Consider the following 123,433-nt stretch of genomic DNA (forward strand, 5'->3'; position numbering starts at 1 on the left):
AATATTTAGATATTAAACTGAATGTAGCAGTAGGCAGATTGTGTAATAGTCATGTAAACATCTTACTCTGCTTATCTTAAGGTCAAAATCGAAGTAAGCATATGCCAATTAAAACACTTGGTTTTCTGAGCAATATTTCAAATGATTAGGACATGTAAACACTTTAATCTGCGTCTAGGATCTGTGCACCAGCCGAGAGCCTCCCTCTTTAGTGTGAAGTGAGTTCAGAACAACTAAATGTAGCATAGTATAAGTAGTTTCCAAACTTTATATGTCCCAGCTCAGAATCAATATGCTTCCCATGTCACACCTTGGTCTTAGCTGTATCACCGCCTGGTACGGCAACTGGTCCGCCCTCAACCGTAAGGCTCTCCAGAGGGTAGTGAGGTCTGCACAACGCATCACCGGGGGCAAACTACCTGCCCTCCAGGACACCTACACCACCCGATGTTACAGGAAGGCCATAAAGATCATCAAGGACATCAACCACCCGAGCCACTGCCTGTTCACCCCGCTATCATCCAGAAGGCGAGGTCAGTACAGGTGCATCACAGCTGGGACCGAGAGACTGAAAAACAGCTTCTATCTCAAGGCCATCAGACTGATAAACAGCCACCACTAACATTGAGTGGCTGCTGCCAACACACTGTCAATGACACTGACTCTACTCCAGCCACTCTAATAATGGGAATTGATGGGAAATGATGTAAATATATCACTAGCCACTTTAAACAATGCTACCTTATATAATGTTACTTACCCTACATTATTCATCTCATATGCATACGTATATACTGTACTCTATATCATCGACTGCATCCTTATGTAATACACGTATCACTAGCCACTTAAACTATGCCACTTTGTTTACATACTCATCTCATATGTATATACTGTACTCGATATCAGCTACTGTATCTTGCCTATGCTGCTCTGTACCATCACTCATTCATATATCCTTATGTACATATTCTTTATCCCCTTACACTGTGTATAAGACAGTAGTTTTGGAATTGTTAGTTAGATTACTTGTTGGTTATTACTGCATTGTCGGAACTAGAAGCACAAGCATTTCGCTACACTCGCATTAACATCTGCTAACCATGTGTATGTGACAAAGAACATTTGATTTGATTTGATTTTTAGTATTTTGTGTTTTCTTTAATTATTTGTTCAGGCCAGGGTGTGACATGGGTTTATTGTGTTGTCGTATTGGGGTTTGTGTAGGCATTGGGATTGTGGCTGATTAGGGGTGTGTCTAGCATAGGCTTGGCTGCCTGAGGCGGTTCTCAATCAGAGTCAGGTGATTCTCGTTGTCTCTGATTGGGAACCATATTTAGGTAGCCTGGGTTTTATTGTGTATTTTGTGGGTGATTGTTCCTGTCTCTGTGTAGTGCTCACCAGATAGGCTGTAATTAGGTTTTCATGTTTTGTTTGTTGTTTTTGTATTTATTTAGTTATTTCATGTATCGCTATTTTTTCATTAAAGAACATGAGTAACCACCACGCTGCATTTTGGTCCGACTCTCCTTCAACAGACGAACGCCGTTACATCCCAAAAATAACATTGTCACTGTGGTAGAATGTTTATTTTCATTGATGATTTTCTGCATTTGTCAAAAGTCCCATCATCACCACCTTATTTCAGATGTGTCATGTAAACTTCATTATTAACAAAATTATTCTTCCTGCAAAACCTGTAAAAAATATTTTAAAACAAACTATTATATTAATCTGACTATCCACAATAATCACATTATTGTGTGCATGTAACCGTATCAGAAGGCTGATACTGCACAATCCATTGGTAAGGCTGTACATACACGGAGTATATCAAACATTAGGAACACCTTCCTAATATTGAGTTGTACTCGCGTTTAGCCTCAAAACAGCCTCAATTCGTCAGGGCATGGACTCTACAATGTGTCAAAAGCGTTCCACAGGGATGCTGGCCCATGTTGACTCCAATGCTTCCCACAGTTCCCACAAGGCTTTCAACACTGTCCATCACCACATTCTTATCGGCAGACTCATTAGCCTTGGATTCTCAAATGACTGCCTCGCCTGGTTCACCAATTACTTCTCAGATAGAGTTCAGTGTGTCAAATAGGAGAGCCTGTTGTCCGGACCTCTGGCAGTCTCTATGGGGGTGCCACAGGGTTCAATTCTCGGGCCGACTCTCTTCTCTGTATATATCAATGATGTCGCTCTTGCTGCTGGTGATTCTCTGATCCACCTCTATGCAGATGACACCATTCTGTATACATCTGGCCCCTCTTTGGACACTATGTTAACAAACCTCCAAACGAGCTTCAACTCCATACAACACTCCTTCCGTAGCCTCCAACTGCTTTTAAATACTACTTAAACTAAGTGCATGCTCTTCAACCGATCACTGCCCGCACCCGCCCGCCAGACTAGCATCACTACTCTGGACGGTTCTGACCTAGAATATGTGGACAACTACAAATACCTAGGTGTCTGGTTAGACTGTAAACTCTCCTTCCAGACTCACATTAAGCATTTCCAATCCAAAATGAAATCTAGAATCGGCTTCCTATTTCGCAACAAAGCCCCCTTCACTCATGCTGCCAAACATACCCTCGTAAAACTGACCATCCTACCAATCCTCGACTTCGGCAATGTCATTTACAAAATAGCCTCCAACACTCTACTCAACAAACTGGATGCAGTCTATCACAGTGCCATCCGTTTTATCACCAAAGCACCATATAATACCCACCACTGCGACCTGTACGATATCATTGGCTGACCCTCACTACATATCTGTCACCAGACCCACTGGCTCCAGGTCATTAACACCTGCATTGCTTGCTGTTTGGGGTTTTAGGCTAGGTTTCTGTACAGCACTTTGAGATATCAGCTGATGTACGAAGGGCTATATAAATACATTTGATTTTTGATTTGATCTATAAATCTTTGCGAGGTAAAGCCCCACCTTATCTCAGCTCACTGGTCACCAGAGCAACACCCACCCATAGCACGCGCTCCAGCAGGTATATTTCACTGGTCATCCTCAAAGCCAACACTTCCTTTGGCCGCCTTTCCTTCCAGTTCTCTGCTACCAATGACTGGAACAAATTGCAAAAATCACTGAAGCTCGAGACTTATATCTCCCTCACTTACTTTAAGCATCAGCTGTATGAGCATCTTTCCGATCACTGCACCTGTACACAGCCCATTTGTAAATAGCACACCCAACTACCTCATCCCCATATTATTACTTACCCTCTTGCTATTTTGCACCCCAGTATCTCTACTTGCACATCATCATCTGCACATCAATCACTCCAGTATTAATGCTAAATTGTAATTATTTTCACCTCTGGGGCCTATTTATTGCCTACCTCCCTACTCTACTACATTTGCACACACTGTACATAGATTTTAATATTTTTATTTTATTTTGTGTTATTGACTGTACGCTTGTTTATTCCATGTGTAACTCTGTGTTGTATGTGTCACACTGCTTTGCTTTATCTTGGCCAGGTTGCAGTTGTTAATGAGAACGTGTTCTCAACTGGCCACCTGGTTAAATAAAGGAGAAAAAATTATAATAATACCAAAAAAAGCAGTTGTGTAAAGTTGGCTGGACGTCCTTTGGGTGGTGGACCATTCTTGATACACAGGGGAAACTGTTGAGTGTGAAAACCCCAGCAGTGTTGCAGTTCTTTGTCCAAACCGGTGCACTTGGCACCTACTGCCATACCTCGTTCAAAGGCACTAAAATATTTTGTCTTGCACATTCACCCTCTGAATGGCACACATACCCAATCCATGTCTCATTTGTCTCAAGTCTTACAAATCCTTCTTTAACCTTTTTCCTCCCCTTCGTCGACACTGATTGAAGTGGATTGAACAAGTGACATCAATAAGGGATCATAGCTTTCAACTGGATTCACCTACAGTGGGATTTAACTGTTGTAAAATGTATTAATTATTGTATTATATAACATATAGCAGTTTTATAACATTCCAACTTTGTTTGTCATTATCTAGTCCAAATATGGCACATTTCCACTTGTTGTATCCGTTTGGATCAGTTTCAATGTGCGACCTTTATTTTGAAGGTGAACCGCAAAGTCTACTATTGTTGCTAGCTCCACACATCTCTGGGCTGACGCTGGCTGCTTCAGGTTTTATAACACACAGGCTGAAGTTAAGCTGTTACAAAACTGTTGCTTTTGTAACACTGTAATTAACTAACATGCTTTTAGGTAATTGTTTGCTAATAATGTAGGTCTAGTAGATTTTAATTAGATGTTTAAATGTATTTTCAAATTATAAAAAATAATGAGTTTTGAAAAAGTTAGATTTCTGTAGGAGCCAAAAAGAAAATAGAAAAGGGCTTATTGTTAATACTAACAAACAACATGTAAGAAAGATAGACACATCATGGTCTTAGACATTTGATTTATTAGGCCTAACTACATGATACATGTACAAAAGATCAACAGGAGGCTTTGTTTTGAGGCTTTGTCATCCTATACGAATAAGCTCCAATCAAACGCCCAGTCAGTCATTACATACATACATACTGCTCCTTGTCTGGATCAGTACAATCTCTATAGCATGGGAATCTAACAGGTATCATTTTAATGTCATTTCATATAAAAGTGCAATACGATATGTACTGTATATTGGGTAGTTGACCTGACTTTTCGTGTCCATGATGGCAAACACAAATATTATTTAATTTAAATTGCCTAAAATTGTGATATAATACTAAAAGATTTGTTTTTAACTTGGATAATGAGTAGATTCATGCAGTGTATCATTTTGGATTCGTGCAATTTTGAACCAAACGTGACAATTGTTCAATGGTGTGACTGTCCCAGGTTAAGGTTGAGGAACTTTGACCTTTGAAATTAATGAAAAATTTCATTTAATTCCCTTCACCTACTTCATAGTAATTACACAGAAATGTATTTCAATAAATAATAGTCCCGAGTCTATTCATGATATTACCAAATAGTTATGATTAATGACATTTTGTCCCTAAAAGCACAGTTCTGTTATTAATCATTGATCCAGTATTTGGGCACCATTGCGCTGGGGAGGGATCTCCTGGAATGAGGAAGTACAGAAGACATGGCTGGATCACATGACCTGAATACACTGGAATCTTTATAGAAATATTTATCAAAATATTGCACTTCATTGCCATAAGAGGTCAGTATCTTAGTCCTTTGGTGTGATGCCTTTTGAATGTTTATACTGAGTGTAAAAAACATTAAGAACACCCACTCTTTTCATGACAGACTGACCAGGTGAATGCAGGTGAAAGCTATGATTGCTTATTGATGTCACTTCTTAAACCCACTTCTATCAGTGTAGATGATGGGGGGAGACAGGTTATGGAATCATTTGTAAGCTTTGAGACAATTGAGACATGGATTGGGTATTTGAGCCATTCAGAGGGTGAATGGGCAAGACAAAATAGTTAAGTGCCTTTGAACTGGGTATAGTAGTAGGTGCCAGGTGCACAGGTTTGTGTCAAGAACTGCAACCCTGCTGGGTTTTTCCACACTCAACAGTTTCCCCTGTGTATCAAGAATGGTCCACCACCCAAAGGACATCCAGCCAACTTGACACAACTGTAGGAAGCGTTGGAGTCAACATGGACCAGCATCCCTGTTGTATGAAAGACTATTGAGAGTAAATATTAGTTAATCATAGGGGACTGTAGCTCCACCCACCGTAGCTCCACCCACCGGTGATGTCGAGCAGAGCAGGCCAGGCCAGGCGATCTCTAACTGAGGAAATGGAAGTAACTGGAGAAAGTACACAAGCAAAGTAATAAGTTCCAGCCATCTCCTGTGATGACCTTTCTTAGTTAGCATTCTTTGTTTTAGCCAAGGTCAGTGTGCGTCCGTCAGAAATGTGAGTTCATATTTCTTACTCTTCATGTGTTGTGGACACACTTGTCTTTGTTATGCTACATAGTGTTTTTACAGCAAGCTAGCATCTGTAAGCTTGCTAACCCTGTTGTCATATCATCTCATTTCAGACATTTAGCATTTCAGTGTATTGTATAATGTCCACCAGTGTCTAGTCTTATATGAGCTGTGGTTGTATGGATGTTTACTGTATAGATTATGTGGGTTTTGTGTTAGCAATGAGCCTTGTGGATGTAGCTATATACATTCAAGTTCATGCAGTTGTGTGAGGATGATGGTGCTGCTGGATAGTCCTGTGTAGTTGCACTCCTCTGATCATTCATTAGTGAAGTCACAGCCATGTTGTTAGGTTGTATTGCCCTGTGCAGCATTAAACTACCTCAACTGGAATCCCAACAGTCTGTCATCTGTCACCTTCCTGAAGACAAACAATGTATACGAAATGCTTCAGTCTGGTTTTAGACCCCATCATAGCACTGAGACGGCACTTGTGAAGGTGGTAAATGACATTTTAATGGCATCGGACCGAGGCTCTGCATCTGTCCTCGTGCTCCTAGACCTTAGTGCTGCTTTTGATACCATCGATCACCACATTCTTTTGGAGAGATTGGAAACCCAAATTGGTCTACACGGACATGTTCTGGCCTGGTTTAGATCTTATCTGTCGGAAAGATATCAGTTTGTCTCTGTGAATGGTTTGTCCTCTGACAAATCAACTGTAAGTTTCGGTGTTCCTCAAGGTTCCGTTTTAGGACCACTATTGTTTTCACTATATATTTTACCTCTTGGGGATGTTATTCGAAAACATAATGTAAACTTTCACTGCTATGCGGATGACACACAGCTGTACATTTCAATGAAACATGGTGAAGCCCCAAAATTGCCCTCGCTAGAAGCATGTGTTTCAGACATAAGGAAGTGGATGGCTGCAAACTTTCTACTATTAAACTCGGACAAAACAGAGATGCTTGTTCTAGGTCCCAAGAAACAAAGAGATCTTCTGTTGAATCTGACAATTAATCTTAATGGTTGTACAGTCGTCTCAAATAAAACTGTGAAGGACCTCGGCGTTACTCTGGACCCTGATCTCTTTTTGAAGAACATATCAAGACCATTTCGAGGACAGCTTTTTTCCATCTACGTAACATTGCAAAAATCAGAAACGTTCTGTCCAAAAATGATGCAGAAAAATTAATCCATGCTTTTGTCACTTCTAGGTTAGACTACTGCAATGCTCTATTTTCCGGCTACCCGGATAAAGCACTAAATAAACTTCAGTTAGTGCTAAATACGGCTGCTAGAATCCTGACTAGAACCAAAAAATTTGATCATATTACTCCAGTGCTAGCCTCTCTACACTGGCTTCCTGTCAAAGCAAGGGCTGATTTCAAGGTTTTACTGCTAACCTACAAAGCATTACATGGGCTTGCTCCTACCTATCTCTCTGATTTGGTCCTGCCGTACATACCTACACGTACGCTACGGTCACAAGACGCAGGCCTCCTAATTGTCCCTAGAATTTCTAAGCAAACAGCTGGAGGCAGGGCTTTCTCCTATAGAGCTCCATTTTTATGGAACGGTCTGCCTACCCATGTCAGAGACGCAAACTCGGTCTCAACCTTTAAGTCTTTACTGAAGACTCATCTCTTCAGTGGGTCATATGATTGAGTGTAGTCTGGCCCAGGAGTGGGAAGGTGAACGGAAAGGCTCTGGAGCAACGAACCGCCCTTGCTGTCTCTGCCTGGCCGGTTCCCCTCTTTCCACTGGGATTCTCTGCCTCTAACCCTATTACAGGGGCTAAGTCACTGGCTTACTGGGGTTCTCTCATGCCGTCCCTGGAGGGGGTGCGTCACCTGAGTGGGTTGATTCACTGTTGTGGTCATCCTGTCTGGGTTGGCGCCCCCCCCCTTGGGTTGTGCCGTGGCGGAGATCTTTGTGGGCTATACTCAGCCTTGTCTCAGGATGGTAAGTTGGTGGTTGAAGATATCCCTCTAGTGGTGTGGGGGCTGTGCTTTGGCAAAGTGGGTGGGGTTATATCCTTCCTGTTTGGCCCTGTCCGGGGGTGTCCTCGGATGGGGCCACAGTGTCTCCTGACCCCTCCTGTCTCAGCCTCCAGTATTTATGCTGCAGTAGTTTATGTGTTGGGGGGCTGGGGTCAGTTTGTTATATCTGGAGTACTTCTCCTGTCCTATTCGGTGTCCTGTGTGAATCTAAGTGTGCGTTCTCTAATTCTCTCCTTCTCTCTTTCTTTCTCTCTCTCTGAGGACCTGAGCCCTAGGACCATGCCCCAGGACTACCTGACATGATGACTCCTTGCTGTCCCCAGTCCACCTGGCCATGCTGCTGTTCCAGTTTCAACTGACCTGAGCCCTAGGACCATGCCCCAGGACTACCTGACATGATGACTCCTTGCTGTCCCCAGTCCACCTGGCCATGCTGCTGCTCCAGTTTCAACTTCCACCTGACTGTGCTGCTGCTCCAGTTTCAACTGTTCTGCCTTATTATTATTCGACCATGCTGGTCATTTATGAACATTTGAACATCTTGGCCATGTTCTGTTATAATCTCCACCCGGCACAGCCAGAAGAGGACTGGCCACCCCACATAGCCTGGTTCCTCTCTAGGTTTCTTCCTAGGTTTTGGCCTTTCTAGGGAGTTTTTCCTAGCCACCGTGCTTCTACACCTGCATTGCTTGCTGTTTGGGGTTTTAGGCTGGGTTTCTGTACAGCACTTTGAGATATCAGCTGATGTACGAAGGGCTATATAAATACATTTGATTTGATTTGATCTGTGCTCTTACAAGCACCTGGGAGAGAACACATAGTGCTAAGAATAAACAGCCCAACAGGTCCTCCACTACAGAAACTGAGAAGCATTGTAGTCAACATGGGCCTGAGAGAAGCATTGTAGTCAACATGGGCCTGTGGGAAGCATTGTAGTCAACATGGGCCTGTGGGAAGCATTGTAGTCAACATGGGCCTGAGAGAAGCATTGTAGTCAACATGGGCCTGTGAGAAGCATTGTAGTCAACATGGGCCTGTGGGAAGCATTGTAGTCAACATGGGCCTGTGGGAAGCATTGTAGTCAACATGGGCCTGAGAGAAGCATTGTAGTCAACATGGGCCTGTGGGAAGCATTGTAGTCAACATGGGCCTGAGAGAAGCATTGTAGTCAACATGGGCCTGTGGGAAGCATTGTAGTCAACATGGGCCTGTGAGAAGCATTGTAGTCAACATGGGCCTGACGAATTGAGGCTGAGGGCAAAAGGGGGCGGGTGCAACTCAATATTAAGAAGGTGTCCTTAATAATACTACATTGACCATTTAAGTATAAAAAACAATGAAAACATGTTGTGGTGGAATCATATGAAAGCCTTACTGTTAACAAAAAGACTGTGGTAAAATCCTTTTTTTATTTGACCTTTATTTAACAAGGTAGGCCAGATCACCTATATTTAACCAGGTAGGCCAAATCACCTTTATTTAACCAGGTAGGCCAGATCACCTTTATTTAACCAGGTAGGCCAGATCACCTATATTTAACCAGGTAGGCCAGATCACCTTTATTTAACCAGGTGGCCAGCACAGAACAAGTTCTCATTTACAACTGCGACCTGGCCAAGATAAAGCAAAGCAGCGCGACAAAAAACAACAGTTACACATGGAATAAACAAACATACAGTCAATAACACAGTAGAAACATCTATATACAGTGTGTGCAAATGGAGTAAGGAGGCAATAAATAGGACATAGTTGAACGAATTGCAAAAATCACTGAAGTTGGAGATTTATATCTTCCTCACTAACTTTAAACATCAGCTATCTGAGGAGCCCGCCGATCGCTGCAGCTGTACATAGTCCATCTTTAAATAGCCCATCCAATCTACCTACCTCATCCTCATATGGTTTTTATTGACTTTTTTTGCTCTTTTGCACACCAGACCCATAGCGGGGCGATTTCGATGGAATACGTTGTCTTGCTTAAATGGTCCTCTGGAATAACGTATTGGTTTCTCAGTAAGTACCTTTTTTAACAATGTACAGGGGTACTGGAGTGAAGGAGGTAGATATGTATAGGGCTAAGGTGACTATATACAGGGCCAGTACCTTATTAACAATGTACAGGGATACTGGAGTGATGGAGGTAGATATGTATAGGGCTAAGGTGACTATATACAGGGTCAGTACCATATTAACAATGTACAGGGATACTGGAGTGATGGAGGTAGATATGTATAGTGGTAAGGTGACTAGGCATCAGGATATATGATAAACAGAGTAGCAGCAGTGTATATGATGATTATATATGAATGTATGTAGAGTCAGTATAAATGTGTGGCAGGTAGCCTAGTGGTTAGAGCTTTGGGCCAGTAACCTAAAGGTTGCTGGATCGAATCCCCATGGTGAAAATCTCTCTTTCTGAACAAGGCAGTTAACCCACTGTTCTGTAGGCCATCAATGTAAATGAGAATTTGTTCTTAACTGACTTGCCTAGTTTGATAAAGGTTAAATTAAAACATTCAGAGTCCTGTGGGTGTGCATAGAGACAGTGTAAGTAAAACAAGGATCAACTCAGTCTGTGTTGCCATTATGTTAGCTTAGACTGCTTCTCCCGAGTGGTCTAAGCCACTGCATCTCAGTGCTAAAGGTGTCACTACAGACCCTGGTTTGATTCCAGGCTGTATCACAACTGGCCGTGATTGAGAGTCCCGTAGGGCGGCGCACAATTGGACGGGGTAGATTGTCATTCTAAATAAGAACTGGTTGACTTTCCTAGTTAGGATAAGCTATTTAGCAGTCTTATGTCTTGGGGACAGAAGCAGTTCAGGAGCCTGTTTTTGTCAGACTTGATGCTGTGGCTTGAGTCTAACAATTTTCTGGGCATTCACAACGTGAAAAACAGTTGTACTGCACTAGTGCTAAAACATCGATATTCCCCAAGTTTAGCATGCATGTCTTTGCAGGGGGGACTCTTATTTTGAGAAGAAAAAATTAACCAATCATGCTGACAGCATAATATCCTGCTGCTAGCAGAACGGTAAGAGTCCCCTCAGAGCACTGCTTCTGATGTCTGCAAGAACGTGAGCATCAAAAAATGATGACACTTTGAGGACTGGCTCCACGAACTGCCCCCCGGTGGATACATGTCAGAGTAGAGACACGAGACAAACGTTTGAATTAAAGTTGAGATGTTTTTGTTTTGACCTTTATTTAACTAGGCAAGTCAGTTAAGAACAAATTCTTATTTACAATTACGGCCTACCGGGGCAGAACGGCAGTTCGGGGTTTCGATCCGGCAACTTTTCTGTTACTGGTCCAACGCTCTAACCACCTGCCGCCACTTATTTATTTGATATGCTAGAAATGATTGGACATACGCATTTACATTTGGGACTGACGCTGTTTATTACGTTTACTGAGCACTCCAGTCCTTCCCAAAAGTATAATGCAAACGGTACCAGACCCATCTATTTCGTCCCTCCATATTTTCCGTAGCTTATCGTAAACAAGGAAATATGCCAAAGTTCAGGGTCGTCACTAGTTACCACAACCACAAAGTCCTAAACCCCCCCTATTTTTAAAATGAATTTTAACTTCATACCTAAATTTAACCACACTGCTAACCTTATGCCTAATCATAACATCAAATTAAGACCAAAAAGCACGTTTTTATTTTCATAAAGTTTTACGTTATAGCCCATTTTTACTTTGTGGCTGTAATAACTAGTGGAAACCAAAGTTCAATGGCTGGAGACATTGGCCGTGTTCGAGAGCATCAACACCGTGATGTATCATAGGACAATTGTAAATGACTGACTGATCTACAACTAACATTGACAAGTTATTTACGATGCGAGGTGACTTGTAGATCACTCAGCCTCGACTTGCCTTTAAAGTCGGCTGAAATGTCGAACGCTCCCATTGTTGCAAGAGGCGAACTCTGGCCGCACAATACACTAACACTTTCACCATTCCTGCGTAGACGTTTGCGAATAGACAGTGTTTGTGCATTGCACGGGCTTGATTGTGGTTACAGTTTAGCTTCAAGTATCAGTTTACTTACTTATTTTACCACCGCAATGAACAGAGTAAAGATAGTTTTTGGTCATTTATCGCCACCGAACACGTTCAAAACCCACAGCGATCCTATTGTCTCCAGGGCAAAATGTAGTGCTTTATCCGCCAGTCCAGATGATATAGTGGTGGTCCACGGGCTGAGGACTGCTATCGGCAAGGCTAAAAAAGGATCTTTCAAGGTAAGGAGGACTAACGTCGCGTTCAAAACAACTGGGAAAAAGCTCAGACTGGGAAAATCGATTTGAATGGTGCTTCTACTCCTGCATTGCTTGACTACTTGCTTTGATATACCAGCTGATGTAAGAAGGGCTATATAAATACATTTGATTTGATCCAACTCGAATTCCAACTCCGGAACGCGTTTCTCTTTCTAGAGCTCCGACTTTCCGAGTTGAAGATCACTGACGTCATGATTTGACCTCGTATTTTCCCGAGTTCCCAGTTGTTATGAACGCGGCATTAGCCCTTGATCATGACTCAATTCCATTACATTACACATACAGTACCTTCAGAAATTATTCATACTCCTGACTTATTTCACATTTTGTTGTGTTAAAGCCTGAATTCAAAATGGATGAAAAAAATAAAGAAATCTCATCCACCTACACACAATACCCTATAACAGCGGTACCAAAACCTGGGGAGGGGTCGCCAGATATGAAAATGTGGTCAAAGGAGTATTTCCAAAACCCTTTAAAAAAAAAAACATTAATATATATATATTAATCTCAATCATTGTAATGTGGTTAACCTTAAAAATGTCAATTACAATTATTCTAATCTAAAAGATCAAATTCAATGAGAGAGTGCCCTTAGATCATGGGAAAAGACTGCACTTGACCGTTGCACATAAATCATGGTGAACGGCTAGGCCTGCTACGCTATGAAACTAAAAAACTACTGCAGAGATATTGATATTACCAGCTGTAATTGATATAGTGAAACCAATGTGTGGGGAGGCAGAGGCAAAGAGAACTCACATCAATAAATGTGTCAGGTAAAACTGTTAAACAAATCATTTATGCTCTGACTGAACGACTCAAACTGCCCAGCTGATGCTCTCCAAATGGACTTTAGCTGTGAGGGTCGATGCCCATGCATTGATTTTTGTTTGCTGTACATGTCGGGGATGCTATTCACAAGGACATATTGTTCTGTCTCACGATTCCCAAGCATGAAACGGCACAGGGGATGTTCAGTGTGACTATATTGATGAAAAACAGATTCCATATGGGATCAAATGGTGGGCTTTTGCACAGAAGGGGCTCCATCTATGGCGGGACGGCGGGCAGACCTCTGCACTCTAGTTATGAATGAGTCTCCCTCTGCCATATGGACTCATTGTATGATACACAGAGAGCAACTGGCGGAAAAAGAGCTGAGCACAGAGCTCTGATATACTGCCGTAAGTAAGTTTGATTGTAAACTACATCATACCACATCCACTACGCACACACCTCTTCACAAAACTGTGGAGCTATGGGATCATAGTATGATGATCTATTTCACACCGAGGCTTGGTGGTTATCGAGGGGGAGTGTTCTATTTCACACCGAGGCTTGGTGGTTATCGAGGGGGAGTGTTCTATTTCACACCGAGGCTTGGTGGTTATCGAGGGGGAGTGTTCTATTTCACACCGAGGCTTGGTGGTTATCGAGGGGGAGTGTTCTATTTCACACCGAGGCTTGGTGGTTATCGAGGGGAGTGTTCTATTTCACACCGAGGCTTGGTGGTTATCGAGGGGGAGTGTTCTATTTCACACCGAGGCTTGGTGGTTATCGGGGGGGAGTGTTGGAAAGATGTTTCACATTGAGAGAGGAACTGTTGTTATTCACAATGGATGTAAAAAGAACAGACTTGGTTGATTTTCTGTGTAATGAAAAGAAAATAACAGGACACAGCATCAGCAATTGTCCCACACTAGTGGTGATTGCTCATCTCCAATGCTTGGAAGAGCATTTTGGGACCTTCTTCCCAATCTGTTTGACTGTGATCCTGGCTCAGTTGACATAAGTGAAATTGTAAGTGAAATTGAACAGCTGACTGAGCTGTCATGTGACCGAATGCTTCAGACAACTCATTCACGGGTCACTACGAAGGAGTTTTGGTTCCTGACTCAAAGGGAATAAATACCTTGCCGTCACCTCTGAGCATTAATGCTGAGTTCAAAACAACTGGGAACTCGGAAAGAAACGAGCTCCGACTGGGAAAAATCTTTTGAACAGTCATCCAACTCGGAATTCCAACTCGGGAACTTGGGCCTTTTTCTAGAGCCCCGACTTTCCGACCTGAAGATCACTGACGTCATGATTTTACCCTTTTCAGAGTTTCCAGTTGTCTTAAAAGCACCATAAAACGAATGGTAGGCTACACTTCGCCAGCTCATGTCTGTGTGAAGCTGGATTCAGTGCTCTCGTCTGCATTAAAACCAAAACCAGGTTGGATGTCAGCAGAGCTGCAGTGCACACTGTCGACCACGCCCCCTGACTTTGAGAAGCTCTGACAATCTGCATCAAGCACACCCATCTCATTAGTAAGATACATTATGTTTGCAATTGACAAGGTAAAAATCGGTCATTCTGCCCCTGAGCAAGGCAGTTAACCCACTGTTCCCCTGGCGCCGAAGACGTGCCGAATCGGCATCCCCCTGGGTTAAATGCGGAAGACTCATTCAGTTGTACAACTGACTGGGTTATCCCCCTTTCCCTTTCCAAATTGGCTGTCATAGCCCCATTTTAAAAGTATGTGATGGTGAGTTGAGAAGACAATCAGAAATACTGTTAGAATGTTTTTTAATTGACTGCCATAGCCCCAAATAAAAAACGAAACATTAGCTGTTACTTACGTAATTTTTTTCACATGATTGGGTTCGTGAGCATTTTCAGACATCAAAATAGGTTTGCGGGCCAAAAATGTTTGGGAACCCCTGCCCTATAATGAGTGATAACATGTTTTTAAAAAACATTTTGTGATCTGTATTGAAAATGAAATACAGAAATATTACATTTACATAAGTTTTCAAACCCCTAAATCAGTACATGTTAGAATCAGATTGAAGCAACTCCAGTGTGGATTTGGCCTTTGTTTAAGGTTATTATCCTGCTGAAAGATGAATTAATCTCCCAGTGTCTGGTGGAAAGCAGACTGAACCAGGTTTTATTCTAGGATTTTGCCTGTGCTTAGCTCCATTCTGTTTTTCCCTAGTCCTTGCCAATGACAAGCATACCCATAACATGATGCAGTCACCACCATGCTTGAAAATATGAAGAGGGGTACAAAGTGATGTTGTGTGGGATTTGATCCAAAAAATGGGGCAAAGAAATGAACTTTATGTCCTGAATACAGTATTACTTTAGTGCCTTGTTGCAAACAGGATGCATGTTTTGGAATATTGTTATTCTATCTTTTCACTCTGTCAATTAGGTTAGTATTGTGGAGTAACTGCAATGTTGTTGATCCATCCTCAGTTTTCTTTGGCAATTTTTCATGGCCTTCCTCTGACACCGCCTGATAGCGATCTTGGATGGCATGGAACTCGGCCCCAGTGATGTACTGGGCTGTCCACACCACCCTCTGTAGCGCTTTGCCATACCAAACGGTGAATCAGCCAGTCAAGATGATCTCTGGTGCAGCTGTAAAACTTTGAGGGTCCGAGGGCCAAATCTCTTCAGCCTTCTGAGGGGGAAGAGGCACTGTCATGCCCTCTTAACATGGTCCGCACAGTCGTTAAGTCCTTAGTGTTGTGGATGCTAAGGAACTTGAAGCTCTCGACCCGCTCCACTCCCTGTCGATGTGAATTGGGGCGTGTTCGGCCCTCCTTTTCCTGTAGTCCATGATCAGCTCCTTGGGCTTACTGCTAAGTCTCTGACTCATCAGCATTGTTGATCAGGCCTACAACTGCTGTGTCATCAGCAAACTTGATGAAGGTATTGGTCATGCGTGGCCACGCAGTTGTAGATGAACAGGGAGTACAGGAGGGGACTAAGCACACACCCCCGAGAGGTCCCTGTGTTGGTGTTGAGGGTCAGCGTGGCATAGGTGTTTTTGGCTACCCTCACCACCTGGGGTCAGCCCATTAGGAAGTCCAGGATTCAGTTGTGGAGGGTGGTGTACAGACCCAATGTCCTAAGCTTGGTGATGAGATTGGAGGGGACTATGTCGTTGAACGCTGAGCTGTAGAACATCATTCTCACATAGTTACTTCCCCTTTTGTCCAGGTGGGAGATGTCAGTGTGGAGTGCGATTGAGATTGCGTCATCTGTAGATCTGTTGGGGCGGTATTTGAATTGGAGTGTGTCTGGGATGATGGTGTCATGACCTGCGTTTCAAAGCACTTCATAATTACAGATGATGAAAACATTGACAAAGTTGAAATTCATGCATAGCTAAACAGTGCATGGCTAAACAGAAAAGACACATGTTATGTACAACAAGCTGCACCATTAAGGCACCAACCACTGCAACTAGTCTCCAACCACTGCAACTAGTCTCCAACCACTGCAACTAGTCTCCAACCACTGCAACTAGTCTCCAACCACTGCAACTAGTCTCCAACCACTGCAACTAGTCTCCAACCACTGCAACTAGTCTCCAACCACTGCAACTAGTCACCAATATAATTTGGAATGTAGCAACTAGTGATGTGCGGGTCAGCTGTTTGTTCACCCGCCTGCAATTTCTAATAACTCATCTGCAACCGCTGACTATATGTGATAAAGTGAAAATCAGAGGTCCAGACCCGACCATAACCCGCTAATATAGAAAATGTGCTGTACAGTCAGAGACGGTGGAACAATTTTTTTGACAGGCCTATGTTTCTGCTTATAATTTCTGACATTTTGGCAGACTATTTGTTAGTCAACTTGTCTATAATTAGATGCATGCAGCTTTTCTTCGGTCACTTGTTGCCCTAGAAGACTAAATAAACACAAATGTCATGAATCAATAGAATGAATGCTTCAATCTAGTTGACATCTGTAAAAAATGTCCCTCATCTCTGCTTCTCTTGCACACCAAATATGTTTAGAGCCGCTACAAACTTCACATGCGTAGATCTATGGGCGTGCGCTAGGTGGAGTCAGATTAGATTTTTTAGAAATACACCTTTTGGTAACGCGATACCTTGCTGGTCCAGACTCCCATATAGCAACATTCACAAGGGGGTGACAGAGGTTTTCTTATTGTCTTCTCATTTGTGGTGTAAGCAAAAGAGGAGTTTCTCTTTTTGCCTCGTCTTCCCTTGCTAGCTATTTGTATTAACACTGCAAACTAGCTAGCCTTTTAGCTTCACACATCTCCATGTGAAATAATCTGATTTATAATGAAATAATATGCCCTGGTAAATGTTCTTCTACTTGCCCTGGCATATTCTGATTTGATATGCTGATTCAATGCATTCGCTCCGATATCAGCAAAAAAAAACATATTTTTGTCACAGAATAAGAAACACATCTATCTATTTTCACGTTTCAAAATAGACTTATCACTTCTAAACCACCTGTTTTTGGATTCTAATAAGGCTACATAATTGTTTTAACAGACGCTGAGATTATATTTGGTTATCGACGCAAAATAGGCTGCTTATTTAACGCCAAGCTAAACCAAGATGGTGATCTTGAAGTTGAAGAGACTTTAAAGTTAGCTTCCCATATCTGCATGTGAAATAATCTGATTTATAATGAAATAATATGCCCTGGTAAATGTTCTTCTACTTGCCAGTGTAATTTACAACGTTGTCCCAGTTTGATATGCCGCTTCAATGTTTTCACTCCCATATCAGCTTAAAAATGTTTTGGTCACAGAGAAAAAGCACAATTCGTCAACTGTTTTTACCAGCAATCTGGAATCACTAGTTATTACTTATAAAGAAAAATACAAAATATAACATGTAAAGTGTTGGTCCCATGTTTCATGAGATGAAAGATCCCAGAAATGTTATATACACACACAAGAAGCTTATTTCCCTCAAATGTTGTGCACAAATTTGTTTACATCCCTGTTAGTGAGCATGTGTCCTTTGCCAAGATAACATATCCACTTGGCAGGTGTGACATATGAAGAAGGCACTGAATAATCTCAGCGATTGTTCAACTAATAAACCAAACAACATTGTAGCCATATTATACTGAACACAAATATAAACGCAACATGTAACAATTTCAACCATTTTACTAAGGTACAGTTCATATAAGGAAAAGTAAATTGAAGTACATTTATTAGGCACTAATTGTGGATTTCACATGACTGGGAATACAAAAAAAAGTAGAGGCTTTGATCAGAAAACCAGTCAGTATCTGGTGTAACCACCATTTGCCTCATGCAACGTGTGACATCTCCTTTTCATGATCAGGCTGATGATTGTGGCCTGTGGAATGTTGTCCCCCTCTTCAATGGCTGTGCGAAGTTGCAGGAACTGGAACACGCTGTCATACACGTCGATCCAGAGCATCCCAAACATGCTCAGAGTGGTTAGAGCGTTGGACTAGTAACCGGAAGGTTGAAAGTTCAAACCCCCGAGCTGACAAGGTACAAATCTGTTGATCTGCCCCTGAACAACCCACTGTTCCTAGGCCGTCATTGAAAATAAGAATTTGTCTCGACTTGCCTAAAGGTTAAAAAATAAATAAATGGGTGGCAGGCCATGGGAGAACTGGGACATTTTCAGCTTCCAGATATTGTATACAGATCCTTGTGACATGGGGCTGTGCATTATCATGCTGAAACATGAGGTGATGGCGGCGGATGAATGTAACGGCAATGGGCCTCAGGATCTCGTCACTGTATCTCTGTGCATTCAAATTGCCATTGTTAAAATGCAATTGTGTTTGTTTATACCTACCCATACCATAACGCCGTCGCCACCATGAGGCACTCTGTTGACATCCGTAAACCGCTCGCCCACACAACGCCATACACGTGGACTGTGGTTGTGAGGCCGGTTGGGCGTACTGCCAAATTCTACGTTGGATGCGGCTCATGCTAGAGAAATGAACATTACAATTCTCTGGCAACAGATCTGGTCAGCATGCCAATTTCCCATTCCCTATAAACTTGACATCTGTGGCATTGTGTTGTGTCAAAACGGCACATTTTAGTGTGACCTTTTATTGTCCCCAGCACAAGGTGATGGGACATAAATTAGGCATTGAAGTGGTTAGGTTTATCTGAACAGGGGGGGAAAACACCACCAAATTCACTGAGAATACAAACAGTATGTTGAACAAACAATGCTCCACGTCCCAGCTTTATAGTACTGGTCAAACATGGAGAACTGACACTGTGTACTGGCTGTTGGGGTTAATGTGGGGTTTGGAGGGTCCATTGGTTGCTTGTGGCCATGTTTTAATCATTGTTATGGAATTTAGTCCAAATCAGACTTTAGCTACTATAGTTATTGAATATTATATGAATCCTATAAACAATTTGGGTACAATCAATTAGCTTAATTTCTCAAAGTGTAATCTTTCAACAAAATAATGTTTCAGAAATGCTAATCGTATCTGTTTCTAACTACCGAAACTATTTCAGAACAATCTGAGATGGTGGGTGTCAAATCCTCTTCTCCTTTGTGAGGTGGAATGACCAATGTGTAACTCAATGTTCTGTCTGTCTGTCTGTCTGTCTGTCAGGACACCACTCCAGACGAGCTGTTGAGTTGTGTGATGACATCGGTCCTGGTAGATGTGGGACTGTCACCTGAGAGACTAGGGGACATCTGTGTGGGTGAGTTATCAATGGCTTACCTACCTCATAGAAGACCTATGATAAGGGTTTGTAAGTCATGTTTAATGTATACTTTAGCAGTAATATTTTTCTGACCTCTAGGTAATGTTCTACAGCCTGGGGCAGGTGCTCTCATGGCCAGAGTGGCTCACTTCCTCAGGTGAGTCTGCCTTACTGTTAGATATGACTCACAGGTAAATAGAATGGCACTGAATGGTTTTAACCAGGAATGTATGTCTTTCCAAGTGAGTTCCCAGAGACTGTTCCTGTCTACACCGTCAACAGGATGTGTTCCTCTGGACTACAGGCTCTGTTCAACGTCGCAGGTAATAATCCCACATATTACAGTGTTAGTGTGTAGGCATATGTAACTAGATGAACTCTTTAGCCCTCATTTGTGGCTACAAACTCCATCTTTAGGAACTATCACACAACCATGATAGAGTTGATTTAGTTAACATGTGTTCTCTCTATGTTCCAGGAGCCATCAGGAGTGGGTCATATGATATGGGTCTGGCCTGTGGGTTAGTATAGTCTCCTGTTTTAACCGTGTATGCCTTAATAAGAATGGATCCTATTTCACTCTTAATATAGAGTACAGGTTCCTAAACAGTATAGAAGTTGAACCTTTAACCTGCCAAAACAGTCCAGGTTCCTGAGCAGTATAGAAGTTGAACCTACAGTGGGGAGAACAAGTATTTGATACACTGCAAATTTAGCAGGTTTTCCTACTTATAAGCAATTACTTAAAAATCATACAATGGGATTTTCTGGATTTTTGTTTTAGATTCCGCCTCTCACAGTTGAAGTGTACCTATGATAAAAATGACAGACCTCTACATGCTTTGTAAGTAGGAAAACCTGCAAAATCGGCAGTGTATCAAATACTTGTTCTCCCCACTGTATAACCTGCCGACACAGTCCAGGTTCCTGAACAGTATAGAAGTTGAACCTATAACCTGCCGAAACAGTCCAGGTTCCTAAATGGCTACAGTTATTTTGTCTTGTCTCCAGAGTGGAGAGCATGTCTCTGCGTGACGCTGGGGAACCAGGCGATGTGAGCTCCAGACTTATGGACTACGAGAAGGCTAGAGACTGTGTCATACCTATGGGGTAAGGTTGTGCATAACCATTTATATGAATTATGGCAAGGCTATATGAATTATGGCTAGGCAATATGATGCTATGTGAATAATGGGGCAGCAGGGTAGCCTAGTGGTTAGAGCGTTGGACTAGTATATGGAAGGTTGCAAGTTCAAACCCCGAGCTGACAAGGTACAAATCTGTCGTTCTGCTCCTGAACAGGCAGTTAACCCACTGTTCCTAGGCCGTCATTGAAAATAAGAATTATGTGAATAATGGCTAGGCTATATGATGCTATGTGAATAATGGCTAGGCTATATGATGCTATGTGAATAATGGCTAGGCTATATGATGCTATGTGAATAATGGCTAGGCTATATGATGCTATGTGAATAATGGCTAGGCTATATGATGCTATGTGAATAATGGCTAGGCTATATGATGCTATGTGAATAATGGCTAGGCTATATGATGCTGTGTGAATAATGGCTAGGCTATATGATGCTATGTGAATAATGGCTAGGCTATATGATGCTATGTGAATAATGGCTAGGCTATATCATTTGCATCTACAAATCTAGCGGCAATGTCGTTGACAAAGGCTGATTAGAAAGTTTCACAGAGAATTGGAAATGTATGTTGGGTATTGCAAGTTTGCAACAACGTATCCAGTTAATGCTAGCTCAGTGTGTTATTCCCCTGTTCCTCTGAACACAGTACAGTAGCAGCAGTTAGAATATAGAATGTGTTCCTGTTCCTCTGAACACAGTACAGTAGCAGCAGTTAGAATACAGGTTTCTGACTTTAGCCCCATGCAGCATTTATTCTGACTCAGGTTAGTCTCACAGTGGAACACAGTGGTAACCATAGTAACAGGGGTCAGTCACTGCTCTCTGTACCACATTGTACTACTACTGTGAATATCAATTGAGCATCTCTCCGGGGGACTGACTGCAGTGGTGTCATGTAGTCTGTGTTGATAATGTGCCCGGGCTGTGGTGTGTGTCACCATATAATAATCTGTGTGTTTCGGCGGCAGCATCACCTCAGAGAATGTGGCAGAGCGGTTCGGTGTCTCCAGAGAGAAGCAGGATGCGTTCGCCTTCAGCTCTCAGCAGAAGTAAGAGAATTCTGTCATAATATTACCATGGAGCTGTCATCCACTGATATAATATTACCATGGAGCTATTATCCACTGATATAATATTACCATGGAGCTGTTATCCACTGATATAATATTACCATGGAGCTGTCATCCACTGATATAATATTACCATGGAGCTGTCATCCACTGATATAATATTACCATGGAGCTGTCATCCACTGATATAATATTACCATGGAGCTGTTATCCACTGATATAATATTACCATGGAGCTGTTATGATATAATATTACCATGGAGCTGTTATGATATAATATTACCATGGAGCTGTTATCCACTGATATAATATTACCATGGAGCTGTAATCCACTGATATAATATTACCATGGAGCTGTTATCCACTGATATAATATTACCATGGAGCTGTTATCCACTGATATAATATTACCATGGAGCTGTTATGATATAATATTACCATGGAGCTGTTATCCACTGATATAATATTACCATGGAGCTGTTATCCACTGATATAATATTACCATGGAGCTGTTATGATATAATATTACCATGGAGCTGTTATCCACTGATATAATATTACCATGGAGCTGTTATCCACTGATATAATATTACCATGGAGCTGTTATCCACTGATATAATATGACCATGGAGCTGTTATCCACTGATATAATATTACCATGGAGCTGTTATCCATGATATAATATTACCATGGAGCTGTTATCCACTGATATAATATTACCATGGAGCTGTTATGATATAATATTACCATGGAGCTGTTATCCACTGATATAATATTACCATGGAGCTGTTATCCACTGATATAATATTACCATGGAGCTGTTATCTTCTGATATAATATTACCATGGAGCTGTTATGATATAATATTACCATGGAGCTGTTATCCACTGATATAATATTACCATGGAGCTGTTATCCACTGATATAATATTACCATGGAGCTGTTATCCACTGATATACTATTACCATGGAGCTGTTATGATATAATATTACCATGGAGCTGTTATCCACTGATATAATATTACCATGGAGCTGTTATCCACTGATATAATATTACCATGGAGCTGTTATCCACTGATATAATATTACCATGGAGCTGTTATCCACTGATATAATATGACCATGGAGCTGTTATCCACTGATATAATATTACCATGGAGCTGTTATCCACTGATATAATATTACCATGGAGCTGTTATGATATAATATTACCATGGAGCTGTTATCCACTGATATAATATTACCATGGAGCTGTTATGATATAATATTACCATGGAGCTGTTATCCACTGATATAATATTACCATGGAGCTGTTATCTTCTGATATAATATTACCATGGAGCTGTTATGATATAATATTACCATGGAGCTGGAGCTGTTATCCACTGATATAATATGACCATGGAGCTGTTATCCACTGATATAATATTACCATGGAGCTGTTATCCACTGATATAATATGACCATGGAGCTGTTATCCACTGATATAATATTACCATGGAGCTGTTATGATATAATATTACCATGGAGCTGTTATGATATAATATTACCATGGAGCTGTTATCCACTGATATAATATTACCATGGAGCTGTTATCCACTGATATAATATTACCATGGAGCTGTTATCTTCTGATATAATATTACCATGGAGCTGTTATGATCTAATATTACCATGGAGCTGTTATCCACTGATAAAATATTACCATGGAGCTGTTATGATATAATATTACCATGGAGCTGTTATCCACTGATATAATATTACCATGGAGCTGTTATCCACTGATATAATATTACCATGGAGCTGTTATCTTCTGATATAATATTACCATGGAGCTGTTATGATATAATATTACCATGGAGCTGTTATGATAAAATATTACCATGGAGCTGTTATGATATAATATTACCATGGAGCTGTTATCCACTGATATAATATTACCATGGAGCTGTTATCCACTGATATAATATTACCATGGAGCTGTTATCTTCTGATATAATATTACCATGGAGCTGTTATGATATAATATTACCATGGAGCTGTTATGATATAATTATTCTCCTGCAGTAGTTAAAGTTTGCGTCCCAAATGACCAGAGCCCTGTAGTGCACTACTTTGACCAGAGCCCTGTAGTGTACTACTTTTGATCAGAGTCCTGTAGTGCACTACTTTTGATCAGAGCCCTGTAGTGTACTACTTTGATCAGAGCCCTGTAGTGTACTACTTTTGATCAGAGCCCTGTAGTGTACTACTTTGATCAGAGCCCTGTAGTGTACTACTTTGATCAGAGCCCTGTAGTGTACTACTTTGATCAGAGCCCTGTAGTGTAATACTTTGATCAGAGCCCTGTAGTGCACTACTTTTGACCAGAGCCCTGTAGTGCACTACTTTTGACCAGAGCCCTGTAGTGTACTACTTTTGACCAGAGCCCTGTAGTGTACTACTTTTGACCAGAGCCCTGTCGTGCACTACTTTTGACCAGAGCCCTGTCGTGCACTACTTTTGACCAGAGCCCTGTCGTGCACTACTTTTGACCAGAGCCCTGTCGTGCACTACTTTTGACCAGAGCCCTGTCGTGCACTACTTTTGACCAGAGCCCTGTAGTGCACTACTTTTGACCAGAGCCCTGTAGTGCACTACTTTTGACCAGAGCCCTGTAGTGTACTACTTTGACCAGAGCCCTGTAGTGTACTACTTTTGACCAGAGCCCTGTAGTACACTACTTTTGACCAGAGCCCTGTAGTACACTACTTTTGACCAGAGCCCTGTAGTGCACTACTTTTGACCAGAGCCCTATAGTGCACTAGAGATGTATTCAGTGCCCTGTTCATCCAGACAGCCTCTAACTCTCAGCCTCCTCCTAGGGCCAGCCAGGCTCAGAAGCAGGGGATATTTGACCAGGAGATCTGCCCAGTAACCACAAAGTTTGTTGACGAAGACGGCTCTGAACGTACGGTTACCGTAACCAAGGACGATGGGATCCGGCCCGGTACCACGCTGGCAGGGCTGACCAAACTCAGAGGGGCTTTCAAACCTGACGGCAGCACCACCGCAGGTGGGGAGATCACACACACACACCCACCATCTCTCTGCCCCAGCTGATGAGGTCTTCTCCCCTGGTCCAGGTAACTCCAGCCAGGTGAGTGACGGTGCAGCAGCGCTGCTGGTGGGCAGGAGGTCCGTGGTGGAGTCCCTGTCTCTGCCAGTCCTGGGGGTGCTGAAGGCCAGTGCTGTGGTGGGGGTACCCCCTGATGTCATGGGTATCGGACCAGCCTATGCCATCCCTGCTGCTCTGGGGCAGGCCGGTGAGTACAGACCACTACAGATCTTTTAGAGCTTGGATTATGTCCACATGGACGTGTTCTGTATGTGACATTTGGTTCTGGGTGGTAGCGGCTCTGGGTGGTAGCGGCTCTGGGTGGTAGCGGGTCTGGGATGCCGGACACCTTTTGATTTATCTGTTCCGCTAAAAGGGTCTTTAACGAACTCCGTCATCTCCTCAGGTCTGACTGTAGCTGATATTGACGTGTTTGAGATCAACGAGGCGTTCGCCAGCCAGGTGAGTCTCTGTATAGAGTTGTAGTACTTTGGACACAGGCTGACAGACACAGGCTGACAGACCACAGGCCGACAGCCACAGGCCGACAGCCACAGACCGACAGCCACAGACGGACAGCCACAGGCCGACAGCCACAGACCGACACACAGGCTGACTGACACACAGGCTGACAGACAGCCACAGACCGACAGCCACAGACTGACAGCCTGGTTCCAAAGTTTCAAGGGCCTTATTGCTTTTATAATAACAGGTTTCAACCTATTTAAAAGAAGACAAAAAAAATCATGTGTTTTCTTTGCATTTAAAACAAGTTTCAACTGTAAAAACGACCTTGTAAAGGTTCAATAGATCAATACCTAGTCAGTTGTCCAACTGTGAATGCATTCAACTGAAATGTGTCTTCCGCATTTAACCCAACCTATGAATCAGAGTGGTGTGGGGGGCTGCCTTAATCGACATCCACGTCGTCGTCGCCTGGGGAACAGTGGGTTAACTGCCTTGCTCAGGCAGAACGACAGACTTTTACCTTGTCAGCTCAGGGATTTGATCCAGTAACCTTCCGGTTACTGGCCCAACGCTCTACCTGGCTACCTGCCACCCCGAGACAAGAACTTCAACAATAAATGGCTTAAGCTGGATGCCACTGTAGAGGTGAAAGGAAGACAACACACTTTCCCTCTTTCTCACTTCTTTGATACCCCTTTTTATCCACTGTATGCCAGGTGTACTCTCTGCCTGAAAGAGATCAATTATGGCACAAAGGTTTATTTTTTATTTATTTTATTCACCTTTATTTAACCAGGTAGGCCAGTTGAGAACAAATTCTCATTTACAACTGCTACCTGGCCAAGATAAAGCAAAGCAGTGCAACAAAAAACAACAACACAGAGTTACACATGGAATAAATAAGCGTACAGTCAATAACACAATAGAGAAATCTATACACAGTGTGTTCAAATGGAGTAAGGAGGTAAGGCAATAAATAGGCCAATAGTAACGAAGTAATTACAATTTAGCAAATTAACACTGGAGTGATAGATGTGCAGATGATGATGTGCAAGTAGAAATACTGGTGTGCAAAAGAGTTTAAAAAAAAGAAGTAAATAAAAACAATATGGGGATGAGGTAGGCAGTTGGATGGGCTATTTACAGATTGGCTGTGTACAGGTGCAGCGATCAGTAAGCTGCTCTGACAGCTGATGCTTAAAGTTAGCGAGGGAGATATGAGTCTCCAGCTTCAGGGATTTTTGCAATTCGTTCCAGTCATTGGCAGCAGAGAACTGGAAGAAAAGGCGGCCAAAGGAGGTGTTGGCTTTGGGGATGACCAGTGAAATATACCTGCTGGTGTGTGTGTTGCGTGTGTGTTGCTAAGGCGGAGCTTTACCTAGCAAAGACTTATAGATGACTTGGAGCCAGTGGGTCTGGAGATGAATATGTATCGAGGGCCAGCCAACGAGAGCATACAGGTCACAGTGGTAGGTAGTATATGGGGCTTTGGTGACAAAACGGATGGCACTGTGATAGACTGCATCCAGTTTACAGAGTAGAGTGTTGGAGGCTATTTTGTAAATGACATCGCCGAAGTTGAGGATCGGTGGGATAGTCAGTTTTACCAGGGTATTTTTGGCAGCGTGAATAAAGGAGGCTTTGTTGCGAAATAGGAAGCCGATTCTAGATTTACTTTTGGATTGGAGATGCTTAATATGAGTCTGGAAGGAGAGTTTACTCAAGATGTCAACAGTCTTTAGAATCTTGTTTGATGCTTCTACTGTGAAAGTGGGGGCGAATAGGGGCTGTTTGAGCCAGGTGTCTGGCAGAGTGCCATGAGCTCGTGACACGCGTTCACGTGAGAGTTAGCTCGAGTTCCATTGCTTTTCTACCGACAAAGAAATTCTCCGGTTGGAACATTATTGAAGATTTCTGATAAAAACATCCTAAAGATTGATTCTATACTTCGTTTGACATGTTTCTATGAACTGTAAAATAACTTTTTGTCTGAACTTTCGCATGGACTTTCCTGCGCATCGTGATTTTGGATTGTGTACTAAACACGCAAACAACAAGGAGGTATTTGGACATAAATGAGGGATTTTATCAAACAAGACAAACATTTTTTGTGGAACTGGGATTCCTGGGAGAGCATTCTGATGAAGATCATCAAAGGTAAGTGAATATTTATAATGCTATTTCTGACTTCTGTTGACTCCACGACATGGTGGATATCTGTTTGGCTGTTTTGTTCTCTGAGCGTTGTACTCAGATTATAGCATGGTGTGCTTTTCCCGTAAAGCTTTTTTGAAATCTGACACAGTGATTGCATTAAGGAGAAGTGTATCTAAAGTTCCATGTATAACACTTGTATTTTCATCATTTATGATGAGTATTTCTGTAAATTGATGTGGCTCTCTGCAAAATCACCGGATGTTTTTCGAACTACTGAACGTAACGCGCCAATGTAAACTCAGATTTTTAAAATATAAATATGAACTTTATCAAACAAAACATACATGTATTGTGTAACATGAAGTCCTATGAGTGTCATCTGATGAAGATCATAAAAGGTTAGTGATTAATTTTATCTCTTTGTGCTTTTTGTGACTCCTCTCTTTGGCTGGAAAAATGGCAGTGTTTTTCTGTGACTTGGCTCTGACCTAACATAATCGTTTGGTGTGCTTTCGTCGTAAAGCCTTTTTGAAATCGGACACTGTGGCTGGATTAACGAGAAGTTTATCTTTAAAATGGTGTAAAATAGTTGTATACTTGGGGAATTTTTATTATGAGATTTTTGTTGTTTTGAATTTGGCGCCCTGCACTTTCACTGGCTGTCACTGGCTATCCCAGAGAGGTTAACACAGTGTCCAAAGAAGTATAAAAGACAGTATAAAAGACACCTGTCCACAACCTCAAACAGTCACACTCCAAACTCCACTATGGCCAAGACCAAAGAGCTGTCAAAGGACACCAGAAACAAAATTGTAGACCTGCACCAGGCTGGGAAGACTGAACCTGCAATAGGTAAGCAGCTTGGTTTGAAGAAATCAATAGACCTGGAATGTATGACAGAACTTTGCAGGTAATCTCTGCAGTAGATTGCAACTCCTCCCCCTTTGGCAGTTCTATCTTGATGGAAAATGTTGTAGTTGGGGATGGAAACCTCTGAATTTTTGGTGGCCTTTCTAAGCCAGGATTCAGACACGGCAAGGACATCAGGGTTGGCGGAGTGTGCTAAAGCAGTGAATAAAACAAACTTAGGGAGGAGGTAAAGTTAAATTGAATGAGTAGGTCTGTCCAAACTTTTGACTGTTTTGACTATGTGTGTCCCAGGCTGTGTATTGCGTGGAGAAGCTGGGGATCCCCCTGGAGAAGGTGAACCCTAACGGAGGAGCCATCGCCTTGGGTCACCCTCTGGGCTGCACCGGGGCCCGCCAGGTTGTCACCCTGCTCAACGAACTCAAACGCAGGGGCAGGAGGTAAGGATATGTCTAGTCCCATCGAATCCTCAATCGTATTACCTCTTGTGCTATATCTACTATGTAGTCTCATCGCCACCCCCTAGCCTTGCTCACCATAACCCATGTTGTGTTCCCCAGGGCCTATGGCGTGGTGTCCATGTGTATCGGAACAGGGATGGGAGCTGCAGCAGTGTTTGAGTACCCTGGACCTTAGAGGGAGCTGATCAATAATAATATTGATGAAGGGTTTACACTGTGATGCTTCTTACACCTTTGACAGAATCAGCCGTTGATTAACCGTTGAGGTGTTCCTGCCCTGACTATTGAGTACTAACAGTTTGTCAGTTGTGTAATTCATCAGAGTGCATGTTTTTGGATTCCATATAAATGACGGCACGAGAACTGACTGGTTAATCATTCCGTAGATTACTGTATGTTAATGCCTTGCCAAAGTCTGATAAATCTAAGTGCCTTGCATTTCAGGAAAGCAATGCATCATTGTGCTTTGATATACCGCTGTACAAATCAATCAGTAAATATGTGATTTTGTTTGAAATGTTCAATGTTAGGGGCTGAAAGAGTGATATGGAATAACATGGGGTAGATTAGTTAGATGGTGATATGGAATAACATGGGGTAGATTAGTTAGGAGATGGTGATATGGAATAACATGGGGTAGATTAGTTAGGAGATGGTGATATGGAATAACATGGGGTAGATTAGTTAGGAGATGGTGATATGGAATAACATGGGGTAGATTAGTTAGGAGATGGTGATATGGAATAACATGGGGTAGATTAGTTAGGAGATGGTGATATGGAATAACATGGGGTAGATTAGTTAGGAGATGATGATATGGAATAACATGGGGTAGATTAGTTAGGAGATGGTGATATGGAATAACATGGGGTAGATTAGTTAGGAGATGGTGATATGGAATAACATGGGGTAGATTAGTTAGGAGATGGTGATATGGAATAACATGGGGTAGATTAGTTAAGCACTATTTGCACGGGACCTGTATTACTAGAGAACGTTGGTTATGTAATTATTACTCTAGAATGTCCGTTATCCCTGAGGATGACTGGGATGGGATTCATTTTTCCAAATTGACCCCTGTAATTATTACTTTTTTCAATAAATTCACAGTTATGACAGAAGTCTGGAGTTTTTTTTCTAGGCTTGAAGATATTTCAACATGTCCAGGCGATAACACTGAGAACTCCAGCTTGGTTCTAAAGTTTCTAAACCATACCAAACCATCTTTGGTATAATGTCGCCATAATATTTGAATTGAGGAAGTGTGATCATAATCATTCAGATATTTTAGCGATGCGTAGTATATCCTAAATGCCCCCCAGTCTTCAGATGGGAGTAAACAGTACATCCTAAATGCCCCCCAGTCTTCAGATGGGAGTAAACAGTACATCCTAAATGCCCCCAGTCTTCAGATGGGAGTAAACAGTACATCCTAAATGCCCCCAGTCTTCAGATGGGAGTAAACAGTACATCCTAAATGCCCCCAGTCTTCAGATGGGAGTAAACAGTACATCCTAAATGCCCCCAGCCTTCAGATGGGAGTAAACAGTATATCCTAAATGCCCCCAGCCTTCAGATGGGAGTAAACAATACATCCTAAATGCCCCCAGTCTTCAGATGGGAGTAAACAGTACTTCCTAAATGCCCCCAGTCTTCAGATGGGAGTAAACAGTACATCCTAAATGCCCCCAGTCTTCAGATGGGAGTAAACAGTACATCCTAAATGCCCCCAGTCTTCAGATGAGAGTAAACAGTACATCCTAAATGCCCCCAGTCTTCAGATGGGAGTAAACAGTACTTCCTAAATGCCCCCCAGTCTTCAGATGGGAGTAAACAGTACATCCTAAATGCCCCCCAGTCTTCAGATGGGAGTAAACAGTACATCCTAAGGGAACCTGTTCCAAACGGTTAGGTCAGTTGTATGATGCTTTCCCATCTATTAACAGAGTTGCATTAAATAGGCACAATATTCTTTAGTGATGCATTTGACGATGTTCAATTCATTCACACACAATGTATAAATAAAGGCTTTCACTGTGAAAGTTGATACATGTAGTCCCTTCATATGGGGTTAGACTGTAAACTCTCCTTCCAGACCCATATCAAACATCTCCAATCCAAAGTTAAATCTAGAATTGGCTTCCTATTTCGCAACAAAGCATCCTTCACTCATGCTGACAAACATACCCTTGTAAAACTGACCATCCTACCAATCCTCGACTTTGGCGATGTCATTTACAAAATAGCCTCCAATACCCTACTCAACAAATTGGATGGAGTCTATCACAGTGCAATCCGTTTTGTCACCAAAGCCCCATATACTACCCACCATTGCGACCTGTACGCTCTCGTTGGCTGGCCCTCGCTTCATACTCGTCGCCAAACCCACTGGCTCCATGTCATCTACAAGACCCTGCTAGGTAAAGTCCCCCTTATCTCAGCTCGCTGGTCACCATAGCATCTCCCACCTGTAGCACACGCTCCAGCAGGTATATATCTCTAGTCACCCCCAAAACCAATTCTTTCTTTGGCCGCCTCTCCTTCCAGTTCTCTGCTGCCAATGACTGGAACGAACTACAAAAATCTCTGAAACTGGAAACACTTATCTCTCTCACTAGCTTTAAGCACCAACTGTCAGAGCAGCTCACAGATTACTGCACCTGTACATAGCCCACCTATAATTTAGCCCAAACAACTACCTCTTTCCCAACTGTATTTCATTTTAATTTATTTATTTATTTTGCTCCTTTGCACTCCATTATTTTTATTTCTACTTTGCACATTCTTCCATTGCAAAACTACCATTCCAGTGTTTTACTTGCTATATTGTATTTACTTTGCCACCATGGCCTTTTTTGCCTTTACCTCCCTTATCTCACCTCATTTGCTCACATTGTATATAGACTTGTTTATACTGTATTATTGACTGTATGTTTGTTTTACTCCATGTGTAACTCTGTGTCGTTGTATCTGTCGAACTGCTTTGCTTTATCTTGGCCAGGTCGCAATTGTAAATGAGAACTTGTTCTCAACTTGCCTACCTGGTTAAATAAAGGTAAAATAAAAAAAATAAAATAAAAATATATAGGCTATATTTCCAAACATTACTTTTCTGTCCCTCCCCTTCTCTTTATATTCAACTCTCTTTTCACAGCTTTTGTCTTACTAAATTAAACTTCGACAATGTCCTTTTTGCCTCCCTGGATTGACTTCCAACCTTTATTCCTTTTTCCAAAGTGTATTTAAATGTGTTGATGAATGTGACAGAATGTGGTATCAGATGCAGGTCTTTCTGTTCAGAATACCAGTATTATACAACAATAAATCATCTTGGACCTCTGGACAGAACAGTTGATAGTGAGTCATGAGTTGGGTTCTAACAGTCCATTGAAAGCTCAGCGTCATGCTCAATAAAAACACAGAAACACTTATGAATAGTTGAATTGTTCATTTCCATAAACCAACAACGTACACAGTAACATCATACACACCAGTGGAGGCTGCTGAGGGGAGGACAGCTCCAAGTAATGGCTGGAACGGAGCAAATGGAATGGCATCAAACCATGTAAACCATGTGTTCCATTTATTTAATGCCATTCCACCTATTAATTACGCTCCAGTCATTACCACAAGCCTGTTCTCCCCAATTAAGATGCCACCAACCTCCTGTGCTATTCACTAAGTACAAGGCGTGATAAATACATGCAAAGAGTGCACACAACTGTGGCCAGTGTTCTCAGGTTAAGGTCATGTCCCCTGAGACTCCTGCTAAATATCGGTAAGTAGAGACACAAATCTCTGGTCGAAGGAGCCGCGTCCCTGGACGTGTAGCGATAAGGGGGGCTCCCCCAGGAACCCCTTTACTACGGCTGTGGCTTGGAACTCCCTCTCCTTGCTACAGGAGACAAATTAGACTTGTAGAGAACCAGTAATGATATGGAAGTGAACCATATAGAGACCTATGGACAGTAACCAAACCATATAGAGACCTATGGACAGTAACCAAACCATATAGAGACCTATGGACAGTAACCAAACCATATAGAGACCTATATAACTAGACCATACGGAGAAATATGTAACTAAACCACATCAAGATATATTTGTAGGAATACAGTAGTAGATGTGGTTATTGTGGTATTACCTGTAGGGGCTGTGTGTTAGTTAGGGGGTAGTTACCTGGCTGTGTGTTAGTTAGGAGTAGTTACCTGGCTGTGTGTTAGTTAGGGGGTAGTTACCTGGCTGTGTGTTAGTTAGGAGTAGTTACCTGGCTGTGTGTTAGTTAGGGGTAGTTACCTGGCTATGTGTTAGTTAGGAGTAGTTACCTGGCTATGTGTTAGTTAGGAGTAGTTACCTGGCTATGTGTTAGTTAGGAGTAGTTACCTGGCTGTGTGTTAGTTAGGGGTAGTTACCTGGCTGTGTGTTAGTTAGGGGTAGTTACCTGGCTGTGTGTTAGTTAGGGGTAGTTACCTGGCTGTGTGTTAGTTAGGGGTAGTTACCTGGCTGTGTGTTAGTTAGGGGTAGTTACCTGGCTATGTGTTAGTTAGGGGTAGTTACCTGGCTATGTGTTAGTTAGGAGTAGTTACCTGGCTGTGTGTTAGTTAGGGGTAGTTACCTGGCTATGTGTTAGTTAGGAGTAGTTACCTGGCTATGTGTTAGTTAGGAGTAGTTACCTGGCTATGTGTTAGTTAGGAGTAGTTACCTGGCTATGTGTTAGTTAGGAGTAGTTACCTGGCTGTGTGTTAGTTAGGGGTAGTTACCTGGCTGTGTGTTAGTTAGGGGGTAGTTACCTGGCTGTGTGTTAGTTAGGAGTAGTTACCTGGCTGTGTGTTAGTTAGGGGTAGTTACCTGGCTGTGTGTTAGTTAGGGGTAGTTACCTGGCTGTGTGTTAGTTAGGGGTAGTTACCTGGCTGTGTGTTAGTTAGGAGTAGTTACCTGGCTGTGTGTTAGTTAGGGGTAGTTACCTGGCTGTGTGTTAGTTAGGGGTAGTTACCTGGCTGTGTGTTAGTTAGGGGGTAGTTACCTGGCTATGTGTTAGTTAGGAGTAGTTACCTGGCTGTGTGTTAGTTAGGGGTAGTTACCTGGCTGTGTGTTAGTTAGGAGTAGTTACCTGGCTGTGTGTTAGTTAGGGGGTAGTTACCTGGCTGTGTGTTAGTTAGGGGTAGTTACCTGGCTGTGTGTTAGTTAGGGGGTAGTTACCTGGCTATGTGTTAGTTAGGAGTAGTTACCTGGCTGTGTGTTAGTTAGGGGTAGTTACCTGGCTATGTGTTAGTTAGGGGTAGTTACCTGGCTGTGTGTTAGTTAGGGGTAATTACCTGGCTGTGTGTTAGTTAGGAGTAGTTACCTGGCTGTGTGTTAGTTAGGGGTAGTTAACTGGCTGTGTGTTAGTTAGGGGTAGTTACCTGGCTGTGTGTTAGTTAGGGGTAGTTACCTGGCTGTGTGTTAGTTAGGAGTAGTTACCTGGCTGTGTGTTAGTTAGGAGTAGTTACCTGGCTGTGTGTTAGTTAGGGGTAGTTACCTGGCTGTGTGTTAGTTAGGAGTAGTTACCTGGCTGTGTGTTAGTTAGGGTAGTTACCTGGCTATGTGTTAGTTAGGGGTAGTTACCTGGCTGTGTGTTAGTTAGGGGTAGTTACCTGGCTGTGTGTTAGTTAGGAGTAGTTACCTGGCTGTGTGTTAGTTAGGGGTAGTTAACTGGCTGTGTGTTAGTTAGGGGTAGTTACCTGGCTGTGTGTTAGTTAGGGGTAGTTACCTGGCTGTGTTAGTTAGGAGTAGTTACCTGGCTGTGTGTTAGTTAGGAGTAGTTACCTGGCTGTGTGTTAGTTAGGGGTAGTTACCTGGCTGTGTGTTAGTTAGGAGTAGTTACCTGGCTGTGTGTTAGTTAGGAGTAGTTACCTGGCTGTGTGTTAGTTAGGAGTAGTTACCTGGCTATGTGTTAGTTAGGAGTAGTTACCTGGCTGTGTGTTAGTTAGGAGTAGTTACCTGGCTGTGAAGCTGATCTGTAGGGGCTGTGTGCAAGAGGAGACAGGATACTCCAACGGCTTCAGGACCCCACAGTCAGGAGTCACTCTGAACTCTGACCTTTCCTCCTCCTCACCAGAGTCTGCAGACAGAGAGTTAACATACCATCACCAATCACGGGCGCATTTTACACCCCTTCTGGTTTGTTTGAAATCAAAAGGTTTCGAAATTGCTTTTGCACCAGGAATAGTTACATTTCTTACCACGGAGCTGCCCAAAATCACAGCTGGTGAGAAGGAACGATGCTTCACAGGTTTCAGAAATGCATAAATACATTGTGGGTTGGCCTATCCTTTCTGCAGATATCAGTATTGAAATCCCCTAACAAAATGATTTCCTTGGTATATATCCAGCAAACAATCGCCAGATCATTGCTTAAATCCTATCTGATGTTATAAGCAATATCCAATCTTACAAAGGCACATACCCCCCCACGGTTCCGATTCCGATCCTTCCTGAGAACAGAGTAATTGCCTCAATTATTCAATTATCTCAATTTCTGAGTCACAAACAGATAATCCAACCATGTCTCTATAAAACATAGGGCAAAACTGATTTGAACCAACAGGCGTATCTCATCAATCTTCGGTAGTAGGCTTTGGACGTTTAAGTGCAAAAAATGTCAACCTTTCTTCCCAAAGACAATGCGGAATACGCAATCCACCTGCAACTCGCCTCACGCTGCACTACCATCCTCCCTCTGCACTGCCATCCTCCCTCTGCACTGCCATCCTCCCTCTGCACTACCATCCTCCCTCTGCACTGCCATCCTCCCTCTGCACTGCCATCCTCCCTCTGCACTACCATCCTCCCTCTGCACTGCCATCCTCCTCTGCACTACCATCCTCCCTCTGCACTGCCATCCTCCCTCTGCACTGCCATCCTCCCTCTGCACTGCCATCCTCCCTCTGCACTGCCATCCTCCCTCTGCACTGCCATCCTCCCTCTGCACTGCCATTCTCCCTCTGCACTGCCATCCTCCCTCTGCACTACCATCCTCCCTCTGCACTACCATCCTCCCTCTGCACTACCATCCTCCCTCTGCACTGCCATCCTCCCTCTGCACTGCCATCCTCCCTCTGCACTGCCATCCTCCCTCTGCACTGCCATCCTCCCTCTGCACTGCCATCCTCCCACTGCACTGCCATCCTCCCTCTGCACTGCCATCCTCCCTCTGCACTGCCATCCTCCTCTGCACTTCCATCCTCCCACTGCACTACCATCCTCCCACTGCACTACCATCCTCCTCTGCACTACCATCCTCCCTCTGCACTTCCCACCTCACTCTGCACTACCATCCTCCCACTGCACTACCATCCTCCTCTGCACTACCATCCTCCCTCTGCACTACAATCCTCACTCTGCACTACCATCCTCCCACTGCACTACCATGCTGCACTACCATCCTCCATCTGCGCTACCATCCTCCATCTGCACATCCATTCTCCCTCTGCACTGCCATCCTCCCTCTGCACTGCCATCCTCCCTCTGCACTACCATCCTCCATCTGCGCTACCATCCTCCATCTGCACATCCATTCTCCCTCTGCACTACCATCCTCCATCTGCGCTACCATCCTCCATCTGCGCTACCATCCTCCATCTGCGCTACCATCCTCCATCTGCACATCCATTCTCCTACTGCACTGCCATCCTCCCAATGCACTACCATCCTCCCTCTGCACTACCATCCTCCCTCTGCACTACTATCCTCACTCTGCACTACAATCCTCACTCTGCACTACAATCCTCACTCTGCACTACCATCCTCCCTCTGCACTACCATCCTCCCACTGCACTACCATCCTCACTCTGCACTACCATCCTCCCACTGCACTACCATCCTCCCACTGCACCACCATCCTCCCACTGCACTACCATCCTCCCTCTGCACTACCATCCTCCCACTGCACTACTATCCTCCTCTGCACCACCATCCTCCTCTGCACTACCATCCTCCCACTGCACTGCAATCCTCCCACTGCACTACCATCCTCCTCTGCACTACCATCCTCCCACTGCACTACAATCCTCCCACTGCACTACATCCTCCCACTGCACTGCCATCCTCCCACTGCACCACCATCCTCCCTCTGCACTACCATCCTCCCACTGCACTACCATCCTCCCTCCGCACTGCCATCCTCCCACTGCACTACCATCCTCCCTCTGCACTACCATCCTCCCTCTGCACTACCATTCCCCTCCCACTGCCATCCTCCCTCTGCACTCCATCCTCCTCTGCACTGCCATCCTCCCACTACCATGCTGCACTACCATCCTCCTCTGCACTACCCCTCCCACTGCACTACCATCCTCCCTCTGCACTACAATCCTCCCACTGCACTACCATCCTCACTCTGCACTACCATCCTCCCACTGCACTACCATCCTCCCACTGCACCACCATCCTCCCTCTGCACTACAATCCTCCCACTGCACTACTATCCTCCCTCTGCACCACCATCCTCCCTCTGCGCTACCATCCTCCCACTGCACTACAATCCTCCCACTGCACTACCATCCTCCCTCTGCTACAATCCTCCCACTGCACTACAATCCTCCCACTGCACTACCATCCTCCCACTGCACTGCCATCCTCCCACTGCACCACCATCCTCCCTCTGCGCTACCATCCTCCCTCTGCACTACCATTCTCCCTCCGCACTGCCATCCTCCCACTGCACCACCATCCTCCCTCTGCGCTACCATACTCCCTCTGCACTACCATTCTCCCTCCGCACTGCCATCCTCCCTCTGCACTTGCCATCCTCCCTCTGCACTGCCATCCTCCTCTGCACTACCATGCTGCACTACCATCCTCCCTCTGCACTACCATCCTCCCTCTGCACTACCATCCTCCCACTGCACTACCATCCTCCCTCTGCACTACCATCCTCCCTCTGCACTACCATCCTACCTCTGCACTACCATCCTCCCACTGCACTACCATCCTACCTCTGCACTACCATCCTCCCACTGCACTACCATCCTACCTCTGCACTACCATCCTCCCACTGCACTACCATCCTCCTCTGCACTACCATCCTCCTCTGCACTACCATCCTCCCTCTGCACTACCATCCTCCCTCTGCACTACCATCCTACCTCTGCACTACCATCCTCCCTCTGCACTACCATCCTCCCTCTGCACTACCATCCTCCCACTGCACTACCATCCTCCCACTGCACTACCATCCTCCCTCTGCACTACCATCCATCCTCCCACTGCACTACCATCCTCCCTCTGCACTACCATCCTACCTCTGCACTACCATCCTCCCACTGCACTACCATCCTCCCTCTGCACTACCATCCTCCTCTGCACTACCATCCTCCCACTGCACTACCATCCTCCCACTGCACTACCATCCTCCCTCTGCTACCATGCTGCACTACCATCCTCCCTCTGCACTACCATCCTCCCTCTGCACTACCATCCTCCCTCTGCACTACCATCCTCCCTCTGCACTACCATCCTCCCTCTGCACTACCATCCTCCCTCTGCACTGCTGCACTACCATCCTCCCTCTGCACTACCATCCTCCCTCTGCACTACCATCCTCCCTCTGCACTACCATCCTCCCTCTGCACTACCATCCTCCTCTGCACTACCATCCTCCCACTGCACTACCATCCTCCCCACTGCACTACCATCCTCCTCTGCACTACCATCCTCCCTCTGCACTACCATCCTACCTCTGCACTACCATCCTCCTCTGCACTACCATCCTCCCTCTGCACTACCATCCTCCTCTGCACTACCATCCTCCCTCTGCACTACCATCCTCCCTCTGCACTACCATCCTCCCTCTGCACTACCATCCTCCCTCTGCACTACCATCCTCCCTCTGCACTACCATCCTCCCTCTGCACTACCATCCTCCCACTGCACTACCATCCTCCCTCTGCACTACCATCCTCACTCTGCACTACCATCCTCACTCTGCACTACCATCCTCACTCTGCACTACCATCCTACCTCTGCACAACCATCCTCCCTCTGCACTACCATCCTCCCTCTGCACTACCATCCTCCCTCTGCACTACCATGCTGTACTACCATCCTCCCACTGCACTGCCATACTCCCTCTGCACTTCCCAACGTCACTCTGCACTACCAGCCTCCCACTGCACTACCATCCTCCCATTGCACTACAATCCTCACTCTGCACTACCATCCTCCAACTGCACTACCATTCTCCCACTGCACTACCATGCTGCACTACCATCCTCCATCTGCACATCCATTCTCCCTCTGCACTGCCATCCTCCCTCTGCACTACCATCCTCCCTCTGCACTACTATCCTCACTCTGCACTACCATCCTCCCTCTGCACTGCCATCCTCCCTCTGCACTACCATCCTCCCTCTGCACTACCATCCTCTCACTGCACTACCATCCTCCCTCTGCACTACCATCCTCCCTCTGCACTACCATCCTCCCTCTGCACTACCATCCTCCCTGCTGCACTACCATGCTGCCTCCCTCCCACTGCACTACCATCCTCCCTCTGCACCACCATCCTCCCTCTGCACTACCATCCTCACTCTGCACTACCATCCTCCTGCTGCACTGCACTACCATCCTCCCACTGCACTACCATCCTCCCTCTGCACTACCATCCTCCCTCTGCACTACCATCCTCCCTCTGCACTACCATCCTCCCTCTGCACTGCCATCCTCCGTCTGCACTGCCATCCTCCCTCTGCACTACCATCCTCCCTCTGCACTACCATCCTCCATCTGCACTACCATCCTCCCTCTGCACTACCATCCTCCCTCTGCACTGCCATCCTCCCTCTGCACTACCATCCTCCCTCTGCACTACCATCCTCCATCTGCACAACCATCCTCCATCTGCACTATCCTCCTCTGCACTGCCATCCTCCCTCTGCACTGCCATCCTCCCTCTGCACTACCATGCTGCACTACCATCCTCCATCTGCACTACCATCCTCCCTCTGCACAACCATTCTCCCTCTGCACTGCCATCCTCCCTCTGCACTGCCATCCTCCCTCTGCACTGCCATCCTCCCTCTGCCATCCTCCCTCTGCACTACCATCCTCTCACTGCACTACCATCCTCTCACTGCACTACCATGCTGCACTACCATCCTCCCTCTGCACTACCATCCTCTCTCTGCACTACCATGCTGCACTACCATCCTCCCTCTGCACCACCATCCTCCCTCTGCACTACCATCCTCCCACTGCACTACCATCCTCTGCACTACCATCCTCCTCTGCACTACCATCCTCCACTGCACTACCATCCTCCCTCTGCACTACCATCACTGCACTACCATGCTGCACTACCATCCTCCCTCTGCACTACCATCCATCCTCCATGCTGCACTGCCATCCTCCCTCTGCACTACCATCCTCCCACTGCACTACCATCCTCCCCCTCTGCACTACCATCCTCCTCTGCACTACCATCCTCTCACTGCACTACTCTGCACTACCATCCTCCCACTGCACTACCATCCTCCCATTGCACTACCATCCTCCCCTCTGCACTGCCATCCTCCCACTGCACTACCATCCTCCCTCTGCACTGCCATCCTCCCTCTGCACTGCCATCCTCCCTCTGCACTGCCATCCTCCCTCTGCACTACCATCCTCCTCTGCACTTCCATCCTCCTCTGCACTACCAGCCTCCCACTGCACTACCATCCTCCCATTGCACTACCATCCTCCCACTGCACTGCCATCCTCCCACTGCACTACCATCCTCCCTCTGCACTACCATCCTCCCTCTGCACTACCATCCTCCCTCTGCACTACCATCCTCACTCTGCACTACCATCCTCACTCTGCACTACCATCCTCACTCTGCACTACCATCCTCCCTCTGCACTACCATCCTCACTCTGCACTACCATCCTCCCTCTGCACTACCATCCTCCCTCTGCACTACCATCCTCCCTCTGCACTACCATCCTCACTCTGCACTACCATCCTCCCACTGCACTACCATCCTCCCTCTGCACTACCATCCTCCCACTGCACTACCATGCTGCACCACCATCCTCCCTCTGCACTACCATCCTCTCACTGCACTACCATGCTGCACTACCATCCTCCCTCTGCACTACCATCCTCCCTCTGCACTACCATCCTCCCTCTGCACTACCATCCTCCCTCTGCACTACCATCCTCCCTCTGCACTACCATCCTCCCTCTGCACTACCATCCTCACTCTGCACTACCATGCTGCACTACCATCCTCCCACTGCACTACCATCCTCCCTCTGCACTACCATCCTCCCACTGCACTACCATCCTCAAGACCATCCTCACTCTGGTCTACCATCCTGCTCTAGTACCATCCTCCCATGGACTACCATCCTCCCTCTACTACCATCCTCCAGGACCATCCTCCCTCTGCACTACCATCCTCCCTCTGCACTACCATCCTCCCTCTGCACTACCATCCTCCCACTGCACTACTAACTACAAGACCATGGTCACCTATGAGTGCTCTAGTAACTACAGGACCATGGATAGCTATGAGAGCTCTAGTAACTACAGGACCATGGTTAACTATGAGAGCTCTAGTAACTACATGGCCATGGATAGCTATGAGAGCTCTAGTAACTACAGGACCATGGTTACCTATGAGAGCTCTAGTAACTACAGAACCATGGTTACCTATGAGAGCTCTCCAGCAGTTAGAGGACCATGGTTACCTATGAGTGCTCTAGTATCTACAGTACCATGGTTACCTATGAGAGCTCTAGTAACTACAGTACCATGGTTACCTATGAGAGCGCTCCAGTAGCTAGAGGACAATGGTTACCTATGAGAGTTCTAGTAACTACAGGACCATGGTTACCTATGAGTACTCTCCAGTAGCTACAGTACCATGGTTACCTATGAGAGCTCTAGTAACAGCAGGACCATGGTTACCTATAAAAGCTCTAGTAACTACAGGACCATGGTTACCTATGATTACTCTCCAGTAGCTAGAGGACAATGGTTACCTATGAGAGTTCTACTAACTACAGGACCATGGTTACCTATGAGTGCTCTCCAGTAGCTAGAAGACCATGGTTACCTATGAGTGCTCTAGTAACTACAGGACCATGGTTACCTATGATTACTCTCCAGTAGCTAGAGGAGCCTCCTCGGTTGGAAAGATGGACCTCCTTGACCAGGGTTTGACCCACGTAGCAGGTACCAAAGTCCAGACTGTCACAGGACAGACTTACAGTGGGCAGGGACAGGTGGGCACAGAGTGGCACGGTCTGCGGATAGGATAGGTTTAAAGACAGGACAGAACAGGGCAGGAGTACAGACAGTTAGCACACCATGTACTCTGAACCAAAGCATGTATGGATGACCACTGTAAATATCCCTTACTATCACTATGAATGAATGTTACCTGCAGACTGTTGTTGTTGTAATGCACTGACAGGGTCTGCCGGAACCTCAGCTTCCTCTCTCCACTCTCATTGGTAACCAGAGACACGTTGGGCGGGACTTCCTCTGCAGACTGCCTCAGATAGGCCAGCATGGATAGAGAGCTGTGGAACGCCACCTTCACCTGCCAACCACAGGAGGAAAGGATATTGGAAGTCCCATTGTAGAATCCCTATATGTACATGCAATATGTCCACTGAGTTTATGATGATACAGTTTACACTGATATAGTTTACACTGATATAGTTTACACTGATACAGTTTACACTGATATAGTTTACACTGATATAGTTTACACTGATACAGTTTACAATGATATAGTTTATACTAATATAGTTTACACTGATATAGTCTACAATGATACAGTTTACAATGATATAGTTTATACTAATATAGTTTACACTGATATAGTCTACAATGATACAGTTTACAATGATATAGTTTATACTAATATAGTTTACACTGATATAGTCTACAATGATACAGTTTACAATGATATAGTTTATACTAATATAGTTTACACTGATATAGTCTACAATGATACAGTTTACAATGATATAGTTTATACTAATATAGTTTACACTGATATAGTCTACAATGATATAGTTTACACTGATATAGTCTACAATATACAGTTTACACTGATATAGTTTATAATGATACAGTTTACAATGATATAGTTTATACTAATATAGTTTATATTGATATAGTTTACACTGATATAGTTTACACTGATATAGTCTACAATGATACAGTTTACAATGATATAGTTTATACTAATATAGTTTATATTGATATAGTTTACACTGATATAGTTTATACTAATATAGTTTACACTGATATAGTTTACACTGATATAGTTTATACTAATGATGTAGTTTACAATGATATAGTTTATACTAATATAGTTTATATTGATATAGTTTACACTGATATAGTTTATACTAATATAGTTTATATAGTTTACTGATATAGTTTACACTGATGTAGTTTACAATGATATAGTTTATACTAATATAGTTTATATTGATATAGTTTACACTGATATAGTTTATACTAATATAGTTTACACTGATATAGTTTATACTAATATAGTTTACACTGATATAGTTTATACTGATGTAGTTTACACTGATATAGTTTACACTGATATAGTTTACACTGATATAGTTTACACTGATATAGTTTACGCTGATACAGTTTACACTGATGTAGTTTACACTGATATAGTTTACACTGATATAGTTTACACTGATATAGTTTATACTAATATAGTTTATATTGATATAGTTTACACTGATATAGTTTATACTAATATAGTTTACACTGATATAGTTTATACTGATGTAGTTTACACTGATATAGTTTACACTGATATAGTTTACACTGATACAGTTTACACTGATATAGTTTACACTGATATAGTTTACACTGATACAGTTTACACTGATATAGTTTACACTGATATAGTTTACACTGATATAGTTTACACTGATATAGTTTATACTGATCCAGTTTATACTGCACAGCACCTTGATATGTCAGAAATGGAACTGTTATTCTGCACAACATCTATTGTTAGGTATCTACTACTGATGTGTTCTGGTGTATTGTTAGGTATCTACTACTGATGTGTTCTGGTGTATTGTTAGGTATCTATCTACTGATGTGTTCTGGTGTATTGTTAGGTATCTACTGATGTGTTCTGGTGTATTGTTAGGTATCTACTGATGTGTTCTGGTTTATTGTTAGGTATCTATCTACTGATGTGTTCTGGTGTATTGTTAGGTATCTATCTACTGATGTGTTCTGGTGTATTGTTAGGTATCTATCTACTGATGTGTTCTGGTGTATTGTTAGGTACCTATGTACTAACCTACCTGCTTGTTGTGTCGTGGCTGCAGCAGCAGTAGCTGGTTCTCCCCAGGTGGGAGGCTGTGGCTGGGGGAGGAGCAGCCGCCTGTCCCGGCACACCCTCTAGGCTGCAGTACAGAAAAGGGAGGCTGGGTGCTCAGCCTGAAACTCAGAGGCATCTCTGTACTGTTCTTCAACTGGAACGTCCGTGTGATGGAACACTTCCTCTGGACCATCTGAGAAAACACAACATGGCAGAGAAGTTACCCAATGACAAAATATGTGCCTGTAAATGGAAGAAATGCAACATGGCAGACAGAAAAATGTCCAGTGGTTAAATAATATATATTTTACTGTTGAAAAGCAACGTCAAGTATAAACACAGTAAAGTACAAAAAACACTATTTTACTCAAAACCTTTTTCGTGCCCTTTAGTGTGTGTCCTTTACTGTATTTTATACTTGGGATATCACTTTCCAACAGGAAAAGTTCAAAAACCCCTGGAGGACATATTTAAATATGTAGGTGGTTTGGCAGGTGTCTCAGACCCACCTCATTGTGTGGCTCGACCTGTATTAAATCACTAGCCACAGCACAGAACTCCAGACACTCCTCTTCCTCCTCCATCTGCACTGACAGGCTAAAGAGGAACACAGCAAGTCACTGACAGGCTATGAGGGAGTCAGAGGGGAACACACAGCAAGTCACTGACAGGCTAAAGAGGAACACAACAAGTCACTGACAGGCTATGAGGGAGTCAGGAGAGGAACACACAGCAAGTCACTGACAGGCTATGAGGGAGTCAGAGGAACACACAACAAGTCACTGACAGGCTATGAGGGAGTCAGAGGAACACACAACAAGTCACTGACAGGCTATGAGGGAGTCAGAGGAACACACAGCAAGTCACTGACAGGCTATGAGGGAGTCAGAGGAACACACAGCAAGTCACTGACAGGCTATGAGGAGGTCAGAGGAACACACAGCAAGTCACCGACAGGCTATGAGGAGGTCAGAGGAACACACAGCAAGTCACCGACAGGCTATGAGGAGGTCAGAGGAACACACAGCAAGTCAAAGACAGGCTATGAGGGAGTCAGAGGAACACACAGCAAGTCACTGACAGGCTATGAGGGAGTCAGAGAAACACACAGCAAGTCACTGACAGGCTATGAGGGAGTCAGAGGAACACACAGCAAGTTACTGACAGGCTATGAGGAGGTCAGAGGAACACACAGCAAGTTACTGACAGGCTATGAGGAGGTCAGAGGAACACACAGCAAGTCACTGACAGGCTATGAGGGAGTCAGGAGAGGAACACACAGCAAGTCACTGACAGGCTATGAGGGAGTCAGGAGAGGAACACACAGCAAGTCACTGACAGGCTATGAGGGAGTCAGGAGAGGAACACACAGCAAGTCACTGACAGGCTAAAGAGGAACACAGCAAGTCACTGACAGGCTATGAGGGAGTCAGAGGAACACACAGCAAGTCACTGACAGGCTATGAGGGAGTCAGAGGAACACACAGCAAGTCACTGACAGGCTATGAGGGAGTCAGGAGAGGAACACACAGCAAGTCACTGACAGGCTATGAGGGAGTCAGAGGAACACACAGCAAGTCACTGACAGGCTATGAGGAGGTCAGAGGAACACACAGCAAGTCACCGACAGGCTATGAGGAGGTCAGAGGAACACACAGCAAGTCACTGACAGGCTATGAGGAGGTCAGAGGAACACACAGCAAGTCACTGACAGGCTATGAGGGAGTCAGAGGAACACACAGCAAGTCACTGACAGGCTATGAGGAGGTCAGAGGAACACACAGCAAGTCACCGACAGGCTATGAGGAGGTCAGAGGAACACACAGCAAGTCACTGACAGGCTATGAGGGAGTCAGAGGAACAAATCAAATCAAATTTTATTTGTCACATACACATGGTTAGTAGATGTTAATGCGAGTGTAGCGAAATGCTTGTGCTTCTAGTTCCGACAATGCAGTAATAACCAACAAGTAATCTAACTAACAATTCCAAAACTACTGTCTTATACACAGTGTAAGGGGATAAAGAATATGTACATAAAGATATATGAATGAGTGATGGTACAGAGCAGCATAGGCAAGATACAGTAGATGGTATCGAGTACAGTTTATACATATGAGATGAGTATGTAAACAAAGTGGCATAGTTAAAGTGGCTAGTGATACATGTATTACATGAGGATAAAGAGGCTCTGACTCCTATGAGGGAGTCAGAGGAACACACAGCAAGTCACTGACAGGTTATGAGGGAGTCAGAGAGGAACACACAGCAAGTCACTGACAGGTTATGAGGGAGTCAGAGGAACACACAGCAAGTCACTGACAGGCTATGAGGGAGTCAGGAGAGGAACACAGCAAGTCACTGACAGGCTATGAGGGAGTCAGAGGAACACAAAGCAAGTTGCTGACAGGCTAAAGAGATGAACACAGACAGTAAGTCACTGACAGACTAAAGAGATGAACACAGACAGTTTGTCCCTGACAGTGTCTTCACTGACATTTTCAACCTCTCCCTGTCCGAGTCTATAATACCAACCCGCAGCACTCACGTCTGTAGCCATGAAGTGCTTTGAAAGGCTGGTCATGGCTCACATCAACAGCATCATCCCAGAAACTCTAGACCCACTCCAATTTGCATACTGCCCAAACTGATCCACAGATGATGCAATCTCAATCGCACTCAAAACTGCCCTTTCCCACCTGGACAAAAGGAACACCTAAGTGAGAATGCTGTTCATTGACTACAGCTTGGCATTCAAATCAAATCAAATCAAAATGTATTTGTCACCTACACATGGTTAGCAGATGTTAATGTGAGTGTAGTGAAATGCTTGTGCTTCTAGTTCCGACCGTGCAGTAATATCTAACAAGTAATCTGACAATTTCACAACTACCTTATACACACAAGTGTAAAGGAATGAATACGAATATGTACATAAAATATATGGATGAGCGATGGCCGAACGTCATAGGCAAGATGGTATAGATGGTATAGAGTACAGTATATACATATGAGATGAGTGATGTAGGGTATGTAAACATTATATAAAGTGGCATTGTTTAAAGTGGCTGGTGATACATTTATTACGTAAATTTTTTCATTATTAAAGTGGCTGGAGATGAGTCAGTATGTTGGCAGCAGCCACTCAATGTTAGTGGTGGCTGTTGAACAGTCTGATGGCCTTGAGATAGAAGCTGTTTTTCAGTCTCTTGGTCCCAGCTTTGATGCACCTGTACTGACCTCGCCTTCTGGATGATAGCGGGGTGAACAGGCAGTGGCTCGGGTGGTTGTTGTCCTTGATGATCTTTATGGCCTTCCTGTGACATCGGGTGGTGTAGGTGTCCTGGAGGGCAGGTAGTTTGCCTCCGGTGATGCGTTGTGCAGACCTCACTACCCTCTGGAGAGCCTTATGGTTGTGGGCGGAGCAGTTGCTGTACCAGGCGGTGATACAGCCCGACAGGATGCTCTCGATTGTGCATCTGTAAAAGTTTGTGAGTGTTTTTGGTGACAAGCCAAATTTCTTCAGCCTCCTGAGGTTGAAGAGGCGCTGCTGCGCCTTCTTCAACACGCTGTCTGTGTGGGTGGACCATTTCAGTTTGTCCGTGATGTGTACGCCGAGGAACTTTACACCTTCTCCACTACTGTCCCGTCGATGTGGACAGGGGGCTGCTCCCTCTGCTGTTTCCTGAAGTCCACAATCATCTCCTTTGTTTTGTTGATGTTGAGTGTGAGGTTATTTCCCTGACACCACACTCCGAGGGCCCTCACCTTCTCCCTGTAGGCCGTCTCATCGTTGTTGGTAATTAAACCTACCACTGTAGTGTTGTCTGCAAACTTGATGATTGAGTTGGAGGCGTGCGTGGCCACGCAGTCATGGGGGAACAGGGAGTACAGGAGAGGGCTGAGAACACACCCTTGTGGAGCCCCAGTGTTGAGGATCAGCGGGGTGAAGACTTTGTTACCTACACTCACCACCTGGGGGTGGCCCGTCAGGAAGTCCAGGACCCAGTTGCACATGGCGTGGTCGAGACCCATGGTCTCAAGCTTAATGACGAGTTTGGAGGGTACTATGGTGTTAAATGCTGAGCTGTAGTCGATGAACAGCATTCTCACGTAGGTATTCCTAGGGTGTCAGGTAGAGTGGAGGTGATATGGTCCTTGACTCGTCTCTCAAAGCACTTCATGATGACGGAAGTGAGTGCAACGGGCCGATAGTCATTTAGGTCAGTTACCTTCGCTATCTTGGGAACAAGAACAATGGTGGCCCTCTTGAAGCATGTGGGAACAGCAGACTTGGATAAGGATTGATTGAATATGTCCATAAACACACCAGCCAGCTGGTCTGCGCATGCTCTGAGGGCGTGGCTGGGGATGCTGTCTGGGCCGGCTGCCATCAATCCACGGTTTCTGGTTGGGGAATGTTTTAATAGACACCGATGCACTTGCTTAATACACTCGGTCACCGAATCAGCGAAGTCATCTATGTTATTGTCCAACGCTATGCGTAACATATCCCAGTCCACGTGATTGAAGCAATCTTGAAGCGTGGAATCCGATTGGTCGGAATAGCGTTGAACAGACCTGAGCACGGGCGCTTCCTGTTTTAGTTTCTGTCTATAGGCTGGGAGCATCAAAATGGAGTCGTGGTCAGATTTTCCGAAAGGAGGGTGGGGGAGGGCTTTATATGCATCGCGGAAGTTAGAATAACAATGATCCAAGGTTTTGCCAGCCCGGGTCGCGCATTCGTATGCTGATAAAATTTAGGGAGCCTTGTTTTCAGATTAGCCTTGTTAAAATCCCCAGCTATAATAAATGCAGCCTCAGGATATGTGGTTTCCAGTTTACATAGAGTCAAATGAAGTTATTTCAGGGCCATTGATGTGTCTGCTTGGGGGGGATATTCACGACTGTGATTATGATCGAAGAGAATTCTCTTGGTAGATAATGCGGTTGGCATTTGATTGTAAGGAATTCTATGTCAGGTGAACAAAAGGACTTCTGTATGTTGTTATGATCACACTACGTCTCGTTAATCATAAGGCATACCCACCCACCCTTCTTCTTACCAGAGAGATGTTTGTTTCTGTCGGCGCGATGCGTGAAGAAGCCAGGTGGCTGTACTGACTCTGATGACGTATCCAGAGTGAGCCATGTTTCTGTGAAACAAAGAACGTTACAGTCTCTGATGTCTCTCTGGAAGGCAACCCTTGCTCGGATTTCATCAACCTTGTTGTCAAGAGACTGGACATTGGTGAGTAGTAAACTCGGGAGCGGTGCGCGATGTGTCCGTCTACGGAGCCTGACCAGAAGACCGCTCCGTCTGCCCCTTCTGCGGCGCCGTTGTTTTGGGTCGCCGGCTGGGGTCCGATCAATTGTCCTGGGTGGTGGACCAAACAGGGGATCCGCTTCGGGAAAGTCGTATATGTAATAAATACATTGTATGTTATAAAACCTAATATTGCCTGGGGTAACAATGTAAGAAATAACACATAAAAAAACTAAATACGGCATAGTTTCCTAGGAAAGCGAAGCGAGGCGGCCATCTCTGTCGGCGCCGGAAGTGCCCTCAAAGCTCATCAATAAGCTAAGGACCCTGGGACTAAACACCTCGCTCTGCAACTGGATCCTGGACTTCCTGACGGGCCGCCCCCAGGTGGTAAGGATAGGTAGCAACACATTCGCCACGCTGATCCTTAACATGGGGGCCCTTCAGGGGTGCGTGCTCAGTCCCCTCCTGTACTCCCTGTTCACACATGACTGCACGGCCAGGCACGACTCCAACACCATCAATAAGTTTGCAGATGACACAACAGTGGTAGGCCTGATCACCGACAATGATGAGACAGCCTATAGGGAGGTGGTCAGAGACCTGGCCGTGTGGTGCCAGGACATCAACCTCTCCCTCAACGTGATCAAAACTAAGGAGATGATTGTGGACCACAGGAAAAAGAAGACCGAGCATGCCCCCATTCTCATCAACGGGGCTGCAGTGGAGCAGGTTGAAAGCTTCAAGTTCCTTAGAGTCCACATCACCAACAAACTAACATGGTCCAAGCACACCAAGAAAGTCATAAAGAAGACACGACAAAACCTATTCCCCCTCAGGAGACTGAAATGATTTGGCATGGGTCCTCAGATCCTCAAAAGGTTCTGCAGCTGCACCATCGAGACCATCCTGACTGGTTGCATCACTGCCTGGTATGGCAACTGCTCGGCCCCCGACCGCAAGGCACTACAGAGGGTAGTGTGAATGGCCCAGTACATCACTGGGGCCAAGCTTCCTGCCATCCAGGACCTCTATACCAGGCAGTGTCAGAGGAAGGCCCTAAAAATGGTCAAGGACTCCAGCCACCCTAGTCATAGACTGTTCTCTCTGCTAGTGCATGGCAAGCGGTACCGGAGCGCCAAGTCTAGGTCCAAGAGGCTTCTAAACAGCTTCTACCCCCAAGCCATGAGACTCCTGTACACCTAATCAAATGGCTACTCAGACAATCTTTTACACAGCTGATACTCTCTGTTGTCATCTATGCATAGTCGCTTTAATAACTCTACCTTCATGTACATATTACCTCAACTAACCAGTGCCCCCACATATTGACTCTTTACCGGTACCCCCCTGTATATGGTCTCGCTACTGTTATTTTACTGCTGCTCTTTAATGACTGGTTATTTTTTATTCTTATCCATATTTCTTTTAAACTGCATTGTTGGTTAGGGGTTCGTAAGTAAGCATTTCACTCTGAGGTCTACTCCTGTTGTAGTCGGCGCATGTGACTAACAAAATGTGATTTGATTTGACCGGCTAAAGAGATGAACACAGACAGTAAGTCACTGACAGGCTGAAGAGATGAACACAGACAGGAAGTCACTGACAGGCTGAAGAGATGAACACAGACAGGAAGTCACTGACAGGCTGAAGAGATGAACACAGACAGGAAGTCACTGACAGGCTGAAGAGATGAACACAGACAGGAAGTCACTGACAGGCTGAAGAGATGAACACAGACAGGAAGTCACTGACAGGCTGAAGAGATGAACACAGACAGGAAGTCACTGACAGGCTGAATAGATGAACACAGACAGGAAGTCACTGACAGGCTGAAGAGATGAACACAGACAGTAAGTCACTGACAGGCTGAAGAGATGAACACAGACAGGAAGTCACTGACAGGCTGAAGAGATGAACACAGACAGGAAGTCACTGACAGGTCTGACAGGCTGAATAGATGAACACAGACAGGAAGTCACTGACAGGCTGAAGAGATGAACACAGACAGGAAGTCACTGACAGGCTGAAGAGATGAACACAAACAAGAAGTCACTGACAGGCTGAAGAGATGAACACAGACAGGAAGTCACTGACAGGCTGAAGAGATGAACACAAACAAGAAGTCACTGACAGGCTGAAGAGATGAACACAGACAGGAAGTCACTGACAGGCTGAAGAGATGAACACAGACAGTAAGTCACTGACAGGCTGAAGAGATGAACACAGACTGGAAGTCACTGACAGGCTGAAGAGATGAACACAGACAGTAAGTCACTGACAGGCTGAAGAGATGAACACAGACAGTAAGTCACTGACAGGCTGAAGAGATGAACACAGACAGTAAGTCACTGACAGGCTGAATAGATGAACACAGACAGGAAGTCACTGACAGGCTGAAGAGATGAACACAGACAGTAAGTCACTGACAGGCTGAAGAGATGAACACAGACTGGAAGTCACTGAAGTCACTGACAGGCTGAAGAGATGAACACAGACAGTAAGTCACTGACAGGCTGAAGAGATGAACACAGACAGTAAGTCACTGACAGGCTGAAGAGATGAACACAGACAGTAAGTCACTGACAGGCTGAAGAGATGAACACAGACAGGAAGTCACTGACAGGCTGAAGAGATGAACACAGACAGGAAGTCACTGACAGGCTGAAGAGATGAACACAGACAGGAAGTCACTGACAGGCTGAAGAGATGAACACAGACAGGAAGTCACTGACAGGCTGAAGAGATGAACACAGACAGACCACCTGCTCTACAATTTCATACATTCAGTTGGTTTACAGAACAGCTGGTTTACAGAACAGCAAGGTTTACATAACAGCAAGGTTTACAGAACAGCTAGGTTTACAGAACAGCTGGTTTACAGAACAGTTGGTTTACAGAACAGCTAGGTTTACAGAGCAGCTAGGTTTACAGAACAGCTAGGTTTACAGAACAGTTGGTTTACAGACCCTATCTGTTCTGCTACACATTGGGATAGTTTTCGCGGATGCTGATTAAGCCAAGTCCTAGACTAAAAGGAGGCTCAATGGAGAATCTCCATTGAAAGAACAGTGGCTTGCAAAAGTATTCACCCCCCTTGGCATTTTACCTATTTTGTTGCCTTACAATCTGGAATTAAAATTGATTTTTGAGGGGTTTGTATCATTTGATTTACACAACACTTTGAAGATGCAAAATCTTTTTTTATTGTGAAACAAACAAAAAATAAGACAAAAAAAACATAACTATTCACCCCCCAAAGTCAATACTTTGTAGAGCCACCATTTGAAGCATTTACAGCTGCAAGTCTTTTGGGGTATGTCTCTATAAGCTTGGCACATTTAATGGCAAAACTGCTCCAGCTCCTTCAAGTTGGATGGGCTCTGCTGGTGTACAGCAATATTTAAGCCATACCACAGATTCTCAATTGGATTGAGGTCTGGGCTTTGACTAGGCCATTCCAAGACATGTAAATGTTTCCCCTTAAACCACTTGAGTGTTACTTTAGCAGTATGCTTAGGGCCATTGTCCTGCTGGAAGGTGAACCTCCGTCCCAGTCTCAAAGACTGAAACAGGTTTCCTCAAGAATTTCCCTGTATTTAGATCCATCCATCATTCCTTCAATTCCAACCAGTTTCTCAGTCCCTGCCGATAAAAAACATCCCAACAGCATGATACTGCCACCACCATGCTTCACTGTGGGGATGGGGTTCTCGGCAGGATGAGAGGTGTTGGGTTTGCTCCAGACATAGCGTTTTCCTTGATGGCCAAAAACCTCAATTTTAGTCTCATCTGACCAGAGTACCTTCTTTTATGTGTATGGGGAGTCTCCCACATGCCTTTGGGTGAACAACAAACATGTTCTTATTTTTTCTTAAAGCATTGGCTTTTTCTGGCCTCTCTTCCATAAAGCCCAGCTCTGTGGAGTGTACGGCTTAAAGTGGTCCTATGGACAGATACTCCAATCTCTGCCGTGGAGCTTTGCAGCTCCTTCAGGGTTATATTTGGGGGTTATATTTGGTCTCTTTGTTGCCTCTCTGATTGATGCCCTCCTTGCCTGGTCCATGAGTTTGGCTCTCTCTTGGCAGGTTTGTTGTGGTGGCATATTCTTTCCATTTTGTATTAATGGATTTAATGGTGCTCCGTAGGATTTTCTAAGTTTAGGGTATTTATTTATGACCCAACACTGGTCTGTACTTCTCCACAACTTTGTCCCTGACCTGTTTGGAGAGAGTGATCTTCATGGTGGTCTTCATGGTGCCGCTTGCTTGGTGGTGCCCTTTGCTTAGTGGTGTTGCAGACTCTGGGGCCTTTCAGAACAGGTGTATATATACTGAGATTATGTGACACTTAGATTGCACACAGGTGGACTTTATTTAACAAATTATGAAAAGAGGGTGAATACATATGCACCAACCAATTTTCCATTTATAATGAATTTTGAATTTTTTGGAACAAGTAATTTTTTTCATTTCACTTCACCAATTTCACCAATGTCCATTATATGAAATCCCCCCAAAATCCATGTAAATTACAGGTTGTAATGCAACAAAATAGTAAAAACGCCAAGGGGGATGAATACTTTTGCAAGGCACTGTACGTTTTAGTCTTGGAAACCACCCAATTAAGCATAATGGTCAATAGTGGTTTCTTACACGGCAGGTCTGACGGAGGCCTGGAGGTCCAATCTGAGAGGTTCCAGATCCTGACCATGAGCCCTTTGAACCTTACCTGGGATACAGGACGACACCTGGAAAGACACACATGTGAGTACCAAACATAACATGGTGACAGAATCATGGCACATCAAATTTGGAAGGAACCATATTACCTTGGAATCAAGGCTCATGAAGCCCAAAGCGAAGGATACACAGGCAGCATTAGAGGTCAGTTCTGACAGGGTCAGGGGAGTGAAGGAGACGTGGATGGTGCTGCTGCCCCCTGCTGGGACATTCTGGAATAACAACAAGGTTATAAGACTGGTCAACATACCTGCTTTCCCGTCTACTGTATACAGCACAGTTAACGTGATGGTCTCTTAAAGATGGACATACTATCTGTTGTGGGGTGATGCAGTATGGGTAGTCTGCTGTAGAGTGATGCAGTATGGGTAGTCTGTTGTGTGTACTATCTGTTGTAGAGTGATGCTGTATGGGTAGTCTGCTGTATGTACTATCCAGAGATGGAAGAGGAAGAGAGACATATAGAGTCAATGAACTAAGCAGACCAGACCCAGCTGCTATCAAATTGGTGTCTAAGCAGACCAGACTAAGCTGCTCTCACATTGGTGTCTAAACAGACCAGAACCAGCTGCTACCTATTTGGTGCTTATGGGAGAGCCACTTCTTAACCCTTTACACTATGGCTAGGGCAACATTATAATGTTTGTTTCAGAAGAAAAATGAAATGCATATGCATACGCATGGTAGTAATTAAAAGGGAACAGTTTGGAGTTCATGAGAAAATTATTATACCAAATATGAGGACACAACAGTTCACCTGACACAAGACTGAAACCAAACATTACACAGTTGATTTTATGTACATTTTGATTACAAAATGTGAAAATATTCTGGATACATTCAGTAAAAGGGTAAGAATATTCCTGGAAGATGTGGGTTTGGTGCAGAGTGAGAGGAACAACTGGTGTCTCCAAGTGGCCACACCTCTCCAAACTGTGGGTTTCAATGCGAGGACTAACTGGTGTCTCCAAGTGGCCATACTTCTACAAAGTGTGCAGTTCCTAAGTAATTTCAATGCTATTTTCTGACTCAAAGAAGACACAAGAAGGCTCTTTTTAGAGCTCTCCAAGCTGTGCCGGTGAGGAAATAAATCAAGCACACTTGTAGTGGTTTTGAACACAGCCCCGCATCCCCGCAATCAGACGATTACTGTTGTTGTTTACGCAATGCAAAAACTGTCCATTCTTTCCCCACTGATTCCGCCAAGCCCGTTCCCTTGGCTGTGGTTTCACTAGATAGTAATTAGGGACAGTGTGAATCTCGTTCGTCCATTCATGCGCATCACTAATTAGATGACGAGGCACTTGGCTACCTTAATCGAGTCATACTCACTCCCGCCCTTTACTAGCGGTTCATTGAATTATTGAATTTCTTCACTTTGACTTGAAGAGCACTGGGCAGAAATCACTTCGCGTCATCACCCACCTTTGGCCTTTGCGATGCTTTGTTTTAATTAAACAGTCAGAATCCCCTGGTCCGCACCAGTTCTAAGTCAGCTACTAGGCGCGAACGGGGCCAGCGAACGGGGAAGCCGTAGCTGAAGAGTTCCGCGAGAAGGGCCCGACACGCGTCCAGAGTTGCCGCCGCCAACCGTCGGATCCAACCCCCCAATGGTTCGCTTTCGGCCCACCGGCAGACACCACCTCGATGAACCCCCTTGCGAGACCACGCACGAGAGACCACAAGATGGGCCGCTAAAATGGGTCACTAAAAACAATTCCACTTTATATAATGTTTACATACCCTACATTACTAATCTCATATGTATATACAGTATATGTATATACTGTACTCTATACCATCTACATCTATTGCCTATGCCCTTCGGCCATCCCTCATCCATATATTTATATGTACAAATTCTTATTCATCCCTTTACACTTGTGTGTATAAGGTAGTTGTTGTGAAATTGATAGATTACTTGTTAAGATATTACTGCACGGTCAGAACTAGAAGCACAAGCATTTCGCTACACTCACATTAACATCTGCTAACCATGTGTAGGTGACAAATAACATTTGATTTGATTTGATTTCTCAGATCGAGTTTAGTATGTGAAATCGGAGGGCCTGTTGTTCAGACCTTTGGCAGTCTCTATTTCAATTCTCGGGCCGACACTTTTCTCTGTATATATCAATGATGTCGCTCCTGCTGCTGGTGATTCTCTGATCCACCTCTACGCAGAAGACACCATTCTGTAAACTTCTGGCCCTTCTTTGGACACTGTTAACTAACCCCCAGACGAGCTTCAATGCCATACAACACTCTTTCCGTGACCTCCAACTGCTCTTAAATGCTAGTAAAACTAAGTGCATGCTTTTCAACCGTTTGCTGCCTGCACCCGCCGGCCCGACAAGCATCACTACCTTGGACGGTTCTGACCTAGAATATGTGGACAACTATAAATACCTAGGTGTCTGGTTAGACTGTAAACTCTCCTTCCAGACTCACAATAAGCATCTCCAATTCAAAATTAAATCTAGAATCGGCTTCCTATTTCGCAACAAAGCCTCCTTCACTCATGCTGCTAAATATTCCCTCGTAAAACGGACTATCCTACCGATCCTTGACTTCGGCGATGTCATTTACAAAATAGCCTCCAACACTCTACTCAGCAAATTGGATGCAGTCTATCACAGTGCCATCCATTTTGTCACCAAAGCCTCATATACTACCCACCACTGTGACCTGTATGCTCTCGTTGGCTGGCCCTCGCTTCATATTCGTTGCCAGACACACTGGCTCCAGGTTATCTATAAGTCTTTGCTAGGTAAAGCCCCGCCTTATCTCAGCTCACTGGTCACCAGAGCAACACCCACCCATAGCACGCGCTCCAGCAGGTATATTTCACTGGTCATCCCCAAAGCCAACTCCTCCTTTTGGCCGCCGTTCCTTTCAGTTCTCTGCTGCCAATGACTGGAACAAATTGCAAAAATCTCTGAAGCTGGAGACTTATATCTCCCTCACTAACTTTAAGCATCAGCTGTCAGAGCAGCTTACCGATCATTGCACCTGTACACAGCCCATCTGTAAATAGCACACCCAACTACCTCATCCCCATATTGTTATTTATTTTGCTCTTTTTCACCCCAGTATCTCTACTTGCACATCATCATCTGCAAATCTATCACTGCAGTGTTAATGCTAAATTATAATTATTTCATCTCTATGGCCTATTTATTGCCTTACCTCCCTAGTCTTATACATTTGCACACACTGTATATCAATTGTGTTATTGACTGTATGTTTGTTTTACTCCATGTGTAACTCTGTGTTGTTTGTGTCGCACTGCTTTGCTTTATCTTGGCCAGATCGCAGTTGTAAATGAGAACTTGTTCTCAACTGGCCACCTGGTTAAATAAAGGTGAAATAAAAAATTTAAAAAATAAAATAAAAATCACATCGATGGGACTCACTCATGACTGCACAGCCAGGCACGACTCTAACACCATCATTAAGTTTGCCGATGACACAACAGTCAACAACGACGAGACAGCCTATAGGGAGGAGGTCAGAGACCTGGCCGTGTGGTGCCAGGACAACAATCTCTCTCTCAACGTGATCAAGACAAAGGAGATGATTGTGGACTACAGGAAAAGGCAGGCCGAACAGGCCCCCAATCTCATTGACGGGCTGTAGTGGAGTGGGTCCAGAGTTTCACATTCCTTGGTGTCAATATCACCAACACACTATCATGGTCCAAACACACCAAGACAGTTGTGGAGAGGGCACAACAACACCTTTTCCCCCTCAGGAGACAGAAAAGATTTGGCATGTGTCTCCAGATACTCAAAAAGTTCTCCAGCTGCACCATCGAGAGCATCCTGACCAGTTGCATCACCGCCTGGTATGGCAACTGCTCGGCATCTGACCGTAAGGTGCTATATCGGGTAGTGCCTACGGCCCAGTACATCACTGGGGCCAAGCTTCCTGCCATCCAGGACCTCTATATTAGGCGGTGTCACAGGAAGGCCCAAAAAAAGACTCCAGTCACCCTAGTCATAGACTTTTTTCTCTACTACCACACGGCAAGCAATACTGGAGCGCCAAGTCTAGGTCCAAAAGGCTCCTTAATAGTTTCTACCCCCAAGCCATAAGACTGCTGAACAATTTATTAAATGGCCACCCGGACTATTTACACAGATCAGTTAGTCGGCAATCGCCTGCACTGTTGGCTGCAATGTCAAACAAGCCCTCCATCTGCTGTGGAGTGATGCAGTATGGGTAGTATGCTATACGTACTATCTGCTGTGGAGTGATGCAGTATGGGTAGTATGCTATACGTACTATCTGCTGTGGAGGGATGCAGTATGGGTAGTATGCTATATGTACTATCTGCTGTGGAGGGATGCAGTATGGGTAGTATGCTATACGTACTATCTGCTGTGGAGTGATGCAGTATGGGTAGTATGCTATATGTACTATCTGCTGTGGAGTGATGCAGTATGGGTAGTATGCTATATGTACTATCTGCTGTGGAGTGATGCAGTATGGGTAGTATGCTATACGTACTATCTGCTGTAGAGTGATGCAGTATGGGTAGTATGCTATATGTACTATCTGCTGTGGAGTGATGCAGTATGGGTAGTATGCTATGCGTACTATCTGCTGTGGAGTGATGCAGTATGGGTAGTATGCTATAGGTACTATCTGCTGTGGAGTGATGCAGTATGGGTAGTATGCTATATGTACTATCTGCTGTGGAGTGATGCAGTATGGGTAGTATGCTATACGTACTATCTGCTGTGGAGTGATGCAGTATGGGTAGTATGCTATATGTACTATCTGCTGTGGAGTGATGCAGTATGGGTAGTATGCTATACGTACTATCTGCTGTAGAGTGATGCAGTATGGGTAGTATGCTATATGTACTATCTGCTGTGGAGTGATGCAGTATGGGTAGTATGCTATACGTACTATCTGCTGTGGAGTGATGCAGTATGGGTAGTATGCTATATGTACTATCTGCTGTGGAGTGATGCAGTATGGGTAGTATGCTATATGTACTATCTGCTGTGGAGTGATGCAGTATGGGTAGTATGCTATATGTACTATCTGCTGTGGAGTGATGCAGTATGGGTAGTATGCTGTATGTACTATCTGCTGTGGAGTGATGCAGTATGGGTAGTATGCTATATGTACTATCTGCTGTGGAGTGATGCAGTATGGGTAGTATGCTATATGTACTATCTGCTGTGGAGTGATGCAGTATGGGTAGTATGCTATACGTACTATCTGCTGTGGAGTGATGCAGTATGGGTAGTATGCTATATGTACTATCTGCTGTGGAGTGATACAGTATGGGTAGTATGCTATATGTACTATCTGCTGTGGAGTGATGCAGTATGGGTAGTATGCTATACGTACTATCTGCTGTGGAGTGATGCAGTATGGGTAGTCGGAGGCGTTGCCTTCATGCGGCCTGATGAAGACAGAGAAGAGCCTCTTCTGAGGAGACGCAGAGTGGACAGATCCTTCCTCCTCCTCCTCCTCCTTAAGGTCCTACAGGTGAGAAGGAACAACCATTGATACATGCTTATGTAATGGTATCCGCAGTCACATCGTCACAACAGAATGCTTATCACAGTAACAACGTTGTACATGTTGTGATAATGTTGAACCCATACTTGTGGCACATTGTACATGTTGTGATCATGTTGAACCCATAATTGTTTTGGTAGAAATAAGTTGTCATGTCATTGAAGGACAGGTGTCTCCATCCACTCACAGACATGCTCTTGAGGGAGGAGCTTGTTCCCTCAGTGCTGGGTGTGTGGCTCCGGTCCCAAGTGGGCGGAGTATCATTAGACATGGCCCCGCCCCCAACCACCTCGTTGCCATCTGCGTCCTTCAGGGGAAAGGCGTCTCCGTAGGCAACCACCACATCCAGCAGCTTCCTGTCCTCCTGGTCCACGTTGTAGCTCTCCCAGTCCATACGGATATCTGACATAAAACACACAGCAATAATGTGTTCACACTTGACTAAAGTTTGTCACTTTAAGGAAACAGGTCCATCTGACAAGAGGATGTCTGAGGTGTCCAAAGCTGAGATCTTACCGTAGGGGCTTGTGTTGTTCAGACGTAGAGAGCGGGACACTGTGTCTCCTCCAGAGACGTGAGTACCAAACCTGAGAAGAGACAGGTAGGTAGGTAAAGCAGCAGATAGGTCATTGGGAGATTTATGAGGAAGTTATAGAACGTATCAGAAGATATAGTTACACTCAGCTACAGTACTAGGAATCCAGCTCACCGTATGATTGGTCCCTGGTTCTGTCTGTCTGGCTGTGGACCAATCATCTGGAAGTAAAGGGGACAGCCCATCACTGTCATCTGAATGGGGATCAGCTTGGGCTGGAGGTCCCCCACCTACCACAGAGACAGAAGACAGGTACAGACAGCTGCTACTACTACTGCTACTACTACTACTACCACTGACACTACTACTACTACTACTGCTACTGCTACTACTGCTACTACTTTTACAACTACTACCACTACTACTACTGCTACTACTGCTACTACTTTTACAACTACTACCACTACTACTACTACTGCTACTACTGCTGCTACTGCTACTACTTTTACAACTACTACCACTACTACTACTGCTACTACTGCTACTACTTTTACAACTACTACCACTACTACTACTAGTACTACTAGTACTTTTACAACTACTACCACTACTACATACTATTACTACCATTACTACTACTACATTATATTACTACCACTACTACTACATAATATTACTACTACTACTACTACTACATAACATTACTACCACTACTGCTTTTACAACTACATAATATTACTACCACTACTACTACATACTATTACTACTACTACCACTACTTCTACTACCACTACTACTTCATACTATTACTACTACTACTACTACTACTACATAACATTACTACCACCACTACTACCACTGCTTTTACAACTACTACCATTACTACTACATAATATTACTACCACTACTACTACATACTATTACTACTACTACCACTACTTCTACTACTACTACATACTATTACTACCACTACTACTACTACTACTACTACTACTACTACTACTGCCATTACTACTACATAATATTACTACCACTACTACTACATACTATTACTACTACTACCACTACTTCTACTACCACTACTACTACTACATACTATTACTACCACCACTACTATTACTACTACTACCACTACTACTACATACTATTACCACTACTACCACTACTTCTACTACATACTACTACTACCACTACTACTACATACCACTACTACTACTACTACTGCTACTACTACTACAACTACTACTACTACGTTTACAACTACTACCACTACTACATACTATTACTACCACCACTACCACTACTATTACATAATATTACTACCACTACATACTACTACTATTACTACTACTACATACTATTACTACCACTACTACTACATACTATTACTACTACTACCACTACTACTACTACATACTATTACTACCACTACTACTATTACTACTACTACATACTATTACCACTACTTCTACTACATACTACTACATACCACTACTACTACTACTACTACAACTACTACTACTACTACTGCTACTACAACTACAACCACTACTACATACTATTACTACCACTACTACGACTACATTATATTACTACCACTACTACGACTACATTATATTACTACCACTACTACTACGTACTACCACTACTACTACTACATACTATTACTACCACTACTACATACTATTACTACCACTACTTCTACTACATACTATTACTACCACCACTACTACTACTACATACTACAACTACCACTACTACTACATAATATTACTACCACTACTACATACTATTACTACCACTACTACTACTACTACTGCTACTACTACTACTACTACTAAAACTTTTACAACTACTACATTATATTACTACCACTACTACTACATACTAGCACTACTACTACTACATACTATTACTACCACCACTAGTACTACTACATACTACTACTACCACCACTAGTACTACTACATACTACTACTACCACCTCTACTACATAATATTACTACCACTACATACTACTACCATTACTACTACTATATACTATTACTACCACTACTACTACTACTACATACTATTACTATCACTACTACATACTATTACTACCACTATTACTACTGCTACTACCACTATTACTACATACTATTACTACCACTACATACTACTACCATTACTACTACTATATACTATTACTACCACTACTACTACTACTATATACTATTACTACCACTACTACATACTACTACTACCACTATTACTACCACTACTACTACATACTACCACTACTATTACTACCACTACTACTACATACTACCACTACTACTACTACATACTATTACTACCACTACTTCTACTACATACTATTACTACCACCACTAGTACTACTACATACTACTACTACCACTACTACTACATAATATTACTACCACTACATACTACTACCATTACTACTACTACATACTATTACTACCGCTACTACTACTACTACATACTATTACTACCACTACTACCGCATACTATTACTACCACTACTACATACTATTACTACCACTACTACCGCATACTATTACTACCACTACTACATATTATTACTACCACTACTACTACTACATACTATTACTATTACCACTACTACTACTACATACTATTACTACCACTACTACGACATACTACAACTACTATTACTACGACTACATAATATTACTACCACTACTACTACATACTACTACTGCTATTACTACTACTACTACTACTCAATACTATTACTACCACTACCACATACTACATACTATTACTACCACTACGACTACTACTGATACAAACTATTACTACCACTACTACTGGTAAAGATACCTACTACTACTAGTATTAGGGGTTAGTATTCGGGGTTAGTTTTAGAGTTAGTAGAAGGGGTTAGGGGTTAGTATTAGGGGTTAGGGGTTAGTATTAGGGGTTAGTATTAGGGGTTTAGTATTAGGGGTTAGGGGTTAGTATTAGGGGTTTAGTATTAGGGGTTAGGGGTTAGTATTAGGGGTTAATATTAGTGGTTAGGGGTTAGTATTAGGGGTTAGTGTTAGGGGTTAATGTTAGTGGTTAGGGGTTAATATGAGTGGTTAGGGGTTAGTATTAGTTGTTAGGGGTTAGTATTAGTGGTTAGTATTAGGGATTAGTATTATGGGTTAGGGGTTAATATTAGGGGTTGGTACTAGGGGTTAGTATTATGGGTTAGGGGTTAGTATTAGGGGTTAGTATTAGGGGTTAGGGGTTAGTATTAGGGGTTTAGTATTAGGGGTTAGTATTAGGGGTTAGCATTAGTGGTTAGGGGTTAGTATTAGGGGTTAGCATTAGTGGTTAGGGGTTAGTATTAGGGGTTAGCATTAGTGGTTAGGGGTTAGTATTAGGGGTTAATATTAGTGGTTAGGGGTTAGTATTAGGGGTTAGTGTTAGGGGTTAATATTAGTGGTTAGGGGTTAGTGTTAGGGGTTAGAGTTAGGGGTTAGTATTAGGGGTTAATATGAGTGGTTAGGGGTTAGTATTAGTTGTTAGGGGTTAGTGTTAGGGGTTAGTATTAGTGGTTAGTATTAGGGATTAGTATTATGGGTTAGGGGTTAATATTAGTGGTTAGGGGTTAGTATTAGGGGTTAGTGTTAGGGGTTAATGTTAGTGGTTAGGGGTTAATATGAGTGGTTAGGGGTTAGTATTAGTTGTTAGGGGTTAGTGTTAGGGGTTAGTATTAGTGGTTAGTATTAGGGATTAGTATTATGGGTTAGGGGTTAATATTAGGGGTTGGTACTAGGGGTTAGTATTATGGGTTAGGGGTTAGTATTAGGGGTTAGTATTAGGGGTTAGGGGTTAGTATTAGGGGTTTAGTATTAGGGGTTAGTATTAGGGGTTAGCATTAGTGGTTAGGGGTTAGTATTAGGGGTTAGCATTAGTGGTTAGGGGTTAGTATTAGGGGTTAGCATTAGTGGTTAGGGGTTAATATTAGTGGTTAGGGGTTAGTATTAGGGGTTAGTGTTAGGGGTTAATATTAGTGGTTAGGGGTTAGTGTTAGGGGTTAGAGTTAGGGGTTAGTATTAGGGGTTAATATGAGTGGTTAGGGGTTAGTATTAGTTGTTAGGGGTTAGTGTTAGGGGTTAGTATTAGTGGTTAGTATTAGGGATTAGTATTATGGGTTAGGGGTTAATATTAGGGGTTAGTATTAGGGGTTAGCATTAGTGGTTAGGGGTTAGTATTAGGGGTTAACATTAGTGGTTAGGGGTTAGTATTAGGGGTTAGCATTAGTGGTTAGGGGTTAGTATTAGGGGTTAATATTAGTGGTTAGGGGTTAGTATTAGGGGTTAGTATAAGGGGTTAGTGTTAGGGGTTAGTATTAGGGGTTAGGGTTTAGTATTAGGGGTTAGTATTAGGGGTTAGTATAAGGGGTTAGGGGTTAGTGTTAGGGGTTAGGGTTTAGTATTAAGGGTTATTATTAGGGTTTAGGGGTTAGTATAAGGGGTTAGTATAAGGGGTGAGGGGTTAGTGTTAGGGGTTAGGGTTTAGTATTAAGGGTTATTATTAGGGGTTAGGGGTTAGTATTAGGGGTTAGTATAAGGGGTTATGGTTTAGTATTAGGGGTTAGGGGTTAGTATTAGGGGTTAGGGGTTAGTAGTAGGGGTTAATATTAGGGGTTAGGGTTTAGTATTAGGGGTTTGTGTTTGGGGTTAGTATTAGGGGTTAGAGTTTAGTATTAGGGGTTAGTGTTAGGGGTTAGGGTTTAGTATTAAGGGTTATTATTAGGGGTTAGGGGTTAGTATTAGGGGTTGGGGTTTAGTATGAGGGGTTAGGGGTTTTATTAGGGGTTAGTAGTAGGGGTTAGTAGTAGTATCGTACCTTACAGATGAGCTGGTCTCTGTATTCCCCCCACATGTTGGTGAAGGATGTGATGTCGATGGTTTGAGTCTCAAACGCTCCCAGAATGCCACAATTTGGGTGGACGAAGAACGCTGCACCCTTCCCATGGGCCAACAGCCCACTCACAAACCCTGTCAGTATATACAGGACCACACAGTCACAACACAGTTCAGTCAGAACAGTCCCCTGTATCCAGGGGATGAAACATGAAATGATTTCTGTGTAAATGAATCCTACTGTGTACCTTCCTGTGCCTTGTCCTCTACTTTCTTAGCTTGAACAGAGTGTAAAGGCTTCCTCACATGCAGGCCCCTGAAACACAGAGTCAATGCACAGATTAACATAACAGAGGTGAGACAAAAGTATTTATTCGATGCAAACAATTCAAAGAAAAACACTAATGCATGAAACACATGAACAGATGGTTTAGAGAATAATAACCTAACGTAGCAGGCGTAAAAATAGTTCCCACATCCGGTTTTCAGGGGTAACGGAAGCCATGTTGAAGATACTGTATCCCTGAAAACCAGATGTTAGTGATTTCAGGCGACCCCGCATAAACTAAGAAAATACAGACTGTACCTCTGCTGCGATTGGCCGGCTGGTGGTGAGGGGGCGTGTCCAGTGAAGTACTCCGCCTCCAGAGTGAAGGGGGCTGGGATTGCTGTGTGATTGGTTATAACCAGCTGCTTGGTGATTGGTCGCTTCAACAGGACGTTGTCTCCAAAGTCCAGAACCAACGATACAGCAGGGTCCTCTTCATCTAATCCGGGACTGGAGAGAAGACACACATGATCTAATTAGCCATCTAGCATGCTCTGAACACCTGTGGCAATTAGTTACCTAGCATGCTCTGAACACCTGTGGTAATTAGCTATCTAGCATGCTCTGAACACCTGTGGTAATTAGCCATCTAGCACGCTCTGAACACCTGTGGTAATTAACTATCTAGCATGCTCTGAACACCTGTGGTAATTAGCCATCTAGCATGCTCTGAACACCTGTGGCAATTAGCTACCTAGCATGCTCTGAACACCTGTGGCAATTAGCTACCTAGCATGCTCTGAACACCTGTGGCAATTAGCTACCTAGCATGCTCTGAACACCTGTGGCAATTAGCTACCTAGCATGCTCTGAACACCTGTGGTAATTAGCTATCTAGCATGATCTGAACACCTGTGGCAATTAGCTACCTAGCATGCTCTGAACACCTGTGGCAATTAGCTACCTAGCATGCTCTGAACACCTGTGGTAATTAGCTATCTAGCATGATCTGAACACCTGTGGTAATTAGCTATCTAGCATGCTCTGAACACCTGTGGTAATTAGCCTTCTAGCATGCTCTGAACACCTGTGGTAATTAGCCATCTAGCATGCTCTGAACACCTGTGGTAATTAACTATCTAGCATGCTCTGAACACCTGTGGTAATTAGCTATCTAGCATGCTCTGAACACCTGTGGTAATTAGCTATCTAGCACGCTCTGAACACCTGTGGTAATTAGCCATCTAGCATGCTCTGAACACCTGTGGTAATTAGCTATCTAGCATGCTCTGAACACCTGTGGCAATTAGCTACCTAGCACGCTCTGAACACCTGTGGTAATTAGCCATCTAGCTATCTAGCATGCTCTACCTAGATGCATTTGTCTGTTTTGGCTGCCAAAGCCAGCTACCTCTGAAAATAGCAATTTCCTTGCTGCCAAAGCCAGTCTACCTCTGAAAATAACAATGTCCTTGCTGCCAAAGCCAGTCTACCTCTGAAAATAACAATGTCCTTGCTGCCAAAGCCAGTCTACCTCTGAAAATAACAATGTCCTTGCTGCCAAAGCCAGTCTACCTCTGAAAATAACAATGTCCTTGCTGCCAAAGCCAGTCTACCTCTGAAAATAACAATGTCCTTGCTGCCAAAGCCAGTCTACCTCTGAATATAACAATGTCCTTGCTACCTAGAGACTGGAACACAGTAGGACAGTAGGACACGTACCAGTCTCTAGGTGGACAGTAGGACACGTACCAGTCTCTAAGTAGAGAGTAGGACACGTTGAGTCTCTGGGCTGTAGAGAAGAATCGCAAAACCAGAGGATCTTTCATCCCTGTCACCTCACACAACGCTGCTACTGCACTTAACTCCATCTACAGGGAAGGACAGGGATGGAGAGATGAGACAGATATCAGTCACTTAGAGGTGTGTTGCTCTTAGTTGTAGTTGCTGAAGAGAGCTGTGTTCAGTGCCCAGTGGATGGATAGGACTTAATAATATAATAATATAATAATAATATAATGTACAGCGGGGTGGCTGGATACTAACATCAGTCTGAGCTGTGTTTAATGTAGTAAACTAACACCAGTCTGAGCTGTGCTTAATGTAGTAAACTAACACCAGTCTGAGCTGTGTTTAATGTAGTAAACTAACACCAGTCTGAGCTGTGTTTAATGTAGTAAACTAACACCAGTCTGAGCTGTGTTTAATGTAGTAAACTAACACCAGTCTGAGCTGTTTAATGTAGTAAACTAACACCAGTCTGAGCTGTGTTTAATGTAGTAAACTAACACCAGTCTGAGCTGTGTTTAATGTAGTAAACTAACACCAGTCTGAGCTGTGTTTAATGTAGTAAACTAACACCAGTCTGAGCTGTGTTTAATGTAGTAAACTAACACCAGTCTGAGCTGTTCAATGTAGTAAACTAACACCAATCTGAGCTGTGTTTAATGTAGTAAACTAACACCAGTCTGAGCTGTTTAATGTAGTAAACTAACACCAGTCTGAGCTGTGTTTAATGTAGTAAACTGTCTGAGCTGTTTTAATGTAGTAAACTAACACCAGTCTGAGCTGTGTTTAATGTAGTAAACTAACACCAGTCTGAGCTGTGTTTAATGTAGTAAACTAACACCAGTCTGAGCTGTGTTTAATGTAGTAAACTAACATCAGTCTGAGCTGTTCAATGTAGTAAACTAACACCAGTCTGAGCTGTGTTTAATGTAGTAAACTAACACCAGTCTGAGCTGTGTTTAATGTAGTAAACTAACATCAGTCTGAGCTGTTTAATGTAGTAAACTAACACCAATCTGAGCTGTGTTTAATGTAGTAAACTAACACCAGTCTGAGCTGTTTAATGTAGTAAACTAACACCAGTCTGAGCTGTGTTTAATGTAGTAAACTAACACCAGTCTGAGCTGTGTTTAATGTAGTAAACTAACACCAGTCTGAGCTGTGTTTAATGTAGTAAACTAACACCAGTCTGAGCTGTGTTTAATGTAGTAAACTAACACCAGTCTGAGCTGTGTTTAATGTAGTAAACTAACATCAGTCTGAGCTGTTTAATGTAGTAAACTAACACCAATCTGAGCTGTGTTTAATGTAGTAAACTAACACCAGTCTGAGCTGTGTTTAATGTAGTAAACTAACACCAGTCTGAGCTGTGTTTAATGTAGTAAACTAACACCAGTCTGAGCTGTGTTTAATGTAGTAAACTAACACCAATCTGAGCTGTGTTTAATGTAGTAAACTAACACCAGTCTGAGCTGTGTTTAATGTAGTAAACTAACACCAGTCTGAGCTGTGTTTAATGTAGTAAACTAACACCAGTCTGAGCTGTGTTTAATGTAGTAAACTAACACCAATCTGAGCTGTGTTTAATGTAGTACAGTCGTGGCCAAAAGTTTTGAGAATGACACAAATATTAATTTCCACAAAGTTTGCTGCTTCAGTGTCTTTAGATATTTTTGTCAGATGTTACTATGGAATACTGAAGTATAATTACAAGTATTTCATGAGTGTCAAAGGCTTTTTTTGACAATTACATGAAGTTGATGCAAAGAGTCAATATTTGCAGTGTTGACCCTTCTTTTTCAAGACCTCTGCAATCCTCCCTGGCATGCTGTCAATTAACTTCTGGGCCACATCCTGACTGATGGCAGCCCATTATTGCATAATCAATGCTTGGAGTTTGTCAGAAATTTGTGGGGTTTTGTTTGTCCATCCGCCTCTTGAGGATTGACCACAAGTTCTTAATGGGATTAAGGTCTGGGCAGTTTCCTGGCCATGGACCCAAAATATCAATGTTTTGTTCCCGAGCCACTTAGTTATCACTTTTGCCTTATGGCAAGGTGCCCCATCATGTTGGAAAAGGCATTGTTCGTCACCAAACTGTTCATGGATGGCTGGGAGAAGTTGCTCTCGGAGGATGTGTTGGTACCATTCTTTATTTATGGCTGTGTTCTTAGGCAAAATTGTGAGTGAGCCCACTCCCTTGGCTGAGAAGCAACCCCACACATGAATGGTCTCAGGATGCTTTACTGTTGGCATGACACAGGACTGATGGTAGCGCTCACCTTGTCTTCTCCGGACAAGCTTTTTTCCGGATGCCCCAAACAATCGGAAAGGCGATTCATCAGAGAAAATGACTATACCCCAGTTCTCAGCAGTCCAATCCCAGTACCTTTTACAGAATATCAGTCTGTCCCTGATGTTTTTCCTGGAGAGAAGTGGCTTCTTTGCTGCCCTTCTTGACACCAGGCCATCCTCCAAAAGTCTGTGCCTCACTGTGCGTGCAGATGCACTCACACCTGCCTGCTGCCATTCCTGAGCAAGCTCTGTACTGGTGGTGCCCTGATCCCGCAGCTGAATCAACTTTAGGAGACGGTCCTGGCGCTTGCTGGACTTTCTTGGGCGCCCTGAAGCCTTCTTCACAACAATTGAACCGCTCTCCTTGAAGTTCTTGATGATCCGATAAATGGTTGATTTATGTGCAATCTTACTGGCAGCAATATCCTTGCCTTTGAAGCCCTTTTTGTGCAAAGCAATGATGACAGCATGTGTTTCCTTGCAGGTAACCATGGTTGACAGAGGAAGAACAATGATTCCAAGCACCACCCTCCTTTTGAAGATTCCAGTCTGTTATTCGAACTCAATAAGCATGACAGAGTGATCTCCAGCCTTGTCCTCACCAACACACACACCTGTGTTAACGAGAGAATCACTGACATGATGTCAGCTGGTCCTTTTGTGGCAGGGCTGAAATGCAGTGGAAATGTTTTTGGGGGATTCAGTTCATTTGCATGGCAAAGAGGGACTTTGCAATTAATTGCAATTCATCTGATCACTCTTCATAACATTCTGGAGTATTTGAAAATTGCAATCATACACACTGAGGCAGCAGACTTTGTGAAAATTAATATTTGTGTCATTCTCAAAACTTTTGGAAACGACTGTATACTAACATCAGTATGAACTGTGTTTAATGTAGTAAACTAACATCAGTGTGAGCTGTGAAGGCCACAGTGACGTCCTTCTTGGCGTTGGGTCCCAGAGTTCCAGAGGAGGGAGTGAAACTAGCCGAGCACAGAGACGCCTGCTGGCCCTGGAGCTGATGGAGGGAGGGAGGAATGGGGGACGGAAGAAGGGGAGAGAGGGGAGGATCACAGATGGAATGGAATAGATTAGATACTGTGGCAGCAAAACTAATGAGTGAGGAGAAGTCTCTCTAAAGAACCATCGAGAGAATCATCTTAACCTGCCATGGTCCAGGTGTAGTGAACAGGTAGGTGACCCACCATGGTTCAGGTGTAGTGAACAGGTAGGTGACCCACCATGGTTCAGGTGTAGTGAACAGGTAGGTGACCCACCATGGTTCAGGTGTAGTGAACAGGTAGGTGACCCACCATGGTTCAGGTGTAGTGAACAGGTAGGTGACCCACCATGGTTCAGGTGTAGTGAACAGGTAGGTGACCCACCATGGTTCAGGTGTAGTGAACAGGTAGGTGACCCACCATGGTTCAGGTGTAGTGAACAGGTAGGTGACCCACCATGGTCCAGGTGTAGTGAACAGGTAGGTGACCCACCATGGTCCAGGTGTAGTGAACAGGTAGGTGACCCACCATGGTTCAGGTGTAGTGAACAGGTAGGTGACCCACCATGGTCCAGGTGTAGTGAGCAGGCAGCAGGGTCTGGTTGATCAGGGTGATGGAACCCCGGGCAGGAACTCCGACATAGAGCTCAGAGAATACCAGATCACAGGTTAACAGACACACTTGAGGAGAGTGGACATCTGCCTGCACCGACAGGTGACTGGAGAGGGGGACAGACAGGTACAAAACACAGATACAGGTGACTGGAGAGGGGGACAGCCAGGTACAGGTGACTGGAGAGGGGGGACAGACAGGTACAGGTGACTGGAGAGGGGGACAGACAGGTACAGGTGACTGGAGAGGGGGACAGACAGGTACAAAACACAGTTACAGGTGACTGGAGAGGGGGACATACAGGTACAAAAAGGTACAGTTACAGGTGACTGGAGAGGGGGACAGACAGGTACAGGTGACAAAACACAGTTACAGGTGACTGGAGAGGGGGACAGACAGGTACAGGTGACTGGAGAGGGGGACAGACAAAACACAGTTACAAAACACAGTTACAGGTGACTGGAGAGGGGGACAGACAGGTACAAAACACAGTTTCAGGTGACTGGAGAGGGGGACAGGTACAGACAGGTGACAGGTGACTGGACAGGTGACTGGAGAGGGGACAGACAGGTACAAAACACAGTTACAGGTGACTGAAGAGGGGGACAGACAGGTACAGGTGACTGGAGAGGGGGACAGACAGGTACAAAACACAGATACGGGTGACTGGAGAGGGGGACAGACAGGTACAGGTGACTGGAGAGGGGACAGACAGGTACAGGTGACTGGAGAGGGGACAGACAGGTACAGGTGACTGGAGAGGGGGTTACAGGTGACTGGAGAGGGGACAGACAGGTACAAAGGTGACTGGAGAGGGGTTAAAACAGGTGACTGGAGAGGGGGACATACAGGTACAAAACAGGACAGTTACAGGTGACTGGAGAGGGGACTGACAGACAGGTACAAAACACAGTTACAGGTGACTGGAGACAGCACCAGTTCAGTTAGAGGTGACAGACAGGTACAGGTGACTGGAGAGGGGGACTGGACAGACAGGTACAAAACACAGTTACAGGTGACTGGAGACAGGGGACAGACAGGACCAGGTTTAGGTGACTGGAGAGGTGGGACAGACAGGTACAGGTGACTGGAGACAGGGGGACAGACAGGTACAGGTGACTGGAGAGGGGGACTGGAGACAGACAGGTACAGGTGACTGGAGAACCAGGGGGGACAGACAGGTACAGGTGACTGGAGAGGGGGTGACAGACAGAACCAGTACAGGTGACTGGAGAGGGGGACAGACAGGTACAAAACACAGTTACAGGTGACTGGAGACAGGGACAGTACAGTTAGAGGTGACAGGTACAAAAGAGGTGACTGGACATACAGGTACACAGGTACAGGTGACTGGAGAGGGGGACAGACAGGTACAAAACACAGTTACAGGTGACTGGAGAGGGGGACAGACAGGTACAAAACACAGTTACAGGAGACAGGAGACAGAGCCAGTACAGTTAGAGGAGAATGGAAACAGAACCAGTACAGTTACAGGTGACTGAAGACAGGACCAGTACAGTTAGAGGTGACTGGAGACAGGATCAGTACAGGTGACTGGAGACAGGACCAGTACAGTTACAGGTGACTGGAGACAGAACCAGTACAGGTGACTGGAGACAGGGCCAGTACAGTTAGAGGTGACTGGAGACAGAACCAGTACAGTTAGAGGTGACTGGAGACATAACCAGTATATTTAGAGGTGACTGGAGACTGGAGACAGAACCAGTACATTTAGAGGTGACTGGAGACTGGAGACAGAACCAGTACATTTAGAGGTGACTGGATACTGGAGACAGAACCAGTACATTTATAGGTGACTAGAGACAGGACCAGTACATTTATAGGTGACTAGAGACAGGACCAGTACAGTTACAGGTGCTTGGAGACAGAACCAGTACAGTTAGAGGTGACTGGAGACATAACCAGTACAGTTAGAGGTGACTGGAGACAGAACCAGTACAGTTAGAGGTGACTGGAGACAGAACCAGTACAGGTGACTGGAGACAGGAGACAGAATCAGTACAGTTAGAGGTGACTGGAGACAGGACAGTACAGGTGACTGGAGACAGAACCAGTACAGTTAGAGGTGACTGGAGACAGGACCAGTACAGTTACAGGACAGGGCCAGACAGGGCTGGAGACAGAACCAGTACAGTTAGAGGTGACTGGAGACAGAACCAGTACAGTTACAGGTGACTGGAGACAGAACCAGTACATTTAGAGGTGACTGGAGACAGAACCAGTACAGTTACAGGTGACTGGAGAAAGAACCAGTACAGTTACAGGTGACTGGAGACAGAACCAGTACATTTAGAGGTGACTGGAGACAGGACCAGTACATTTAGAGGTGACTGGAGACTGGAGACAGAACCAGTACAGTTAGAGGTGACTGGAGACAGAACCAGTACAGGTGACTGGAGACTGGAGACAGAACCAGTACAGTTAGAGGTGACTGACTGAGACAGAACCAGTACATTTAGAGGTGACTGGAGACTGGAGACAGAAGAATCAGTACATTTAGAGGTGACTGGAGACTGGAGACAGATCCAGTACAGTTAGAGGTGACTAGACAGACATAACCAGTACATTTAGAGGTGACTGGAGACTGGAGACAGAACCAGTACATTTAGAGGTGACTGGAGACAGAACCAGTACAGTTAGAGGTGACTGGAGACTGGAGACAGAACCAGTACAGTTAGAGGTGACTGGAGACAGAACCAGTACATTTAGAGGTGACTGGAGACTGGAGACAGAACCAGTACAGTTAGAGGTGACTGGAGACAGGAGACAGAACCAGTACAGTTAGAGGTGACTGGAGACTGGAGACAGAACCAGTACATTTAGAGGTGACTGGAGACAGAACCAGTACATTTAGAGGTGACTGGAGACTGGAGACAGAACCAGTACATTTAGAGGTGACTGGAGACAGGAGACAGAACCAGTCCAGTTAGAGGTGACTGGATACAGAACCAGTACATTTCGAGGTGACTGGAGACAGGACCAGCACAGCTAGAGGTTGCTGATTCACAGATATAGATCTTGCTAGCTAATAAATTTATTTCCTATTGGTACAATTAGTGTTGAAGGCATAGGTGGAATCCTCACCATCCTTGGCCATTCTCCACAGCCAGCTCAAGCACGGTGTCAAAGTGTTGACAGAACAGGGGTCTGAAGAGGATGTCTACACTGCAGGAGGCCAGAGAGGGCAGCACTCCTTTACACGGCTGCACTGTGATCTAGCAACACAGGAGAAGAAGACAAACACCAACAGAGGACAACAATGGGACTATCAGGTCTCAGTACAAACGGACAAACTGTTGTAAAACACTTACCAGGGCGACCAGAGGCAATACCTCAATATTACAGTATGTGTGATATTTCAGTGTTTTACATTAACTTACCTTTAACTCACTTGTTAGTGTGTTTACCTGTGTGTGGTGACTGTCTGTCCTCTCTGCCTTCCCAGACTCCAGACTGTCTGTCCTCTCTGCCTTCCCAGACTCCAGACTGTCTGTCCTCTCTGCCTTCCCAGACTCCAGACTGTCTGTCATCTCTGCCTTCCCAGACTCCAGACTGTCTGTCCTCTCTGCCTTCCCAGACTCCAGACTGTCTGTCCTCTCTGCCTTCCCAGACTCCAGACTGTCTGTCCTCTCTGCCTTCTCTGGCCCCAGGCTCCAGAAGGCCTCTAGATGAGTGGTGTTGGTGAGGACCATGGTGGCCTGGGTCTGGTCACCTAGCTGCATTAGACCTAGGTCAAGACTGGGAACACTCACAGACACCTGCGGACCCTGGAACACACACCGGAGGAAGTAGAGTTGGCGAGGTTACACAAAGATGAAGGATACATCTGTTGTACTGGTAGAGCACTATACAATACTTTTCAGAATGTTTAACTGTCAGGTAATACTCTCCAATCAAATCTCGTGTTGAGAATGACTACCTCAGCGGATGACGCCGTTTAGACAGCTATGATATGAGTCTCTCTGAGAATGACTAACTCAGCGGATGATGCCGTTTAGACAGCTATGATATGAGTCTCTCTGAAAATGACTAACTCAGCGGATGACGCCGTTTAGACAGCTATGATATGAGTCTCTCTGAGAATGACTACCTCAGCGGATGACGCCGTTTAGACAGCTATGATATGAGTCTCTCTGAAAATGACTAACTCAGCGGATGATGCCGTTTAGACAGCTATGATAGGAGTCTCTCTCACCTTGAAGGTGACCTGTATGACCAGAGCAACAGGTTGGTGATGGTGCTGAACATGACACAGCAGTCTGGATATGACCGCACCTGGTCGCCCTCCGGTCAGAACCAGCTCAAGGTCAAAACACTCGTTCATCTCTGGACCACAAACACACAGTCAACCAGTCAGACAACAGATCAGTTTACTAACCACTAGTCAGTCAACAGAGCATTCTATTAAATCGAATTGTATTTGTCACATGGTTAGCAAATGTTAATGGTCACATACACATGGCTAGCAGATGTTATTGGTCACATGGTTAGCAGATGTTAATGCGAGTGTAGCGAAATGCTTGTTCTTCTAGTTCCGACAATGCAGTAATAACCAACGAGTAGTCTAACCTAACAATTCTACAACTACTACCTTATACACACAAGTGTAAAGGGATAAAGAATATGTATATCACATTTACATAAGTATTCAGACCATTTACTCAGTACTTTGTTGAAGCACCTTAGGCAGCAATTACAGCATAGAGTCTTCTTGGGTATGACACGACAAGCTTGGCACACCTGTATTTGGGGAGTTTCTACCATTCTTCTCTGCAGATCCTATCAGGGTTGGATGGGGAGCATTGCTGCACAGCTATTTTCAGGTCTCTCTTGAGATCTTTGATCGGGTTCAAGTCTGAGCTCTGGCTGGGCCACTCAAGGACATTCAGAGACTTGTCCTGAAGCCACTCCTGCATTGTCTTGGCTGTGTGCTTAGGTTCGTTGTCTTGTTGGAAGGTGAACCTTCGCCCCAGTCAGAGATCCTGAGTGCTCTGGAGCTGAGGAACTCTGGAGCTCTGTTAGTCAGAGTGACCATTGATCAAGGCCCTTCTTCCCCAATTGCTCAGTTTGGCTGGGCGGCCAGCTCTAGGAAGAGTCTTAGTGGATCCAAACTTCTTCCATTTAAGTATGATGGAGGCTACTGTGTTCTTGAGGCCCTTCAATGCTGCAGACATTTTTTGGTACCCTTCCCCAGATCTGTGCCTCGACACAATCTTGTCTCTGAGCTTTACGGACAATTCCTTCGACCTCACGGCTTGGTTTTTGCTCTGACATGCACTGTCAACTGTGGGACCTTATATAGACAGGTGTGTGCCTTTCCAAATCATGTCCAATCAATTGAATTTACCACAGGTGGACTCCAATCAAGTTGTAGAAACAGCTCAAGGATGATCAATGGAAACAGGATGCACCTGACTTCAATTTCAAGTCTCATAGCAAAGGGTCTGAATACTTATGTAGATAACATATTTCTAACATATTAACATATTTCAGAACTTTTGTGAAACATCACAGAGAGCACAGTTGAAAAATATATGGCAAATAGAAATAAAAACTGGATGGTGTTCAGAGATAGATGGGAGGGGTTGAGTGGAGCTGAAGGATGTGGACTAAATATATAGACTGTGTGTTAAATGTATACAGTATGGATAAGCTGGAAGGATGGGGACTAAATATATAGACTGTGTGTTAAATGTATACAGTATGGATAAGCTGGAAGGATGGGGACTAAATAAATAGACTGTGTGTTAAATGTAAACAGTATGGATAAGCTGGAAGGATGGGGACTAAATAAATAGACTGTGTTAAATGTATACAGTATGGATAAGCTGGAAGGATGGGGACTAAATAAATAGACTGTGTGTTAAATGTATACAGTATGGATAAGCTGGAAATATACGCCCAGGTGTTGTTGTTCATTTGTTTACTCCAATTAGGGGATGGGTGGTAGGGTTAGGGGGAAATAATAAAGGAAATAAATATATATACATATTTGTTATTTATTCATTGGCCTCTATCTATCTGTGTGTGACCATGATGTGTACCTATTTCCCCAGCAGGGGGCTCCACCTCCATGATGTGACAGTCACCACTCCTCTCCCAAAGGAAGGCGATTCTGGATCTGCTGTTGTTCCACATCTGAAGAGACAAAGACTACTGGTACCATGGTGGTCTGGAGAACAGACCATCAGAGACTACTGACACCATGGCGGTCTGGAGAAGAGAACAAAGACTACTGACACCATGGTGGTCTGGAGAACAGACCATCAGAGACTACTGACACCATGGTGGTCTGGAGAAGAGAACAGACCATCAGAGACTACTGACACCATGGTGGTCTGGAGAAGAGAACAGACCATCAGAGACTACTGACACCATGGTGGTCTGGAGAAGAGAACAGACCATCAGAGACTACTGGTACCATGGTGGTCTGGAGAAGAGAACATAGACTACTGTACTTACCCTGTGGGCAAAGACATCACCAGTTCACCATATGCTTTTGGACGTAAGCGTGTCACTTGCCCTATTTGGACGTAAGCGCTTCACTTGGCCAAATTTGGACGTAAGCGCGTCACTTGGCCAATTTGGACGTAAGCGCTTCACTTGGCCATTTTGGACGTAAGCGCTTCACTTGGCCAATTTGGACGTAAACGCATCACTTGGCCAATTTGGGCGTAAGTGCTTCACTTGGCCATTTTGGACGTAAGCGCTTCACTTGGCCAATTTGGATGTAAGCGCGTCACTTGGTCAATTTGCCCACTGGGTAAACATAAAGTATCTCATTGATGTACTATCATAACTGATTACCTTGAAGCTCCTGCGGATGGTGGTGCCTATGAACACCTCTCCAGGGATATGAATAGAGTAAGGCTCCAACAGGACCTGGTAGGCCTGTGTCAACCCTTTGACCTCTATCTCCATGACAATCACATCGTTCACCTTGGGGGCGGTGTCCAGAGGTTCATCCTCTCTGGGCAGCTCTGGGACATCCCTCACTACCAGGTGACACACACGGTGGTAGTCCATCAACTGGATAAAACACATCAACTTTTACTACACTGATGCACCTAGTGAATCACACCCTACAGCTACTCATGGTCCAGTCGGGTTAGAGGTCAGAGGTTACCTGCTGGGGCTGGTATGTAAGGAGGAACTCATGGTCCTGTAGGGGGGTTAGCAGGCCGGAGGCGGGGCTGACGTAGAACACGTCGTCATTGGCCAAGTGGTACTGGATGTGGGCGGGGTCAGGGATCTCCCCAGGGAGGAGGGTCTGCAAGTTGGGCTGCATGATCTGCCAATGGAACGCCAGCTCCAAGTGACTGACACACAGACATACATATAGAGAGAGAGCGAGAGAGAGACAGCGACACACAGAGAGAGAGAAGAAGCAGACAGAGAGAGAGAAGAAGCAGACAGAGAGAGAGAAGAAGCAGACAGAGAGAGAAGAAACAGACAGAGAGAGAGAAGAAACAGACAGAGAGAGAGTAGAAACAGACAGAGTAGAAACAGACAGAGAGAGAGTAGAAACAGACAGAGAGAGAGTAGAAACAGACAGAGTAGAAACAGACAGAGACAGACAGAGAGACAGACAGAGAGGAAAAAAAAGGTGAGAAAAAGTATTCTACAGAAAGAGAGATTTCTGCAAACATCTACAGAAACATATCTTGCCTATGCTGCTCTGTACCATCACTCATTCATAGCCTATGCTGCTCTGTACCATCACTCATTCATAGCCTATGCTGCTCTGTACCATCACTCATTCATAGCCTAGCCTATGCTGCTCTGTACCATCACTCATTCATAGCCTATGCTGCTCTGTACCATCACTCATTCATAGCCTATGCTGCTCTGTACCATCACTCATTCATATATCCTTATGTACATATTCTTTATCCCCTTACACTGTGTATAAGACAGTAGTTTTGGAATTGTTAGTTAGATTACTTGTTGGTTATTACTGCATTGTCGGAACTAGAAGCACAAGCATTTCGCTACACTCGCATTAACATCTGCTAACCATGTGTATGTGACAAATAAAATTTGATTTGATTTGATTTTGATTTGACATATAGATCAGATCTGAAACATTACATTTGGAAAGGGGTTCTGGTCTAACGTGTTGTTGTTGATGGTTAGTTTAAGAGTTAGGGCAGGTAGCTGGTCTAACGTGTTGTTGTTGATAGTGGTTAGTTTAAGGGTTAGGGCAGGTAGCTGGTCTAACATGTTGTTGTTGATAGTGGTTAGTTTAAGGGTTAGGGCAGGTAGCTGGTCTAACATGTTGTTGTTGATGGTTAGTTTAAGGGTTAGGGCAGGTAGCTGGTCTAACATGTTGTTGTTGATAGTGGTTAGTTTAAGGGTTAGGGCAGGTAGCTGGTCTAACGTGTTGTTGATGGTGGTTAGTTTAAGGGTTAGGGCAGGTAGCTGGTCTAACGTGTTGTTGATGGTGGTTAGTTTAAGGGTTAGGGCAGGTAGCTGGTCTAACATGTTGTTGTTGATGGTGGTTAGTTTAAGGGTTAGGGCAGGTAGCTGGTCTAACGTGTTGTTGTTGATGGTGGTTAGTTTAAGGGTTAGGGCAGGTAGCTGGTCTAACGTGTTGTTGATAGTGGTTAGTTTAAGGGTTAGGGCAGGTAGCTGGTCTAACGTGTTGTTGATGGTGGTTAGTTTAAGGGTTAGGGCAGGTAGCTGGTCTAACGTGTTGTTGATGGTGGTTAGTTTAGGGGTTAGGGCAGGTAGCTGGTCTAATAATAGGGTTTTTTAAATATGCTAATTAGATGTATGTGGGGGCGCTGACATCGACTTTAGGAGTTTAAGGGTTAGGGCAGGTAGCAGGACTTACGTGTTGTTCCTGATGGTGAGTGTCTTCTGTTGGACGGAGTAAGGGTTGGCAGTGGGGAAGCGGACATAGTGTTCAGCTGTGACGTCACAGAGTTCTCCGAGAGCAGGGACCTCTTCTTCCCCAGACACACACACCAGCTCTAGACCTATCAGCTGGCCCTGACCTGGAGACAGACACACACCAGCTCTAGACCTATCAGCTGGCCCTGACCGGGAGACAGACACACACCAGCTCTAGACCTATCAGCTGGCCCTGACCGGGAGACAGACACACACCTTGTACAGTGATGTCTTTGACCTGGCAGTTGTCACATACTATGGTGAAGACCTGGGAGCAACTCTCTGCCAGCATTGGGAAGAACACCACCTGGGACATGACGCACACGCAGACACACACACACACACACACCACACACAAAGTTTCTCAGTGCAGACAAAAGCACTATCTGACTTTAGAGGCTGTGATATGACCAAAACAGCTGATTGACTCACCTCCACCACTGTGGTCTGCCCAGGTTGCAGTTCAAACAGGGAGGGGCTGACTGCAAACGGGGGCTCCTCAGCAAAGCTGGTAGTTACTACAGACTGGCAGTGAGAGATGAATAATTACTACAGACATAATATAACCCTGTTATGCAGACCATAATATCACCCTGTCCTACAGACCATAATATCACCCTGTCCTACAGACCATAATATAACCCTGTTATACAGACCATAATATAACCCTGTCCTACAGACCATAATATAACCTTGTCCTACAGACCATAATATAACCCTGTTATACAGACCATAATATAACCCTGTCCTACAGACCATAATATAACCCTGTTATACAGACCATAATATAACCCTGTCCTACAGACCATAATATAACCTTGTCCTACAGACCATAATATAACCCTGTTATACAGACCATAATATAACCCTGTCCTACAGACCATAATATAACCCTGTCCTACAGACCATAATATAACCTTGTCCTACAGACCATAATATAACCCTGTTATACAGACCATAATATAACCCTGTCCTACAGACCATAATATAACCCTGTGCTACAGACCATAATATAACCCTGTCCTACAGACCATAATATAACCCTGTGCTACAGACCATAATATAACCCTGTCCTACAGACCATAATATAACCCTGTCCTACAGACCATAATATAACCCTGTCCTACAGACCATAATATAACCCTGTCCTACAGACCATAATATAACCCTGTCCTACAGACCATAATATAACCCTGTCCTACAGACCATAATATAACCCTGTCCTTGAGACCATAATATAACCCTGTCCTTGAGACCATAATATAACCCTGTCCTTGAGACCATAATATAACCCTGTCCTACAGACCATAATATAACCCTGTCCTACAGACCATAATATAACCCTGACCACCCTACAGACCATAATATAACCCTGTCCTACAGACCATAATATAACCCTGTCCTACAGACCATAATATAACCCTGTCCTACAGACCATAATATACCCCTGTCCTACAGACCATAATATAACCCTGTCCTACAGACCATAATATAACCCTGTCCTACAGACCATAATATAACCCTGTCCTTGAGACCATAATATAACCCTGTCCTTGAGACCATAATATAACCCTGTCCTACAGACCATAATATAACCCTGTCCTACAGACCATAATATAACCCTGTCCTACAGACCATAATATAACCCTGTCCTACAGACCAAAATATAACCTTGTCCTACAGACCATAATATAACCCTGTCCTACAGACCATAATATAACCCTGTCCTACAGACCATAATATAACCCTGTCCTACAGACCATAATATAACCCTGTCCTACAGACCATAATATAACCCTGTCCTACAGACCAAAATATAACCCTGTGCTACAGACCATAATATATACCCTGTCCTACAGACCATAATATAACCCTGTGCTACAGACCATAATATAACCCTGTATAACCCTGCCTACAGACCATAATATAACCCTGTCCTACAGACCATAATATAACCCTGTAATATAACTACAGACCATAATATAACCCTGTCCTACAGACCATAATATAACCCTGTCCTACAGACCATAATATAACCCTGTCCTACAGACCATAATATAACCCTGTCCTACAGACCATAATATAACCCTGTCCTGTCCTACAGACCATAATATAACCCTGTCCTACAGACCATAATATAACCCTGTCCTTGAGACCATAATATAACCCTGTCCTACAGACCATAATATAACCCTGTCCTAGACCATAATATAACCCTGTCCTAGACCATAATATAACCCTGTCCTACAGACCATAATATAACCCTGTCCTACAGACCATAATATAACCCTGTCCTACAGACCATAATATAACCCTGTACTACAGACCATAATATAACCCTGTCCTACAGACCATAATATAACCCTGTCCTACAGACCATAATATAACCCTGTACTACAGACCATAATATAACCCTGTCCTACAGACCATAATATACCCCTATCCTACAGACCATAATATAACCCTGTCCTACAGACCATAATATAACCCTGTCCTTGAGACCATAATATAACCCTGTCCTTGAGACCATAATATAACCCTGTCCTACAGACCATAATATAACCCTGTCCTACAGACCAAAATATAACCTTGTCCTACAGACCATAATATAACCCTGTCCTACAGACCAAAATATAACCTTGTCCTACAGACCATAATATAACCCTGTCCTACAGACCATAATATAACCCTGTCCTACAGACCATAATATAACCCTGTCCTACAGACCATAATATAACCCTGTCCTACAGACCATAATATAACCCTGTCCTACAGACCAAAATATAACCCTGTGCTACAGACCATAATATAACCCTGTCCTACAGACCATAATATAACCCTGTGACCATAATAGACCATAATATAACCCTGTCCTACAGACCATAATATAACCTTGTCCTACAGACCATAATATAACCCTGTCCTTGAGACCATAATATAACCCTGTCCTTGAGACCATAATATAACCCTGTCCTACAGACCATAATATAACCCTGTCCTACAGACCAAAATATAACCTTGTCCTACAGACCATAATATAACCCTGTCCTACAGACCAAAATATAACCTTGTCCTACAGACCATAATATAACCCTGTCCTACAGACCATAATATAACCCTGTCCTACAGACCATAATATAACCCTGTCCTACAGACCATAATATAACCCTGTGCTACAGACCATAATATAACCTTGTCCTACAGACCATAATATAACCCTGTCCTACAGACCATAATATAACCCTGTGCTACAGACCATAATATAACCCTGTCCTACAGACCATAATATAACCCTGTCCTAGAGACCATAATATAACCCTGTCCTACAGACCATAATATAACCCTGTTATACAGACCATAATATAACCTTGTCCTACAGACCATAATATAACCCTGTCCTACAGACATCATATGAAACCTGTTGATCAGACAGATGGAGGATTTTTTTTTCACCTTCTAACCTTTGACCTCTAACCCTAACCCAGAGGTGATTGTATTTACCCTTTGACCTCTAACCCTAACCCAGAGGTGATTGTATTTACCCTGATGTTGGAGGCGGGCCACTGTCTCCGGGGGAGGATGCAGAAGGTTCCAGCACTGAGACCCTCATTACAACACAGGAACTCTCTGAATCTCACCCCTCCTACCAGACAGTAGCCACAGTCCAGAACACTGGGCACTGGGCGGGCACAAGACAGAGGGACAAACCAAGTCAGTACACATAAGGGTGTGTGGTAGAATGAGCTTAATCACTAACTAAGTACACTTTTTATTCTGTTTTCAATTTTCTTTGGTTAGAGGTGTACTGCATTAGGCTACGCTACACGGAGCAATCAATGATCATAACATCATTGCTTGTTAGGTAGTATGAACCACTCAGCTGTCAGTAGGGGAGGAGGTCAGGACCACTCAGGTGTCAGTATGGGAGGTTAGGACCACTCAGGTGTCAGTATGGGAGGTTAGGACCACTCAGGTGTCAGTATGGGAGGGGGTCAGGAACACTCAGGTGTCAGTATGGGAGGGGGTCAGGACCACTCAGGTGTCAGTATGGGAGGGGGTCAGGACCACTCAGGTGTCCGTATAGGAGGTTAAGACCACTCACCTGTCAGTATGGGAGGGGGCAGGACCACTCAGCTGTCAGTATGGGAGGGGGCAGGACCACTCAGGTGTCAGTATGGGAGGTTAGGACCACTCAGGTGTCAGTATGGGAGGGGGGGGTCAGGACCACTCACGTGTCAGTATGGGAGGAGGTTAGGACCACTCACGTGTCAGTATGGGAGGTTAGGACCACTCACGGAGGTTAGGACCACTCACGTGTCAGTATGGGTGGAGGTTAGGACCACTCACGTGTCAGTATGGGCGGAGGTTAGGACCACTCACGTGTCAGTATGGGAGGAGGTTAGGACCACTCACGTGTCAGTATGGGCGGAGGTTAGGACCACTCACGTGTCAGTATGGGTGGAGGTTAGGACCACTCACGTGTCAGTATAGGTGGCGGTCTGCGGGCCTCGATGGGAACCAGCAGTGGGTATTGGGCCTGAGTCTCTACAACCAGGAAGTCTTGGTAGTCAGCCAGGGAGTCTGGAGCAAACAGTACCGTGTACTGGCAGGACATCCCAGGGGCTACGATACCCCCCTCGCCTGGAAACCTTCCTGATGACACAACACCGTCAGTGACTGCATCCCATACAGCATCCTATTACATGTATAGTGCACTACTCTTGACCAGGACTTTAGTGCAATATATAGGGAATAGGGTGATATTTGGGACTCAACATTATCTCCTCTTTACTCAGAATCATTAAGACCGCAGTTGTATTTCAATTCAATTCAAGGGGCTTTATTGGCATGGGAAACATATGTTAGCATTGATCTTTATTGGCATGGGAAACATATGTTAGCATTGGTCTTTGTTGGCATGGGAAACATATGTTAGCATTGATCTTTATTGGCATGGGAAACATATGTTAGCATTGATCTTTATTGGCATGCATTGATCTTTATTGGCATGGGAAACATATGTTAGCATTGATCTTTATTGGCATGGGAAACATATGTTAGCATTGATCTTTATTGGCATGGGAAACATATGTTAGCATTGATCTTTATTGGCATGGGAAACATATGTTAGCATTGATCTTTGTTGGCATTGATCTTTGTTGGCATGGGAAACATATGTTAGCATTGATCTTTATTGGCATGGGAAACATATGTTAGCATTGATCTTTATTGGCATGCATTGATTGATTGATCTTTATTGGCATGGGAAACATATGTTAGCATTGATCTTTATTGGCATGGGAAACATATGTTAGCATTGATCTTTATTGGCATGGGAAACATATGTTAGCATTGATCTTTATTGCATTGATCTTTATTGGCAAAAACATATGTTAGCATTGATCTTTATTGGCATGTTAGCATTGATCTTTATTGGCATGGGAAACATATGTTAGCATTGATCTTTGTTGGCATGGGAAACATATGTTAGCATTGATCTTTGTTGGCATGGGAAACATATGTTAGCATTGATCTTTGTTGGCATGGGAAACATATGTTAGCATTGATCTTTGTTGGCATGGGAAACATATGTTAGCATTGATCTTTGTTGGCATGGGAAACATATGTTAGCATTGATCTTTATTGGCATGGGAAACATATGTTAGCATTGATCTTTATTGGCATGCATTGATCTTTATTGGCATGGGAAACATATGTTAGCATTGATCTTTATTGGCATGGGAAACATATGTTAGCATTGCCAAAGCAAGTGAAGTAGATAATAAACAAAAGTGAAATAAACAACAAAAATGAACAGTAAACATTACTCACAAAAGTTCCAAAAGAACAAAGACATTACAAATGTCATATTATGTATACAGTTGAAGTCAGAGGTTTACATACACCTTAGCCAAATACATTTAAAATCAGTTTCACAATTCCTGACATTTAATCCTAGTAAAAAATTCCCTGTCTTAGGTCAGTTAGGATCACCACTTTATTTTAAGAATGTGAAATGTCAGAATAATATAATTATTTATTTCAGCTTTAATTTATTTAATCACATTCTCTGTGGGTCAGAAGTTCACATACACTCAATTATTATTTGGTAGCATTGCCTTTAAATTGTTTGACTTGGATCAAACGTTTTGAGTCGCCGAAATAAATCAAATGTATTTATATAGCCCTTCTTACATCAGCTGATATATCAAAGTGCTGTACAGAAACCCAGCCTAAAACCCCAAACAGCAAACAATGCAGGTGTAGAAGCATGAGGCCCATCCTCCTGACAGAGCTGGTGTAACTGAGTCAGGTTTGTAGGCCTCCTTTTCAGTTCTGCCCACAAATTTTCAATGGGATTGAGGTCAGGGCTTTGTGATGGCCACTCCAATACCTTGACTTTGTAGTCCTTAAGCCAATTTGCCACAACAATGGAAGTATGCTTGGGGTAATTGTCCATTTGGAAAACAGTTTGCGACCAAGATTTAACTTCCTGACTGATGTCTTGAGATGTTGCTTCAATATTTCCACAATTTTCTGTCCTCATCACGCCATCTATTTTGTGAAGTGCACCAGTCCCTCCTGCAGCAAAGAACCCACACAACATGATGCTGCCACCCCCGTGCTTCACGGTTGGGATAGTGTTTTTCGGCTTGCAAGCCTCCCCCTTTTTCCTCCAAACATAACGATGGTCATTATGGCCAAACAGTTCTATTTTTGTTTCATCGGACCAGAAGACTTTTCTCCAAAAAGTACGATCTTTGTCCCCATGTGCAGTTGCAAACCGTAGTCTGGCTTTTTTATGGCGGTTTTGGAGCAGTGGCTTCTTCCTTGCTGAGCGGCCTTTCAGGTTATGTCAATATAGGACTCGTTTTACTGTGGATATAGATATTTTGTACCCGTTTCCTCCAGCATCTTCACAAGGTCATTTGCTGTTGTTCTGGGATTGATTTTCACTTTTCGTACCAAAGTACGTTCATCTCTAGGAGACAGAACGCGTCTCCTTCCTGAGCGGTATGATGGCTGTGTGGTCCCATGGTGTTTATACTTGCGTACTATTGTGGTACGCAAACTTGCGTTTGGCAATTGCTCCCAATGATGAACCAGACTTGTGGAGGTCTACAATTTTTTTTCTGAGGTCTTGGCTAATTTCTTTTGATTTTCCCATGATGTCAAGCAAAGAGGCACTGAGTTTGAAGTTGTGGATGTATTTCAAGCCCTAGGTACACCTCCAATTGACTCGAAATATGTCAATTAGCCTATCAGAAGCTTCTAAAGCCATGACATCATTTTCCAAGCTGTTTAAAGGCCCAGTCAACTTAGTGTATGTAAACTTCTGACCCACTGGAATTGTGATACAGTGAATTATAAGTGAAGTAATCTGTCTGTAAACAATTGTTGGACAAATTACTTGTGTCATGCACAAAGTAGATGTCCTAACCGACTTGCCAAAACTATAGTTTGTTAACAAGATATTTGTGGAGTGGTTGAAAAACGATTTTTAATGACTCCAACCTGAGTGTGTCTGTAAACTTCCGACTTCAACTGTATATACATTGATGTAACGATGTGCAAATGGTTAAAGTACAAAAGGGAAAATAAATAAACATAAATATGGGTTGTATTTACAATGGTGTTTGTTCTTCACTTCACTATTTATCATCTGGTGTAAATAGACTCTCTCTACAGCTGACTTCAAAAATGTAAGCCTATGTAACATTACACTAATAAAAACAGTAGGACTGAGGTTCATGCTGTAGGTCTGATGCATTATCACAGGGAGGAGGTGAGGGCACTGGCGGTTTGGCGCCAGGAAAATATCCTCTCCCTCGACGTCAACAAAATTAAGGAGCTGATCGTGGACTTCAGGAGACAGCAGAGGGAGCACTCCCCCACATCGATGGCACTGCAGTGGAGAAGCTAAAAAGCTTCAAGTTTCTCAGCGTACACATCATTGACAATCTGAAATGGTCCACCCACACAGTGAAGACCTTCAGGAGGCTGAAAACATTCAGCTTGTCCCCTAAGACCCTCACAAACTTCTACAGATGCACCATTGAGAGCATCCTATCGGGCTGTATCGCTGCCTGGTACGGCAACTGCACCGTCCACAACCACAGGGCTCTCCAGAGGGTGGTGCGGTCTGCCCAACGCATGACCGCGGGCACACTGCCTGCCCTCCAGGACATCTACAGCACCCGGTGTCACAAGAAGGTCAAGAAAATCATCAAGGGCATCAACCACCCGAGACACGGCCTGTTCACCCCGCTATCATCCAGAAGACGAGGTCAGTACAGGTGCATCAAAGCTGGGACAGAGAGACTGGAAAACAGCTTCTATCTCAAGGACATCAGAGTGTTAAATTAGCCATCACGGCTTCCACCCGGTTACTCAACCCTGCACCTTAGAGGCTGCTGCCCTGTATACATAGACATGGAATCACTGGTCACTTTAATAATGGAACACTAAATCAATTCAAATCCTATTGTATTTGTCACATGTGCCGACTACAACAGGTGTAGCCCTTACGTGAAATGCTTACTTACAACCCCTTAACCAACACTGGTTCAAGAAATGGTTTTCAGAAAATATTTACTAAAAACTAAAGTAAAAAATAAAATCAACTGTAACACAATAAAATAACAATAACGTGGCTATATACAGTCAATGTGCTGGGCTACAGGTTAGTCGAGGTCATTTGTACATGTAGGTAGGGGTGAAGTGACTATGCAAAGATAATAAACAGCAAGTAGCAGCAGTGTAATAACAAAGGCGGGTGTCAATGTAAATAGTCCAGGTAGCCATTTGATTAGTTGTCCAGCAGTTTTATGGTTTGGGGGTAGAAGCGGTTATGGAGCCTTTTGGACCCAGAGGTGATGCTCTAATATAGCTTGCCGTGCGGTAGCAGAGAGAACAGTCTATGACTTGGGTGCCTGGAGTCTTTGACAATTTTCTAGACCTTCCTCTAACACCGCCTAGTATATAGGTGCTGAATGGAAGGAAGCTTGGCCCCAGTGATATACTTGACATTATGCACTACCCTCTGTAGCGCCTTACGGTCAGATGCTGAGCAATTGCCATGCCAGGTGGTGATGCAACCGGTCAGAATGCTCTCCCTGGTGCAGCTGTAGATTTTTGTTGAGGATCTGGGGACCCATTTTTTCGTCTCCTGAGGGGGAAAAGGTGTTGCCGTGCCTTCTTTACGACTGTCTTGGTGAGTTTGGACCATGAAAGTTTGTTGGTGATGTGGACACCAAGGAACTTGAAATTCTCGACTCGCTCCACTACAGCCCAGTCGATGTGAATGGGGGCTTGTTCAACAGTCCTTTTCCTGTAGTCCACGATCAGCTCCTTTGTCTTGCTCGCATTGCGGGAGAGTTTGTTGTCCTGGCAGTCTGACCTCCTCCCTATAGGCGGTCTCATCGTTGTCAGTGATCAGGCCTACCACTGTTGTGTCGTCAGCAAACTTAATGATGCTGTTGGAGTTGTCCTTGGCAGTCATGGGTGAACAGGGAGTACCAGAGGGGATTGAGAACGCACCCCTGGGGAGCTCCAGTGTTGAGGATCAGCATGGCAGATGTGTTGCTACCTACCCTCACCACCTGGGGACGACCTGTCAGGAAGTCCAGGATCCACCGGGAGGTGTTTAGTCCCAGAGTCCGTAGCTTAGTGATGAGCTTTGTTGGCACTATGGTATTGAACACTGATCTGTAGTCAATGAACAGCATTCTCACATAGGTGTTCCTTTTGTCCAGGTGGGAAAGGGCAGTCTGGAGTGCAATTGAGATTGTGTCATCTGTGGATCGGTTGGGGCGGTATACAATTTGGAGTGGGTCTAGGGATGGTGTCGATGTGAGCCATGACCAGCCTTCCAAAGAAATTCCTGGCTACCGACGTGAGTGCTTCGGGGCGGTAGTAATTAAGGCAGGTTACCTTCGCTTTCATGGGCACAGGGACTATGGTGGTCTGCTTGAAACACGTAGGCATTACAGACTCGTTCAGGGAGAGGTTGAAAATGCCAGTGAAGACACTTGCCAGTTGGTCCACGCATGCTCTGATTACACGTCCTGTTAATCAGTCTGGCCCTTCGGCCTTGTGAATGTTGACCTGTTTAGAGGTCAGTTATTTCTCTTCCTGAGGGTCCCAGTGATCAAATGAAGTGCCGTTTTCTATGATAAAATCCATTTTTATAGCCTAAATCGAAACATTTTGTGACCCGTGTGTGCCATGAATTCCATCTCTATCAATTTTTTACGGAGCATTCGACGTAATTACAAACTGTAAACAATTGTTTATCTAGTCATGGTTGGTTTCAGTGCATTCCTCTGGATGTTTGCAACACAGCCAAACTTCATTGTTTTTTTTGCGGGGAGTATTGACCGAAGTGAGCTGATTTGAAGACAACGAGCAATGACTACCTTGCGCACCAATAATTTTAGCGAAGCTTCGTTGATTGACTGTATTTCTGCCCAATGACCACTGATCTTCTTGAAATCTAGCTGGGTAGATCGCCAATGAGCTGAGGTAAATGCCAGAATGTAATGGTTTTGGGTTGGACCACCATTCCTTGTTTGTAAATGCACGCGTAACGAACTCCATTCTCGCCTTGACTATCAGAGGAGTTGCTGTGACGCTTGTTACACGCAGTAGTATTTTGGAAAGTTGTATTTTCAACGATTTCATTGAAGACATCATGGCGAATAAATCAGGAAAAGCGAAGTCCAAGTCTAAGTAATTGCACCAGATTATAGAAGAGATTGATCGGGAAAGTGAGAGATTTTTTGTTTGAGGAATCGTTGAGTGTTATGATTCAAACAGGAGCTGTGGAGCTGTTTCTGCAAGGACAGGACGTACTTCTGGAAGGGTAAGTGCTAATGCAGTTTTATGAAATATAAATATATATATACAGTGGGGCAAAAAAGTATTTAGTCAGACACCAATTGTGCAAGTTCTCCCACTTAAAAAGATGAGGCCTGTAATTTTCATCATATGTACACTTCAACTATGACAGACAAAATGAGAAAACAAATCCAGAAAATCACATTGTAGGATTTTTAATGAATTTATTTGCAAATTTTGGTGGAAAATAAGTATTTGGTCAATAACAAAAGTTTCTCAATACTTTGTTATATACCCTTTGTTGGCAATGAGAACAATTGGTGGGTGACTAAATACTTTTTTGCCCCACTGTATATATATCTACACACTGCTCAAAAAAACAAAGGGAACACTTAAACAACACAATGTAACTCCAAGTCAATCACACTTCTGTGAAATCTAACTGTCCACTTAGGAAGCAACACTGATTGACAATAAATTGCACATGCTGTTGTGCAAATGGAATAGACAACAGGTGGAAATAGGCAATTAGCAAGACCTCTCCCAATAAAAGGAGTGGTTCTGCAGGTGATAATCACAGACCACTTCTCAGTTCCTATGCTTCCTGGCTGATGTTTTGGTCACTTTTGAATGCTGGCGGTGCTTTCACTCTAGTGGTAGCATTTGACGGAGTCTACCTGAGCCACAAGTGGCTCAGGTAGTGCAGCTCATCCAGGATGTCACATCAATGAGAGCTGTGGCAAGAAGGTTTGCTGTGTCTGTCAGCGTAGTGTCCAGAGCATGGAGGCGATACCAGGAGACAGGCCAGTACATCAGGAGACGTGGAGGCGGCCATAGGAGGGCAACAACCCAGCAGCAGGACCGCTACCTCCGCCTTTGTACAAGGAGCACTGCCAGAGCCCTACAAAATTACCTCCAGCAGGCCTCAAATGTGCATGTGTCTGCTCAAACGGTCAGAAACAGACTCCATGAGGGTGGTATGAGGGCCCGACGTCCACAGGTGGGGGTTGTGCTTACAGCCCAACACCGTGCAGGACGTTTGGCATTTGCCAGAGAACACCAAGATTGGCAAATTCGCCACTGGCGCCCTGTGCTCTTCACAGATGAGCACATGTGACAGACTCTGGAGACGCCGTGGAGAACGTTCTGCTGCCTGCAACATCCTCCAGTATGACCGGTTTGGTGATGGGTCAGTCATGGTGTGGGGTGGCATTTTTTGGGGGGGCCGCACAGCCCTCCATGTGCTCACCAGAGATAGCCTGGCTGCCATTAGGTACCGAGATGAGATCCTCAGACCCCTTGTGAGACCATATACTAGTGCGGTTGTCCCTGGGTTCCTCCTAATGCAAGACAATGCTAGACCTCATGTGGCTGTAGTGTGTCAGCAGTTCCTGCAAGAGGAAGGCATTGATGCTATGGACTGGCCCGCACGTTCCCCAGACCTGAATCCAATTGAGCACATCTGGGACATGTCTCGCTCCATCCACCATTGCACCACAGACTGTCCAGGAGTTGGCGGATGCTTTAGTCCAGGTCTGGGAGGAGATCCCTTAGGAGACCATCCGCCACCTCATCAGGAGCATGCCCAGGCGTTGTAGGGAGGTCATACAGGCACGTGGAGGCCACACACACACACTACTGAGCCTAATTTTGACTTGTTTTAAGGACATTACATCGAAGTTGGATCAGCCTGTAGTGTGGTTTTCCACTTTAATTTTGAGTGTGACTCCAAATTCAGATCCATGGGTTGATAAATTTGATTTCAATTGATAATTTGTGTGATTTTGTTGTCAGCACATTCAACTATGTAAAGAAATAAGTATTTAATACATTCAGATCTAGGATGTGTTATTTTAGTGTTCCCTTAATTTTTTTGAGCAGTGTATATATATATTTTTTTATATATACATATTTTGCAATGAAATGTGTGGTTTGTTTGTATATATCAGATCTCAGATACATACATTTTCAATTTTTTTATTCAAATGGAATGGAGTAGAACAGCAAACACACACATGGCCACTGCGCTTGCTACTCCTCTCCATTTCCATATGAAATAGCCATTGGGTGCGCTTCGGGGGAGGGCAGGCCCACAACAATGGCTGGAGTTGAATGGAACAGCACTTCACCTTAGTGACTGTTCCCTCTGCTCTATACAATACATCTGTTTATTTTATGTGATGATAAAAGGCTCATACAATACAAATATTTTTGTTTATGTTTTCTTTCACAGTGATAGCAACTCCGACTGGGAGCCCCTGGTGCCAAGCTGCCCGCTCTACCTCTGCCCCCTCTACTCCTGTCTCCAGTAGTGTTCATATGCCACAGTTCATTACTGCAGGCATGACTGTGCCTCAGGGCCAAAAGGGCATAGCATGGAGGCGTCGTTGTGTTCTGTGTCGCATGACCTGCACCACTTGTTCAGTTTGCCTCTGCTTTACATCAGAAAGAGACTGCTATGGGACATGGCACAGGCAGCAAAATATTGTGTAGAGGACTTCCAAAGGGTGTACTGTTTTTATTGAAAAGAATTTACATTTTTTATATTTTTTTTTTTGTGTGTTAGAATTGCTTTTTGATATGTTGTATATAGTTATTTGCACTGTTGTATATAGCTATAGGTCATTTCACCAATTCGGCCACTTGGGTACATTTGGACAACTTGTGTGGGACACCTGGTTGACTTCATGCTAAATGTCATGTAGCTCACTCATTCATGAAGTTATCAGTCTGAAACTTTGCACACCTACAGTTGCCCTCTTGTGTTATCCATCAAAATTATCTCCAGCATCCTATTCTAGTACATGTGAAAGATGATGCTACAACAATAAAAAACGTATGCTCTTTCTTTCTCTTTTCTTCCAACAGATCTACTGTGTTATATTCTCCTACATTCAATTAACATTTCCACAAACTTCAGAATGTTTCCATTCAAATGATACCAAGAATATGCATATCCTTGCCTCTGGGGCTGAGCTACAGGCAGTTAGATTAGGGTATGTCTTCAGGCGGAAATTGAGAACAAGGGATGCAGCCATAAGAGGTTAAACCAAATGACGACTGAAAGGGAACGTACAGTTATAAATATAACTACCGTTTCCTGAAGGAGGAAAAAATGTATAACATATTTTGCCCCAGTGAAAACAGGGGATTTTGGGCATGCTGAAGTGCAGTACTGAATTGAGGAAATGAATGCAAGCCCCGGTATTAGCCAGGAAGGAGGACTTCTGAGGCCGGGCTCGGGCATGCATTGGCCTGTTGGGTGTGATTTCACTTTTTTCAGGTGAATATGATTGGTCGTTGATACCTCGTTCCCTCCTTCAGGTAACAGTTACATTTATGAATATATGTTTTCCATACCAATTCATATGTCCTGAAACTCCCCTATAAACCACTGGATACGTTCCTGAAACGCCCCTATAAAACACTGGATACGTTCCTGAAACGCCCCTATAAAACACTGGATACGTTCCTGAAACGCCCCTATAAAACACTGGATACGTTCCTGAAACGCCCCTATAAAACACTGGATACGTTCCTGAAACGCCCCCACTATAAAACACTGGATACGTTCCTGAAACGCCCCTATAAAACACTGGATACGTTCCTGAAACGCCCCTATAAAACACTGGATATGTTCCTGAAACATAGACAGAGGGAGGGGGTGGTGTTTAGGGTTAGTGGTGGGGGAGGGTTAGGGGAAGGGAAGGGGGAAGGTTAGGGTTAGTGGTGGTAGGGGGGTTAGAGGAGGTGAGGGGTGGTGGGGGGTTAGAGTACTGACCGAGACCCAGGGAGAAGTGAGGGGTGGTGGGGGGAGGTTAGAGTACTGACCGAGACCCAGGGAGAAGGGAGGGGTGGTGGGGGAGGTTAGAGTACAGACCGAGACCCAGGGAGAAGTGAGGGGTGGTTGGGGGGGGTTAGAGCACTGACCGAGACCCAGGGAGAAGTGAGGGGTGGTGGGGGGGAGGACCCGGACATGTCGGCTGGTAGCAGTCATGTTCCTCAGCTCCACTGTAGTCTGAAGGAGGAAGAGGAGAGGAGAGGGAGAGGTCAATCGTTGCAAATAATGGATTCCACTGTCGTCGTTTATTGAAGCCTTGGTGAACCAGAATCACAGGGTTGTAGTTCAACAAAACCAGGGAATATCAGAGATCTTATGAGTACAATGACAAGAGAAACACTAGACAACAGTCCTGGAATGTTATGACAACATGTAGACACAGTGCCTGAGGAAACTATTTAGACCCCTCAACTTTTTCCACATTTTGTTAAGTTAGCAACTTTGCTATGGGACTTGAAATTGAGGTCAGGTTCATCCTGTTTCCATTGATCACCCTTGGGATGTTTCTACAACTTGATTGGAGACCACCTGTGGTATATTCAATTGATTGGACATGATTTGGAAAAGCACACACCTGTCTATATAAGGTCCCGCAGTTGACAGTGCATGTCAAAGCCAACACCAAGCCATGAGGTTGAAGGAATTGTCTGTAGAGCTCCAAGACAGGATTGTGTTGAGGCACAGATCTGGGGAAGGGTACCAAAACATTCCTGCCGTATTGAAGGTCTCCAAGAACACAGTGGCCTCCATCACTCTTTAAATAGATGTTTGGAACCACCAAGACTCTTCCTAGAGCTGGCCAAACTGAGCAATCGGGGAGAGTGGCCTAGGTCAGGAAGGTGACCAAGAACCTGATAGTCACTCTGACAGAGCTCCAGAGATCCTCTGTGGAGATGGGAGAACCTTCCAGAAGGACAACCATCTCTGCAGCACTCCACCAATCAGACCTTTATGCTAGAGTGGCCAGACGGTAAAATGCACATGACAGCCTGCATGGAATTTGCCAAAAGGCACCTAAAGACTCTCAGATCATCAGAAACAAGATTCTCTGGTCTGATGAAACCAAGACTGAGCTATTTGGCCTTAATTTCAAGCATCACGCTTGGAGTATACCTGGCACTATCCCTACGGTGAAGCATGGTGGTGGCAGCATCATGCTGTGGGGATGTTTTTCAGCGGCAAGGACTGGGAGACTAGTCAGGATCGAGGGAAAGATAACCGGAGCAAAGTACAGAGAGATCCTTGATGAAAACCTGCTCCAGAGCGCTCAGGACCTCAAACTGGGGGTGAAGGTTCACCTTCCAACAGGACAATGACCCTAAGCACACAGCCAAGACAATGCAGGAGTGACTTCAGGACAAGTCTCTGAATGTTCTTGAGTGGCCTAGCCAGAGCCCAGACGTTCAAAAATATATATATATATACATTTCACCTTAAAATTTAACCAGGTAGGCCAGTTGAGAACAAGTTCTGATTTACAACTGCAACCTGGCCAAGATAAAGCAAAGAAGTGCAGCAACACTCCCCGTCCAACCTGACAGAGCTTGAGGATCTGCAGAGAAGAATGGGAAAAACTCTCCAAATACAGGTGTGCCAAGCTTGTAGCATCATACCCAAGAAGACTCAATGATGTAATCGCTGCCAAAGGTGCGTCAACAAAGTACTAAGTAAAGGGGATGAATACTAATGCAAAAGTGATAGATTATTTTTAATAAATTACTAAAAATTTCAAAACCTGATTTGCTTAGTCATTATGGGGTATTGTGTGTAGGTTGATGGGGGGGGGACTACTTAATACATTTGAGAATAAGGCTGTAACGTAACAAAATGTGGAAAAAGTCAAGGGGTCTGAATACTTTCCGAAGGCACTATAGATTGCGAAATAGTTGGGAAGAGATTCGATGTAGTGATTCCTTGGCACATGGTTTATGAACTTTTCAATTTAAATTATACAAAATTCTTCCAACCAATTGAATGTTATATACAGTATAAGGGGGCTACAACCACCCTGGATGGTTCCGACCTAGAATATGTGGACATCTATAAGTACCTAGGTGTCTGGCTAGACTGCAAACTCTCCTTCCAGACTCATATCAAACATCTCCAATCTAAAATCAAATCTAGAGTCGGCTTTCTATTCCGCAACAAAGCCTCCTTCACTCACGCCGCCAAACTTACCCTAGTAAAACTGACTATCCTCCCGATCCTCGAATTTGGCGATGTCATCTACAAAATAGCTTCCAATACTCTACTCAGCAAACTGGATGCAGTTTAACACAGTGCCATCCTTTTTGTTACTAAAGCACCTTATACCACCCACCACTGCGACCTGTATGCTCTAGTCGGCTGGCCCTCGTTACATATTCGTCGCCAGACCCACTGGCTCCAGGTCATCTACAAGTCCATGCTAGGTAAAGCTCCGCCTTAGTTCACTGGTCACGATGGCAACACCCACCCGTAGCGCTCCAGCAGGTGTATCTCACTGATCATCCCTAAAGCCAAAACCTCATTTGGCCGCCTTTCCTTCCAGTTCTCTGCTGCCTGTGACTGGAACGAATTGCAAAAATCGCTGAAGTTGGAGACTTTTATCTCCCTCACCAACTTCAAACATCTGCTATCTGAGCAGCTAAAGCGATCGCTGCAGCTGTACATAGTCCATCGGTAAATAGCCCACCCAATTTACCTCCCTCATCCCCATACTGTTTTTATTTATTTACTTTTCTGCTCTTTTGCACACCAGTATCTCTACCTGTACATGACCATCTGATCATTTATCACTCCAGTGTTAATCTGCAAAATTGTAATTATTTGCCTACCTCCTCATGCCTTTTGCACACAATGTATATAGACTTTTTTTTCTTCTACTGTGTTATTGACTTGTTAATTGTTTACTCCATGTGTAACTCTGTGTTGTCTGTTCACACTGATATGCTTTATATTGGCCAGGTCGCAGTTGTAAATGAGAACTTGATCTCAACTAGCCTACCTGGTTAAAAAAAAGGTGAAATAAATCAAATAAATAAACAACCTTCCCAGCTCTGCACATTTTGTGCAGTCATTAGATTGTTTGTTTTGGTCCAGTCCATATGAAGCTTGTTTTTGGGCACAGGTCCAGTAATGGATGAAGAATTGCAACATTACTTTGAACTAATGCTGCAGAAAGCACTACTGGGTGATTTGAAAAGTCATAGTCAATTGATCAATAATATAATAATACTCTTAGCAAAATCTGTAGAGACTATGGGAATATAAAGGTTCAGAACTTTTGTGAAACATCACAGCACCGTTGAAAAATGGAAAATAGAAATCAAAACTGGATGGTGTTAAGAGATAGATGGGTGGGGTTGAATGGAACTGAAGGGTGGGACTAATAACAAGATAACTCATGTAAAATATACTTTGTCCGTAAAATGTATATAGGTTCAGAACTTTTGTGAAACAGCACAGAAACTTCTCACGGCTGAGATCCCGTTAACGGGATCGATATGACAACAGCCAGTGAAAGTGCAGGGCGCCAAATTCAAACAGAAATCTCATAATTAAAATTCCTCAAACATACATGTATTTTACACTATTTTAAAATATAAATATGTTGTTAATCCCACCACAGTGTCCGATTTCAAAAAGGCTTTACGACAATAGCATACCATGCGATTTTGTTAGGTCAGCACCTAGTCACAGAAAAACGCAGCCATTTTCCAGCCAAAGAGAGTTACAAAAAGCAGAAAGAGATAAAATGAATCACTAACCTTTGATGATCTTCATCAGATGGCACTCATAGGACTTCATGTTACACAATACATGTATGTTTTGTTAGATAAAGTTCATATTTATATCCAAAAATCTGTTTACATTGGCGCATTATGTTCAATAATGTTTTGCTTCCAAAACATCCAGTGATTTTGCAGAGAGCCACATCAATTTACAGAAATACTCATAATAAATATTGATAAAAAGATACAAGTGTTATGCATGGAACTTTAGATAAACTTCTCCTTAACTTCCTGCGTCGAGCCATCCCGGATCCGGGATCGTGAATACAGCCTCAAGCTCATTACCATAACGCAACGTTAACTATTCATGAAAATCGCAAATGAAATGAATATGCTAGCTCTCAAGCTTAGCCTTTTGTTAACACTCATCTCAGATTTTCAAAATATGCTTCACAACCATTGCAAAATAAGCATTTGTGTAACAGCTAGCGTGGCTAGCGTAGCATTTAGCGTTAGCATCAGCAGACAACATTTTCACAAAAAACAGAAAATCATTCAAATAAAATCATTATCTTTGAAGAACTTCAGATGTTTTCAATGAGGAGACTCAGATAGCAAATGCTCAGTTTTTCCTGAAAGATTATTTGTTTAGGAGAAATTGCTCAGTTTGGTGCGTCACGTTTGGCTACCAAAAAAAACAGAAAATTCAGTATTCAAAACGCCAAACTTTTTTCCAAATTAACACCATAATATCGACTGAAACATGGTAAACGTTGTTTAGAATCAATCCTCAGGGTGTTTTTCACATCTCTTCATGATTTATCGTTAGTTGAAAGCCTCCTCTCCTCTCAATCACTGGATGACTGTAGATCACGCACCAAGTTAGACAAAGGACACCGGGCGGACACCTGGTAAATGTAGTCTCTTATGGCCAATCTTCCAATGATATGCCTACAAATACGTCACAATGCTGCAGACACCTTGGAGAAATGATAGAAAGGGCAGGCTCATTCCCGGCGCATTCACAGCCATATAATGAGACAAAGGGAAACAGAGCTTCAAAAATTCTGCCCATTTCCTGGTTGAAGTTTCATCTTGGTTTCGCCTGTAGCATGAGTTCTGTGGCACTCACAGATAATCTTTGCAGTTTTGGAAACCTTAGTGTTTTCTTTCCAAAGCTGCCAATTATATGCATAGTCGAGCATCTTTTCGTGACATAATATTGCGCTTAAAACGGGCACGTTTTTTTATCCATAAATTAAAAGAGCGCCCCCTATATCCAAGAAGTTAATGCAACCGCTGTGTCAGATTTCAAAAAAGCTTTACCGAAAAAGCACACCATGCTATAATCTGAGTACAGCGCTCAGAGACCAAAACAAGCCATAAAGATACCCGCCATGTTGTGAGGTCAACAGAAGTCAGAAATAGCATTATAAATATTCACTTACCTTTGATGATCTTCATCAGAATGCACTCCCAGGAATCCCAGTTCCACAATAAATGTTTGTTTTGTTTGAAAAAGTCCATAATTTATGTCCAAATACCTCCTTTTTGTTCTCGCGTTTAGTTCACAAATCCAAATTTCGACGAGCAGGCCAGACGAAAAGTCAAGTTCCATTACAGTTCGTAGAAACATGTCAAACAAATAAACATAAATCTTCAATAATGTTTCAACCGGAGAATTCCTTTGTCTTTAGAAAGGAAAAGGAACACAGCTACCTCTCTTGGGCATGTGCATGACTGAGCTCATGGCACTCTGCCAGACATCTTGTTGAAACAGCTCTCATTCTCTCCCCCTTCACAGTAGAAGCCTTAAATAAGGTTCTAAAGACTGTTGACATCTAGTGGAAGCCATAGGAAGTGCAATATGACCCCATAGACACTGTATATTGGATAGGCAAAGACTTGAAAACCTACAAACCTCAGAATTCCCACTTCCTGGTTGGATTTTTTCTCAGGTTTTTGCCTGCCATATTTATTTATTTAACCTTTATTTAACCAGGTAGGCAAGTTGAGAACAAGTTCTCATTTACAATTGCGACCTGGCCAAGATAAAGCAAAGCAGTTCGACAGATACAACGACACAGAGTTACATATGGAGTAAAACAAACATAGTCAATAACACAGTATAAACAAGTCTATATACAATGTGAGCAAATGAGGTGAGAAGGGAGGTAAAGGCAAAAAAGGCCATGGTGGCAAAGTAAATACAATATAGCAAGTAAAATATGAGTTCTGTTATACTCACACACATCATTCAAACAGTTTTAGAAACTGTGTTTCATAGTGTTTTCTATCCACATCTACTAATAATATGCATATCTCAGCTTCTGGGCCTGAGTAGCAGGCAGTTTACTCTGGACACCCTATTCATCGAAGCTTCTCAATACTGCCCCCAGCCATAGGATGTTAAAAATATATGGCAAATAGAAATCAGTGGATGGACATCAGAAATAGATGGGAGAGGTTAAGGGTAGATGAAGGACAGGACTAAAAACAAACAAAATGTAACACTTGTAAAATAGTGTCCGTAAAATACGTAAAAGTATAAGATGGAAGTAGAAGCCTAAGTGTTGGTGTTCATTAGTTTTCTACAAATAGGGTGGTAGGGCTGGCAGAAAATAATGAAGGAAAATACTTTAAAAGATATGAGCATATATTGATAAGAGAAACACTAGCCAACGGTCCTGGAACGTTATGACTACAAGAGATAAGAGATTTTACTGGGGAAAGGTGAGGTGAAGGTTTGTTTCTGTACCATACCTCATACACCTGTCCCACTGTAGTCAGTACGTACCTCATACATCCATCCTACTGTATCCGTTACGTACCTCATACATCTGTTCAACTTTGGTATGTACATACCTCATAATCCTGTCCCATTGTAGTCAGTACGTACCTCATAAACCTGTCCCACTGTCATTAGTACATACCTCACATACCTTTCACTGTAGTCAGTACATACCTCATATACCTGTCCCACTGTAGTCAGTACGTACCTCATACCTGTCCCACTGTAGTCAGTACATACCTCATATACCTGTCCCACTGTAGTCAGTATGTACCTCATATACCTGTCCCACTGTAGTCAGTACGTACCTCATATACCTGTCCCACTCTGTAGTCAGTACATACCTAAAATACCTGTCCCATTGTCGTCAGTACATACCTCATACCTGTCCCACTGTCGTCAGTACATACCTCAAATACCTGTCCCACTCTATAGTCAGTGAAGAAGACAACAGGTGGATTGGCCAGGAACACAGGGATGGGCTCAGCTGGGGATCTGGGGGGGAACAACATGAAGACAGGTTATGGGGCATTATTTACTGCGCTGTGATAGGTAGACAGACTGGAGGATGGGCAACTGATGAAAAACACAATGACACAGAAAACAGACAGGTTTGTGTGTCCTGAATATACTGTATATCTGTCATGCATGTCTACTCCAGGTAATTATTAAGTTAACCATATTAGGATTTAAACATTTAGTTTCCAACTTTAGTGTTGTCTCCATGCTGCCGCTGATATACACCCAATAATGGAAGGAAGCTGACTTCTAGGAATGTAACAACTAAAATCTAATGGAACTAGAAACTGACATTTTTTGAAGAAAATGTGTGCTTGTTAGCCTTGAAGTGTTATGGTTTAGTTGAATAGATCCCCAGAAGCTGTTGACATGCAGCAGCTACTCTTCCTGGGTTCCAAACAAAACATAAAATACACCAGGGTACATAAGTTATAGACAAGAACAACAAGACAATATTAAATTAAATAATAAAAAGACATCAAGAGACAGAAACAAATGACTACTGTATTTACACACTATTCCTACAGTATATACATATTCATATATTTATACACAGAAAAGTTAATGCGAGCTTCAGAAAGAGGAGGCTCTGTGATAAAAAACATATTTAAAACCATATTGTAAGGCTAAACCTGCTTTACCTGAGTAACCTCTGGTAGCAGAGCATTCCATGATGACATGGCTCTATATATAACTGAGTAACAGATCATTCCACGAAGACATGGCTCTATACATAACTGAGTGTGTTTTTGGTTTGGGTAGAGTGAAGAAACCCGTAGTGGTGTCTGGTGGGTGTGTAAAGTGCATTCGGAAAGTATTCAGACCCCTTGACTTTTTCCACATGTTGTTTTATATTAGTCTTATTCTAAAATTAAATAGTTTTTTCCCCCTCATCAATCTACACACAATACCCCATAATGATGAAGCAAAAACACATTTTTAGAAATGTCTTCTTGGGTATGTCAGGTTGGATGAGGAGTGTCTCTGCACGGGTATTTTCAGGTCTCTCCAAAGTTGTTCGATGGGGCTCTGGCTAGGCCACTCAAGGACATTCAGAGACTTGTCCCGAAGCCACTCTTGCGTTGTCTTCAGGCCAAAGAGTTCAGTCTTGGTTTCATCAGACCAGAGAATGTTGTTTCTCAGGTCTGAGAGTCCTTTAGGTGACTTTTGGCTAACTCCATGCAGGCTGTCATGTGCCTTTTACTGAGGAGTGGCTTCCGTCTGGCCACTCTACCGCAAAGGCCTGATTGGTGGAGTACTGTAGAGATAGATGGTTGTCCTTCTGGAAGGTCCCATCTCCACAAAGGACGTCTGGAGCTCTGTCAGAGTAACCATCGGGTTTCTTGGTCACATCCCTGACCAAGGCCTTTCTCCCCCGATTGTTCAGTTTGGCGGCCAGCTCTATGAAGAGTCTTGGTTGTTCCAAACCTTCCATTTAAGAATGATGGAGGCCACTGTGTTCTTCGGGACCTTCAATGCTGCAGACATTTTTTGGTACCCTTCCCCAGATCTGTGCCTCGACACAATCCTGTCTTGGAGCTCTACGGACAATTCCTTCAACCTCAGGGCTTGGTTTTTGCTCTGATAGGCACTGTCACCCGTGGGACCTTATATAGACAGGTGTGTGCCTTTCCAAAACATGTCTAATCAATTGAATTTACCTGAGGTGGACTCCAATCGAGGTGTAGAAACATCTCAACGATGGTCAATGGAAACGGGATGCACCTGAGCTCAATTTCAAGTCTCATAGCAAAGGGTCAGATGATGGGTGTAATGGTCCTGTGGTACTATCAGTATGTTCTCAGTTAGATGATGGGTGTAGTGGTCCTGTGGTGCTCTCAGTATGTTCTCAGTGAGATGATGGGTGTAATGGTCCTGTCAGTATGTTCTCAGACAGATGATGGGTGTAATGGTCCTGTGGTGCTGTCAGCATGTTCTTAGGTCAGATGATTTGACATTGTTAAATCTATCTTCTTATATATTATTCTACGTTCTGCTTTGAAAACAGCAGCTACACCAGCAGGCTATGGATGGAGTGACTGAAAACCAATAGGCGCTAATTCTCATCATGTCTCAAACAAACACACAAGCGTTCATTGCCTGCATTCCCAAATGGCACCTTATTTCCTATATAGTTCACTACTTTAGACCAGACCCCTATGGGCAGAAGTGCACTACATAGGGAATAGAGTGCCATTTGGGACAGAAGCATCATGATTTGTATAGACATGACATCATGCTGATCCAGGGTGTTTCACTGGGATCATAAACTCAGCAGAAAAAGAGAAGTCCCTTTTTCATGACCCTGTCTTTCAAAGATAATTAGTAAAAATCCAAATAACTTCACAGATCTTCATTGTAAAGGGTTTAAACACTGTTTCCCATGTTTGGTCAATGAACCATTAACAATTCATGAACATGCACCTGTGGAACGGTCATTAAGAAACTAACAGCTTACAGACGGTAGGAAATGAAGGTCACAGTTATGAAAACTTAGACACTAAAGAAGCCTTTCTACTGACTCTGAAAAACACCAAAAGAAAGATTTCTGCTAGAGGACTGCAGATGTGGCCAGGGCAATAAATTGCTATGTCCGTACTGTGAGACACCTAAGACAGCGCTACAGGGAGACAGGACGGACAGCTGATCATCCTCGCAGTGGCAGACCACGTGTAACACCTGCACAGGATCGGTACATTCGAACATCACACCTGCGGGACATGTACAGGATGGAAACAACTGCCCAAGTTACACCAGAAATGCACAATCCCTCCATCAGTGCTCAGACTGTCCGCAATAGGCTGAGAGAGGCTGGACTGTGGGCTTGTAGGCCTGTTGTAAGACAGGTCCTCACCAGACATCAACAACATCGCCTATGGGCACAAACCCACTGTCGCTGGACCAGACAGGACTGGCAAAAAAGTGCTCTTCACTGACGAGTCGCGGTTGTCTCACCAGGGGTGATGGTCGGATTCGCATTTATTGTTGAAGGAATGAGCGTTACACTGAGGCCTGTAATCTGGAGCGGAATCGATTTGGAGGTGGAGGGTCCGTCATGGTCTGGGGCGGTGTGTCACAGCATCATCTGACTGAGCTGGTTGTCATTGCAGGCAATCTCAACGCTGTCTGTTACAGGGAAGACGTCCTCTTCACTCATGTTGTACCCTTCATGGAGGCTCATCCTGACATGACCCTCCAGCATGACAATGCCACCAGCCTTACTGCTCGTCCTGTGTGTGATTTCCTGCAAGACAGGAATGTCAGTGTCCTGCCATGGCAAGCAAAGAGCCCGGATCCCAATCCCATTGAGCACGTCTGGGACCTTTTGGATCGGAGGGTGAGGGCTAGGGCCATTCCCCCCTGAAAGGTCTGGGAACTTGCAGGTGCCTTGGTGGAAGAGTGGCGTAACATCTCACAGCAAGAACTGGCAAATCTGGTGCAGTCCATGAGGAGAAGATGCACTGGAGTACTTAATGGCCACACCAGATACTGACTGTTACTTTTGAAACCCCCTTTGTTCAGGGACGCATCATTCCATTTCTGTTAGACACATGTGTGTGGAACTTGTTCAGTTTATGTCCCAGTTGTTGAATCTTGTTCATACAAATATTTACACATGTTAAGTTTGCTGAAAATAAATGCAGTTTGCTGAACCAGGGTGTTTCACTGAGCTCATAGTTTTCCAGGTCAGTGTTACGACTTCTAGGAGTAGTGGGTGCGGAGTCAGGCGCAGAGAACAGAGGGTAAGGGACAACTGTATTTATTCCGGAGAAAAGTAGGTCACGCCAAAACACCAGGCGCATACAATGACCGGCCCAAAAACAGGACACAAACAGTCCGGAGAAATACAGAAAATATCACATCCACAAAACGAACAGAGAAACAAGCCCGCACAAAAGCCGGCGGGCTTACTGGGTTTAAATAGCCCACAATCACAACCTAAACACAAAACAGGTGCAACTTATCAGACACAACTAAATGAAACAGAAAAGGGGATCGGTGGCAGCTAGTAGGCCGGCGACGATGACCGCCGAGCGCCGCCCGAACAGGAAGAGGCACCATCTTCGGAGGGATTCGTGACTGTCAGGTATGAGGGTAACTGATGTTCAGACAGGAAGGAAGTCATATAGAACTAATTTACACCTAATATTGAGGAAGGATTATCTTGCCCATATGTAATTATACCTTTATTTAACAAGGCAAGTCGGTTAAGAACAAATTCTTATTTACAATGACGGCCTAGGAACAGTGGGTTAACTGCCTTGTTCAGGGGCAGAACGACAGATTTTTACCTTGTCAGCTCGGGGATTCGATCTAGCAACCTTTCAGTTACTGGCCCAACACTTTATCCACTAGGCTACCTGCCGCCCCACAGCCCGGCGTATAATAATTACATATGAATGACCAATAGAGTCAGAAACGGATCATGGACTGGAGTTCATCCTGTCAGTCAACACGTCATTACTTCTAGAACCAAGCAGTAGACATTCAGAGCTGCACTTCCTGTGTCGGTTTGCGCTTGTAGCATAGAAGAGAATTGTTCCGCTCCAAACGGCCCCCTATTCCCTGATCCCAGTGAAACACCCTACACTAGTCAGAAGTAGTGCATGTAATAGGGAATTGGGGGCCATTTGGGATGCTACAAGTCCAAACCAACACAGCCTAGGCTACCTAGTTCTGCAAACACATGAAGCTGAACAGAGTCCTACCTCTCCTGCTTTTGCCTCTTCCTTCCCCTGTCTCCCTTTTCCCAAAGCAGGATGAGCGACTTGCCCCCCTGGTGTGCGTTGGGGGGAAGGAATCTGGGGTTCCGCAGGAACTTGTGTCTCTGCTGTAGTTTCTGAAGGCCAGCCCTCTCCTCTGCTCTGCTCTTAGCACTCAGCTCATACATCCACTTAGGCTTCCTCACTCGGCACACCTTCTGGAATAGAGCAGAGGTCACATAGTGGTGACCTGACACTCGTCAACACCAGCAGAGGAGAGGTCACATAGTGGTGACCTGACACTCGTCCATACCCAAATCTTAACCCACCCCTTCAAAGTATTCAAAACAAGCCTTCATACAAGACCACCTCTGTGTCCTACCTGGCTAGGTAGGCTTCGGGTGGTGCAGGTGTCTGAGCTACAGGCAAGGGTGAGGGACGTTTCTGACTCCTCCAGCAAGCTCTGGGCTGTCCGCTCTGGGGGAGGGATCACTGTGTAGCCATCGTCCTGGGGAAGGTAGCATATGTGTCTGTTGTAGGACACCGTCGGCTTGGCAAAGCCTGGGGGGGACATGGCTGGGAGGACAGACAGACGACAGAGTTAAAAGAGACTTACACTGAAGGGTAAAGTGTTTTCAGAGTACTTTAAAATGGATGGTCTGTTCTAAATTACACACTACTGTACCTCTGGGGGGCACACTACTGTACCTCTGGGGGCACACTACTGTACCTCTGGGGGCACACTACTGTACCTCTGGGGGCACACTACTGTACCTCTGGGGGCACACTACTGTACCTCTGGGGGGCTTGGGGGCACACTACTGTACCTCTGGGGGCTTGGGGGCACACTACTGTACCTCTGGGGGGCTTGGGGGGCACACTACTGTACCTCTGGGGGCTTGGGGGGCACACTACTGTACCTCTGGGGGCTTGGGGGGCACACTACTGTACCTCTGGGGGGCTTGGGGGGGCACACTACTGTACCTCTGGGGGCTTGGAGGGGCACACTACTGTACCTCTGGGGGGCTTGGAGGGGCACACTACTGTACCTCTGGGGGCTTGGAGGGGCACACTACTGTACCTCTGGGGGCTTGGAGGGGCACACTACTGTACCTCTGGGGGGCTTGGAGGGGCACACTACTGTACCTCTGGGGGGCTTGGAGGGGCACACTACTGTACCTCTGGGGGCTTTGATGAGCGGGTTCAGTCCTGTGATGTAGTCTTCTGGACAGATCAAGTTGTTACTCTTCAGAAGGCCGTTGTCAACACACCACATGAAGGTCCACCTGACTGAGGAAACAAACACTTATTTTAGGTGGCAAGGCTTATTGCAGTGATCTCGTCACAAAGCACAAGGCTTATTGCAGCGATCTCGTCACAAAGCACAAGGCTTATTGCAGTGATCTCGTCACAAAGCACAAGGCGTATTGCAGTGATCTCTTCACAAAGCGTATTGCAGTGATCTCTTCACAAAGCGTATTGCAGTGATCTCTTCACAAAGCGTATTGCAGTGATCTCTTCACAAAGCACAAGGCTTATTGCAGTGATCTCTTCACAAGGCTTATTGCAGTGATCTCTTCACAAAGCACAAGGCGTATTGCAGTGATCTCTTCACAAAGCACAATTGCAGTGATCTCTTCACAAAGCACAAGGCTTATTGCAGTGATCTCTACACAAAGCACAAGGCGTATTGCAGTGATCTCGTCACAAAGCACAAGGCGTATTGCAGTGATCTCGTCACAAAGCACAAGGCTTATTGCAGTGATCTCGTCACAAAGCACAAGGCTTATTGCAGTGATCTCGTCACAAAGCACAAGGCTTATTGCAGTGATCTCGTCACAAAGCACAAGGCTTATTGCGTGATCTCGTCACAAAGCACAAGGCTTATTGCAGTGATCTCGTCACAAAGCACAAGGCGTATTGCAGTGATCTCGTCACAAAGCACAAGGCGTATTGCAGTGATCTCGTCACAAAGCACAAGGCGTATTGCAGTGATCTCGTCACAAAGCACAAGGCGTATTGCAGTGATCTCTTCACAAAGCACAAGGCGTATTGCAGTGATCTCTTCACAAAGCACAATTGCAGTGATCTCTTCACAAAGCACAAGGCTTATTGCAGTGATCTCTACACAAAGCACAAGGCGTATTGCAGTGATCTCGTCACAAAGCACAAGGCGTATTGCAGTGATCTCGTCACAAAGCACAAGGCTTATTGCAGTGATCTCGTCACAAAGCACAAGGCTTATTGCAGTGATCTCGTCACAAAGCACAAGGCTTATTGCAGTGATCTCGTCACAAAGCACAAGGCGTATTGCAGTGATCTCGTCACAAAGCACAAGGCGTATTGCAGTGATCTCGTCACAAAGCACAAGGCGTATTGCAGTGATCTCGTCACAAAGCACAAGGCGTATTGCAGTGATCTCGTCACAAAGCACAAGGCGTATTGCAGTGATCTCTTCACAAAGCACAAGGCGTATTGCAGTGATCTCTTCACAAAGCACAATGGCGTATTGCAGTGATCTCTTCACAAAGCACAAGGCTTATTGCAGTGATCTCTTCACAAAACACAAGGCTTATTGCAGTGATCTCTTCACAAAGCACAAGGCGTATTGCAGTGATCTCTTCACAAAGCACAAGGCGTATTGCAGTGATCTCTTCACAAAGCACAGGGCTTATTGCATTGATCTCTTCACAAAGCACAGGGCTTATTGCAGTGATCTCTTCACAAAGCACAGGGCTTATTGCAGTGATCTCTTCACAAAGCACAATTGCAGTGATCTCTTCACAAAGCTTATTGCAGTGATCTATTCACAAGGCTTATTTGCAGTGATCTCTACACAAAACACAAGGCGTATTGCAGTGATCTCTTCACAAAGCACAAGGCGTATTGCAATGATCTCTTCACAAAGCACAAGGCTTATTGCAGTGATCTCTTCACAAAGCACAAGGCTTATTGCAGTGATCTCTTCACAAAGCACAAGGCTTATTGCAGTGATCTCTTCACAAAGCACAAGGCGTATTGCAGTGATCTCTTCACAAAGCACAAGGCTTATTGCAGTGATCTCTTCACAAAGCACAAGGCTTATTGCAGTGATCTCTTCACAAAGCACAAGGCTTATTGCAGTGATCCCTTCACAAGGCATCCCACGGTACAGTTTGTAATACCCTAGCTCCTAGAGGCTAGTGATACAGCAGCATTAAAGAGTGATCCAGACCAGTATACCTGGAGGCAGACCCAGCTGTTGGTAGGCCTCTCCCACCTCCTCCACCACCTTGGTGAGGGCCCTGCTCTCTGTGGCCGTGGCCTGGACCCGAGCCTGAATGATGTGGTTCTCCAACATGTCAGCATCACGCATCCGACGGCTGTACTCTGAATGGACCTGGAGGCTCAAGCAGTGAGAAGTTATGTAGAAAAACACAAACACAGGGACCTTTATTCTGAGGGGTTGGGTTAAATGCAGAAGACATTTCAGTTGGACTAGGTATCCCCTTTCCTTTCCCTTACTTAATGTTCATTGGTTGCACTGATGCGCCAAATGCAGGTTAGCATTTCTTGTCATGAATCTTGTTCTGGAGGCAGCTCTGCAGAGTGGTCAATAGCTGGCACTAACCCTAACCCTCACTAGCCCCAAAGTCATATAGTCTAATTAACCACACCGCTAACCCTAATGTCTAACACACTAAAGTCTAACACACTAAAGTCTAACACACTAAAGTCTAACACACTAAAGTCTAACACACTAAAGTCTAACACACTAAAGTCTAACACACTAAAGTCTAACACACTAAAGTCTAACCCTAATGTCTAACACCAACCCTAATGTCTAACACCAACCCTAATGTCTAACACCAACCCTAATGTCTAACACCAACCCTAATGTCTAACACCAACCCTAATGTCTAACACAAAACCTAATGTCTAACACAAAACCTAATGTCTAACCCTAATGTCTAACCCCAACCCTTGTGTCCGTGTCCAACCCTTGTGTCCAACCCTTGTGTCCAACCCTTGTGTCCAACCCTTGTGTCCAACCCTTGTGTCCAACCCTTGTGTCCAACCCGTGTCCAACACCTAACCCTAATGTCTAACCCTAATGTCTAAACCTAACCCTAATGTCTAACCCTAATGTCTAAACCTAACCCTAATGTCTAACCCTAATGTCTAACCCTAATGTCTAACCCTAATGTCTAACACCAACCCTAATGTCTAACCCTAATGTCTAACACCAACCCTAATGTCTAACCCTAATGTCTAACACCAACCCTAATGTCTAACCCTAATGTCTAACACCAACCCTAATGTCTAACCCTAATGTCTAACACAAAACCTAATGTCTAACACTAATGTCTAAACCTAACCCTAATGTCTAACCCTAATGTCGAACCCTAATGTCGAACCCTAACCCTAATGTCGAACACTAACCCTAATGTCGAACACTAACCCTAATGTCTAACCCTAATGTCTAACCCTAATGTCTAACCCTAAAGTCTAACCCTAAAGTCTAACCCTAAAGTCTAACCCTAAAGTCTAACCCTAAAGTCTAACCCTAAAGTCTACCACTAACCCTAATGTCGAACACAAATGTCGAACCCTAAAGTCTACCACTAACCCTAATGTCTAACCCTAATGTCTAACCCTAATGATTACCACTACCCCTAACACCAACCCTAACGTCTAACCCTAATGTCTAACACCAACCCTAACCCTAATGTCTAACACCAACCCTAACCCTAATGTCTAACACCAACCCTAACCCTAATGTCTAACCAACCCTAACCCTCATGTCTAACCCTCATGTCTAACCCTCATGTCTAACCCTCATGTCTAACCCTCATGTCTAACCCTCATGTCTACCACTAACCCTCATGATTCACCCTCATGTCTACCACTAACCCTCATGATTCACCCTCATGTCTACCACTAACCCTAATGTCTAACCCTAAAGTCTAACCCTAAAACCCAACGCCTCACCCCCACGCCTCACCCCAACCCTAATGTCTAACACAAAACCTAACGTCTCACCCTAACGTCTCACCCTAACGTCTCACCCTAACGTCTCACCCTAACGTCTCACCCTAACATTAAATTAAGAGGCCTATGAATCCTACCTTTCACATCACCTGAAATAGGTATCCAATAACTTTCGCAGTGCCAACATACTGGGCAAGTGACCAGGTTGTTGTCCATCTAGGTAACATGGCTAACAAGGTTGGTTGTTAAACAAATAATAGCGGCCCGCATCATGGTTAATGCAATTATTAAATTTCACCCGCAAATTCGCAGCAAAAAATAATAATGTAGGCCTAGCTCCTGCATAGAGTCGTACCAGTGGAATCGTTTGTTCCAAAGATTAGCGATTGAAGAGCAAACTGAAGTGAAGAGAAAATTCTGCATCTCTTTGATGACAGTGCTTCTTTATAATAAACTGACCCTTAGCCATCCGAGTTTTACAGAGAACAAACTGAAGGAGGCTTTTGTGTATATATTTCAAAATGAACTCCTATCAATTCAGTGACCTATGACAATTGGATAAGACACAAAACATGATGTGATTGGTAAATGAGTTGCAAAAACCTGACCAAAAAAGGCAATCTTGAAGCATATAAACACATTTTATTTAAATTATCTTAGATAGAAAATGAAGGAGGCTTTTATATCTGTAAATGAAACTGATGAAGGTCAACACACAGACAGACACACACAGTTTGCAAAGGGTAGTGAGGGCACATAGCTAGCTAGCTATATTTTGTAGTTGTTGAATGGGTAGCTACCTGTTGAAGATCCTCCACATATTTGTCATGGTAGTTGTTGCCTCCCCTTCTTGTCTTGGTGAGAATGGCAACTGTGTCTTTCCCAATAATCTCTGTTGTGTAGAGATCCTTGAAGATGCTTGCCAATAAATGTGAAATGTCCTATTGGAAAATATAGCATTAGACTAACGTTAGTCAATGACTCTTCTTGAATGAAACACACTGACATTACCACATAGTTAGGCCTACTAATTAGCCAGCAGCAGACCACTCTGCATCCCACTGCTGGCTTGCCTCTGAAGCTAAGCAGGGTTGGTCCAGGTCGGTCGCTGTACAGGAGACTAGATGCTGCTGGAAGTGGTGTTGGAGGGCCAGTAGGAGGAACTATTTTCTCTGGTCTCCAAACAATGCCCCAGGGCAGTGATTGGGGACATTGCCCCAATCACTGTGTAGGATGCAGTCTTTCGGATGGAACGTTAAACAGGTGTCTTGACTCTCTGTTGTCATTAAAAATCCTGTGCCACTTATCATAATAGTAGGGGTGTTAACCCTTGTGTCCTGGCTAAATTCCCAATCTGGCCGTCATACCAACACGGTCACCTAATCATCTCATTTCTCTCCACTGTAACTATTTCCCAGTTCGTTGCTGTAAATGAAAATGTGTTAAGTCAATTTACTGGGTAAAAAAATGGTTTAAAAAAAAAAGCCTAGTTATTGTAAGAATCAAACTGGCATGATAAAATCGTTAGTGCTAACCTGTGTTTTTTCTGATGCAGGTCGATGACGGTTCATGGACGGGTCTAACCCTGTTTGGGGTCTTGGCTGAGATTCCTCAAGCATGGTTGCAGTCTGTTGGGCCAAACAGTTGTGAGGTATAGTAGCTTAATTAAGTCTACGACAAAACACACATGATTAATCTATAATTCATGCGTAAATATTCTATTGTGTGGTTCACAAACCTGGCAAGGTGTGAAAGTAGCACTTTTCTTCCCAGCTTCTGCCGCCAGCTCTTTGTGTACAAGTAGTAACCATAGAAACGGCCCGGGGTTCTTAAAGGGGCCAGAGCGTTTTACCCAAAACTCGTTCATTTGAAGTCAATAATACATTTCTAAATGTGCACTAAAATCTTTACTCTATCAAATACTATTACTGTCATATTTTCACCTGTCAAAAATGACAATAGTTTTGCCAATCTAAATAGTCCAGTGCTACTATTTGCTTGATTAAACGTGCAAGAATTCTGCAGGAATCAACTATTACAGAATCAAGACACTTGAGAACATGTCATCTGCTGCTTTTGTAGTTTCCAACAGGATCCAGCATGCCTGCTATGCTGCAAACGTTCTGGCATGCTCACATACTCTAGCTGGCAATAGGGGCCTTTTACTTTACGACAGCAAAGACAGAACAGTATGAAGACAGGCAGAAATTGCTTCTCCTATTCACCTCATTTGCAAACGATTTTAAAACATGGAAGCCACACGCGGAAACGATATATACAACTTCCTCTGCGCTCTCGCTTTATCATAATTCTTATGCGCGCCACTAGAAATCACTGCATTGGTATGTTTCTGTCAAAATACACCAGATTACTGGCCTTCTAATGTGCCTCGACCTATAGACTAAACTGCCGTGAAAAAAACCCATAACCGATCCAAATAGTTTCCCAATCAGGCAGGCTTTATGCAGTCATTTCGAACTGAATATGCATTCAAAACGCCAGGCTTTTGAGTGGTTATTCAAAGGCTATTCCCTGCAGTTTACAGCTTAGACTAGAGTTTTGTACCCACTTGAAAACATTCTTCATTACATTGTGTTGTTGTGGCCGAGGTAGGATACGTGTATTGTCCCTAAAAACAGAAACAATAGGGTAGCTTTTCGAGCTGCATACCGGGGAACTGGGAGAGAGCGCACCTCAGCAGCGCACATAGTGTCGTCAATCTATGACTTCTTTATGTGACATGCTTTATTTCACTGTCTAAATTGACAGGATATATTCACTGCGGTATTGAGCTCCTAAATGATGTGTATGCTTCTAACTTGGACTATAGGCTAGGGGAGACAAGGGATGATTTTAACACTTTTCTCATGTCAGTTTCACAGAGATCGTTTTTGGTAGTGTATTCAAAACTTGATACAAACAACCTACATTTGTCCTTTACAAATGGGTGTGGTTATTAGATGTGTAAATCAAACTGCAAATGCATGGTGTTGTCTTAAATACAAAGAGTGAAGTGTTACAATTTACCCCATGGTCTGGGTTTATTGTGACCGTGTTTGGTGTGAATTGTAACAGAATGAAAAAGTGCATAAATTATTATTTTACCCGCTCTCAACCAAACAACTGGGCTAAACTAAACACCTGCAGTTTTCTGGTGTGTGTGTGTGTTTGTGTGGCAGTGTGTGTGTAGCTGAGATGGTGTGTGTGTGTCAGTGTGTGACAGCGTGTTTGTGTGTGTCGGTGTGTCAGTGTGTGTCAGTGTGTGTGTGTGTGTGTCAGTGTGTGTGTGTGTGTGGCAGTGTGTGTGTGTGGCAGTGTGTCAGTGTGTCCCAGCACTGCACCCAGACTTCCTTCGATTTGGAATTGTTAAAGTGCCCCATGCACACAATTCAGAAGTGTTCCTCGTTGGAGGAATCTGAATCTTCTCATTCAGTGTATTTTGTTTGGGCTTTTTTTCCTCAGGTAGAACAGTTGTTTGTTGTTGTTCAGTATGGTTTGTCTTGGCTTGCTTCTTTCCTTTAGTTATTTTTAAGAGGGGCAATTTTTTTTGGCCTTCTGAGTGCTTGACCTTTTCTGCTCTTGTAACCGATGTGAAATGGCTAGCTAGTTAGCGGTGGTGCGTGCTAATAGCGGTGATGTCACTCACTCTGAGGCCTTGAAGTAGTGGTTCCCCTTGCTCTGCAAGGGCCTTGGCTTTTGTGGAGCAATGGGTAACGATGCTTCGTGGGTGACTGTGGTTGATGTGTGCAGAGGGTCCCTGGTTCGAGCCCAGGTTGGGGCGAGGAGAAGGACAGAAACTATACTGTTACACTCTTCTTCAAGTGCCTGCTTGACAGGTGTATCCGTCAAAATCACAGTTCTTCTCAGTGGCGTAAAGTACTGAAGTAAAGATACTTAAAAGTACTACTTAAGTCGTTTTGGTGGTATCTGTACTTTACTATTTATATTTATATTTATACTATTTATATATATTTTTTAATGTTTACTTTTACTTCACTACATTCCCAAAGAAAGGTCTGTACTTTTTACTGCATACATTTTCCCTGACACACAAAAGTAATCGTTACATTTTGAATGCTTAGCAGCACAGGAAAATGGTCCAATTCACACACTTATCAAGAGAACATCCCTGGTCATCCCTACCGCCTCTGATCTGGCGGATTCACTAAACACATGCTTCGTTTGTAAATTGTGTCTGAGTGTTGGAGCGTGTCCCTGGCTATATGTAAGTAAAAAAAACTAGAAAATGGTTCCATCTGGTTTTCTTAATATAAGCAATTACATTTACTTTTGATACTTAAGTATGTTTCAAACCAAATACTTTTACTCAGGTAGAATTTTACTGGGTTACTTTCACTTTTACTAGAGTCATTTTCTATTCAGGTATCTTTACTCTTACTCAGGTATGACAATTGGGTACTTTTTCCACCATTGTTTTTTCTCCACTTCTTACCCCTTGTTGTAATTTTCCTGGGCCCTACTTTTGGGAAGGGGCGTACATTAACTGGGTTGAAACCAGAAGAGTAATCTGGTGTTTCCCAGCCACAGTCTGATACATGTGGGAGGGTGGCCTGGGAGGCGGCTGGAGAGAGAGGTGGCCTGGGAGGCGGCTGGAGAGAGAGGTGGCCTGGGAGGCGGCTGGAGAGAGAGGTGGCCTGGGAGGCGGCTGGAGAGAGAGGTGGCCTGGGAGGCGGCTGGAGAGAGAGAGGTGGCCTGGGAGGCGGCTGGAGAGAGAGGTGGCCTGGGAGGCGGCTGGAGAGAGAGGTGGCCTGGGAGGCGGCTGGAGAGAGAGGTGGCCTGGGAGGCGGCTGGAGAGAGAGGTGGCCTGGGAGGCGGCTGGAGAGAGAGAGGTGGCCTGGGAGGCGGCTGGAGAGAGAGGTGGCCTGGGAGGCGGCTGGAGAGAGAGAGGTGGCCTGGGAGGCGGCTGGAGAGAGAGGTGGCCTGGGAGGCGGCTGGAGAGAGAGGGTGGCCTGGGAGGCGGCTGGAGAGAGAGAGGTGGCCTGGGAGGCGGCTGGAGAGAGAGGGTGGCCTGGGAGGCGGCTGGAGAGAGGGGGTGGCCTGGGAGGCGGCTGGAGAGAGGGGGGGAGGGCCTGGGAGGCGGCTGGAGAGAGAGAGTGGCCTGGGAGGCGGCTGGAGAGAGAGGTGGCCTGGGAGGCGGCTGGAGAGAGAGGTGGCCTGGGAGGCGGCTGGAGAGGTGGCTTAGAATTAGATTCATTCACATCAATGACAACATTCTAGAACTGAGTTATCACTCATCTAAGTCTGGTATCTGGGGTAATCTGGTTCATCATTATTTAATTGATTATCATTATTATATCATTATATAATTGTCTCTTTCCTTATAGAATGTTGTCAGCAGTATAGAACACAATGTGTTGCTAAGATGCTCAAACTGAACTTAATAGCTACACTCACCGACACACTTCCTCCCTCATGCTGGCCCTGACCCAACCTGTGAGTTTCCCCTCACTATAGCTGCAGTTCTCCACATGGCCAGACTTAGTGGTTCTCACCTTTTAATGCTCATCTTTGAAAAATGCCATAAGGTCTGAAATAGATGGCAGGTAGACTCTAGCCTAGACAGCAGGTAGCCTAGTGGTTAGAGCGTTGGACTAGTAACCAAAAGGTTGCAAGATTGAATCCCAGAGACTACAAGGTAAAAATCAGTTTTTCTGCTCCTGAACAAGGCAGTTAACCCACTGTTCCCAGGCAGTCATTGAAAATAAGAATTTTTTCTTAACTGACTTGCCTAGTTAAATAAAAAAGGTAAAATAAAAAATGAAAGACACCAAAGTATCAAGGCACAAGGTGAGACCCAGATGCAGATACAGGAAGCAGATGGTTGGAATCTTACAATGTTTAATAATCCAAAAAGGGGTAGGCAAGAGAATGGTCGTGTACAGGCAAAAGGTCAAAACCAGTCCACAGTCACGCAAAAAGGTCAAAACCGGGAAGACTAGCAAAAGAGAATAGAAAAGGAATATGGGGAAAAACACACGGGTTGACTTGACTAAACATACAAGATGAACTGGCACAGGGAGACAGGAAACACAGGGATACATACACTGGCACAGAGAGACAGGAAACACAGGGATACATACACTGGCACAGAGACAGAAAACACAGGGATACATACACTGGCACAGAGAGACAGAAAACACAGGGATACATACACTGGCACAGAGAGACAGAAAACACCGGGATACATACACTGGTACAGAGAGACAGGAAACAGGGATAAATACACTGGTACAGAGAGACAGGAAACAGGGATAAATACACTGGTACAGAGAGACAGGAAACAGGGATAAATACACTGGTACAGAGAGACAGGAAACAGGGATACATACACTGGCACAGAGAGACAGGAAACACAGGGATAAATACACTGGCACAGAGAGACAGAAAACACAGGGATACATACACTGGCACAGAGAGACAGGAAACACAGGGATACATACACTGGCACAGAGAGACAGGAAACAGGGATACATACACTGGCACAGAGAGACAGGAAACAGGGATAAATACACTGGTACAGAGAGACAGGAAACAGGGATAAATACACTGGTACAGAGAGACAGGAAACAGGGATAAATGCACTGGGGAAAATAAGCGACACCTGGAGGGGGTGGAGACAATCACAGGAACAGGTGAAACAGATCAGGGTGTGACACCAAAGTTGACATACTGTACAAACAATTATCTAGGCTAAGTAAAAAAAAAAATTTTTTAGTTCTACTGCTCTGCTAACTAGCTAGCTAAAGTGTAGTCATTGGCTAGCTAGACAGAGAAAGGGGACGCATATTCATGGATGGGGCACAGAAGGTCTCTGGACACAGAGCAGCAGAGTCAGTGCCTGGGACAAAGCTGCCTTCTGCTGGGTACAATAGAAAACGTCACACCAGGGTGAGTCTACACCAAACACAGACCAGGATATCAATACATCACATCAGGGTGAGTCTACACCAAACACAGACCAGGATATCAATACATCACATCAGGGTGAGTCTACACCAAACACAGACCAGGATATCAATACATCACATCAGGGTGAGTCTACACCAAACACAGACCAGGATATCACGCCAGGGTGAGTCTACACCAAACACAGACCAGGATATCACGCCAGGGTGAGTCTACACCAAACACAGATCAAAACATCACACCAGAGTGAGTCTACACCAAACAGACCAGGATATCAACACATCACACCAGACCAGGATATCAAAACACGCCAGGGTGAGTCTACACCAAACACAGACCAGGATATCAAAATGTCATGCCAGGGTGAGCCTTGTGCTCTGTTGATACACTATTGCCCAATTGTCTGTTTCTCAACAAAATGTTGACGTACAGTGAGCTCAAAGTATTGGGACAGCGTCACATTTTGTTGCTTTGGCTCTGTACTCCAGCTTTAAATTATACAATAACTATGAGGTTTAAATGCAGACTGTCAGCTTTAATTTTAGGCTATTTTTCATCCATATCGGGTGAACTGTTCAGAAATTACAGCACTTTTTGTACATAGTCCCTCATTTTAGGGGTTCAAAAGTATTGGGACTAATTCACATGTGTATTAAAGTTGTCGAAAGTTTAGTATTTGGTCCCATATTTCTAGCGTGCAATGATTACATCAAGCTTGTGACTCTACACACTTGTTGGATGCATTTGTTGTTTGTTTCGGTTGCGTTTCAGATTATTTTGTGGCCAATAGAAATTAATGGTAAATAATGTATTATCATTTGTTTCTAAACACTTCTACATGAATGTAGATGCTACTATGATTATGGATAGTCCTGAATGAATCATGAATAACAATGAGTGAATATCATACCCCCAAAACATGCTAACCTCTCACCATTACAATAACTGGGGAGGTTAGCATTTTTGGGGGGTATGATATTTGCGCGTCTGTCACTTTCTCACTCAACAGTCATTCAAGCGTACGAAACAAATCAATATCTAAGATTAGCTAGCTAGCTAACGTTGCTAACTTGGCAACTTTCATGTTCACGCAAGCAAGTTAGCTAGCTTACCTAGTTAACAGTATGAGATTTTATAAAGTCGTCTGTAAATTTATCTGGAGTAGGTTGTTAGTTAGCTAATGTTTACTCTCAAAGGCAGATTGTCAGTTGCATTTTGATTGTCCGAGGTAACGTTATTGATGTGAGATTAATAGTTGCAGTAGCTAGCTAGTCTAATTATTTAACTATATAGCTACAGTTGAATTCAGAATTTCACATACACCTTAGCCCAATATATTTCAACTCCGTTTGACATTTAATCCTAGTAAAAATTCCCTGTTTTAGGTCAGCTAGGATCACCACTTTATTTTAAGAATGTGGAATGTCAGAATAATAGTAGCGAGAATGATTTCAGCATTAACTTCTTTCATCACATTCCCAGTGGGTCAGAAGTTTACATACTCAATTAGTATTTGGTAGCATTGCCTTTAAATCGGGTAGCCTTCCACCAGCTTCCCACAATAAGTTGGGTGAATTTTGGCCCATTCCTCCTGACAGAGCTGGTGTAACAGAGTCAGGTTTGTAGGCCTCCTTGCTCGCACAAGCTTTTTCAGTTCTGCCCACAAAGTTTCTATACGATTGAGGTCAGGGCTTTGTGATGGCCACTCCAATACCTTGTCTTTGTTGTCCTTAAGCCATTTTGCCACATTTTTACTTTGGAAGTATGCTCGGGGTCATTGTCCATTTGGAAGACCAGTTTGCGACCAAGCTTTAACTTCCTGACTGATGTCTTGAGATGTTGCTTCAATATATCCACATAATTTTCCCTCTTGATGAAACCATCTATTTTGTGAAGTGCACCAGTCCCTCCTGCAGCAAAGCACCCTCACAACATGCTGCCACCCCCATGCTTCACGGTTGGGATGATGTTCTTTGGCTTGCAAGCCTCCCCCTTTTTCCTCTAAACATAACGATGGTCATTATGGCCAAACAGTTCTATTTTTGTTTCATCAGACCAGAGCACATTTCTCCAAAAAGTATGATCTTTGTCCCCATGTGCAGTTGCAAACCGTAGTCTGGCTTTTTTATGGCGGTTTTGGAGCAGTGGCTTCTTCCTTGCTGAGCGGCCTTTCAGGTTATGTCAATAAAGGACTTGTTTTACTGTGGATATAAATACTTTTGCACCTGTTTCCTCCAGCATCTTCACAAGGTCCTCTCTCTGCTGTTGTTCTGGGATTGATTTGCACTTTTCGCACCAAAGTACGTTCAACTCTAGGAGACTAAACGTGTCTCCTTCCTGAGCGGTATGGCGGCTGTGTGTGTTTATAATCCATACTGTTGTTTGTACAGATGAAGGTGGTACATTCAGGCGTTCGGAAATTGTTCCCAAGGATGAAGCAGACATGTGGAGGTCTACAATTTTCTTTCTGAGGTCTTGGCTGACGTCTTTTGATTTTCCCATGATGTCAAGCAAAGAGGCACTGAGTTTGAAGTTAGGCCTTGAAATACATTCACAGGTACACCTCCAATTGACTCAAATGATGTCAATCAGCCTATTAGAAGCTTCTAAAGCTATGACATCATTTTCTGGAATTTTCCAAGCTGTTTAAAGGCCCAGTCAACTTAGTGTATGTCAACTTCTGACCCACTGGAATTGTGATACAGTGAACTATAAGTGAAATAATCTGTATGTAAACAATTGTTGGAAAAATGACTTGTGTCATGCACAAAGTAGATGTCCTAACCGACTTGCCAAATCTATAGTTTGTTAACAAGAAATGTGTGGAGTGGTTGAAAAACAAGTTTAAAAACGTGTCCAACCTAAGTGTATGTAAACTTCCAACTTCAACTGTAACTATAGTGCAGAATTTTTATCCAACCGACGGACACCAGGTCATAGTGCCACGACAACCCAGGTACCTGCAGACACCAGGTCATAGTGCCACGACAACCCAGGTACCGACGGACACCAGGTCATAGAGCCACGACAACCCAGGTACCTGCGGACACCAGGTCATAGAGCCACGACAACCCAGGTACCTGCAGACACCAGGTCATAGTGCCACGACAACCCAGGTACCTGCAGACACCAGGTCATAGTGAGGACACAAAAGAAAATAGCCTTATCCTCCAACTGGAGCTTGATAACGGTGGACACCAAAAAAAGTCTGTGCGTACTGCTGTTTTAAGATGGAAAATAGATTTGCCTTTGTTAGATACAATATACTATCGCCCTTGCTGCGGGTGATTCCCTGGTCCACCTCTATGCAGACGACACCATTCTGTATACTTCTGGCCCTTCCTTGGACACTGTGCTAACTAACCTCCAAACAAGCTTCAATGCCATACAACACTCCTTCCGTGGCCTCCAACTGCTCTTAAACACTAGTAAAACCAAATGCATGCTTTTCAACCGTTCGCTGCCTGCACCCGCCCACCCGACTAGCATCACTACCCTGGACGATTCAGACCTAGAACATGTGGACAACTACAAATACCTAGGTGATCTGGCTAGACTGTAAACTCTCATTCCAGACTCATATTAAACATCTCCTAACCAAAATCAAATCTAGAATCGGCTTCCTGTTTCGCAACAAAGCCTCCTTCACTCACGCCGTCAAACTTACCCTCGTAAAACTGACTATCCTACCGATCCTCGACGTCGGCGATGTCATCTACAAAATAGCTTCCAACACTCTACTCAGCAAATTGGATGCAGTCTATCACAGTGCCATCTGTTTGGCCTACAGGGAGGAGGTGAGGGCCCTCGGAGTGTGGTGTCAGGAAAATAACCTCACACTCAACGTCAACAAAACTAAGGAGATGATTGTGGACTTCAGGAAACAGCAGAGGGAACACCCCCATCCACATCGATGGAACAGTAGTGGAGAGGGTAGCAAGTTTTAAGTTCCTCGGCATACACATCACAGACAAACTGAATTGGTCCACTCACACAGACAGCATCGTGAGGAAGGCGCAGCAGCGCCTCTTCAACCTCAGGAGGCTGAAGAAATTCGGCTTGTCACCAAAAGCACTCACAAACTTCTACAGATGCACAATCGAGAGCATCCTGGCGGGCTGTATCACCGCCTGGTATGGCAACTGCACCGCCCTCAACCGTAAGGCTCTCCAGAGGGTAGTGAGGTCTGCACAACGCATCACCGGGGGCAAACTACCTGCCCTCCAGGACACCTACACCACCCGATGCTACAGGAAGGCCATAAAGATCATCAAGGACATCAACCACCCGAGCCACTGCCTGTTCACCCCGCTGCCATCCAGAAGGCGAGGTCAGTACAGGTGCATCAAAGCTGGGACCGAGAGACTGAAAAACAGCTTCTATCTCAAGGCCATCAGACTGTTAAACAGCCACCACTAACATTGAGTGGCTACTGCCAACACACTGTCAATGACACTGACTCTACTCCAGCCACTTTAATCATGGGAATCGATGGGAAATGATGTAAATATATCACTAGCCACTTTAAACAATGCTACCTTATATAATGTTACTTACCCTACATTGTTCATCGCATATGCATACGTTGATACTGTACTCTATATCATCGACTGCATCCTTATGTAATACATGTATCACTAGCCACTTTAACTATGCCACTTGGTTTACATACTTATCTCATATGTATATACTGTACTCGATATCATCTACTGTATCTTGCCTATGCTGCTCTGTACCATCACTCATTCATATATCCTTATGTACATATTCTTTATCCCCTTACACTGTGTATGACAGTAGTTTTTTTTGGAATTGTTAGTTAGATTACTTGCTCGTTATTACTGCATTGTCGGAACTAGAAGCACAAGCATTTCGCTACACTCGCATTAACATCTGCTAACCATGTGTATGTGACAAATAAAAATTTGATTTGATTTGA

General features: G+C 44.1%; 2 protein-coding genes across 3 annotated transcripts; one reads left to right on the forward strand and one right to left on the reverse strand.

Annotated features, from left to right (window-relative positions):
* The first annotated feature begins 11,676 nt into the window (after nucleotides 1–11,676).
* Nucleotides 11,677–30,115, forward strand: acaa1 (acetyl-CoA acyltransferase 1). Its single transcript, XM_024404440.2, has 12 exons — nucleotides 11,677–12,177; nucleotides 19,627–19,720; nucleotides 19,823–19,880; nucleotides 19,967–20,046; nucleotides 20,202–20,244; nucleotides 20,735–20,833; nucleotides 21,843–21,923; nucleotides 24,809–24,999; nucleotides 25,070–25,249; nucleotides 25,448–25,503; nucleotides 28,828–28,973; nucleotides 29,094–30,115. The coding sequence occupies exons 1-12, from the start codon at nucleotides 11,827–11,829 to the stop codon at nucleotides 29,167–29,169; spliced, it is 1,455 nt and encodes a 484-aa protein (XP_024260208.1). The 5' UTR covers nucleotides 11,677–11,826; the 3' UTR covers nucleotides 29,170–30,115.
* Nucleotides 30,116–32,056: 1,941 nt separating this feature from the next.
* On the reverse strand, nucleotides 32,057–113,378 carry dlec1 (DLEC1 cilia and flagella associated protein). Of its 2 annotated transcripts, none has more exons than XM_042298658.1 (38): nucleotides 113,306–113,378; nucleotides 113,103–113,195; nucleotides 112,368–112,508; nucleotides 109,819–109,975; nucleotides 107,776–107,886; nucleotides 106,979–107,172; nucleotides 106,603–106,811; nucleotides 101,785–101,869; nucleotides 94,960–95,047; nucleotides 84,670–84,843; nucleotides 83,733–83,869; nucleotides 80,623–80,715; nucleotides 80,407–80,497; nucleotides 80,132–80,294; nucleotides 78,422–78,614; nucleotides 78,103–78,324; nucleotides 77,340–77,433; nucleotides 75,491–75,621; nucleotides 74,703–75,062; nucleotides 74,380–74,510; nucleotides 71,227–71,380; nucleotides 70,569–70,679; nucleotides 67,328–67,446; nucleotides 65,894–66,085; nucleotides 65,556–65,623; nucleotides 65,291–65,442; nucleotides 60,596–60,711; nucleotides 60,403–60,473; nucleotides 60,074–60,288; nucleotides 59,713–59,847; nucleotides 54,435–54,557; nucleotides 54,259–54,353; nucleotides 44,847–44,934; nucleotides 44,321–44,530; nucleotides 42,403–42,564; nucleotides 42,112–42,265; nucleotides 34,974–35,094; nucleotides 32,057–32,889 (listed from the first exon to the last, which is right to left on the reverse strand). In XM_042298658.1, the coding sequence occupies exons 2-38, from the start codon at nucleotides 113,184–113,186 to the stop codon at nucleotides 32,763–32,765; spliced, it is 5,271 nt and encodes a 1,756-aa protein (XP_042154592.1). In that variant the 5' UTR covers nucleotides 113,187–113,195; nucleotides 113,306–113,378; the 3' UTR covers nucleotides 32,057–32,762. The 2 variants fall into 2 exon arrangements, with proteins under 2 accessions (XP_042154592.1, XP_042154591.1); XM_042298657.1 differs by having other exon boundaries at nucleotides 106,603–106,814.
* Nucleotides 113,379–123,433: the final 10,055 nt, after the last annotated feature.

This window comes from Oncorhynchus tshawytscha, linkage group LG16 (genome assembly GCF_018296145.1).
Source record: "Oncorhynchus tshawytscha isolate Ot180627B linkage group LG16, Otsh_v2.0, whole genome shotgun sequence".
Classification (NCBI taxonomy): Eukaryota; Metazoa; Chordata; class Actinopteri; order Salmoniformes; family Salmonidae; genus Oncorhynchus; species Oncorhynchus tshawytscha.

Coding starts and splice junctions, on each gene's coding strand:
- dlec1 (XM_042298657.1), bottom strand. CDS start 113,186: ATGCTTGAGGAATCTCAGCCAAGACCCCAAACAGGGTTAGACCCGTCC. Junction 70,680..71,226: donor CTCACTACACCTGGACCATG/GTGGGTCACCTA, acceptor TCCCTCCATCAG/CTCCAGGGCCAGCAGGCGTC. Junction 42,565..44,320: donor AGCCACGACACAACAAGCAG/GTAGGTTAGTAC, acceptor TGTGGTTGGCAG/GTGAAGGTGGCGTTCCACAG.
- acaa1 (XM_024404440.2), top strand. CDS start 11,827: ATGTCGAACGCTCCCATTGTTGCAAGAGGCGAACTCTGGCCGCACAAT. Junction 19,721..19,822: donor ACTAGGGGACATCTGTGTGG/GTGAGTTATCAA, acceptor TCTGACCTCTAG/GTAATGTTCTACAGCCTGGG. Junction 28,974..29,093: donor CTCAAACGCAGGGGCAGGAG/GTAAGGATATGT, acceptor TGTGTTCCCCAG/GGCCTATGGCGTGGTGTCCA.